Source organism: Oncorhynchus nerka, linkage group LG28, assembly GCF_034236695.1.
Source record: "Oncorhynchus nerka isolate Pitt River linkage group LG28, Oner_Uvic_2.0, whole genome shotgun sequence".
NCBI lineage: Eukaryota > Metazoa > Chordata > Actinopteri > Salmoniformes > Salmonidae > Oncorhynchus > Oncorhynchus nerka.
In genome coordinates this window covers 66,155,400-66,299,578 of record NC_088423.1, presented here as the reverse complement: position 1 = coordinate 66,299,578, position 144,179 = coordinate 66,155,400, and the positions used below count along the sequence as shown (strand labels likewise).

At 45.1% G+C, this 144,179-nt stretch overlaps 1 protein-coding gene and 1 long non-coding RNA gene across 5 annotated transcripts; both read left to right on the top strand.

The window, feature by feature from the left end:
• The first annotated feature begins 55,131 nt into the window (after positions 1-55,131).
• On the top strand, positions 55,132-129,848 carry LOC115113552 (protein MTSS 2-like). 4 transcript variants are annotated; one of them, XM_065013015.1, is made up of 15 exons: positions 55,132-55,667; positions 71,101-71,162; positions 71,369-71,442; positions 112,340-112,424; positions 114,131-114,222; positions 114,574-114,648; positions 116,456-116,613; positions 116,981-117,088; positions 117,475-117,572; positions 120,901-121,033; positions 121,732-121,806; positions 122,268-122,417; positions 122,911-123,087; positions 123,514-123,679; positions 123,921-129,848. In XM_065013015.1, exons 1-15 carry the CDS (start codon positions 55,599-55,601, stop codon positions 124,694-124,696), a joined length of 2,298 nt encoding a protein of 765 aa, XP_064869087.1. In that variant the 5' UTR covers positions 55,132-55,598; the 3' UTR covers positions 124,697-129,848. The 4 variants fall into 4 exon arrangements, with proteins under 4 accessions (XP_064869087.1, XP_064869086.1, XP_064869089.1 ...); XM_065013014.1 differs by having other exon boundaries at positions 120,814-121,033; XM_065013017.1 differs by lacking the exon at positions 122,268-122,417 and having other exon boundaries at positions 55,133-55,667.
• A 1,526-nt stretch (positions 129,849-131,374) lies between these two features.
• LOC115112801 (uncharacterized) lies at positions 131,375-133,117 on the top strand. The gene is made up of 2 exons (XR_003861027.2): positions 131,375-132,636; positions 132,716-133,117. It is a non-coding gene; the product is annotated as an uncharacterized LOC115112801 (long non-coding RNA).
• Positions 133,118-144,179: the final 11,062 nt, after the last annotated feature.

Sequence of the window (144,179 nt, the reverse complement as noted above, 5' to 3'; positions counted from 1 at the left end):
GTTAAAAACCTCTTAAGGATCCGCCCCTAAAATGACATAACCAAATCTAATTGGCTGTAGCTCAGGACCCGAAGCAAGGATATGCTTATGATTGATACCATTTGAAAGGAAACATGTTGACGTTTGTGGAAATGTTAAATGAATGTCGGCGAATGTAACACATCAGATCTGGTAAAAGATAATACAAAGAAAAAAACATTTTGAAAGTATGATGTTGACATGATCAGTCCAATCAAAGCTACTGTAGATATAGTGTGATTTGATGTAATTTTATCTGTGGTCAATGACCTTGAGCCTTCTTGGATGGGCACTTCTAATGTAAGTCTATGGAAGCACCTAAGGGGCTTGAATTCTCGAGCTCTAACCATACATTTTGTGGTGACATAGTGTCCCAGTGAGTGACAGAACACTGAAGCCAATCACGGAGCATCTATAGAAAATGACCAACCCCTATGCTCCGTATTTTCCGCTGGCTGCCACCACATAAAGCACTGAGCTAGGATGAAACACCTGCATTTTGGAACTGCCTTACTCAACAATGCAAAAAAGAGACCATGTTAGTATGCAACTTTATTAACTCAATTAGGATTATTTTTTACATTGTTAGCAAACTGATATGTGACACATTTCTTGGGGGGATAAACAGGTGAGGCTCAAAAATGGTGGGGCTCTGCCCTACCTGCCTTGAATGACCCATCGCCACTGGCCAGCAAGCATCTTTCTCATGTCAGTCAGTCACAGAGTTTCTAAACCATACTGTCCTGTCTTTGAATCAGTCACGTGCGTGGTCTAAGTAACTCAACTGGCTAGTTCACCTGTCTGTAAACAGAAGGCTGGCTGTACGTTGATCCTGACCTGTCTGTAAACAGAAGGCTGGCTGTACATTGATCCTGACCTGTCTGTAAACAGAAGGCTGGCTGTACATTGATCCTGACCAGTCTGTAAACAGAAGGCTGGCTGTACATTGATCCTGACCTGTCTGTAAACAGAAGGCTGGCTGTACATTGATCCTGACCTGTCTGTAAACAGAAGGCTGGCTGTACATTGATCCTGACCTGTCTGTAAACAGAAGGCTGGCTGTACGTTGATCCTGACCTGTCTGTAAACAGAAGGCTGGCTGTACGTTGATCCTCACCTGTCTGTAAACAGAAGGCTGACTGTACATTGATCCTGACCTGTCTGTAAACAGAAGGCTGGCTGTACATTGATCCTGACCTGTCTGTAAACAGAAGGCTGGCTGTACATTGATCCTGACCTGTCTGTAAACAGAAGGCTGACTGTACATTGATCCTGACCTGTCTGTAAACAGAAGGCTGGCTGTACATTGATCCTGACCTGTCTGTAAACAGAAGGCTGGCTGTACATTGATCCTGACCTGTCTGTAAACAGAAGGCTGGCTGTACATTGATCCTGACCTGTCTGTAAACAGAAGGCTGGCTGTACATTGATCCTGACCTGTCTGTAAACAGAAGGCTGGCTGTACATTGATCCTGACATGTCTGTAAACAGAAGGCTGGCTGTACATTGATCCTGACCTGTCTGTAAACAGAAGGCTGGCTGTACGTTGATCCTGACCTGTCTGTAAACAGAAGGCTGGCTGTACGTTGATCCTGACCTGTCTGTAAACAGAAGGCTGGCTGTACATTGATCCTGACCTGTCTGTAAACAGAAGGCTGGCTGTACGTTGATCTTGCTGCTCTGATTAAATAGAGTGAAGCTGTTTTTCTCTGTTCACTTGCTTCATAATTTCCCCCTATCACTTTTCCTCTAATGTTTTCGGTCTGATCATTTAGATTGTTGCTGCCTGTTAATATTATAAATCACATGGTGAGGACGTTTACTATCAATCTATCAATGTGCATAATAACTAACAAGTGGGGCAAGGGTAGAGAAAAAGATGAAACTCTAATGCACATTCTGACTGAGTGACACGCAAACTTGGCTGCCTGCTGCAAGTTGAGGACACACAGACACAGACACACCCACCTCTCTGCATGCTGCTCCTAATCTGCAGCTTTTTTGCAGAGAGAACTGCAGGGAGGTATTTTGCCAACATCTATTTGGGTATATTAAAACACTTCAGTTTCTTCTGATCACGAGTATCATCTGATCCGATGCGACTATCAACTGTCAATTTACCTATACCAGTATGTCCATGTCGGCACACCCCAATCTTGCACTGAAATGGCATTGTCATAATTTTCAGCAAACTGCTCGCCCAAACAACGCTATACACGTGGTCTGCGGTTATGAGGATGGTCGGACGCAATGCCAAATTCTCTAAAACGACATTGGAGGCGGCTTACGGTAGAGAAATGAACATTCAATTATCTGGCAAAAGCTCTGGTGGACATTCTTGCAGTCAGCATGCCAATTGCATGCTCCCTCAAAACCTGAGACATCTGTGGCATTTTGTTATGTAACAAAACTGCACATTTTAGAGGGGCCGTTTATTGTCCCCAGCACAAGGTGCACCCGTGTAATGATAATGCCGTTTAATCATCTTCTTGTTATGCCACACCTGTCAGGTGGATGTGTTATCTTGGCAAAGGAGAAGTGCTCACAAAAAGGGATGTAAAAAAAATTGTGCACAAAATTTGAGAGAAATAAGCTTTATGTGCCTATGGAAGTTGTTTGGGACCTTTTGTTTCAGCTCATGAAACACAGGACCAACAATTTACGTGTTGATTTATATTTGTGCTAAGCATAAATTAAACGGCCCATTGCAGACCACCCAGTCCTGACCCAACCAGCTGCGGCATTCTGGGTATTGGGCACATGGTGCGCTGGCTAGTGACTTACCCCTGTCCCAGCTGTAAACACCCTGTGGGCAATACTGGGAGGAGTGACATCCAAGCGATAAAACCCCACCAAAGTGTGTGGCGATGAGCAACTCTCCACAGCACAACTATCTCCCATTGTTAACCCTTTAAACAATGCCCAAGACGCCGCCAGAGCCCTGGTGGAGTGGGCGCGTACACTGCTAGGTACCCCTTGCCCCCTGCTGCTATATGCCAGGGAGATGGCCGCCACAATCCAGTGGGAGAGACGCTGCTTAAATTCAAATCAAATGTTATTCGTCACACACACACATGGTTAGCAGATGTTATTGCGAGCGTAGAGAAATGCTTGTGCGTCTAGCGCCGACCGTACAGCTATATCTAACAATTCCACAACAACTACCTAATACACATAAATCTAAGTAAAGGAGTGGAATAAGAATATATACATATAAATATATGGATGAGCAATGACCGAGCGGCTTAGGCAAGATGCAATAGATGGTATAAAATACAGTATATACATATGAGATGAGTAATGCAAGGTATGTAAACATTAATAAAGTGGCATTATTAAAGTGACTAGTGATCCATTTATTAAAGTGGCCATTTATTTTAAGTCTGTATGTAGGCAGCCAACTCACTGTGTTAGTGATGGCTGTTTAACAGCCTGATGGCCTTGAGATTGAAAAATAGCTTCTGACTCTCGGTCCCAGCTTTGATGCACCTGTACTGACCTCTCCTTCTGGATGGTAGTGGAGTGAACAGGCAGTGGCTCAGGTGGTTGTTGTCCTTGATGATCTTTTTGACCTTCCTGTAACATCGGGCGCTGTAGTTGAAGAATTGTTTATACGGGCCAAATGATCCGTATAAACATGCAGCAAGCTCATTGATGACTACAATAAGCGATTGTTGGCAGTTATCTTGGCCAAAAGCTGTGCAACCAAGGACTAGGCTTCCACGGTGGAAGGCTTTCCACTGTGGGATGTCAATAATTTTGTCCATGCCATTTGTCTTTATTTCCTAATAAAATGATATAATCTTAAAATTACAAAGAAAAAAGGGTTCTGGAATGTTGAAAATACAATAGCAAGATGTGGAAACCAAATGTCTTTTTTGAATTTCAACTTATTTTTGAAGACATAGGGAATTATTTGAGAAAAGGGCAAGGGTGCCAGTATACACTACATGGCCAAAAGAATGTGGACACCTGCTCGTCGAACATCTGATTCCAAAATCATGGACATTAATATGGAGTTGGTCCCCCTTTGCTGCTATAACAGCCTCCACTCTTCTGGGAAGGCTTTCCACTAGATGTTGTAACATTGCTGCTATAACAGCCTCCACTCTTCTGGGAAGGCTTTCCACTAGATGTTGTAACATTGCTGCTATAACAGCCTCCACTCTTCTGGGAAGGCTTTCCACTAGATGTTGTAACATTGCTGCTATAACAGCCTCCACTCTTCTGGGAAGGCTTTCCACTAGATGTTGTAACATTGCTGCGGGGACTTGCTTTCATTCAGCCACAAGAGCATTAGTGAAGTCAGGCACTGATGTTGGGCGATTAGGCCTGGCTCGCAGTTGGCATTCCAAATCATCCCGAAGGTGTTCGATGGTGTTGAGGTCAGGGCTTTGGTGCAGTCCAGTCAAGTTCTTCCACAGTTATCTTGACAAATCATTTCTGTATGGACCTAGCTTTAAGCACCGGGGCATTGTCATGCTGAAACAGGTAAGGGCCTTCCCCAAACTGTTGCAACAAAGTCGGGAGCACAGAATTGTCTAGAATGTCATTGCATGCTGTAAGATTTCCCTTCACTGCAATTAAGGGGCCTAGCCCGAACCATGAAAAACAGCCCCAGAACTTTATTCTTCCTCCACCAAACTTTACAGGTGGCACTATCCATTGGGGCAGGTAGTGTTATCCTGACATACGCCAAACCCAGATCCATCCGTCGGACTGCCAGATGGTGAAACGTGATTCATCACTCCAGAGAATGCATTTCAGCATGCTCTAGACTCCAATGGCGATGAGCTTTACACCACTCCAGCTGACTCTTGGCATTGCTCGTCGTGATCGTAGGCTTGTGAGCGGCTGTTCGGCCATGGAAACCCATTTCCTGAAGCTCCCGACGAACAGTTCTTGTGCTGACGTTGCTTTCTGAGGCAGTTTGGAACTCAGTAGCGGGTGTTGCAAACGAGGAAAGACGATTTTTTTTCCGTGCTACGGGCTTCAGGACTAGGCAGTCACGTTCTGTGAGCTTGTGTGGCCTATCACCTCGCAGCTGAGCTCGCAGCTGAGCTGTTGCTCCTAGATGTTTCCACTTCACAGTAACAGCACTTTCAGTTGACTGGGGCAGCTCTAGCAGGGCAGAAATTAGATAAACTGACTTATTGGAAAGGTGTCATCCTATGACCGTGACATGTTGAAAGTCACTGAGCTCTCCGGTACATACCATTCTACTGCCAATGATTGTCTATGGAGATTGCATGGCTGTGTGCTCAATTTTATACACCTGTCAGCAACGGGTGTGGCTGTAATAGACAAATCCGCTAACTTGAAGGGGTGTCCACATACTTTTGTTGACAGAGTGTATTTGTCCACAACTGTATATGCTGAGAGAATGTGACAAGATCAAACTAAACCTGTTGTTTTCATTCTCACTCATCAATATTCCCAATTCATTCAGGATTATCCGTATTCATGGAGAAGTGTTTAGAAATATTATATTCTAATTTACAATAAAAGTGACTCCAAAATGGCACAACACATCACAGTGCATTCGGAAAGTGTTCAGACCCATTGACTTTTTCCACAGTTTGTTACGTTACAGACTTATTATAAAATTGATTAAATAGATTTTTCCCACATCAATCTACACACAATACCCCATAATGACAAAGCAAAATAGGTTTTTAGAGATTTTCGCAAATTTATATAAAATAAAAACTGAAATATATAGTATTCAGACCCTTTACTCAGTACTTTGTTGAAGCGCCTTTGGCAGCGATTACAGCCTCGAGTCTTCTTGGGTATGATACTACAAGCTTGGCACACCTGTATTTGGGGTGTTTCTTCCATTCTTCTCTGCAGATTCTCTCAAGCTCTGTCAGGTTGGATGGGGAGCGTCGCTGCACAGCTATTTTCAGGTCTCTCCAGAGATGTCAAATCAATCAAATCAAATTTGATTTGTCACATACACATGGTTAGCAGATGTTAATGCGAGTGTAGCGAAATGCTTGTGCTTCTAGTTCCGACAATGCAGTGATAACCAACAAGTAATCTAACTAACAATTCCAAAACTACTGTCTTATGGGGTTCCAATTCCGGGCTCTGGCTGGGCCACTCAAGGACATTGAGAGACTTGTCCCGAAGCTACTCCTGTCCCGAAGCTACTCCTGCGTTGTCTTGGCTGTGTTCTTAGGGCTGTTGTCCAGTTGTAAGGTGAACCTTCTCCCCAGTCTGAGGTCCTGAGCACTCTGAAGCAAGTTTTCTTCAAGGATCTCTCTGTATTTTGCTTCGTTCATCTTTCCCTCGATCCTGCCTAGTTTCCCAGTCCCTGCCGCTGAAAAACATCCCCACAGTATGATGCTGCCACCACCATGCTTCACCGTAGGGATGCTATTGGCCAGGTGATGAGTGGTGCCTCTTTTCCTCCAGACGTGATGCTTGGCATTCAGGCCAAAGAGTTCAGTTTTGGTTTCATCAGACCAAAGAATCTTGTTTCTCACAGTCTGAGAGTCCTTTAGGTGCCTTTTGGCAAACTCCAAGCGGGCTGCCATGTGCCTTTTACTGAGGAGTGACTTCCGTCTGGCCACTCTACCATAAAGGCCTGATTGGTGGAGTGCTGCAGAGATGGTTGTCCTTCTGGAAGGTTCTCCCATCTCCACAGAGGAACTCTGAAGCTCTGTTAGAGTGACCATCGGGTTCTTGGTCACCTCCCTGGACCAAGGCCCTTCTCCCCCGACTGCTCAGTTTGGCCGGGTGGCCAGCTCTAGGAAGAGTGTTGATGGTTCCAAATTTCCTTTGACCTCATGTCTTGGTTTTGCTCTGACATGCACTGTCAACTGTGGGACCTTATATACAGTAGGCAGGTGTGTGCCTTTCCAAATTATGTCCAATCAATTGAATTTACCACTGGTGGACTCCAATGAAGTTGTAGAAACATCTTAACGATGATCAATGGAAACCGGATGCACCTGAGCTCAATTTCGAGTCTCATAACAAAGGGTCTGAATACTTCTGTAAATAAGGTATTTCATTATTGAATTTTTTTGTTTGTAAAAAATGATAAAAAACAGTTTTCACTTTGTTATTATGGGGTATTGGGTGTAGATTGATGAGAATTTGTTCAAATGCAATCCATTTTAGAATAAGGCTGTAACGTAACAAAATGTGGAAGAAGTGAAGTCGTCTGAATATCCTCTGAATGCACTGTATGAGTGAATTTGTCTAAATACTTTTGATCCCTTAAAATGGGGGGGGGGGGGGTTTGAGAACACCCCCCCAGGGCACACTTCTCCACCATCACACCATTATCCACACACACACACATAGGGAGCGAGAGAGAGCGAGAGCGAACGAGAGAGAGAGATAGAGAGATTGAGTTTTAAATAATCTTTTATTGGGTCTGGGAACCCACAACACAATAAACACTCATACAAAACCATAGTTACACATCAATTAAAAACACAAAACCAAATCCTCCTACACCGTAACTAAACACAACAGCCTCTGAATACCCCATATACTCATTAACAGATCAATATTGTTAACCAGTTTGTAATAGGCAAACTCAACCCTCAGTCTCGCAGCCAACATTCCCTCCAGCATTCCCATCACATCCACAGACCCCTGTCCCCGAATACTGTTCTTTCGGGTCTTCCATATTGCTAATTTAGCTGCCCCTAACACAAAAATTAAGCAAAATATCTACACCCCTTCGACTAAACCTGTACTTTAGCCCAAATATAAACAATTGGGAAGAGAATACCTCTCCCAAATCTGAGAACCAAGAAGTGATCGGGTCAATCATCCCGACCAACATGGGACACTGTAATAACAGATGTGCCAGAGTTTCAGACTCAGTACAGAATGGACACCCTTCCCCAACTGTCGGATCCAGGTGTACCAGATACATATTGGCTCCATGTATTATCCTCCATTGGAGGTCAGCTGTCGTCTTTTCAATAGGCAGTTTGTATAAAGACCGCCAACAGCCTTTTGGGGATGCATCTAGACCCAAACACACCCGCCCACCTTGTCGATTTTACCCCTTCCAGGGAAGAGGCATGGGACACTTTTACACAAATTTTGTACATGGCCTTCTTTCCCACCTCCTTGAACTCCCCCAGCTCCGGGGTATCGAAGGAAAGCAGCGTTCCCACGTCCTCCTCGAATGTCCCCCCCGCAGCGGGGAACACATAATCTGGTCCCTCCTTCCACCGATCAGAATTGGAAGTGTCAGTCACATACTGCAGATGAAGTAGGAATGAGGAATCCCAGACCTCAGTGACGACCTTCCCCAGTAGGTAAGATGATCGGATCCCTGCTCTTTCCCCCAGCTCCTCCAACGATCTGCTCCTGCTCCGCATCAGATGACTGTCGTGACGTTGTATTAGTTAATGTGACGACTGTTGCTCATCGAATGATTACAAGTTTCTAATTGCGTGATTCAGTTAATCAAGCAATTATTAACTCATTAACCTGGGGCACCATGGGAAAACTAGTCACGTAGTCTTCTCTGTGAATTCTTTACTCACAGGTTTTATACCCTTGGGTCAGAAGTGGGCGTAACCGCCTTTAGGGCAATTATCTGGGCGTACCAAGTTAATGAGGGCAAGGTCTAGATTTCACTCAAATCCAATTTTAAGCAACTTAACATTTAATCTTTACCAAAACATTCCCTTTGATTTGGACATTTTCCACATAACGTACAATGTATAAACATCAAACATATACTAGGAAAACTCTTCACGTTACAATGTTCATCTATTAACCTTTAATAACAAAACAAAAATGACATACATTGTCATACTCCATCTATCGTCATGACCACCATTGTGGCTGACGGAAACCATTGTTCCAACGTCCCTTTATTTCATGTTTAATGTTCTTAGGCTGGTTCTCCATAGTAACAGGACTAAGGAATTTGTCTGTGGCCTGAGATTTAGCAGGGGCGTGAGGGGTCATAAAACCCCCACATCTTCAGACCCCTAGATCTCTCCTCCTCTGTTGGGGATGAGAGATAATCTGTAGGGTTGTGGTCTCCTGTAACCTGACCAAGTCAGGATAGTCATGACATGACCCAGCTTAGTACATCCCACACCTAACAGGCATGAATGTAGGCTGGCTGAACCCAGAGCATGGGACTGGATGGCAGTGTTGTAAAAAATAGGCTCTTCAAAAAGCCACATCCCTGGTGGCGTGCCGGCCTTACGGGACTTGACAAGAACTCTCTAAGCCGGCATAACAGACTCATATAATGGAGTCAAGCCAGACAAATCACCCCCCTCCAGCTTTAAGAGGATAAGGTGCTTGTCTAAACCCAAACAGCCCACTCTCCTCATCAATGTGTAGGCTGTGTCGACCCAGCTAGAACCGTCACTGTACAACAGTCTCTGGGCTGCTTGAAGCCGGAAAGCCATGATCCTGGGAGAAATGTCCACCAGGCCTTGCCCACCCTCGTGCAGTGGCAGGTACAGGGCTGCAGCTTTAATCCAGTGTTGTCCAGACCAGAAGAGATTGACAAGGGTCCTCTGAAGCTCTTGTATCAGACCCCTCGGTGGCTGTAAAATCATTAGTCTGTGCCACAGGGTAGAGGCAGCAACATTATTAGCTACCAGGACCCTTCCCCTATAAGACAGCTGGGGTAGCAACCATTTCTATCTTGACAGTCTGGCACACACTTTCTCCAATACACCCTCCTAGTTCTTTTTCTGAATTACACCAGAGCCTAGAAAAACCCCTGAAGTTAACTCCAAAGTCTGCTCTGGTGAGTCTGAAAACATAAACACCTGTTGCCGAAACGACATAACCTGTTTCAAAGCCGGGTGTTGGCAACCCAACAGGACAATCTTAATTGAACTTGCAAACTTTCCAAACCGCAATAACTCGCGCTACAATAGCTCATTGGGAATAAACGGCAGTACCTTCTCTCCTACGGCGATCAGAAACTCCTCCACAGTGACAGTAGCTTCAGTAACACACCTAAAGCCGTGCAGAAGTGACAGGGACGGCGTCCCCATGTGGGTCGCCATCCTCGCCATAGCCAGGGTAATTTCGACACGAAAAACAATATTACTTCATTTTACCACAACAACTAAATAAAAATAAATGATAACCTTAATCATGCAGAGGAAGAAGAAGAAGAAAAAAGATACCACCAAGAAAAGGAAACGTAAAAGGAAAACCAGGAACTCTAACTCTACACAACATCACACTCACTCATACAATTAACAGAATGCACCAAACACTTACTGGCATGCAGAGAGAGAGAGAGAGAGAGAGAGAGTTTGACTTTTGGTATTTCTTTAATGATACATTCTCATTTCATTAAAACCTCTCCACCACCCCCCTCCCTTAAAAAAATGAATATCCCCTGTACTGCATACTCACAATAACCGTACATCCAACCCATCCTCCCCAGCTGTACCGACAGCCCCCGTAACACACCATATCTCCTGAAACATCTCCACACTGTTTATCATTTTATAGAGACCATCCCATTACATAATAGTAAAGGGTGTGTTATCCCCCCACTATTGACCCTGTTCCTCCTTGTTAGACAAAGAGCTAACTTTAACTGAGCAAACAGAAAATTCAACAACACACATTTGGCCTTTTCCTTATTTGAATACCTGTACCCCATTATAAACATCCCAACAGTAAAAACCACCCCCAACCTCTCACACAGACATTCCAACAGAGACATTAATGGCATTAACCTGGCACACACAGAAAACACATGAATCCTAGTTTCATTCATGACACAGAAAGGACACCCCTGTCCGACTCCCGGTTCAACCCGTGCCAACCAGCTGTTAGTGGCCAGGGCTCCATGTAGAACCCTCCACTGGAGGTCCCCTGACCTCTTTGGGACTGGGAGTTTGTAGAGCCCCCTCCATTTAAAACCCACCATACTCTCTGCCCCACATTCCCCCTTCACTTCTGTTAGGCTCCTAATGTCCCTTACCTTAATGCAGAGGTCGTAGAGGGCTCCCACCCCCTCGAACTCCCCCGGGCTCGGAGTGTTAAAATCCTCCAGACCCCTTTGCCAGTCCCCAGTCTCTGCTGTCACCTGCAGTGGCAGAAACATTGGTGGCCCCTCCCCATTTGGCCGCTCAAACACCTCCTTATCCGTCTCAGACAGTGCCTCCTGGACCTCCTCCAGGAATCTCTCCAGCAGCCTAAGAGATGTTAGTCCTGTTTGTTGTGCCAGGACTTCCAGGGTTTTCCACCCATCCTATCCCAGCAGTCGCAGGTCTCCCAGCCTTAGTAAACCAGCTGCCATCAGTCGCAACTGCAGGGTGGCCGACTTAACCGATCTCAAAAGGATGGCTGGGTTGTGGAAGATATTCTTCTCCCACACCCACAGCCCAGGCTCCCCCTTCTCATGTGGATCTTAGCAGCTGCCAGGCCTTCCGCACCGCATAGTAAAAATCTGAGAGACCTGCTGTACTCAGCCCCTCCAGCCTCATGAGGAACAGCTGCCGGTTCAAACCCAATCCGCCAGCTCTCCTCAGCAGCGGGCGTGCTGGTTCTTTCCAGCTGACGTCAGCAGTCTCTGTGCTGCCTTTAATCGGAATTCAGCCACCCTGCTCTCCAGTTCCGCCAGGCCCTGTCCTCCTTCGTTTACGGACATATACAACACTGCCGCCCTCAGCCAGTGATGGCCCGACCAGAAACAATCCACCAGCTTGCAAGCAGCCGGCGAGGGGGTTGAGGACAGCCAGGTTATGCCACAGGGAAGATGCCACCAGGTTGTTGATAATCAGCACCCTCCCTCTATATGACACTTGGGAGAGGAGCCACTTCCACCTGGCCAGTCTTGACACCACTGCCTGTGACAGCCCCAACCAGTCCTTCCTGAACCATCTCTCCGAGCCCAGGTACACCCCCACCATTTTAAGCCCTTCACTACCCCATTGCAAACCCCCCGGAAGCAGCGGGGGGGCCCTATCCCTCCATGCCCCATATAACAGAGCTTTGCTCTTGCCCCAGTTCATCTTAGCTGACGAAGCTCCCTCATACACCTTCAGACTATTCTCTTGTGCTTGCATATCCTGCCCATCACAGAAACCATCATCTTCATACGCCAACACTGCTATGCTTGTCAACACACCCATGCCTGTCCAGCACACTCCCTGCAGTCTCATCAATGGCAATTGTATATAACTGCCCTGATAGTAGGCATCCTTCGTCTAACGCCCTGCCTCACCCAGACTGGTCTACTGAGCCCATCTCCCACATTGTCCATACATGATGCCTCACCATACAACATCTTCACACAGGCCAAAAACCTTTCCCCAAACCCAAACATCACATTAAACAGATACTCATGGTCCACTCTATCAAAAGCCTTTTCTTGATCTAAAGAGATCAGTCCAAAGTTCACATTAGAACCTCCAACATGTCCCTGATTTAAGAACAAGTTGTCCTTGATTGAGATTCCCGGTACACAATATGTCTTGTCCTCAGGAGACTGAAAAGATTTGGCATGGGTCCTCAGATCCTAAAAAGGTTCTACAGCTGCAACATCGGCAACTCTCCTACCCCGACACACTCACGCAACACACAAAAGAAGTCCAGTCCAATTATTCCGCCGAATCTTTTATAAAACTCCACTGGGAGTCCATCAACCCACAGTGCATGGCCGTGGTACATCTGGGTTATGGCCTCTGCCAGTTCATGGGACAACTGGGGAATGTCCATTTCATCCCTCTGTGCCAGAGAGAGCTTAAGGAGTTCTGCAAACAAAACCTGAGCACACATAGGATCCCACAGTTCTGCCCTATACAACTCAGTATAAAGCTCCACAGTCCGCTCTCGCTGTAAGGACAGAATCTGGAGACAAGAAGCAAGTACAGGGAGTGAACATTTAATGGACAACGGACATCAAACAAAACACAGACAGCGTCTGGAACAAAACTGAGAAACAGACATATATAGAGGGGGCAATCAACAACGTGAAGGAGTCCAGGTGAGTCCAATAAGTGCAGATGCGCATAATGATAGTGGCAGGTGTGCGTAATGAAGGGCAGCCTGGCACCCTTGAGCACCAGAGAGGGGAAGCGGGAGCAGGTGTGACAGTGCCTCCCCCTTCTAGGGGCGTCACCCGGCGTCCCACCTGGGCGAGCCTGATGTGCCGGCCGAGGCATGGGCGCTGGACTAGCCTGCTGAGGCGTGGGAGCCTGACGATCCGGCTGAGGGATGGGAGCCTGACGAGCAGGCTAAGGCGTGGGAGCCTGATGGGCTGGCTGAGGCATGATGTGGGAGGGGTGCCTGATGAACCGGCTGAGGCATAGGAGCCCAACGACCTGGCTGGGGCATGACGTGGGATGGGAGCCTGCCGAGCCAAACGAGGCAAGGAAACCTCGAGCCAGCTAAGGCGTGGAAGCCCGACAAGCCAGGTGAGGCACCCCTGGTTCCATCGGCATCGGCACCCAGACCCGATGTCAACACCAAAAACAAAAAACAAGAACTCCCTGATGCTTCAAATAGTGGTATCAGCATTCTGTAAGGACCGACGCTAGAGACGAGAAGCAAGTACAGGGAGTGAACATTTAATGGAAAACGGACATCAAACAAAACACAGACAGCGTCTGGACAGGGGGAACAAACCAACACGACGGCAATAATGTTGAAATGAGGAACAAAACTAAGAAACAGACAGATATAGAGGGGGTAATCAACAACAGAAAAGCCAAATTTGGACTTTCCCCACATCCCACCATTTACTCAGAGACTCATACTCCTCTCTTCGCTGCCCCCACCTTTCACAAAAACATTTACATTTACATTTTAAAAGTCTGGAAACCTAAGCAAAAAGTGGCATCTTGTAAGAGCTTTACATTAAACTTCCAATAGGATGCCTTCCCGAGGCCCTGGTGAAATAGATAGCCGAGCCATGGTTATGTGACGATCCAAAAAAGCCACAGGGAGAACGTTAAGCGCCCAACAGCCTACTCTTATTACTCAGATTCCTGGACATGTAGTCGGGCTGCACTCACCCTAGCTCCAAAGACCTTCACCCATGTATACTGTCTTGTGTCAGGATGTCTAGTTCTCCAAACACCTACTAGGTCGAACTGATTAATGATGTCCCTTAACACCACCACTGATCCTGAATGAGGCTCCTGCCCATTCCTGGCTTTCATAAAATCCATTGTATAGTTCCAGTCCCCGCCGACCATCAGCATCTCCTGAGGCTCTACCTGTCAGAGTTCCTGTCTAAGACACCCAAACAGAAGGCCCCTCTGTCTCCCTATGTTAGGCACATACACATTTATAAAGACAAAACCCATGTTGTTAATTTCTGCTTTTACTACAAGCCGTCTAGCCCTACACACGTCCTTTGAGGAGTAACTTTCCACCAGCCCAATCGACTTCATTCATCACTATGCGTCTCCTGCAGAAACAACACCTGTACTTTTTTGTTTTATATATTCACCCATCACCCTCCTCTTTCCCGCATATCTGGCACCATTGATGTTAAGCGAGCCTACCCGAAGAGTCTCCATAGGAAGTGGGAGAAAACCCAGCAAAGAAAGAGACCAATAGCAAAGCTCAAAACGCACCAGTGCCAGAAAAAAACTATAAATCTAAACAGCATCTGAAGGTAGACCTTTATGCACGGTTGTGACCTACTTCCTCAACCTTAACTGTTTGCTGGGTGAGAGGACACCATGCCCCTCATATTTCAGTGCGTTGTACTGACCTTACAGATTTTCCCTGATCGCAAAAAAAAGCCTCAAGGTCAACCTTTTTCCCCTTAATCTCATTCAAAAACCTTGACAATTCCCTCATTGTATACATTGACCCCTCTGCTTGACTGGCTGTCAGCTCTGGACCCGTTTAGGAAGAGTCTGAAAAAAAGGCCTCCTCATCATCTCCCATCCTGACCACCTGCCCTTTTTCTCTGGTCGGGCCCCCCCCCCCCCCCCCCAGCACCAGGCAAATGTTCCTTGGTACCTTTTACCACACCAGCCTCTTCCCTCCCACCTCTTTTCTTCACCCCCTTTTCCTCTTCCGCCTGACTCCCTCGTCCACCCCACTATACTCTCCTCATCCACTAGCACAACATGACTAGGTCCAGCCTCAGCTACACCACCATCCATAGCATGATTAGACCCAGCATCAGCTACAGCACCATCTGTAGCCTGACTAGGCCCAGCGTCATCTACATCACCATCTGTAGCCTGACTAGGCCCAGCCTCAGCTACACCACCATCTGTAGCCTGACTAAGCCCAGCCTCAGCTACACCACCATCTGTAGCCTGACTAAGCCCAGCCTCAGCTACACCACCATCCATAGCATGACTAGGCCCAGCCTCTGCTGAGACACTCCTCCTGGATTCTCGGCCCAGCCTCTGCTGCCTGTGTCTCGTGGCCCCCTGCATGTTGACCTCAATGTCCCCCAGAATCAGCATTTAACTGATGCTCATTGTTATTCAGAAACATGAACACTTGCCTCCGGAACAAAACAACATGCTTAATGGCAACTGCCTGAAAACCTGCCGACAGTACATCAAAACCAAAACAAACTTACCAAACCGACTCAGTTATTTCCGGATTTGATCATCTGTAATAAACGGAGGCAAATTAGCAACTACCACTCTAGTTAAAGGACTCGACAGGGGAGAAATCGGCACCAACACATTCCTTACAAATATTCCGCAAGCAATCAGCCTACCCACCAAATTCACTCTTTTCATAAACACAACCACAGCTTTGTTCATTCTAGATGCGGAATGTATAAATTCCGCTCCTACCTGTTCGCCGACCGCAAGCAGAACCTCTTCCACCTTAACTCCATTCTCAAAAACACACCTGAATCCATGCCGTAACGACAGCGTCTCCTCTGCACTAGGCTGCGAAGCCATCACGCACACCACACCTTCCAAATCCCAGGAAACTAAAACTCTGTACAGTAGATACAACTAAACTGACAGTGTGTTAACCCTCCATCATAGAAAATAAAAAAAGTTAAGAAAACACCAAGACAAAATTCTAGAAAATGGCCTCTCAACTACCAAACACTCCCAGCATGCATTGAGAGAGAGAGAGATGAGGGGTTAGTGTTAGCTCCTCTCTGTAGATACAGTTGAAGAGCTTGAACAATTTACTGTAGAAAATAATCATTTACAAAAATCGAGGTGTGCAGAGCTTTTAGAGACTTACCCCAAGAAGACTCACAGCCGTAATACTTATCAAATCAAGGTATAAAAAAAAATATATATACAGTTGAAGTCGGAAGTTTACATACACCATAGCCAACTACATTTAAACTTAGTTTTTCCACAATTCCTGACATTTAATCCAAGTAAAAAGTCCCTGTTTTAGGTCAGTTAGGATCACCACTTTATTTTAAGAATGTGAAATGTCAGAATAATAGAAGAGAGAATGATTTATTTCAGCTTTTATTTCTTTCATCACATTCCCAGTGGGTCAGAAGTTTACGTACACTCAGTATTTGGTAGTATTGCCTTTAAATTGTTTAATTTGGGTCTAACATTTTGGGTAGCCTTGTCACAAGCTTCCTACAATAAGTTGGGTGAATTTTGGCCCATTCCTCCTGAAAGAGCTGGTGTAACTGAGTCAGGTTTGTAGGCCTCCTTGCTCACACATGCTTTTTCAGTTCTGCCCACAAAATGGATTGAGGTCAGGGCTTTGTGATGGCCCCTTTAGTACCTTGACTTTGTTGTAAATAAAGAAAACAAAGATAACTAAGGTCAGGGCGTGACACGTGCTTCAAGGTTGGGATGGTGTTCTTTGCCTCGCAAGCCTCCCCCTTTTTCCTCCAAACATAACGATGGTCATTATGGCCAAACAGTTCTATTATTGTTTCATCAGACCAGAGGCCATTTCTCCAAAAAGTACGATCTTTGTCCCCATCTGCAGTTGCAATCTGTAGTCTGACTTTTTTTATGGCGGTTTTGGAGTAGTGGCTTCTTCCTTGCTGAGCAGCCTTTCAGGTTATGTCGATATAGGACTAGTTTTAATGTGGCTATAGATACTTTTGTACCTGTTTCCTCCAGCATCTTCACAAGGTCCTTTACTGTTGTTCTGGGATTGAGTTGCACTTTTCACACCAAAGTACCTTCATCCTTAGTAGACAGAACATGTCTCCTTACTGAGCGGTATGACGGCTGCGTGGTCCCATGTTGTTTATACTTGCATACTATTGTTTGTACAGATGAACGTGGTACCTTCAGGCATTTGGGAATTGCTCCCAAGGATGAACCAGGCTTTTGGAGGTCTACAATTTTTTCTGAGGACTTGGCTGATTTCTTTTGATTTTCCCATGATGTCAAGCATAGAGGCACTGAGTTTGAAGGTAGGCCTTGAAATACATCCACAGGTACACCTCCAATTGACTAGTCAATTAGCCTATCAGAAGCTTCTCAAGGCATGACATAATTTTCTGGAATTTTCCAAGCTGTTTAAAGACACAGTCAACTTAGTGTATGTAAACTTCTGACCCACTGGAATTGTGATACAGTGAATTATAAGTGAAATAATATGTTTGTAAACAATTGTTGGAAAAATTATTTGTATCATGCACAAAGTAGATGTCCTTACCGACTTACCAAAACTATAGTTTGTTAACAAGACATTTGTGGAGTGGTTGAAAAACAAGTTTTAATGACACCAACCTAAGGGTATGTAAACTTCCGACTTCAACTGTAGATGGCCCGTTAGTGGATGTCCGTTTTTTGTAAAACTATGACTAATCTTTTGTTCCCCCCCACACCTGTGATTCGCCAGATTTGCTGATTCTAACTGCATATCCTTTTCAAATGAGTGACACGGCTATGACTGTTTAGTCTCTACGTCTGTGCTTTCTCCACGTCTCCACCCCTTTCCACCTGACCGGTGAGGTCTTGAGGTGCAGACTGTGAAGTCAAGAGAGAGACATTTGACGAGTGGTGTCTGTTGAGATAGAAAGCAGAAACTTGTTAAGGAAGAAACTGTTCCAGTGTTAGTTAGCATTACCCTCTGGTGGTGTGCCAATGCAAGTGCATAGGGAGTGTCAGTGTGATGACTAGCATGACCATCCCCGCAGGGAAACTAGATAAACAACAATGCTACTGATTGGATTCCCTTGTGGAATTTATTTTACTGACAACTTAAATCAAGTTGAACTTATTTTGGTCAGTTTACTTTTGACCTCTGTGTGGTGTGAGTAATAAACATGTGTCTTAGTAGAACACTCCCTATTCTACATATGTAGTGTACACTGCCATGTTGTTTCAATTTGAATAAATACACACACTACTGTATTTTTTACTCCACCTACACCATCTTCTCCAGGAATAATGAGTGTTTAGACATTGTCAATGTGATCCCCTAGTTTTATTCCTGAAAAGGATTCATGCATTGGCCAGGATTTCGAACACAGTCCTTCTGGGTTTGAAAGTGCTCCAACTTGCCATTAGAAAGGTGTAGCAAGGTCATTGATGGCTACAAGAAGCGTATGTCTGCAGTTATCTTGGCCAAAGGCTGTGCAACCAAGTACTAGCTCTGGTGTGTAAATCATTTTGCCCATGCCTTTTCGTGTTATTATCTAAACTAAGATTGTAATCTTAAATTGACAAAAAATCAAATAGGTTCTGCAGTGTTGAAAATCCAATAACAAGGTGTGAAAAGTATAAAGATCATTTTTATTTATGTTGTTTACTTCTTTTAGAAGAAATAGGGAATTATTAAAGAAAATTGCAATGGTGCCCATATAGTTGGCCGAAACTGTGTTATACATCTTTATTATGTTCCCGCCTCAAACATATTTCCAAAAATGCATGGGTATGCAAAGTGTGTATTTGCATTCTGTAGGGTAGAAGGGAAGGATGGCTGTGTTGTGGAAGTGAATTGCCCCTATCCCGGACCCTAAACTGTTTGTAAACTTCTGCTCTGGTAGGAAGCGGTGGGCTAAAGGGGTCAGAGTTCACTAGTGTCTTACTGCAGTTGAGAAAAGCGTCCGCTAAATGATCGTGGGAATAAGGGCTCCGGTGGTGGGGGGCTCTGGCTCTGCACACTGGACAGGACAGGGAAGCTCAACAAAGGACTGTGGTGGGAGCTCTGCTCTCTCTCCCTGCCCCCTTCCCCCCCTCCTTCTCTCTCGCTCACATCTGATTTATGATTGTGTTTAGCAGGCCTGTATCTGTCTACTCTACCCTCTCTGCTCGCATTTCCTAAAGTGTCATCAGAGGTCTTTCAGACTGGACCTATTGTACCCACAGTCCAGTTTTAAGAATAACACCCTTCCCTTACCCCTAGTCCTTACCTGTTTGTCCTGACCATCCCCTCTGTGGCCTTCGGTCATCCCTCTAGTCTAGACAGATGACAGATGTCAGAACGCATAGTATAGGGCTACAGGTGACGGATATTTTCACTATTGCCACTTATACATCTGCAGGTGATAGTACCTAGTGAAACGACTCGCTGGTCCAGGTTTGCTGTTTATCATAAGGGTGAAGTTCCTCAGGTTGAATTGTTTCATTGTCACAGCAGCAAGGGAAACCATGTCAGGACCCTTAATAGTCTGATGTTTCCACCCTGACAGTGGACCAGCCTCTCCTTGTCTCTGCAGTGCTGGGCTGCTGTCTCCTGTTGTCCTCTCTGTTCATGGGGGGGGGGTGCATGGAGGTGGCCCCGGGGTGTGGTGAGGCTCACTCAGCAGTCCCAGTGTTCTCTTTTCAGGAGCACACACACACACACACACACACACACACATACACACACACATACACATACACATTCACATTCACATACACATTCACATTCACATACACATACACATACACATACACTAATGGGCAATAATGGACACTCAAATTCACTTCAGTGCACATGTCTAAACACACAGACACATCGTGAGCAATATTCAGTCCTCATCCGACAGACCTATCATTAAGCTCTTAAAGGCTGAGTAGTGCTAGGAGGGTTCCAAGAGACAGAGAGAGGGAGAGAAATATAGAGACAGAGATGTGGACACGCATGCTGATGATGGCCTCCACATTCTTGCCAGTTGTCATGACGACACTGCACTGCCTCCTTGGCCTAGCTGCATGCCGTAGGATGTGTGTGTGTGTGTGTGTCAGGGTGAGAGGAAGTGCCTGGCTGCATGAGACACACTGTGTTTGTTCTACGAGGGTCTGCTGGTTGGAATGTTAAACTGAGCACTGAGCAGCAGTGTTTCTGGTCTTTCATGGTGCAGACGAGTGTTGGTGTTCTTATGAAAAAAGTCACATCCTCTCTGAGCTGATACAGAGACAGAGGGAGAGTGTGAAGGGAAGGAGGTGAATGAAAGGGAGATGAGAGGAGAAGGAGGGGATGAGAGAGGCAGATGTAGCTGGGGTTGAAAGGAAATCCTGGCTTCAGCATTAAGCTGGTTGGCCTCCACCTCTCTTCCTGTCTGTTAGTAGAGGCTATATGTCGTTTGTCACGTTCACCTCTAGGAGGTGTGTGTGTGCGCTTGCCTTCCCAGTAAAATGTGAGAAATATTAACTATCCAATAAAGAGAAACGTTACCACGAAATGCAGGGGACTTATTAAAACATCATGGCCATGTTAGCACAGGAAACTAAATATCTGTCAATCATTATTTCCCCATGGATCTCCCGAGAGCCATATTCTGTCTCTTTGTCCACATGGAGCTGGTCTGAAAACAGTCTCTCTCTCTCTCTCTCTCTCTCTCTCTCTCTCTCTCTCTCTCTCTCTCTCTCTCTCTCTCTCTCTCTCTCTCTCCAATTCAGATTGCTTTATTGGCATGAAATACAATTTGTAATACTGCCAAAGCAATATACACTCATAGAAATAAAGATGCTATCTACAACCTAAAAGGGTTCTTCGGCTGTCCCCATAGGATAACTCTTTTGAGTTCCATGTAGAATCTTCTACATGGAACCCAAACAAGTTCTACCTTGAACCAAATAGGGTTCTACCTGGAGCCAAAAAGGCTTCCACCTGGAGCCAAAAAGGGTTCTCCTATGGGGAGTGTAGTGGTACAGCATTTCAGTATATATAGTACAATGCAATGAAGTTAATGAAATACAGTTAATTTCAGTAGTATTAATAATAATAATAATAGTACATATAATCATGTATACAGGTACAACACTACTGCTGTTGTATTGTGAAACCTTTAGTCGATACATTTAATTAAAGAAAAAGATTATAAAAATAAAAAATAGCTTGCAAATAAACATTTTTTTTTTTTACATGTATTACTTGTAAGTTATATACAATGTAAACACTTTAAGGAATGAATGGTCATGGGATGTCCCTCAGGCTATGGCAATCATATGCATATCTGGCAGTAATATTTGCAGCTTCTCCCTCAACCTGAATTATTCCCAGCTTTACGTCATTAGTAAATGCACAGAAGTTGGGATTTGACTGAGAGATTTTCTTGAAAAAATATGATCTTATTAGGGAGTATTTCTCACAGTAGAGGAAAAAGTGCATCTCTGTCTCTACCTCCCCTGTCGTACAGTGACCACATAAACGCACCTCTTTGGGTAGCAATGTCTTTTTGTGTCTTCCTTTTTCTACAGCCAATTGGTGGTCACTGAGCTATTTGGTCAGGATCTGTCTCTGCTTTATATCTCTGACTGAGTAAAGATATTATTCTCTTTTTGGGGCGGCAGAGTAGCCTAATGGTTAGAGCATGGACTAGTAACCAAAAGGGTGCAAGTTCAAATCCCCGAGCTGACAAGGTACAAATCTGTCGTTCTGCCCCTGAACAGGCAGTTAACCCACTGTTCCTAGGCCGTTATTGAAAATAAGACTTTGTTCTTAACTGACTTGCCTAGTAAAATAAAGGTAAAAGTAAAAAAAATTGAGGGCAAAATAGACATTTAGTTAATTCTGTGTTTTTGTTTCATTTGAGCAATTTGTCAAACAGGAGGTTTTAATTTTTGTAACAATTTGATTGATTTCCTTTTGTGTTTGGATAATATGGTTGTTTTGTGTTTTTAGCAGCTGACATAGCGGACTCTTTTCAGGGTTCAGCTCTTGGGTTTCCAGTGCTTTGAATTATAAGGATGCATTATTTGGCACTGTCTTTTAGATATTTAGGATCATTCTGCCAAATTTTGTATGTAGATTTTCATTTGGGTTTTTCACCCATTGCTTATAATCGCAATTACAGGTTGGATCCCAAACCTTGCTTCCATATAGAGCACTATTGAATATTTTGGAATATTTATTTTTGAGAATTTTCTCCTTATGGAGTAAAATGCTTTGCAGGCTTTTTCTTTACGACATTCACTGCCAAACCAAATTCACCAGAGGCACATGTTTATTTTTTAGTCCCAGGTAGTTTGGGCATGTTCAACCATGGTATTTCCTCATTTGAAGAAGTGTCTGCTGATCTGATTCCTGGCCTTTTTCTGGGAGATCACGACTTTGGTTTTCTGAAAGTTGATGTTGATTGCCCAGTTGATGCTGTATTCCCAATGAATGTTACGTTGTTCCTGTAGACCTTGCTCTGTTGGTGCTCTCTCTCTCTCTCTCTCTCTCTCTCTCTCTCTCTCTCCCTCTCTCCCTCTCTTTCTCTTTCTCTTTCTCCAGAATCATATTTTCCCCCTGATTACAATCTGAGGGAAAATCCCCAGAAGAGGCTGCCTGTTCTTTGACAGTGCACTGCTCTACTCTGCAGGAAGTTGTTTTCAGCCTGTCACTGTCTGAATTGGCCTGTATCTCCATGGGATGTATCTCTCAGGTTTCATTTGGGAATGATCATCCCTTTTGTAGACCGTTTTTAACACCCCGCTACATTGTCTGTGGTGCAAAGTGCAGTAAACAGGTCTCACTCCTGCTAAATATTTGGACTCTGAGGTCAGCGTGACTTTGAGCAGAAATAGGAGATGTGGGTATGGGTAAACAGGAAAACCGCATGTCTCGAAATGTGAACACTTGATTAAGGACATATTTTCCCTCTTCCAACTGGAGGCTTTGGATCTGATAGAGAGTTTGGTTAGTTTATTGAAGTCCTTATTCTTAAGTGGCATTTAGTGGCTTTTTTGACTATGGGTTCTAGTATTTAATTTTTCTCCATTTCCACAGTGAATGTATCCAAATACAGGCTTTAACCTTTCTTTCCCCGTACATACCCTATTTTATCCTAAGTCCTGGTTATTTCCATAGAACCAAATACTAATGTGATGAACGAGATTGTGAAGAGACCGGAAAGGGCAGGATGCCGTCTTAAGCTCCTCCACCCCCTGACAGTCAGCAGCCCACACCTCTCTCGGTTAAATAAAGCTTGCGGCTGCTGCCAAGGTTATGCTTCAAGGTTCTGCTGTGCAATAAGAGACTTCAACTCCTATTGAGTCCTTTAATTAGATGTTTTTGACATTAGAAACTAAAGTTCATTCAATCTATTTCTCCAGGGGCACCTTCCATGTCCTCTAGGCATAGAGAGTTGCCCTAGCAGCCAGGTTAGTTAAATCCCAGGCCAAAGCCTCCTCAGTCCTCAGTCTGTGTAACTTATTTTCTGCTTAGGGTCAGGAACCTTCAGTCCCTCCCTGCACTGGGCTGTTCATCTAAGCAGAGTTTAAATCATGTAATCCCTGCAGTGTCATCACAGGACAAATCTCTTCCGGGTTGGAGCGAGCGGTCGCATTCGCACTTCGGTCCGCAGGTAGTATACATTTCATTACATTTCACTATAGCACAACGGTTTGATTTGTCTAATCTTAGCAATTTCGTCTTAGCTAGCTACATAGCCGTCTTTGTATCAAAGATAATTGCGTAATTATCGTATTTCGTCGTCCTAACGTAGTCTACACTGCTATCTGCCCAGCAGCTAGCCAGCTAGCCAGCTAGCTAACGTCCACCGAATAGCAGCACTGTAAAAACTATTACACTCAACTGAACGACTTGATTAGTGTAGTGTTAGCTACCTACATAGTTGTCTTTGCTGTCTTCGTATCCAAGATAATTGTGTAGTTTAGAGTGTGTAGTCTTAGAGTGATTATCTTAATTTACCTAGGTTAGCTAGCCAGCTATTTGTCGTCCTTAACGTAGGAGACACTGCTAGCTAGCCAACAGCTAGCCAACGTCCACCGAATAGAACTTCCTCACTCAACAACCCGGTCGCATTCCGCTTCGCTCCACAGGTAGTATCACATTTTCATTTCATTTCATTACAGTACAACGGTTTGATTTGTTTGATCGTAGCTAGCTACATAGCTAGCTACATAGCCATCTTTGTATCAAAGATAATTGTGTAGTCTAGAGCGATTTTCTAGGTTAGCTAGCCAGCTATTGTCGTTCTTTTAACGCAACGTAACGTAATCAACACTGCTAGCTAGCCAGCTAGCCCCCGAATAGCAGCACTGTAGAAACTATCACACTCAACGGAACGACTTGATTAGCGTAGTGTCAACAACGCAGCCACTGCCAGCTAGCATACAAAGTCAACAACGCAGCCACTGCCAGCTAGCCTACTTCAGCAGTACTGTATCATTTTAATCATTTTAGTCAATAAGATTCTTGCTACGTAAGCTTAACTTTCTGAACATTCGAGACGTGTAGTCCACTTGTCATTCCAATCTCCTTTGCATTAGCGTAGCCTCTTCTGTAGCCTGTCAACTATGTGTCTGTCTATCCCTGTTCTCTCCTCTCTGCACAGACCATACAAACGCTCCACACCGCGTGGCCGCGGCCACCCTAATCTGGTGGTCCCAGCGCGCACGACCCACGTGGAGTTCCAGGTCTCCGGTAGCCTCTGGAACTGCCGATCTGCGGCCAACATCTCAGCCTATGCCGCCCTCCAGTCCCTCGACTTCTTGGCACTGACGGAAACATGGATCACCACAGATAACACTGCTACTCCTACTGCTCTCTCTTCGTCCGCCCACGTGTTCTCGCACACCCCGAGAGCTTCTGGTCAGCGGGGTGGTGGCACCGGGATCCTCATCTCTCCCAAGTGGTCATTCTCTCTTTCTCCCCTTACCCATCTGTCTATCGCCTCCTTTGAATTCCATGCTGTCACAGTTACCAGCCCTTTCAAGCTTAACATCCTTATCATTTATCACCCTCCAGGTTCCCTCAGAGAGTTCATCAATGAGCTTGATGCCTTGATAAGCTCCTTTCCTGAGGACGACTCACCTCTCACAGTTCTGGGCAACTTTAACCTCCCCACGTCTACCTTTGACTCATTCCTCTCTGCCTCCTTCTTTCCACTCCTCTCCTCTTTTGACCTCACCCTCTCACCTTCCCCCCCTACTCACAAGGCAGGCAATACGCTCGACCTCATCTTTACTAGATGCTGTTCTTCCACTAACCTCATTGCAACTCCCCTCCAAGTCTCCGACCACTACCTTGTATCCTTTTCCCTCTCGCTCTCATCCAACACTTCCCACACTGCCCCTACTCGGATGGTATCGCGCCGTCCCAACCTTCGCTCTCTCTCCCCCGCTACTCTCTCCTCTTCCATCCTATCATCTCTTCCCTCTGCTCAAACCTTCTCCAACCTATCTCCTGATTCTGCCTCCTCAACCCTCCTCTCCTCCCTTTCTGCATCCTTTGACTCTTTATGTCCCCTATCCTCCAGGCCGGCTCGGTCCTCCCCTCCCGCTCCGTGGCTCGACAACTCATTGCGAGCTCACAGAACAGGGCTCCGGGCAGCCGAGCGGAAATGGAGGAAAACTCGCCTCCCCGCGGACCTGGCATCCTTTCACTCCCTCCTCTCTACATTTTCCTATTCTGTCTCTGCTGATAAAGCCACTTTCTACCACTCTAAATTCCAAGCATCTGCCTCTAACCCTAGGAAGCTCTTTGCCACCTTCTCCTCCCTCCTGAATCCAACTCCCCCTCCCCCTCCTCCCTCTCTGCAGATGACTTCGTCAACCATTTTGAAAAGAAGGTCGACGACATCCGATCCTCGTTTGCTAAGTCAAACGACACCGCTGGTTCTGCTCACACTGCCCTACCCTGTGCTCTGACCTCTTTCTCCCCTCTCTCTCCAGATGAAATCTCGCGTCTTGTGACGGCCGGCCGCCCAACAACCTGCCCGCTTGACCCTATCCCCTCCTCTCTTCTCCAGACCATTTCCGGAGACCTTCTCCCTTACCTCACCTCGCTCATCAACTCATCCCTGACCGCTGGCTACGTCCCTTCCGTCTTCAAGAGAGCGAGAGTTGCACCCTTCTGAAAAAACCTACACTCGATCCCTCCGATGTCAACAACTACAGACCAGTATCCCTTCTTTCTTTTCTCTCCAAAACTCTTGAACGTGCCGTCCTTGGCCAGCTCTCCCGCTATCTCTCTCAGAATGACCTTCTTGATCCAAATCAGTCAGGTTTCAAGACTAGTCATTCAACTGAGACTGCTCTTCTCTGTATCACGGAGGCGCTCCACACTGCTAAAGCTAACTCTCTCTCCTCTGCTCTCATCCTTCTAGACCTATCGGCTGCCTTCGATACTGTGAACCATCAGATCCTCCTCTCCACCCTCTCCGAGTTGGGCATCTCCGGCGCGGCCCACGCTTGGATTGCGTCCTACCTGACAGGTCGCTCCTACCAGGTGGCGTGGCGAGAATCTGTCTCCTCACCACGCGCTCTCACCACTGGCGTCCCCCAGGGCTCTGTTCTAGGCCCTCTCCTATTCTCGCTATACACCAAGTCACTTGGCTCTGTCATAACCTCACATGGTCTCTCCTATCATTGCTATGCAGACGACACACAATTAATCTTCTCCTTTCCCCCTTTTGATGACCAGGTGGCGAATCGCATCTCTGCATGTCTGGCAGACATATCAGTATGGATGACGGATCACCACCTCAAGCTGAACCTCGGCAAGACGGAGCTGCTCTTCCTCCCGGGGAAGGACTGCCCGTTCCATGATCTCGCCATCACGGTTGACAACTCCATTGTGTCCTCCTCCCAGAGCGCTAAGAACCTTGGCGTGATCCTGGACAACACCCTGTCGTTCTCAACTAACATCAAGGCGGTGGCCCGTTCCTGTAGGTTCATGCTCTACAACATCCGCAGAGTACGACCCTGCCTCAAACAGGAAGCGGCGCAGGTCCTAATCCAGGCACTTGTCATCTCCCGTCTGGATTACTGCAACTCGCTGTTGGCTGGGCTCCCTGCCTGTGCCATTAAACCCTACAACTCATCCAGAACGCCGCAGCCCGTCTGGTGTTCAACCTTCCCAAGTTCTCTCACGTCACCCCACTCCTCCGCTCCCTCCACTGGCTTCCAGTTGAAGCTCGCATCCGCTACAAGACCATGGTGCTTGCCTACGGAGCTGTGAGGGGAACGGCACCTCAGTACCTCCAGGCTCTGATCAGGCCCTACACCCAAACAAGGGCACTGCGTTCATCCACCTCTGGCCTGCTCGCCTCCCTACCACTGAGGAAGTACAGTTCCCGCTCAGCCCAGTCAAAACTGTTCGCTGCTCTGGCCCCCCCAATGGTGGAACAAACTCCCTCACGACGCCAGGACAGCGGAGTCAATCACCACCTTCCGGAGACACCTGAAACCCCACCTCTTCAAGGAATACCTAGGATAGGATAAAGTAATCCTTCTCACCCCCCCCCCCCCCTTAAAAGATTTAGATGCACTATTGTAAAGTGGCTGTTCCACTGGATGTCATAAGGTGAACGCACCAATTTGTAAGTCGCTCTGGATAAGAGCGTCTGCTAAATGACTTAAATGTAAATGTTAAATGTGGAGGGTGCGTTTCTGGATTGTGTGCATGGAGTGACATCATACTGGATGCTGTCTTACTAACAGTCATGTTGACTTGAGTTTGACCCTGAGTGGATCCAGGAGGAGTTAGTTGATGTCGTCATATAACCTGCTCCTCACCTGCATAACACCAGGACACTGGAGAAGCCAAAGGTCCATCACTGAGCCTTCCCTGGTATGTGGGCTCCATAAGCAAATCAATCAAGATGATGGATAAAATACTTCAAGATGAAATAGGGCTCACCTATTCCTTTTCAGTGGAAAATGTCATAGAAATGTGTACCAGGAATTACATAGTACTAAAGAAGGAATACATATTAGGCATGTTTTTTTGGTGATGACATTGTCCCCATCTCTTTCTGTGCAGCTGTGTGTCTTAGCTGTGTCGTGCTGCTCCAGACTCTGAGCTTCTGATGGCAGTGAGGTGGAGGACGTTATTGTCACTCAGGGACACGGGGACTCTTGACTGGCAGATGGTGCCTCTCTGGATCTGGGCTACTGCATTAGCTCTGGCACATGCTACTCAGCACTGTGGGTTTGTATGTTCCTCTTTAAATTCAGGCATTCAGTTGGATAACGATGGATAAGTGACAGAGACATACTGTAGTCATTCCCTGTTAGTGATTTATACCAGGGTTCCCCAACTGGCAGACAACGGGTGATTTAAGTAAAAAAACAAGTAAAGAAGTTTTTTTTTAAACATTTCGGGGACATAAAAGACTGTAAAAACACCAGGAAATAATCTCCAAGTGATTTTAATCTGTGGAATCTGATCCCAAGTATCCCCACGCATAATAGAGAGACACGTGATCATATACAGATGTAAGCAAGGTTTGAAATTATTATATTTTTGTCAAATATTAAATGTGTTTGGCCTTCCTGCGGTCAATTTGCAGTCTACCAATGATTTGTAATTATGTTCCAGACCCCCGACCATCCGCTCAAGAACAAATCTGCCTCCGGCTGAATCTAGATGAGGATCCCTGATTTATACATTCCATATTAGCAGGTAATTAGAATACAACAACACTGGTAAGTTATAAAAAAAATAGGGAAAAAGAGAACCCGCTCCTGATCTTTCTTGGCTTTGAGTCAGAACTGGGATAATCTGGTTCTACTCTGAAATAGATGTGTTCCACTAACTAAACTGTTTTTCCCTGTGTATTCCAGGGAATACAGGGTCTTTCCCTCTAGTCTCCTCTCTGGGATACACTGACAGAATAACATTCTCTCTGTGGACCTACTTGGAGCAGCCTCCTCTTCCAGCCCTCAGGAAGTTAAATAGAGTTTCCTCTCCTGAGTGGACACTTAAAGATGCTCTAGGTTTTCTCACACTAAGAGAGAGAGGGAGACTGAAGAGGATAGCCCAAGGTTGGAGGTTTGCTGCATTAAGATGCATATCATTTCTTAGTTGACTGAACAAGGAGGAAGGTCACAGGCCGTCAAGCTGGCCTCATTAACATGGCTGTGATGGACTGAGAGATGGAGGTGGGAAACACAAGTGAAACACTCGCCTTTTCCTCTGTCATGACGTTGGCCTGGGGGTAGGTTTATGACACTCATAAATACCTCTTCCCCCCTTTTTCCTCTCTCTACCCTACTGATGTTACATTTGCAAAACCTTTGGTTAACTTAGAGATTCTGGCAACATCAGAAGGTGGGGGGAAATGAACCATATTCTGGTAATCTGACCAATTGAACATATGCGTTGGTACTTAATGAATATGATGTCAGTTCGGTTGTCATCTGAGACATTCTCATCAATGATAAGATGACATAAACTCTACAGTGGAAAGTCTACACATCAGAGTTATTGGATTCACATGGAATTGCCGTTCAATTTAAATGTTTGAATATGAAATTATTCGTGATGGGATGAAATGTGATTTTTCTAAAATGTGAGAATTTGTGTTTTCATAAGGTAGGGCTCTGCTCAATCAGTGGCCCGCCCCTGTGAAGGGACATGGGCTATATACCTCATCTCCCTTCCTATATAAAGCCTTGACGACAATATAACCTCCTGTTCCGAGGACGTGAGGATGATGGTTCAGATAATAACTAAAGAACGAAGCCAACATCAGCGTGAGCTTTGGTTGCGAATGGTATGAACTTTGAACTCTTATTCACTACAGAAGTGATACCTCCTAGCCGTTGAGTTAGGTTAGGAAGGAACAGACAGAGTATCCCGTCTACCACACAACGACGTTACTACAACGTATCCAATTTACCAGAAGAGACATTCTTCAAAGGACAAAGGACTCGGTTTGGCAACACGGCCTTGCATCTACCACCAACCTAATGAAGCGCAGCTCAGAGTAAATATTTATTGCATTTTCCTTTCCAAATGGACGGTAATTTAGATTGCTTCGCCCTTTGTTCCTCAGTCTTCCCGCTCTTTCACTCAAACCCAGCCCCCTTTCTTTTGTGTAACCAGCTGTCATATCTGTTCCGTTCGCTAGGGACGTTTTCCTTTATGACGTAATTTGTAATCAAGTTATGATTTAATTATGTGTATGTGTAATTCTGTGTGATTAGTTAGGTATTTAGTAAATAAATAATTAAACCCAATTTTGTATTGCTGATTCAACTTGTTAGCCAGATAACCAAAAATGGACAACTTTCAGATGAGACTGAATTAAGATGATGTATTGATGTAAAATATTACTAGGTTTTTAAGAGTTTATTCGGAAGATAACAGCTCTATAAATATTATTTTGTGGTGCCCCGACTCTCTAGTTAATTACATTTACATGATTAGCTCAATCAGGTAATATTAATTACGGGGAGAAATTATTTTATAGAATAGCATGTCATATCACTTAATCCGGCATAGCCAAAGACACGACACCTATGAATGCTTTGTTCCATACTTGAGAGCTCCTATTAAGTTGTGCTCAGGGATTGTAAAGTGTTCTCTTTACTCTTTTGCCTGTTGTTCTCTATGTCTCCCTGTTGCTCTCCCATTTCTCTCTCCCCCTTTCTCACTCTTGAGATGTTCCCTGCCTCTTTCAATTTCTGTCTCCTTTTAATTTCTTTCTCACTCTATTTCTTTGCATGCTCTCTCTCCTTTCCTCTCTCTCTCTCAGAACACTTTGATCTGATCCCATGCTCCCATTTGATATCAAGAAGCAGAGATGTAACTAGGCCACGTTGCAGACATCTGAACCAGGTGTTTTTGCTTTTAATTCTACAGCCTTCTTGGAACTTGATACGTTTCTGCATCACAACCCACACACTATCCCAAAATGGTGCTGGGGACGGTAAGAAGAAAAAAAACAAAGGCTGTTATACAACGTTAGCTTTCTTAACTCTTCTATGTTCATTACTGTGGATTGGTTGAAAGTAATATGTCAATAGTGAAATGATGCGATGAGAGGCAGTATTGTTCAAATGCCTACAAAGCAGTGGGCATTTGTCCGTCAGTTACCCTCTCATCCTCTCTCATCACCATCTTATTCTCTCTGTCCTTGATCGCTATTCCTGTAACCAGTCCACTTCTATCCACCCTATTCCTCCTGTCTCAGAGATGGATTAGAGGATTATGTTTATGTTTTCAATAAAGGTTGTAGACAACATATAGTTGACATGTTGTCAAAAATCTAAGCCAACCAGGTCTGTTTTGCCCCGTGTTGGTTTTGTGTGTGTGTGTGTGTGTGTGTGTGTGTGTGTGTGTGTGTGTGTGTGTACATGCATGCGTGTGTAAGATGAGTTGTGAGGTTGGTACAGTAGGGGGTCTCCACTACTGTAATTCACTGTAAGGACCGTATGAAGTCAGAGCGTGATGTCAGGACAATCTCCCAACGGCGATCTGAATAGGCCACAGGTCATAACATCTTAACATGTTCCCTCCATCGACAGGCCTACGGTATGTTGAGTCAACATACAGTACAGTACAGGAGACATGTGGAGAATCTATCAACGATACCGCAGAACTGACAGAATTTTCCTGGCATTAGTGAATGGGTTTTTTGGGCATGTGAACGACACATTTAGTACGTACGTCTAATAATGTGAAACTGGAGAAGAATGTCATTAGATGTAATCGTTCTGGGAGCTTCACGTTAACAGGATATGGCCTCGTGTGTGTGTTATATTATTTAACAGAGAGAATAACCATCTCAAAATATAACTATGTGTCAGAATTTGGGGGAGGATGAGGAGTGGGGGGTGCAGTGTAGCAGCTTTGACACCTCTTACCCTTTAATCTGAGATGGCGGCGCATGGGAGCGGGTTGGGGGTGGGGGGGTTGGCAGGCAGCGTATCCCATCTGAGAGGGATGAATCCCAGGAGAGATACCTCAGGAGTGGCCCATCCAGATTAGGGCTGGATGGGGCTGCTTTATCAAAGAAAGGAGCCCAGACAGCACTGCAACATAAAACAACTGACTGGGGGTTGGTTAAATAATTCAGAGTGAATGAAAGTGAAAGATTAATGAGTGCAGTTTCTCTGCAATGCTCCTCCTCCTCTTCTTCCCCCTTTATCTGTGTTGTCTCTGCATCCACTGACCCCCCCCCCCCCCCCCCCCCCCAAGTGCTGTCTGTCTTCCTGACTCAAGAGCACTCACACTCCCTATGAGGTGGCTGTATGGAGCTAATGTTAGTAAATACTGTGTTGTTCCTGGCTCGGACATGGAGGCTCAACAGCAGATCTTCCTCTTCAACATTTCAACAACAGTCAGTGATGTGTATTGCAGTGAGCAAAGCCTCGGAGAGAGTGACGCATTCTGTAGCATTCAAGGAAATGTGTGGGTGATTTGCTTAAATAATGGTGCTGAATCACAGATGCCCGGAATATTCTGTGCTTTTGGGGAAAAGAGTGTATATTCTCCAGTATGTTCTTGTTGCTTAATTAAAGCCTAGGCAGATGGCTATTATTATACTTTAGAATGATTGGTCTACCACTCTGAAATGTATGCCCTGCGTCAATGCGCCTGAGAATAATTCTGTCATGTTTGGAGAGTCGTGTCCACATGGGCTGACCCTTTACCCAGTCCAATCATCAGTGACCTGAAAGTGAAAGAAACATCTATTTTCTGACCGAGGGGGACACATTCAGGTATCATGCATCATAACCCCATGACTCCTTCCCCAGACTAACTGGCGGGTCAGAAATACATGGTCCCTGTTTAGGTACCTGGACTGGACCAACCCAGACAGTCACACAAAGGGCCAAACCAGGACAGTGACCTGCAGAAAATAGAGGGATACATCCTAAACAGAACCATATTATGTGGTATAGCTGAGTTTCAAAGCACCTGCCGGAGGTGTATTTCTATGTGAAAACTCCTGGTTTGCCTGTCTCTTTCTATCACAGTTCAACAGCTATCTGTGTTTCCAGTACAGCTGCTCAGTAAAGGAGCTGCCTGCACTGTTGTATGTTTGACCATAGGCTCTACTTATGGCAAAATATGTACATATCGTCCACATGAACACGCGCTATTGTCTTTGACACATTTGTTTTGTCTGACCGAACATCGTCTGTTTCCTTGTGTGTGAGTGATTGTGTTGGGTCTCTGTGTGTGTCTATGAGACTTTATGTGCTGCTAGATGTGTGATATATGAATGAGTTTAGATGTGTACACAGGATGTTAAATTATTATATATTTGTGTCTGCTGCTTGTGTGTGTGTGTGTGTGTGTGTGTGTGTGTGTGTGTGTGTGTGTGTGTGTGTGTGTGTGTGTGTGTGTGTGTGTGTGTGTGTGTGTGTGTGTGTGTGTGTGTGTGTGTGTGTGTGTGTTTGGTCTCTGTGATACGTCAGTAACTGGGGCAGAACTGATTGCTGCTTATGGCTGTAGGCGAGCACAGACCTACATTCTGCAGAGGGATGGAGGGAGGGAGTGGAGATGGAGGGAGGGGGCAGAGAGAGTGTTCCCTACCTCTTTTCCACTCCTCCACACACTGTCTGACTGACTGTCCAAGGGGTTACTGTCCGAGGGACTTACTGTCCGAGGGACTTACTCAGCAGGCAGCGAGAGGGAGAGAGAGAGAGAGAGAGAGAGAGGCCCTAAAGCATACCGTTGCCTCGTTTTGTATCACATTCCAATGATAACACTGGGGGGGGGCAAAAATGCAATTTAAGAATGTGTGGGGGGAGGGGGGACATGTACCCTCCGTTCCCAGTGAAACTTGCGCCACTGTCCATTTCCATTCTCAGAATTGATAAACAGGACTATGACTCACAGATGTAGCCTACGCATTAAAGATTAGGACAAACAGGAAAGCAGAAAACAGGACATTTCAGATTCAGAGAACAACAGCTAGACGGTGTAGTTAATGCAAAGAAAAAGGTGTAATAAGAAATTAGCAAAGAAGGAGAGAGTTTATCTGTCCCGTTGTCCCAGGGGACTAGCAGGACGAAGGTGACTCTGCCTCCTGTCCTGTAGCAGGTGTTGTGTCTGTCACCCCCTGGGCTGAGGAAGTCTGTTCATTCTTCCTTGTACTCCTTTCCTTGTGAGTCCCTTCCAACCCAGCCCACGACAGGATGGAACCCATAGCGCCACCTCTCCTACGGTGATGTCACTTCCTGTCAGAGGTTATCTTAGAGGTCAGATGGACAGATGGTCAGACATAGTATCTTACTTCAGCCTCTCTTGGTGTGTTTAGAGTACCACTCCCATCACTTTTAGATGTGTCAAATCATGTGATATCTTCCCCTCAGAGGAATTGTTAAGTCATGGGTTTTGTGGTCAGCTGGCCTCTGACCTTTCACCCCCAGTATCCTCACTTGCTGTTTGTGTCGCCCTATAATGACTCTGATGTGAGTTACAGATGTCAATACTAGGTCAGAGTTCAGAGAGTTAGTATAGAGATCAAAGTGCCAAAGGTGGTGAATTACTCTAACTGGCCAAGTAGGAGCCTTTCAAGGTCAATGAGGGGGTTTGTTGCTTGTCTGATTTTGGATATTTCAGGTGCAAATATCATGAATTGAATATAAATTTTCTGGTACAGACAGATCGTTTGAAGAGCTTTTGAACCTGACCGTGATCTCAAATCCATCATGTTTATTACATGGACATTTCTGAAGAATGCATTTGTGACTCACTGTAGCAAAATTTGTAATGGTGTGTTTTTTACATTGGATAAAAGAACAGACTCAGAGCTACAAAATGGAATATCATACACTGCTTTTTTGAGAAACAATGGGAAAGTAATTCTGCTTTGAAAGTTGATCAACTTGAAAACTCACTTTTGAGAAAATGGCCTTTGAATGTTTTGGTATCTAGTGAAGAGCTCTTCTTTGTCTACACCCATTCAGCATCGTTCACACCCTCTTAAGCTTTAGCCCCACCCATCTAATTTCGCTCTCGGAGCGTTTAGAGTGCACACTTGACACTCTGGCGGATGATTTGTTTACCCCTGGATAACATGAAAACAGCCTAACCAGCTCTGCAGGCAACAATTTCATTATGCTTTTTTGTAGATGTTTACTGATACCGGCCATATTCGACAGGTGTTGTACACTTTAGCTTAAGACATGTAGCTAGCTAGGTAAACAAAGAACCTAGCTAGGTAAACAACGTGTAAGATCACACACAAATGAGCCAGCCAGCTAACGTTGGCTAGTTAAACAACATTGAACAGTGCCAAGTCATGTCTTTACTACCCTGCATGAATATGCTGGGAGCTAACCAACCAGGTTCGATGTTAGCTAGCTTACAGTAGGCTCTAACTAGAAAAGCAAATGGCTCTGGGATACGAATAATAGGGAGCTAGCATTCGCTAGCTAGCTGACAGTACACTCTAGCTTAAGACATGTAGCTAGCTAGCTAGGTAAACAATGAACCTAGGTAGGTAACCAACATGTAATATCACACACATTACATAAGCTAACGAGCCTCCTAGCTAACGTGAGCTAGTTAACCTGTTAGTCCTATAGGGGCAGTATTTCATTTTTGGATAAAAAGACGTGCCCGTTTTAAGCGCAATATTTTGTCACGAAAAGATGCTCGAATATGCTTGGAATTGATAGCTTTGGAAAGAAGACAGTCTTACGTTTCCAGAAATGCAAAGATTTTCACTGTGAGTCCCTTAGAACAAATGTTTCGGGCAAAACCAAGATGTATGACCGACCAGGAAATGCACAGGATTTCTGAGGCTACGTTTTCCATGATCGCCTTATATGGCTGTGAATGCGACAGGAATGAACGGACTCTTTCTCTTGTTTCCCCAAGGTCTCTGCAGCATTGTGACGTATTTGTAGGCATATCATTGGAAGATTGACCATAAGAGACTACATTTACCAGGTGTCCCGCTAGGTGTCTGCGTGGCAATTGGTGCGCAAAAGTCAGGTCCCGGTATTTTTCCATTCAAATCTCAGAACAAACCAGGCTACAAGGACGGTGCTTTCAATGGAGAGAAATATGACAAACCACCTTCAGGATTGATTCAAACAACGTTTTCCATGTTTCAGTCGATATTATGGAGTTAATTCGGAAAAAAGTTCGACATGTAGGTGACTGAATTTTCGGTTAGTTTCGGTAGCCATATGCATAGTAACAAAAGGGAACGATGTGTCCTACACAAGAATCTTTCAGGAAAAACTGGACATCTGCTATGTAACTGAGAGTCTCCTCATTGAAACATCTGAAGTTCTTCAAAGGTAAATTATTTTATTTGATTCCTTGGCTGGTTTTTGTGAATATGTTGCGTGCTAAATGCTAATGCTAACGCTAAGCTAGCTATCACCACTCTTACACAAATTAGTGATTTTCTATGGTTCTAAAGCATATTTTGAAAATCTGAGACGACAGGATTGTTAAGAAAAGGATAAGCTTGAGAACAGGCATATTTATTTCGTTTCATTTGCGATTTTAAAAAATCGCTAACGTTGCGTTATGCTAATGAGCTTGAGGCTGTAGTAACGATACCGCATGCGGGATGGGGCGGACTAAGAGGTTAAACAACAATGAACAAAACCAAGTCATTACTACACTGCATGAATATGCTAACCAACCAGGTTCAATGTTAACGAGCTAACATTAAGCTCTAACTAGAAAAGCAAACGGCTCTGGGATACAAATAATAAGGTCGGCTAGGGAGACAGCCAGCCAACGTTAGCTAGCTAACTAACAGTACACTTTAGCTTGAAATGAAACCACTTTCTGTCAAAATTAGAAATGTGTAATATCAGAAAATGTAGCTAGCTATCCCTAGACTATCTTACCTGTATACATCCTCATGCATGATTGACGCGTCTCCCTGTCACGAATGCCATGGTTGACCTTAGTTTGAAGATGTAATCCGGAGACAGGTGTTTTCTCCGTCTCTTTAGCTATCATACTCTAATTCCACTGATTTGAAAACTTGATCCTCCAGATAGTGGAGAGCAACACTTATGCAACTCCACTACACAGTACATTTTTCATAAAAGCCGCGTTGACAGGATTACCAACACATACTGACCAGCTCAAATAGACAGAAGCCTTCCATATGGCAGACCAATCCAAACTCCTCTCTCTGCATGTTCAGCCCACTCATTATCTTAGTCAATCATGGCTAGTGGGAAAGTATTTTTCTGTGGATTAACTTCTTGCGTCGAGCCATCCCGGATCCGGGATCGTGAATACAGCCTCAAGCTCATTACCATAACGCAACGTTAACTATTCATGAAAATCGCAAATGAAATGAAATAAATATGCTAGCTCTCAAGCTTAGCCTTTTGTTAACAACACTGTCATCTCAGATTTTCAAAAATATGCTTCTCAACCATAGCAAAACAAGCATTTGTGTAACAGCATTTAGCGTTAGCATTCAGCAGGCAACATTTTCACAAAAACCAGAAAACCATTCAAATAAAATAATTTACCTTTGAAGAACTTCTGATGTTTTCAATGAGGAGACTCAGTTAGATAGCAAATGTTCAGTTTTTCCTGAAAGATTATTTGTTTAGGAGAAATCGCTCAATTTTGTGCGTCACGTTTAGCTAAGGAAAAAAAATGTATCCAGGATTGTGTAAATCTATCAGCAAGCTCATTAGCATAACACAACGTTAACTATTCATGAAAATCGCAAATGAAATTAAATCAATATGCTAGCTCTCAAGCTTAGCCTTTTGTTAACAACACTGTCATCGCAGATTTTCAAAAATATGCTTCTCAACCATAGCAAAACAAGCATTTGTGTAACAGTATTGATAGCTAGCGTTAGCATTTAGCGTTAGCATTTAGCGTTAGCATTTAGCGTTAGCATTCAGCAGGCAACATTTTCACAAAAACCAGAAAACCATTCAAATAAAATCATTTACCTTTGAAGAACTTCGGATGTTTTCAATGAGGAGACTCTCAGTTAGATAGCAAATGTTCAGTTTTCCTGAAAGATTATTTGTGCAGGAGAAATCGGTCCGTTTTCTGCGTCATGTTTGGCTACCAAAAAAAAATGAAAATTCATTCATCCAAACGCCAAACTTTCTTCCACATTAACTCCATAATATCGACTGAAACATGGTAAACTTTGTTTAGAATCAATCCTCAAGGTGTTTTTCACATATCTCTTCATGATATATAATTCCTGGAAGTCTCCTCTCTGTCTCAATCACATGGATGAATGCGAGCAGCTTGGAGATTACGCAACAATTTCAACAAAGGACACCGGACGCCAATCTTCCAATGATATGCCTACAAATACGTCACAATGCCGCAGACAACTTGGAGAAACGATAGAAAGGGCAGGCTAATTCATGGCGCTTTCACAGCCATATAAGGAGACAATGAAAAACAGAGCGTCAAAAATCCTGCTCATTTCCTGTTTGAAGTTTCATCTTGGTTTCGCCTGTAGCATCAGTTCTGGGGCACTCACAGATAATATATTTGCAGTTTTGGAAACGTCAGAGTGTTTTCTTTCCAAAGCTGCCAATTATATGCATAGTCGAGCATCTTTTCGTGACAAAATATTGCGCTTAAAACGGGCACGTTTTTTTTTATCCAATAATGACATAGCGCCCCCATAGGTTGAAGAGGTTAACCAACATGGCTCGTAATTTAACAATTGTATTCGTATTTACAGGTGGCATACAAGTTTGTTATTAAGGCACATGCAAGTTCACATGTTCGAGAAGGCATTTCTGCCCAAAAAACACATTTGGATGATTTATTTTTAAAGTTGTGACTTGCGACATACACCTAGTTTCCTGAATCGGGTCACATTTTGTTGACAACAGCATGATAACAAAGTAAAGAACCTGTGTCTTCATAAAGGAAATCTAAAGTGCTTACTTATCCAAAATAAAAATAAACTAAATAATTCAGCGTTCCTGGCTGGCAGAGGGGAAGTGGGGGACTATATTTTCACAAAACATGTTTTGCTCCCATTTCGAAGAAAGACTTAATCCTTTTAGTGCCTTTTATCGTTCACTCTGTGGGACTAGCAGTGGTACTTGTTGAAACAGATATAGTACATCTCACAAGGTGTTGTAACACACAAAATAAATTAAAATATACACTCAAACAATTACACAAGGAACCTCTGACGTACTGTATCATTTCACTCACAGTATTGACGTAGGCCTGCACCTTCTGATGCGTACTGTGCAGCTGAGACATGCTGGTTGAGTGACTGACTGAGTTGTTAGAATAAGTGGTTGTCTTTATTTCATGGATGATTTTCCATAGCTGCCTAGTGTTGAGGAATAGGAAACAACTGGTTGTGGGTCATGGGCTTTGGTCTAGTGAGATATAAACATTTGGTGTGCAGACTGTTACTCTGCATTTCTGGTGATGGCTTTCTGTATTACTCCTGTTTTAACCCCCGCCATCACTACCACCACCATCAAACAGGGTTCTGAGGCCCTGCAGGTCTGAGTTTGGAATGGCTAATGTACTGCAATTGTTGGAATTTGGGTGTTAGCAGTAAAGTAATATGGATGCAGTAGTGAAATAGTAACACCACTATTGTCATCCCTTATTTTGAACCATATCATTTACACGAGGTTGAGCATCCCCAGCTGATTTATATGTATACCTAAGACACTATAGTTGATGCATTTTGCTGATCGATTCCATTAGACAGTAAACATAGCGACTGTCACAATAGAGTGGTCCCTCTGTTGTGGGTTGTACTTGCCACTCTGAGTCTGGGGGCTGTGGATTGGTGTGTGTTGTCTGGCTGGCTCTCTAGTGCTGCCTCCTCCAGGGATCCACCAAGCCTTAGAGAGAGGAAAGGAGATGGGAGGGGAGATGAGAGGGCTGGTTGGGTGACTCATCCTGACCCACTTAACACTGTGAGGTGGGTAAGCTGGGATAATGCTGAAATATGGTAATACAGCCTGTTTCCTACTCATGCAGAAAGAAGGAAAAGGAGTTTCCATCCTTCAAAAGTACACATTTTGAGGTGCAACTGACTCACAACCATATTCTTTTACAACCATTTTCTTGTAAATGGGTGAATGGTTCGAATTTGAAGCCTTTCCTTTTTACCATTGGTTTTGCATATGATACTGTGTCAGTGTATATCTGAAGCATTCTTAAAGTTCCTTGAGGCCCCTTGCTGAATCAGTCTGTATCTTCGCCTCCCAACAATTGGAATTAAAATGTAAACAGAGGAGAGACACGGAAGCAAGAGCAGAGCAAAGACCCTGTCAAAGTGCCATCTTACTGCTCTCTTCACTCAACCATAACCCCTAATAGGGTTGTGGTAAAACCAGGGAGCAAAAACCATTACATTATAACACATAAACTGCCTCATGAGGACAATAATAATATAATACAGTGCATTCTGAAAGTATTCAGACCCTTTGACTTTTTCCACATTTTGTTATGTTACTGCCTTATTCTAAAATGGATCAAATAAAAACAAATCCTCATGAATCTACACACAGTACCCCACAATGACAAAGCAAAAACACGTTTTTAGAAATGTTTGCAAATTTATAAAAGTAAAAAACAGTAATACCTTATTTACATAAATATTCAGACCCTTTGCTATGAGAAATTGAAATTGAGCTCAGGTGCATCCTATTCCATTGATCATCCTTGAGATGTTTCTACAACTTGATTGGAGTCCACCTGTGGCAAATTCAATTGATTCAACATGATTTTGAAAGGCACACATCTGCCTATGTAAGGTCCAACAGTTGACAGCGCATGTCAGAACAAAATCCAAGACATGAGGTTGAAGGAATTGTCCATAAAGCGCCGAGACAGGATTGTGTCGAAGCACAGACCTTTGGCAGTGTATCAAAACATGTCTGCAGCATTGAAGGTCCCCCAAGAACACAGTGGCCTCCATCATTCTTAAATTGAAGACATTTGGAACCACCCAGACTCTTCCTAGAGCTGGCCGCCCGGCCAAACTGAGCAATCGGGGAGAAGGACCTTGGTCAGGGAGGTGACCAAGAACCCGATGGTCACTCTGACAGAGCTCCAGAGTTCCTCTGTGGAGATGGGAGAACCTTCCAGAAGGACAACCATCTCTGCAGCACTCCACCAATCAGGCCTTTATGGTAGAGTGGCCAGACGGATGCAACTTCTCAGTAAAATGCACATGACCGCCCACTTGGAGATTGCCAAAAGGCACCTACAAGATCATGAGAAACAAGATTATCTGGTCTGATGAAACCAAGGCCTGAATACCAAGCATTACTTTTGGAGGAAATCTGGCACCATCCTTAGGGTGAAACATGGTGGTGGCAGCATCATGCTGTGGGGATGTTTTTCAGTGGCAGGGATTGGGAGACTAGTCAGCATTGAAGGAAAGATGCACGGAGCAAAGTACAGTGAGATCCTTGATGAAAACCTGTTCCGGAGCGCTCAGGACTCAGGTTCACCTTCCAACAGGACAACGACCCTAAGCACACAGCCAAGAGGACACAGGAGTGGCTTCGCGACAAGTCTCTAAGTGACCTTGAGTGCCCCAGCCAGAGCCCGGACTTGAACACGATCAAACATCTTTGGAGAGACCTGAAAATTGTTGTGCATTGACGCTCCCCATCCATCCTAACAGAGCTTGAGAGGATCTGCAGAGACGCATGGGATTAACTCTCAAAATACAGGTGGGCCATGCTTGTAGCGTCATACCCAAGAAGACTTGAGGCTGTAATCACTGCCAAATATGTTTCAACAAAGTATTAAGTAAAGGGTCTGAATATTTATGTAAATGTCATATTTTTTTGGCAAAAAAATCTGAAAACCTGTTTTTGCTTTGTCATTATGGGGTATTGTGTGTAGATTGATGAGGAAAAAAACATTTAATCAATTTTAGAATAAGGCTGTAACGTAACAAACGGTGGAAAAAGTCAAAGGGTCTGAATACTTTCCAAATGCACTGTAAGTGTTGCTGGGAAATATCATGGGAGAGATTAATCATAGCTTGTGTGATATTATATTCCATAAATAGTAAATGATAAATAAATGATTGCTAGAGGCCAGTCAGTGACCTGTCTGTGTAGTGTCACACAGACTGTGGTAACGACCCTCAAAATGAGACTGAGGTTTGCTTTGGCTCACACGCATTGAACCATTTCCCAGAAATTCTTGACATATTAAATCGTTTTTTTATTACTTTTCCCCATCCATTTAATGCATTCTTTTAACGGGTTAGGGACATATGAGGTCTGGAGATGGTGTTTCTGCAGTCAGAATTGATCTGACTCAACTATGCAAAAACGTGTTTGTGTGTAAGTGAATATGTGTGATCGATGTGTATGAAAAGGAGTTGAGTTCATGGGATGTAACTAGATAAGTAGATTTCATGAAGTGATTGATTAGTTGATAGATTATTGGGAAGAAGCTTCAAGCAGTCTGTAGATCAATGTTTCTTAATCCTGGTCCCAGGAATTCAAAGGGGTGCACATTTTCTTTTTTTTTTACCTAGCACTAGACAGCTGATTTAAATTAACTCATCATCAAGCAAGATGCCCCCCTCATGTCTTTTAACTGTATCAAGGCACAAGTCCAGACCCAAATGCAGACACAGGAGGCAGAAGATTGGAGTCTTACAATGTTTATTAATCCCAAGGGGTAGGCAAGAGATTGGTCGTGGACAGGTAAAAAGGTCAAACCAGATCAGAGTCCAAGAGGTACAGAGTGGCAGACAGGCTCGTGGTCAAGCCAGTCAGAATGGTCAGGCAGGCGGGTACACGGTCCAGAAAAAGGCAAGGGTCAAAACCGGGAGGACTAGAAAAAGGAAAATGCAAAAAGCAGGAGAACGGGAAAAACACTGGGTGACTTGGAAAACATACAAGACGAACTGGCACAGAGAGACAGGAAACACAGGGATAAATACACTGGGGAAAACAAGCAACACCTGGAGGGGGTGGAGACAATAACGAGGACAGGTGAAACTGATCAGGGTGTGACAAAGTTAAGTTGTGGCTCACCCATAGGCACCAATGCGATAGAAGCTGGGTCTTTTCTGCTTAGTTATTTTTCCACCTGAAAAAAAGAGCGAGTGAGATGTTTGGCTTCAACTTCCGTTTCTGCATCAAGCTTTGATGATTTGAATCAGGTGTGTAGTGCTATGGCAACATAAAAAATGTGCACCTCTTTGGCTCCCCAGGACGAGGATTTAAAAACACTGCTCTGGAAAATTGTCGCACACACACGCACATACATACATACACACACACATAGCTTTTAATGAGATAGTGAGGTCAAATATATACACAATGTTTAAGTCTGAAACCTAAGACTGACATCTTTGATATTCTAGACATATCTAACTTAAGGGCTCTATTTAAGACTCCAGAAATGTTTGGCTAAACATTGTTCAAAAAGCATTTTAAATAGACTGTCTTCATGCTGACAAAATTATATATATATAAAATGATCATTTGATGGAGGAAAACCATTATATAGTACAATGTTGCTTTGTTCTAATGTATTTTCCCTTCTTAAACCTAACTAGCAAGTGATTCATATTTCCAATATTTCACTATTGATATAAAGGTTAGGTGTCAGTTCCTGCCTGTTCCAGCACATTCCAACATATTTCTACCACTTGATTAAACATCCATTTAACATCTAGTCCAAATTCATTAGTCAAGTGCTCTCATATTCACCCAGAGCTGAGAGGAACTGGCCTTCCAGGAACTCAGCCTTTTAAAATGTCCCCTCGAAGAAGCCAATTCACCGTAACAGAATTCGGAGAGACCTGTGAATATTGATTTATCAAGGTGGGATATTGAGTGTGCTACCTGAAGTCTACTTTAACCCTCAAAGTTCTGGTGTTACATTCAGAAGAAAAGATTCCAGATGATGTGTGTTGCTGGTCATTTCCACCTATCATCTCCAACACATGTTCAGACCAGCAGACCAGCTGGCTGGAGTGTTTAAGGACATATTCAATCTTTCCCTATCCCAATATCTTGTATGATGTCCCCACTTGCTTGAAGATTTTTATTTATTTATTTGATTTATTTAACCTTTATTTAAACAGGTAGGCTAGTTGAGAACAAGTTCTCATTTACAACTGCGACCCGGACAAGATAAAGCACAGCAGTTCGACACATACAACAACACAGAGTTACACATGAAATAAACAAACATACAGTCAATACTACAGTAGAAAAGTCTATATACAGTGTGTGCAAATGAGGTAAGATAAGGGAGGTAAAGGCAATAAATAGGCCATGGTGGCGAAGTAATTACAATATACCAATTAAACACTGGAGTGATAGATGTGCAGAAGATGAATGTGCAAGTAGAGATACTGAGGTGCAAAGGAGCAAGATAAATAAATAAATACATTATGGGGATGAGGTAGTTGGATGGGCTATTTACAGATGGGATATGTACAGGTGCAGTGATCTGTGAGCTGCTCTGACAGCTGGTGTTTAAAGCTAGTGAGGGAAATATGAGTCTCCGGCTGCAGTGATGTTTGACAATTATGAAGCGAGGGCCAGCCAACGAGAGCATACAGGTCACAGTGGTGGGTAGTATATATGGGGCTTTGGTGACCAAACGGATGGCACTGTGATAGACTGCATCCAATTTGTTGAGTAGAGTGTTGGAGGCTATTTTGTAGATGACATAACCGAAGTCGAGGATCGGTAGAATGGTCAGTTTTATAAGGGAATGCTTGGCAGCATGAGTGAAGGATGCTTTGTTGCAAAATAGGAAGCCGATTCTAGATTTAATTTTGGATTGGAGATGCTTAATGTGGGTCTGGAAGGAGAGTTTACAGTCTAGCCAGACACCTAGGTATTTGTAGTTCTCCACATATTCTAAGTCAGAACCGTCCAGAGTAGTGATGCTGGACGGGCAGGCAGGTGCGGGCAGCGATCGGTTGAAGAGCATTCATTTTGTTTTACTAGCATTTAAGAGCAGTTGGAGGCCACCGAAGGAGAGTTGTATGGCATTGAAGCTCGTCTGGAGGTTAGTTAACACAGTGTCCAAAGATGTCTACCATTGTTCCTGTACCCAAGAAAGTGAATGTAACCAAACCAAATGACTATTGCCCCATAGCACACAATTCTGTCATCATGAAGTGATTTGAGAGGTTCGTTAAGGATCATATCACAGTCACCTTACGCGACACACTATACTCAATACAATTTGCGTACCGCCCTAACAGATCCACGGATGACGCAATCCCCATTACACTGCACACTGCCCTGGCGGAGTGGTGCCAAGAAAATAAACTCTACCTCAACATCAACAAAACCAAGGAGCTGATCGTGGGCTACAGGAGATAGCAAAGACTACAGGAGACAGCTGAAAGTGCCCGCCCCCATCCACATTGACGGGGCCACAGTGGAGAGGGTTAAAAGCTTCAAGTTCCTTGACGTGCACATCACTGAAGACCTGAAATGGTCCTTCCACACTGACAATGTGGTGAAAAACCTCAGGAGGCTGAAGAAATTTGGCTTGGCCCATAAGACCCTCATACACTTCTATAGATGCACCATCGAGAGCATTCTGTCATGCTGTATCACCGCCTGATACATATAAAGCACCCAATGTCACAGGAAGGCCAAAGAGTTAGGACCCCAGCCACCCAAGCCACGGCTTCTTCACCCCGCTACCATCTAGAAGGCCGACACAGTACAGGTGCATCAATGGTCAGAAAATTTATCAAAACGTTATGAATCGTAGGTTCCAAATGTATTTTGCTCAAATTACTTTATTTCTACTTTCCGAAAATACCCCTCATGTAAGCATGCAATTATGTTAATTTTGCATGCCTAATAACCCCAGGCAATATCAGTAGCCTAGTCATACTGCATGCTGTGTGCAGCTATTCCTATTTCTGATCTGGCACATCTGCGTGTTACCTTCAGAATTCAAATGTTTGTAAAATGGCTTGCGCAATATTAAGCTTTATTAGTTGAGTGGCAACCAATTTCATTTGCTAGGTTATGTTTATCAAAAATCTTTTGAAAATTGTGTTTTACTGGAATGAAAGTAGCCTAAGCTAGCGCTGGAGACACAACTCTAATCTGGCTATATACTGTAGGTAGGCTACATGCTACCGACATTGCATGGTTGAAGCGAAAGGAGAAGAGAAGTTCACTCCGATTCCATCAACTTCCAAATGGAATAAACCAGGTTTCCCAAACTGGGGTGCACGTTTTTCTTCGCATTTTCAAACAGTCCATTAATATTTTCCAATCTATACATTTGGGTGAGTTTTTTTTCTCTCGCCTGAGTAGCATCGTTTCCCTGCCAAAAATAAAATCAAACCATCTAGTGTTCAGCAAAATAACAATACAATGTCAAATACAGGTAGCTGAGTCAAATGATTAACATACGATCACATTAACCGTAACTCTCTCGCGGGAATTCCACAAACTGTCCATATGTAGCCAAACGTAGCTGCTGCTCATGTTGGTATCTGTACAGATGGTGCAAAAGCCATGACAGGGAGACATAGTGGAGTGGTAACGCACATGCAAGCAGTTGCTCCCGACGCCCCTTGGGTACACTGCAGCATCCACTGAGAGGCTCTTGCCGCCAAGGGAATGCCTGACAGCTTGAAAGATGTTATGGACACTACAGTGAAAATGGTTAACATTGTTAAATCAAGGCCCCTGAACTCTTGTGTATTCTGCACTATGCAATGATATGGGCAGCAACCATGTAACGCTTTTACAACATACAGAAGTGCGCTGGTTATCAAGGGGCAAAGTATTGACACATTTCTTTGACTTAAAGTCAAAAACAAGCTTAAAGTTTTCTTTACTGGCCATAATTTTCACTTGTCTGACCGCTTGCATGATGACGAGTCTCACACGACTGGTCTATCTGGGTGATGTTTTTTCTCGCCTAAATGATCTGAATCTAGGACTACAGGGACTCTGCAACTATATTCAATGTGCGGAACAAAATTGAGGCTAAGATTAAGAAGTTTCAGCTCTTCTTTGTCTGAATTAACAAGGACAACATACAGGTCTTTCCATCATTGTATGCTTTTTTGTGTGCAAATGAACTCAAGCTTACAGACAATGTAAAAGGTGATATAGCGAAGCACCTGAGTGAGTTGGGTGCGCAATTACGCAGGTACTTTCCCGAAACGGATGACACAAACAACTGAATTCGCTATCCCTTTCAATCCCTGTCTCCAGTCCACTTACCAATATCTGAACAAGAGAGCCTCATCAAAATTGCAACAAGCGGTTCTGTGAAAATGTAATTTAATCAGAAGCCACTGACAGATTTCTGGATTGGGCTGCGCTCAGAGTATCCTGCCTTGGCAAATCGCGCTGTTAAGACACTGATGCCCTTTGCAACCACGTACCTATGTGAAAGTGGATTCTAGGCCCTCACTAGCATGACAACTGAATACAGGCACAGACTGTGTGTGGGAAATGATTTAAGACTGAGCCTCTCTCCAATACAACCCAACATTGAGTTATGTGCATCCTTTCAAACACACCCTTCTCATTAACCTCTCATTATTCAGCATTTTCGATGAACAAATAAGGTTTTATATTTAAGATGGCTAAATCAAGACCAAAATGATTGATTATTATTAGATTATTATTTGTTCCCAGGTCCTACTAAAGCTCTTTGTCACCTCCCACGGGTCGGGTTGTGACAAAAACTCACACTTATGTTTAATAAATGTATCGTATAGTGTGTGTGTGGCAGGCTTACAATGATGGCAAAAAACAACATTTGAGAGTGCACTGACCCTGCTGCTAGAGGGGGTACACAGCTGGAGGTTGAATGTTTGAAGTGGTACGGGACTATGAGAAGTTTGGGAACCACTGGTCTAAACCATTCAACACACATACACACACATAGAAGTCAGCTCAGACAGATCCAGCCCATGATCTCCATCAGCAGCAGATTTTTCATTTACAATGGAAAAGGAATATGTTTACTCATCAAATTTTAGTGCATCGAATTGTATCGCATTGTACCAAATCGCATTGATTCGTTTCTCTTATCGAACCAAATCGCACCGAATCGTTTCAAACTAAAATGTATCGTTCCTGTATCGTCTTGGAGCCCATATATCTAGATACGTATTGAATATTCTTGAAAGGGAGAGATGCACATACTGTCTATACACACCATTTTCATATACTCCAGACTCTGACATTGCTCGTTCTGATATTCCTTGTTCTGTTATTTCTTAATTTCTTGTTTTTTTTCCTTGAGGATTTTGGATTATGTGTGTATTGTTATTGTATTTCTAGATATTACTGTACTGCTGGTTAGAAACGTAAGCATTTCGATGCACCTGCGATAACATCTGCAAATCTGTGTAAGCGATCAATACATTTTGATTCGATTTTCAGACAGGCTTAAGTTACAACTATTCTCCCTCTGAATCCCCTGAAGTCTCTATTTGGAGGATGTGACAGTTTTGTCGAAGTGTGCTCGTGTTAGTCCCGGTCCTGACTGTGTAATGCTCCTGTGCTCGTGTCATCATCTGCTCAAAGGAACAGACATGAGGAAGGATGCTTCCTCTAACTCAAGGTTTACTGTGACACTGCATGATATCACAGGAACACTCTCCTTTCCGGTGCAATACACCAGCTGCTCTGTTGGACTCCTCTATCTCTCTTTAGTTCAACATTATTTTTTACTCTTTGCTCTACAACCATTGATTAAATTTAAACATGTTTACCTGCAGGTATCACCATTGTACATGCCACAAATGAATGTGTATATACTGTAATTACACTATGAACCTGTTACTGTCTGATTTACCTATCATCCTATCTCTCCTTAAAGACATGCTCCGGAACTTTGGCGACTATTAAGCATTTTTTAAACCTCTCACTTTGGGCTGGATGTGTCAATGTGTAGTTCATACATGCATAATCTATGAGCAGAACTGCCGTTTTACCTCAATTAGCCACAAAATCCCTAGCTTTTCTTAAAGCTGTGCTGCGCCATTTTCCCTACATTTCCCCCCACGAGGCCAGACTCCTAGCAATTTGAGTTCTAGCCAATGAGCCTCAGCCCCTCACCATTTGAGTGACAGCTAGCAAGATGCACACACAGCAGAGCGAGAGAGCAATGACGTGGTGTACATATCTGCACATATGTTATAGTAGCAATTTTCAGGGACCACTTTTGGCTCGTGAGTGCTACTTTCAGAACTACTGGATAAAAGTGTTGGAGAATCTCTTTCATCTTAGGAGACAGCCTCCTCATACTTACAACAGACTGTGCACAGGCGGCCTGTGACAAGTCTTTACTCATAATTGTCACTTCCTCTTTCTCTCGCTCTCTGTCTGTCTGTTTGACTGTCATGGGTCCCTGGTGTGTGATCTGTTAGAAACTTCAATAGAATGTGCAGAATATGTTATCACATTACCCTCCTCCCTGGCCCTGTGTTTTCCCCCCTCTGTCCATCTGCTCCACATAACCATTCAGGGTGGACCCGAAAGGAGGAGAGGAGCAGCACAATGGAAGACTGTAGAGAAAAATAGACTTGGAGAGATGAGAATAAAGCGAAGGGTCAAATTTATAAGAGACTAAATAAAAACAATAAGAAGTGAAGTAAGGACATGAAACAGGCCAAGCCATGCTTGAGCTACTTGTATGGAGATGTGGACGTTGGATGCTGAAGCCTGTGTATTTAGGGCATACTGAGGAATGTGGCAGAGAGAGGAGAGAGAGCAGGAGGCAGAGAATGAGACCTGCCAGCTCATGGGAGAAGGGAGGTCTGTTGGCTCTCGGTGGACACCAGGACGGCCCCACCATCCCTGACTCCTGTCTGTCATTCAGAGTGAGGGCATTCAGTAGTCATGACCCTGTCCTTTAACACTGTATCAGGGGCCCCAGCTTCTGCATACCATGGCTTTACAGCTTGACCGGTCATGCCCAGAGCTCATAATGGCGTATCTCATTACAATTTTGGCACTGAAATTAAATACAGTTGATGTCGGAAGTTTATATACACCTTAGCCAAATACATTTAAACTCAGTTTTCACAATTCCTGACAGTTAATCCTAGTAAAAATTCCCGGTCTTAGGTCAGTTAGGATCACCACTTTATTTTAAGAATGTGAAATGTCAGAATAATAGTAGAGAGAATGATTTTTTTCAGCTTTTATTTCTTTCATCACATTCCCAGTGGGTCAGAAGTTTACATACACTTAATTAGTATTTGGTAGCATTGCCTTTAAATTGTTTAACTTGGGTCAAACGTTTCGGGTAGCCTTCCACAAGCTTCCCACAATAAGTTTAGTGAATTTTGGCGCATTTCTCCTGACAGAGCTGGTGTAACTGAGTCAGGTTTGTAGGACTCCTTGCTCACGCACACTTTTTCTGCCCACAAATTTTCTATAGGATTGAGGTCAGGGCTTTGTGATGGCCACCCCAATACCTTGACTTTGTTGTCCTCAAGCCATTTTACCATAACTTTGGAAGTATGCTTGCGGTCATTGTCCACTTGGAAGACCCATTTGAGACCAAGCTTTAACTTCCTGACTGATGTCTTGAGATGTTGCTTCAATAGATCCACATAATCTTACTGCCTCATGATGCCATCTATTTTGTGAAGTGCACCAGTCCCTCCTGCAGCAAAGCACCCCCACAACATGATCCTGTCACCCCTGTGCTTCACGGTTGGGATGGTGTTCTTCGGGCTTGCAAGCCTCCCCCTTTTTCCTCCAAACATAACAATGGTCATTATGGCCAAACAGTTCTATTTTTGTTTCATCAGATCAGAGGACATTTCTCCAAAAAGTACGATCTTTGTCCCCATGTGCAATTGCAAACTGTGGTCTTGCTTTTTTATGGTGGTTTTGGAGCAGTGGCTTCTTCCTTGCTAAGCAGTCTTTCAGGTTATGTCGATATAGGACTCATTTTACTGTTTCCTCCAGCATCTTCACAAGGTCCTTTGCTGCTGTTCTGGGATTGATTTGCACTTTTTGCCCCAAAGTATGTTCATCTCTAGGAGACAGAATGCGTCTCCTTCCTGAACGGTATGACGGCTATGTGGTCCCATGGTGTTTAAACTTGTTTGTACAGATGAACGTGGTGCCTTCCGGCGTTTGGAAATTGCTCCCAAGGATGAACTAGACTTGTGGAGGTCCACCATTTTTCTTCTGAGGTCTTGGCTGATTTCTTTAGATTTTCCCATGATGTCAAGCAAAGAGGCACTGAGTTTGAAGGTAGGCCTTGAAATACATCCACAGATACACCTCCAATTGACTCAAATGATGTCAATTAGCCTATCAGAAGCTTCTAAAGCCATGACATCATTTTCTGGAATTTTCCAAGTTGTGTAAAAGCACACAGTCAACTTAGTGTACAGTGAAATAACCTGTCTACAAACAATTGTTGGAAAATGACTTGTGTCATGCACAAAGTAGATGTCCTAACCGACTTGCCAAAACTATAGTTTGTTAACAATACATTTTTGGAGTGGTTGAAAAACAAGTTTTAATGACTCAAACCAAAGTGTATGTATAACTTCAGACTTCAACTGTATATGGGTCATAGACATAGGTGTAACTCCGAATTCACGGAACTGTTATAGCTTTGTGTTGTGTTGTTTAAAAGGCTATCCCCTTCAGCAAACCACTATACTACTATACCTCTAAATGAATATTTACTGTTCAAAATTATTGCTTAACTACCATGTATTTAAAATGTATGTTATTACATCCATTTTTATCACATCAATACATTTTAATATAATGGGGCCGGAGGGGATGGCTTCCGTTTTAAGGGCTCCTAACCAACTGTGCTATTCCATGTATTTCTTCCCAATGTTTGTAACTTTTTTGTACATAATGTTTCTGCTACAGTCTGTTATGACCAAAAAGAGTTTCTGGACATCAGAACAGCAATTACTCACCATGGACAGGACACTTTTTGTTGTTAATGAATCGGAGGCGAAAGATTTACAGGTCCTCCCGGACCAGGCCCAAATCCCAATCATTCGTATGAAGAGGAGGCGCTGATACAGGGGGCGCAGATCCGGGTGCTTGGTGAGAATTCATCAGCAGTGGATAGTATGTCTTTACCGTCCGTCTTACTGGCTGTCATGACTGTACACGAGAATCCAAATAGGTCATAAGATTCATGTCTCCCTCACCAACACTCATCAAAGGAATGCCCTTTGTTTCAAGAGATTTTTCCCGCCGAAATTCTAACATGTACAAAAGTGAATACTGGAACAATATTTAGAACATAGAATGTGGGGAATGGTCAGAGGGGATCTATAGAACACTAATGTCATTTTGTTTGTTATTTTGTGATGTCATTTAAAAAAAATATGAAGGAAAAACTATAACTTGGAATATATACCCACTACATGTACAAAGTTTCCATACTATGCGTTGTGCATGTAATATGAACAATTATGAAAGTGTTTTTGTTAAGAGAGGGATGTGATTTGAGAAACTATAAGGGATAATTGTTTTTCATCACTTTGTAGAAGTGACAAGTCACACCGCCGAGTGAGGTCAGAGAGCATGTCAGCCTGACAGAACCGCCCTTTCGAACAAACTGCATAAATTATGAGTCAAGAAATGAACATACTAGACTAGAAAAGTGTCAAGTTGCAGCTTCACGTTTAAAGTGGTTTGAACTTTGAATAACATCACGAGGTACAGATGATAAACTCACCTCCTGGACACTGGTATGGCTGTCCTAAGTAAAGTATCTTCAAAAGAGAATTTAAGTAGGACCTGCTCAAACTGTCATATTAAGCGACTCTCATCACCCAACTGGGAACCATCGATATGGCTGTCTGGCCTATCTTCAAAGAAACATCTTAAAGAGTGAATGGAAGGAAAATAAACATTGTAGTTCTGTTCAGGACTACACGACAAGTCACCGGATATCGGACAACTACAGAGATGAACAACAGTAGAATACTTTTTGTTGTTGTTTTTTAAATAATTTTTAGCCCTATTTCGTGGTATCCAATAAGTAGCTGCAACTCCCGTACGGGCTCGGGAGAGACAAAGTTACGACAGAGCCTGGGCGTGAACCCAGAGTCTCTGGTGGCACAGCTGGGAGGCCCAACAGTAGAAGACTTGTTGGAACCCTTTTGGACAATCAGAGCCTTAAAAGCGTGCCCAACTCCCTTTCCAAGGCTGCCCTGTCCCCCTAGAGAGATCCGGCGAACCAAGCCATTTCAAGTAAATACATACATGATTTCTTACTCAAAGTGGGCGGCGGTTTGTGTGCAAAGTATATGGTTACTGTAAGTGAGAGTAGTTTCTGAAAGTACCAATGTTAAGGGTCTCTGTCCTTCTCCCTCCCTCTCCATCTCTTTTGTAACAAGCAACCACATTGTTGTCATTCTGCTAGGGACCTGTTTTTAATGTATTAAGTGTGTATGTTTATCCTGTGTTCCCATTTAATAAGCTAGTAAATAAATAATTAAATACATTTGTGTAGTACTAAAACATAAGTAAGGCTTATGACTGTTTAGAATGATGATATGATACGAGGTTGTGATTAATAAGTGGACTGTTTATAATGTGATAGGTAAATAACTTTTAGAGTTTAATTTGGGAGATGGTAACTCTTTAAATAACTGCTCTCGTGGTGCCCCAGATCTTAATGAGTTAATTGTTACATGATTAATTTAATTGGGTAACAATTAAACATAGTTAGGTAATTAGATAAATAACATTCTTCAAATGAATGTTAAAGTCAAGTCATGAGATGGCGAATGCGCAATCACTGGAGAATAAATTGGATGAGCTCCATTCAAGACTATCCTACTAAAGGGACATTAATAACTGTAATATCTTATGTTTCACTGAGTCGTGGCTGAATGAGGACATGGATAATATACAGTTGGCTGGGTTTTCCGTGCATTGACAAGAAAGAACAGCAACCTCAGGAAAGACGAGTGATGGTGGTCTGTGTCTATTTGAGTGCGACCTCTAATATTAAGGAAGTCTCAAGGTTTTGCTCACCTGAGGTAAAGCACCTCATGATAAGTTGTAGCCCATACTATTTACCAAGAGAGTTTTTATCTGTATTTTTTGTAGCTGTCTATTTACCAACACTAGCCGTTGCACGCACTAAGACCACACTCAATGAGCTGTATAAGGACATAAGCAAACAAGAGAATTATCAACTAGAGGTGGTGCTCCTAGTGACGGGGACTGTAAAATGCAGGAAAACGTATATGCATTTGACCTCATTTCTACCAGCATGTCACATGTGCATCCAGAGGACACGTACAAAGCTTGCCCTCCATTGACAAATCTGACCATAATTCTATTGTCCTGATTCCTGCCTAGAAGGCCAGCATCCCGGAGTTGCCTCTTCACTGTTGATGTTGAGACTGGTGTTTTGCGGCTACTATTTAATGTATTTTTTTTAATTGTTTTTTTCATCAAACACTATAGAAAGCATATTTGTTGATCCTGTAGTGTTGTGTAATAGCCACATTGTGTGAAATGCTCTAATGAATTGATCTAAAGCAGCTGAGCCATCACAAAGCCTTTGTGCGCTGGGGAAAGGCTTTGTGATGGCTCAGTTGTTGTGGATCAATTAAAAAACAACAACAATGGGGCCTTGAATAGCTTTTTGGATGATTAAAACTAAACAAACAAAAATATGCTATCTGTGACAAACCTGGTCGTTAGACCGTGATTAATTAGACTACAGTGTACTATCTGAATTAATATTCATACCACTGCATAACTATATTATAATCATCTCATCCGTTCTTGGATAGAGAACATTATCCGGTCATACAGTATGCACACAGTCAACCCTCCTCTGTATTAGAAATTATGTTTGCCCATTCCCTGTGTCTCATTCATTGACATTGTGGTAGGCATGCGCCCCCATGCCATTGTTTGCTGGTAGATACATCTATTTGATGTTTCTCTTCTATCGCACTGAAATATTTGATTGGCTAGTGTGTTATAGTGGGTCTGTGAGTGGGGAGGGGGTCTGTCTGTGTGTGTGCGCGCGCGCGCGTTCCCCCGCACGCATAACCCCTCCCTCACAAACACCACCTCCAAGTGACAAGAGAGTTGTCCGGCCCCTTTCAATTCCCATAGATCGAATTACCGGCTCTGCTCACTCCGCAGCGCAGCCCCACTGCCTCTGCTCCAATCACGGGCAGCCTCGCGCTCCCCTGGTAGGTCTACTCACCAACCTACTGTCTCACATTTTGATAGATCACTCCGGAGCTATAAACGCGCATCAACACAACTCGATTTTTCCTTGCTACCCGAAGATGAGAGTGTCCATCGCGGTGCCCTCTGCATGCTTTACCTCCTAACTCGGGCTCTAGACCCGCAGCTGGGACGGGAGAGAGAGCAACCTCTCTTTTCTCTCATCATCACTAACTTGGTGTTCCAAGGACACGGGGAGCGAGCCGACAGTCGACGACAATAATTGTACGGTATTTGTGTATCCTTTCTCATTTAAGCAAACTTCCTCATCCTGTCTTTCACGCTGGGCACAGAAGCAGAGAGGAGAAGAAGAAGGCTCCGCATCGCTATTTCTACCGTGGAAATACATTTGGTGGGGTTTTGTGCCCTGTCCGTATTTGGTGAACCCTGGATTTAGTGAACATGGAGACGGTGGAGAAGGAGTGCGGGGCGTTAGGTGGACTATTCCAGGCGATTGTCAATGATATGAAGGTAGGTCGGGCATCATTATCGCTCGCAACATGTATCTATTATTTTCAAAAGGGGATGATCTGCCAGCATTTGTGATCTGCTTGTTTTCACCCTCGAGGACATGGAACCGTTATTCTGTCACAGTGCGGCGATAGGCTACCTACCCAGCCAGCACCTACTTGATAGTAACTTCCCCCAGCAAGGTTTGCGCATTTGTCGCGTCATTGCTTTGGAAATGTTGCTTTGACATCTACTATAATTGAATCCAATTGCTCGATCACCATTGCATGTGCTTTGTGTGTGTCAGAGCGTTGGTTTACTCTGCATAGATCAGGTTAAACCTAGTCATCGTGTAGGCTATGAATCCATGTATGTGTGTTAGGGTAAGCATGTGTGTGTGTTAGGGTAAGCATGTGTGTGTGTGTTAGGGTAAGCGTGTGTGTGTTAGGGTAAGCATGTGTGTGTGTGTTAGGGTAAGCATGTGTGTGTGTGTGTTAGGGTAAGCATGTGTGTGTGTTAGGGTAAGCATGTGTGTGTGTGTGTGTTAGGGTAAGCATGTGTGTGTGTGTGTGTGTTAGGGTAAGCATGTGTGTGTGTGTGTGTGTGTGTGTGTGTGTGTGTGTTAGGGTAAGCATGTGTGTGTGTGTGTGTGTGTTAGGGTAAGCATGTGTGTGTGTGTTAGGGTAAGCGTGTGTGTGTGTGTGAGTGTTTGTGTGTGTTAGGGTAAGTGTGTGTGTGTTAGGGTAAGTGTGTGTGTGTGTGTGTGTGTTAGGGTAAGCATGTGTGTGTGTGTGTGTGTGTGTGTGTGTGTGTGTGTGTGTGTGTGTGTGTTTTAGGGTAAGCATGTGCATTCGAAACACTATATGGATTATAACCATATGGATAATTTATGACTGAAAAAATGTGGATGTATTCAGCTTTTATTAACACAAAATAAATGTATGTTAAACTGTCAGATTTAACCATGCGATTTTCACATGCCCCATGATCCCCCCCCCTCCGTGCTGTAGATGAAAAACAGCTGTTATAGGCTGTGTGAGAAAGATAGCCGATGTTCTGCCTCTTGTAGAAAGCAGCACCATTGATTTTCTGCCAAGCTGATTTTTAAAGAGACCGTGTGAGCCAAGCATGAGAACCTCGACAGTCATCATGCGTCCAGCAGTGCACACCACTGTGTCTGTCTGAATGGCTCATGGTGTAGGCATAGCCTGCTGTATGGTCTGGCCTTCTTCTCTGGGTAGTCTACTGGCTTCACTGCGAGCCAGACTCCTAGCTACACCCACTGTGACTAACCAACAGATTATTTGGCGTACTTAGTATGTGGACAGTATTACTCTTTGAACAGGAAATCGTAGCGCTGACTTGGGACCAGTAACATGACTACCGTTGTTGCCATCTCATCATCTGAGCCTTTCTTTCCACTGTGTGAGAAATCATGGGTTTGAAGCTACGTCCAGGGATTTCTACGTCATCCGAGTCCCAGTCTCATGTGAATAAGATTGAAGTAAAGCTGGTGTTCTGCATGGTTATTATTCCTGCACGGACCATCTATCTGTGTGAACATCACAGGGTTTTGAAGGAGCTGGGGACACGTCAAACGGCAACCTCGGATTAACAACATCCTAAACTAAGAATCCGTGACACCCCCGCCCCCCACTCTCATGGTTGCATCTCTCTCGCTCTTTCTCTCCCCCACATCCCCCATTTCTCTCTCTCTCTCTCTCTCTCTCTCTCTCTCGCTCTCTCTCTCTCTCTCTCTCTCTCTCTCTCTCTCCTGGACACACTCATCTCATGAATTATTTAAGACACATTTCCCATGGTCTTCATCTGATCTCTTACTCCATGATGGAGGATAATAAAATATGGGTCAAACAGTAACTTCAGCAGCATCCATCCTCCTTTGGTCACTTGGAGTCTCAGGTTGGCCATTGCAGTAGTCTTAAAATGTTTTTTATTTTTTTATTTAACCAGACAAGTCAGTTAACACACTGTTAACCGGTAAGAATTTGTTAACTGCCTTGTTCAGGGGCAGAATGAAATATTTTGACCTTGTCAGCTCGGGGATTTGATCCAGCAACCTTTCGGTTACTGGCCCAATGCTCTAACCACTAGGCTACCTGCCGCTCCAATAGTCTTCAGTGGGTGTCCCCACAGCAGAGTGAGATGCCACATGGTAAGATCTAAGCCATTGGCTGACTGCTGTGTTCTCATGTAACCCCAGACAACCTCATGACAACCTCATGTTGTCACTAATGACCCACCTCTCAAAGGACTGCTATTGTTGGTGGCAGAAGAGAGGAAAACACACACACACACGAATGGAGACCCTAAGATGCCCTGTTGTTGGACAGAGATTGACATGCGAGGAGGGCCTCAGCTATTTGTGTCTTTATGGCTGGCTATGCTTAAGATGTTATTTGCACTAGACATACCAGTGTTTAGTGATGCTGTCACAGTAGTTAACAGTAAATTCAGTGCTGTCACAATGATTATCCTCTCCAGCTGATATGTGCCCCCATAACGGATGAAGACAAAACATCTCTTCACTGAGCAATGAAATGCAAATATGTTGAACGATGCACTATAGACTTAACTCATTGAGGAATGCAATTCCTTGTCATGTGTGATGGGTCATGTTTACGTACCCATGCAATTGATCCATGTCCGAGTAAAGTGTTTCAACTGGAAGATGTTTCCCCCTCCCTCTCTCCCTCACGGTCCCTTTGTTGCAGGGGGATTGACACCCCCATAGGGCATGCACAGTCACTTCTCATATGTGTCTCCTCTCCTAGAATCACTGGCTGTCTACCAGGCTTTCTCTTTGTTCACACTGCAGTAGACATGCCCAGTAAGTACAATAGCTGGCAACACAACTGCACTAAAGAGACAGTCGAAAATATGTAGTAAGCCCACCTCTGAATTGTATGGTACAGTGCAATACAGCACAGTGCCATGATGAGCGAGGCTGGAGGCCTCTCTGAAATTAGCATACAGTACAAGAGTCAGATGTTTCACTGAAAGGAATGTACATTACAACCACAATGACATGAAAGAGACCCCCGTCTCACCCTCTGTTCTCACCGTATGGTATAATGTGTAAGAGAGAATGTATGGGGGGGGGGGGGCGGTGTAATCCCCCTTTAAGGAGACACCGACGGGTATATATGTGTGTGACTTACATACACAAGCTGGGGGGTGGGCTGTCTGGCAGTGTAGGCGACATCCCTCCGGGCTATGTGAGGTGATTTGATTTGAAAGCCCAGGAGGTCACATTCTTGGTCAGCTTGTCTCTCTATAGGCTGGCCCGGTGTATGCTGACCACACGCTCAGTGCAGTGCCAGTAGAGACAGACAGAGTCAGGGGGTACCTGGGACTAGAGTGAAGTCAGGAGGCAGTAGAAGTCCATAACGTGGCCTGTTTGCCAGCTGGACTCATTGTAGATTATGCCTGTGGGACGGTTGAGCTAACGTAGGCTAATGTGATTAGCATGAGGTTGTAAGTAACAAAGAAAAAAATCTCAGGACATAGACATATCTGGTATGGGCAGAAAGCTTACATTCTTGTTAATCTAATTGCACTGTCCAATTTACAGTAACTATTACAGTGAAAGAATACCATGCTATTGTTTTGAGGAGATTGCACAGTTATGAACATGTATTAATAAACCAATCAGGCATATTTGGGTAGTCTTGATACAACATTTTGAACAGATATGCAATGGTTCATTGGATCAGTCTAAAACTTTGCACATACGGGTAAACTGCTGCCATCTAGTGGCCAAAATATACATTTACATTTACATTTAAGTCATTTAGCAGACGCTCTTATCCAGAGCGACTTACAAATTGGTGCATTCACCTTATGACATCCAGTGGAACAGCCACTTTACAATAGTGCATCTAAATCTTTTAAGGGGGGGGGGTGAGAAGGATTACTTTATCCTATCCTAGGTATTCCTTAAAGAGGTGGGGTTTCAGGTGTCTCCGGAAGGTGGTGATTGACTCCGCTGTCCTGGCGTCGTGAGGGAGTTTGTTCCACCATTGGGGGGCCAGAGCAGCGAACAGTTTTGACTGGGCTGAGCGGGAACTGTACTTCCTCAGTGGTAGGGAGGCGAGCAGGCCAGAGGTGGATGAACACAGTGCCCTTGTTTGGGTGTAGGGCCTGATCAGAGCCTGGAGGTACTGAGGTGCCGTTCCCCTCACAGCTCCGTAGGCAAGCACCATGGTCTTGTAGCGGATGCGAGCTTCAACTGGAAGCCAGTGGAGAGAGAGGAGGAGCGGGGTGACGTGAGAGAACTTGGGAAGGTTGAACACCAGACGGGCTGCGGCGTTCTGGATGAGTTGTAGGGGTTTAATGGCACAGGCAGGGAGCCCAGCCAACAGCGAGTTGCAGTAATCCAGACGGGAGATGACAAGTGCCTGGATTAGGACCTGCGCCGCTTCCTGTGTGAGGCAGGGTCGTACTCTGCGGATGTTGTAGAGCATGAACCTACAGGAACGGGCCGCCGCCTTGATGTTATTTGAGAACGACAGGGTGTTGTCCAGGATCACGCCAAGGTTCTTAGCGCTCTGGGAGGAGGACACAATGGAGTTGTCAACCGTGATGGCAAGATCATGGAACGGGCAGTCCTTCCCCGGGAGGAAGAGCAGCTCCGTCTTGCCGAGGTTCAGCTTGAGGTGGTGATCCGTCATCCACACTGATATGTCTGCCAGACATGCAGAGATGCGATTCGCCACCTGGTCATCAGAAGGGGGAAAGGAGAAGATTAATTGTGTGTCGTCTGCATAGCAATGATAGGAGAGACCATGTGAGGTTATGACAGAGCCAAGTGACTTGGTGTATAGCGAGAATAGGAGAGGGCCTAGAACAGAGCCCTGGGGGACACCAGTGGTGAGAGCACGTGGTGAGGAGACAGATTCTCGCCACGCCACCTGGTAGGAGCGACCTGTCAGGTAGGACGCAATCCAAGCGTGGGCCGCGCCGGAGATGCCCAACTCGGAGAGGGTGGAGAGGAGGATCTGATGGTTCACAGTATCGAAGGCAGCCGATAGGTCTAGAAGGATGAGAGCAGAGGAGAGAGAGTTAGCTTTAGCAGTGCGGAGCGCCTCCGTGATACAGAGAAGAGCAGTCTCAGTTGAATGACTAGTCTTGAAACCTGACTGATTTGGATCAAGAAGGTCATTCTGAGAGAGATAGCGGGAGAGCTGGACAAGGACGGCACATTCAAGAGTTTTGGAGAGAAAAGAAAGAAGGGATACTGGTCTGTAGTTGTTGACATCGGAGGGATCGAGTGTAGGTTTTTTCAGAAGGGGTGCAACTCTCGCTCTCTTGAAGACGGAAGGGACGTAGCCAGCGGTCAGGGATGAGTTGATGAGCGAGGTGAGGTAGGGAGAAGGTCTCCGGAAATGGTCTGGAGAAGAGAGGAGGGGATAGGGTCAAGCGGGCAGGTTGTTGGGCGGCCGGCCGTCACAAGACGCGAGATTTCATCTGGAGAGAGAGGGGAGAAAGAGGTCAGAGCACAGGGTAGGGCAGTGTGAGCAGAACCAGCGGTGTCGTTTGACTTAGCAAACGAGGATCGGATGTCGTCGACCTTCTTTTCAAAATGGTTGACGAAGTCATCTGCAGAGAGGGAGGAGGGAGGGGGAGGAGGATTCAGGAGGGAGGAGAAGGTGGCAAAGAGCTTCCTAGGGTTAGAGGCAGATGCTTGGAATTTAGAGTGGTAGAAAGTGGCTTTAGCAGCAGAGACAGAAGAGGAAAATGTAGAGAGGAGGGAGTGAAAGGATGCCAGGTCCGCAGGGAGGCGAGTTTTCCTCCATTTCCGCTCGGCTGCCCGGAGCCCTGTTCTGTGAGCTCGCAATGAGGCGTCGAGCCACGGAGCGGGAGGGGAGGACCGAGCCGGCCTGGAGGATAGGGGACATAGAGAGTCAAAGGATGCAGAAAGGGAGGAGAGGAGGGTTGAGGAGGCAGAATCAGGAGATAGGTTGGAGAAGGTTTGAGCAGAGGGAAGAGATGATAGGATGGAAGAGGAGAGAGTAGCGGGGGAGAGAGCGAAGGTTGGGACGGCGCGATACCATCCAGTAGGGGCAGTGTGGGAAGTGTTGGATGAGAGCGAGAGGGAAAAGGATACAAGGTAGTGGTCGGAGACTTGGAGGAGTTGCAATGAGGTTAGTGGAAGAACAGCATCTAGTAAAGATGAGGTCGAGCGTATTGCCTGCCTTGTGAGTAGGGGGAAGGTGAGAGGGTGAGGTCAAAAGAGGAGAGGAGTGGAAAGAAGGAGGCAGAGAGGAATGAGTCAAAGGTAGACGTGGGGAGGTTGAAGTCGCCCAGAACTGTGAGAGGTGAGCCGTCCTCAGGAAAGGAGCTTATCAAGGCATCAAGCTCATTGATGAACTCTCCGAGGGAACCTGGAGGGCGATAAATAATAAGGATGTTAAGCTTGAAAGGGCTGGTAACTGTGACAGCATGGAATTCAAAGGAGGCGATAGACAGATGGGTAAGGGGAGAAAGAGAGAATGACCACTTGGGAGAGATGAGGATCCCGGTGCCACCACCCCGCTGACCAGAAGCTCTCGGGGTGTGCGAGAACACGTGGGCGGACGAAGAGAGAGCAGTAGGAGTAGCAGTGTTATCTGTGGTGATCCATGTTTCCGTCAGTGCCAAGAAGTCGAGGGACTGGAGGGAGGCATAGGCTGAGATGAACTCTGCCTTGTTGGCCGCAGATCGGCAGTTCCAGAGGCTACTGGAGACCTGGAACTCCACGTGGGTCGTGCGCGCTGGGACCAACAGATTAGGGTGGCCGCGGCCACGCGGTGTGGAGCGTTTGTATGGTCTGTGCAGAGAGGAGAGAACAGGGATAGACAGACACATAGTTGACAGGCTACAGAAGAGGCTACGCTAATGCAAAGGAGATTGGAATGACAAGTGGACTACACGTCCCGAATGTTCAGAAAGTTGCTTACGTAGCAAGAATCTTATTGACTAAAATGATTAAAATGATACAGTACTGCTGAAGTAGGCTAGCTGGCAGTGGCTGTGTTGTTGACTTTGTAGGCTAGCTGGCAGTGGCTGCGTTGTTGACACTACGCTAATCAAGTCGTTCCGTTGAGTGTGATAGTTTCTACAGTGCTGCTATTCGGGGGCTAGCTGGCTAGCTAGCAGTGTTGATTACGTTACGTTGCGTTAAAAGAACGACAATAGCTGGCTAGCTAACCTAGAAAATCGCTCTAGACTACACAATTATCTTTGATACAAAGACGGCTATGTAGCTAGCTATGTAGCTAGCTACGATCAAACAAATCAAACCGTTGTACTGTAATGAAATGAAATGAAAATGTGATACTACCTGTGGAGCGAAGCGGAATGCGACCGGGTTGTTGAGTGCGGAAGTTCTCCACTGCTTTCTCTGAAGTGATGAATCACGTTTCACCATCTGGCAGTCCGACGATAACAACAACATTATTTGGATTAAACAATTATTGAACAATGATGGTCAACTATACGATTATCAAGAATTTATGAGAACACACAATGTTACATTCACTCCTGCGCATGTGCTGGAATAATGCATTATGGCCTTTCTCTTGCATTTCAAAGATGATGGTACAAAAAATTAAATAAACGCATGTTTTGTTGTATTGTCTTTTACCAGATCTAATGTATTAATTTCACATTTCTACAAACGTCAGTGTTTATTTTCAAATGGTATCAAGAATATGCTTTGGGTATGTCATTTTAGGTAAAAAAAAAAAAAAAAAAATGGTTGGATCCTTAAACAAACAGATGAATGTGGGATGAACCACAAAGCTTGTGCTTTCCAAAAGACATGCATAGTCTTGACAGTTTCTTCCTTTGACTTACAGGCACAATATGTGTGTGTGTGTGTGTGTTGTCTGGCTAACCTGGGGAGATCCCACAGCATTGCTCAGAGGGCTTGTTAACAGCTGCACATGTGACCCATTTCCGGACACTGCCTTTGGGCCGAGAGGCAGAGGACCAGAGAGGACATCCATCCTCGTCCATCCTTGTGACTGTGTGTCCGTGCTCCCCCAAAACATTCGTCCCTTTCGTAGGGGCCATTGATGCCACGACAACGTGCAGGGCCCTGGCTCTCTAAATGAGCACCTGTTCTCTTGTCTCTCGTTTGGCTCGTTAGAGACGAATCGACTGGTTTCAGATTGAGAAATCATATTGGGACAGTGCCAGGTGTTCTCAGTGCAGGCTTTGTCGGGCCTGTCAAACTCATCTCATCACAGTCATTTCTTGACTGTAAAGCCACTCAGCGCGTTGATAATCATGAACGGGGGAACGAAATAGTGTCAAATCAATATTTTTTTGAGCGTAAAAAAAAGATCAAGCTACTGGAGGAACAAAGTCCACTGTCCTCTGTCCTCTCATGCAGAAGTATTTACTATGGTTTTCCATTCACTAGACACCTAGATTTTACTATGGGGCTTACTGACAATGTTTGGTTTGGGTCCAGGCAAAAAGGAGGATGATGCTTACCCATGTCCTCAAGGACACCCCAACCTCAGACACATCTGCATTCCTCACTGTCTCAGCATGATGGACAGCCATCGGCGAGCATCCCCACCAATGAGAGTGCTACAAAATGCTACCTGCTTTTCAATCACAGACCTGCCATGTATTTTAATGCCACTATATACAGTACCTCAGAGTGGTGGCAGTCAGTCACACAGAGAACCTCCAGTGAGGAGTCCCATCTCAATTAGGCTGAGTGGTGCGACCACAGCCACGACACAAATACAACTGTGGAGACCTGGGACAACTAGACCGGGGATGGAGAGCGAGATGGATGACTAGAACAAATAAGGGAGATGATGGTAAGAAAGATTGAGAGAGCATATGAGACAGATTGAGAGAGAATGAAAAGGCACAAAGTGAGAGAGACCGGCTGATATATTGAGAGAGACGGACATGGAGGAAGAAGCTGTGCCTCTCGTATTAAGTGATTTCCATGATTCATTTCTGCAAGGCTTCAGGCTGCTGTGGTAAAATGGTGAAGAGGGAGATGAATTCCCCCCCCCCTCCATCATTCATTCACACCAGTGAGTGAGATGTACTGCGTGGCTGGGGATATGAGATTGAACCAAACCTGCTATTTTTATCAAGAGCTTGGAAGGGGCTTGACACGACCTAGACACATTGAACAGCCCAGGCCCCAGCCAGTCAGACCCCTATAGGCATCAACCTCCACCGGCCATCCCTCCATCCCTCTGGGTACCTTAACTCCCCCTCTATGAACTAGAAATGAGTGGGAGCATTGGGTCTTACACTTCCCCAGACATCACAAACAGATAAGGTCAAGTTCAGGAAAATGTAGCAAATGTTTTCACATATTTTAAAATGCTCAAGACATCAACAGAGTCTATGATTAACCTTGTCCCATGGCAGAAAGGTTGGGCAGAAAGGCTGGGCAGGATAGTTTTGTTTTTATTACGATGTTTAGATTAGTAAGATCCTCTTCCTCATAAATTATGCAACGCAGTCTTTCAACTTGCTGCCTGTATCCTAATGTCATTTGAGAGCAATGATTTGCCAACATGATGTAAAAGTAACCTAAGGTGTATATTTGTGTATCTATCCTCGGATAATGTGAATCTGGAGAGAACCCAGCAGTCTGCTTAGTTGGTGTGGAGCAGCAACGGTGGAAACAGATTTGGTAGTATTCATGTACAGTTCAGGGGATGGCGAAGGCTGGATCCAGAGGTTATTTGTGACCGACCAGCTCGATTCGGTCTTGTGCAGCAAAATTTGAAGTTGTTTTTTACATTGGATAAAAGTAGACTCCGAGCTAGAAAATGGTATATTGTACACTATAGTTGAGGATCAATGGGAAAGGAATTCTACTTTGAAAGCTAAACTTGTAACCTCACTTTTGAGAAAATGGTCTTTGAATAGTTTGGTACACCTACTGGAGAGCCCTTCTTTGTCTACACTCATTCAGCATCGTTCACAACCTGCTAAGCTATAGCCCTGCCCTTAAACTCAAGAGTTTTGTCAGATTGTCCGTTTTGTAAATTCAGAGCGTTTTGCTCTCGGAGCATTCCGAGCGCACACTGGACGCTCTGGCCGAGGAGTAGTGTTGATCTGAGCGTTCTGTCCTAACAACAGCAGTCAAGCACCCAAGCTAACTGGCTAACGTTTGCTAGCTTGCTAGCTACTTCCAGACACAAATGAGAGAACAGCTTACTAACCATTTTTACTCTCCCTAGCAGAGCTGGTTATCCAGAGCGTTGGTGACTGCAACTGTGCTGCTAGCAACAATTTAATTACGCTTTTTTGGCAACATTTACTGACATCGGCCATATTCAACGGGTGTTGAGCGTTTGTAAATTTGTCAGTTATTCTGCGAATTTACCAGCTACGTCTATTAAGAGTTGTCGTAGTGACATCATAAACATTCTATTGAAATGGTTACTTGCATAGTGGAGTCTTTTTTTGTTAAGATATGTGGCTAGCTACGGTCAAACGGCTCTCCTGTGAAGTAGTGACGCGCGACATACGCCTATTTTCCTGAAACAAGTCACATATTTTGGCAATTCCACAGTAACGGAATTTTGCTTTAACTCAGAATTTTCACTTTAAATTGTATGCCAAACAAAAACCACAGATTTTTCAAAGTTTAACAGACCATACCACTCTATGTACAAGGACTACTTTGAACAATTTACACAGAACATTTCACAAAAACATATTTACTGGAAGAAATGTGCAGAAGCAAAGGTCACCTTTAGTTTATGCAACCACGTTTTCCAAAAACTATATCGATATATAATTCCACACTGAGGTTTCAAAAATATTGTGAAAATTATGATAATGCCCTTTTAATGTAAGAGCTGTTTGAAAAGAGTGCCTGTAATGTTCTGTTTTGGTGGGATGGAGTTTTAGCCTACCTGGTGACATCACCAGGTGGCACATTTGTTAATTGACCAATAAGAAATATTGTTCTAAACCTCTGCCAATAACAGCTAGTTTTCAGTTTTGCCCTCCCCACTCCCAGACAGTCCTAGCTACATTCTTGTTTGAGAAATTGGTCTTTGTTAAGATTTTTTTTAATTTTTTTTAACAGTTTTTGTTGTAAACAATCACAGTAAGGTACTTAATTGTTATCCAGAAGTTATTTGATATTGAGATAATAAAAAAAAAGTTTGCATTGACCTTTTACATTTTCAAAGATTAAGATTCAAAGATGGCTGCAGAAAAATGAGGTGTCAGCTATGACATGAAATGACAGTTATTGAACTACAGTCAGCTATGACCTAACCCCTTGAGTTACTGAACTACAGTCAGCTATGACCTAACCCCTTGAGTTACTGAACTACAGTCAGCTATGACCTAACCCCTTGAGTTATTGAACTACAGTCAGCTATGACATGAAATGACAGTTATTGAACTACAGTCAGCTATGACCTAACCCCTTGAGTTACTGAACTACAGTCAGCTATGACCTAACCCCTTGAGTTACTGAACTACAGTCAGCTATGACCTAACCCCTTGAGTTACTGAACTACAGTCAGCTATGACCTAACCCCTTGAGTTATTGAACTACAGTCAGCTATGACCTAACCCCTTGAGTTACTGAACTACAGTCAGCTATGACCTAACCCCTTGAGTTACTGAACTACAGTAGGTGAAGTGGAATTACATCCAGCAACATAATTACTGTAGCGCAAATACATCATGGGTCCCTGATGTGTACTAAACACAAATGCATAATTATGGATATGAAAAGCATTTGCTTCATGGTGATGTATCCTGAATAGGTATGGAAAGGTAGAAATATGCAATATCCTTCTTTTGCATATTTGGATATTATTCTACACACTAGCTATTATTGTAATGAACTCTGCCCCCAAACAAGACCACATTTGGTTGGTCCGGACCAGACCAAATCTGAAACTATCATAGACGTCCAAAATTGTGAAACATAGACATCACAGTAGAGCACAGCACAGTAGAGTTCTGTACAGTAAAGTAGATATGTTCAGTACAATAGAGTACATTATACTGTACTCTACCTTAGTGTGCTCTACTATACTGAACTGTACTGTACTGTTTTCCACTGTACTGTACTCTCCAAACTTGTGAAACACAGACATTTATGACTGGTTCAGATTTGGTCCGTTTGGTCAGGGCGGACTGACTAAAGTTCAACTAGGTTTCAATGTCCATGGACGCCCGGTGTCAGTCAGTGTCCAGTGGGTGAGGATCTAACATGAGTCCCATAAGAACAGCTCACAGGTGATTCTGTACAGTATCTATCCTCCGGTAATGTTAAAGTTACTGAGAACTTGCTCCAATCCAGTGTTTTCTGTTCATATCAGTAGGGGAGACGTTATATTTAGTCCTGAAACTAGACATAACACTCAGGCTACTGAGGGGAGGATGACTCATAATAATGTCTGGAAAGGAGCTAATGGAATCAAACACATGGAACCCAAGTGTTTGATTTGTTTGATTCCGTTCCACTGATTCTGCTCCAGCTGGTACCACGAGCCCGTCCTCCCCAGTTAAGGTGCCACCAAGTTTGACTGAACATTTCCGTTCAATCAAACGTATGTCATGCGCATTGCCTGCGTAGCAGCACTCCAGCTGAACACTGATACACTAAAGCCCTTGGAGGAGTCTACTTTCCTGGATCTAAGTAGCAGGAGCTCCCCTGATCTGGAGATTATGCAACACGATGTAGTAGACTTTGTGGGTACTCACTTTTGTACGTGTAGCTCTGCTTCCGATTACTTACTTAATTAAGCTTAGGCGTATGCATCTATTAACCCTTTGCCCTTGCCTGTCTGTGCCCTGTCCTTGTTCTGACAGCCTGTGAAGGGGCTTCTTAATAAGCTAGGGGCCCACCATTGGTTCCTTGTCTCATACAGTTGCTGTAGAGGGGAATGTATACAGTATTCGTTGCAGCACATCCAAAATGGGAGCTATACTTTTAGCGTAAAGAACTGTGAAATTATCCTCTATTGTGTGGATGTTTTATTTCTCGTTAAAAGTCTGAATTGGCCCAATTTTTAAAGAGCTGAAATTGGGCTAATCCACTCTTGAATCTGTGGTTCATGTCATCCTCCAGAGAACAAAGGAACAAAGTGATGAAGCTGTGAGCTTTTCATTCAATCAAGTAAACATGTTTGGTTCGCTAAACACCAGAACAGAATTCTAGTCCACTGAGCACAGATATTGGCCAATGGACTGTCAACTCACTGGAGTGTTCCACAGAGTCTAGCTAGCCCATCATGTAACCGATAACCTTTAACCTTTTCGAGGGGTTAGCGAGAGCTGGTGGAAGAGAAAGATGATGCGCTGCTAGGGGTAGTCAGGCATGACTACCCCTAGACATGCAGGGGCGGTCATGTGGAGTTTTCTGTGTGCTGTCACTACTGTGAGGATGTCTTTACGTGCAGAAGAGGAAGCGGTGATGCAATAGCATGTTATCAGTAGCTGAGTGGCCTTTGAGGAGAACACCGCTCCAGACTTCCAGCTCTAGATTATTATTATTATTATTATTATTTATTTTGTATTTTTTTCCCTCCCCTTTTCTCCCCAAATTCATATTATCCAATTGTTAGTAGTTACTATCTTGTCTCATCGCTACAACTCCCGTACGGGCTCGAGAGACGAAGGTCGAAAGCCATTGTCATCAGGGGAGCTCCGGGTCAATGCTGTAATGTCATGCAATGTGGATCCTGAGTGGCACAGCGGTCTAAGGCACTGCAGTGCTAGAGGCGTCACTACAGACCCAGGTTCAATCCCGGGCTGTATCACAACCAGCTGTGATCGCGAGTCCCGTAGGGCAGTGCACAATTGGCCCAGCGTCGTCCGGGTTAGGTGAGGGTTTGGCAGGGGTAGGCCGTCATTGTAAATAAGAATTTGTTCTTAACTGACTTGCCTAGAAGAAAAATGATATTCCTTACTTTTTTTAGTCCTTACTCTGCATTATCAGTCTGCCTCTGGGTTGTTTTATTTTTTCTGATAATGCACCTTTAATGGCTCTGTTGTTCCGCTTGGTTAAGCTAAAGGGAAAATAGCCTGCTCCCTTTACCTGGGAACCATCCAGGCGGATGGATGGATTGAGAGCGGTACTTATCCCATTGTTTGTGGGTCATGTTGCAAGTCGAGTAGGAGTGAGTGAGGAGGATGGGAAATAAAATATCCCCAGGCCTACAATGAACCTAATAAACAATCGTTACACAATCGGGCATTGCCAGGATCCCCTCTATTTGATTAGAATTCCCCAATATGTTAATGAGGGATGGGCTGGTGTGGTTGCAATGGAGAGGAGGCGTCGCCCACTCCGTGTCTCCCATTTATCTCCCAAGGCCTCTCCTGATAGACGTCAGGCTTGCAACATTGCAAGATTAGAGCACTTCAAACAGACGGGGGACCGCAGGGAAATGCTGCTCTGATTTCAGACCAAATTAACGGACATCAAACACCAGGAATGAGACGTCAGATCAAAGGGCGAGACGCCCCCGTGACATCCCTGCTCCTCCGCTCCGGTTGGGTCCTTGCATCCTTGCTCCTCTCTCTTTCCCGTCTCTCTCTCTCCCATTCCCTTTCCACCGTATCCCCCTTTTTCTCCAGTCTCTTTTTTGTCTTTTCCTCCCACGATCTCCTTGGTTCTTATCCCCTCTCGCCCTCTCTGGAATGGTATCAAATACATCGTACACATGGTTTCCATGTTCCAGGTGTTATTATGAGCCATCCTTCAGTAGCCTCCACTGCAATTACTACTATTTACCTTGTGGATCATTTGCTTGTGATAATGGGGAAAGAGAAAGGACACCTATATAGGGGGCAAAAGAAGAAGAGAACTTGACACAGTCATTTTGGGGTACAAATCTAGTGTTTGATTTGCGTTGCCATTCATTGCTTCCTTTGATATCTGCCGGTGCCAGGGGCTGGTGGAAACAGAGGATGTGTCGCCCAATCACAGACAGTGATGACTCAGACCAGGGAACATAGCAGACATTTTTGTCTTCCTGCCTGTTCACCGTAACATTATTTTACCCGGAATATTCTGCTCCTCGTGGGAGGTGCAATGCTACACGTGAAGTGCTCATTTTATATTACGCTCTTTGAGAAAAGGGTACCAAAGGGGTTCTTCGGCTGTCCTCATAAGGAGAACCATTTTTGGTTCCAGCTAGAACCCATTTTCGTTCGAGGTAGACCTTTTTAATCAAAAAGGGTTCTTCAATGGGTTCTCCTATGGGGACAGCTGAAGAACCCTTTTAGGTTCTAGACAGCACCTTATTGGAGATAGCACCTTTTAGTGTCGTGCTCAAACACAAGTCTAGAGCATGTAATGTTGACTGGTGTTGTGAGTGAAAACACAGAGGTCAGACCTGTCAGATATTTGTACAGACAATGCACTAGTTGTATTGCATAATGTCCTAAAATATAGATTCTAACGTGTCCCTTTTATTCCCAGTGTTCATACCCCGTGTGGGAGGACTTCAGTGCCAAGGCCACCAAACTGCACTCCCAGCTCCGGTAAGCCCCAGCCACTGTCCTGTGTGTACTAGAGCGGTACCCATCAATGAGTATCCCAGCCAGTGCCATTGATAACAATGTAATCCCCCGCTGTCTGTTCAGAGGCGCCAGATCTGCTGACTATGTTTGTTTATGTTGAGATGGCTGTGGTTTGTGAACTGGTGCCAATCCTGTGTCTGTTCTGTCCCGCTCTGCTCTGCTCTCAGGACCACAGTGCTGGCGGCAGTGGCCTTCCTGGATGCCTTTCAGAAGGTGGCGGACATGGCCACCAACACCAGAGGTACGTGAGCTTCCAGATGTGTGTGTGTGTGTGTGTGTGTGTGTGCGAGCTCGCTCTGAGGATACGGGAGTTGATATGTGTGTGTGTGTAGAGTAATGTACGTTTTGCATGAGTGTGGGGATGAGGGTATCCCAGATGATTTGGGTTAATCTTTTGGACGGCAGCCTTTCCAGAGGAGGATAGACAGACAGATTTGTGATTAGGGGATCACTCCTCCTGTTGTTGTGAACAGATTGTTGTGCATCCAGTTAAAGTATCCACATCAGTTCTACTTGGACATGCTTTAATACATTTGTTTACTGATAAAAATTTTTTAAAAAGAGTTGCGTTTGATACTGTGCCTAAAGTTACATTCTCTATGAACTTTGAAGAGGCTTCATCCCTGAATTAGCTGCGTTTAGGGAGCAGAGATGTAGATGAATAGAGCATCATCCCACCGGATAATGTGAGGAGTGGAGAACAAAGGCTTGGTTTATGGTACAAGAGAGAGATGTGGCAAGCGGCTGGGCAGCAGGGTTCTTTTTGGCTGGGGGCTCGGGGCAGTGTTAGGAGACTGTGCTGAGCTCCTTTCAGAAGACTTACTAGGGGGAACACTCAGCCTTGTTTTACGGCATGAGCAGATGGACAATACAGACTGTAGGTCTAATAGTGAAGCTACATTTTCTAGGGATATGGAATGCTGGATCTTATTGGGTGTGGCTGTTGTACTGTATGTGTGTACGGTGTGTGTTTGTGTGTGCCTGTGCATGTGTGTTTGCCCCCCTTCGTGTGTGTGTGTGTGTGAGACCACACCAGGCTTTGGCATTTTTACTGAGCTGACAGGGTTGGGTGCTTCCTGTCTGGCCTGTAAAAGCAGTGAGGGGCACATCCTAATGATCCTACATCCTCCAGAGACCACAGGGGCCCACCTAGGGCAGGACACGCACACAGACACACACCGCCGGGGACAGAGGGAGGAAGTACACAATAGTGTAGGAGAGGAGCTGTAGGAAAGGAGAGCGAGAGAGATGGGAGGTTCTTCAAGGACACAACAAGATGGAACAATGTATTATGTCAGAGACGGGAGAGGAAGGAGATGGACGATAATGTCGTTTTTTTTAATCTTCTCTTTTTGTTGTAGTAGAAGAGTGTGCGGATTCAGCAGTAATGTATAGAGTTGAGAACTCTCCAGTGCGCGTGTGTGTGTCTGTTATTCCTTTGTGGGCGTGTCTGCATGGCTGCTCAGTTGTGGCCGTGACTGTGGCAGATGCTAGCTGTGATTATTGGAGACTTGTGGTGGGGACCGTGGGGGCACCGCTGCCCCATCGGATGTTGGTCACAGACCTGTGAGCTCCACATGGCTCATCCATGACCCCCCACACACACACACACACACAGCGGACAGGCACATCTGTACAGTATGTTTATCTGCCACGGGGTCCAACACGCTGCAGTTCTCCTGGTGACGGAGGAGGTGTGTGGTAACCACAACATACAGTAGAGTAACCGTTCTCAATGCAGTGACTCTATACGAACGCACAATTATCCCTCTGACTGCCTCGTGTGTTCTGATAGGCCTTCCCCATGAATGAAACCAGTTCAATGGTGTCTCTCTTAAGTAATTGTCTCTTCTGGCCATTTAGAATGTGTGTGGTGTGTGTGGTGTGTGTGTGTGTGTGTGAGCCATTACAGTAACAGGCTCTGTCTGTCTGTCTCAGCCCCACAGGGTGAAGACGCTCTCTTTCTCTCTCCCTCTCTCTCTCTCCCTCCCTCCCGTGCTCTGTTCTCAGACATACAGACCATAGAAATAGTTGGTTTGAGGTCCGTGCGACAGAACACCAGCCTCTTCTCTGAAGGAGTGGTGATGTTCTGCGGTTTTAGGTTCTAGAACAAAGCAAAGAACAAGCCTGAGGTCCATGTGGAGCTGCTGAGGCCAGTTCCCTGCTCCATAGCCATGCTGGTGGCGTAGAGGCAGATGCTTTGCTAAACCTGATTTCGATCCCCACAGGTCCAACTGTAACACATCCAGATGTTCTGTAGAATCCTGTGTGTGTGTGTGTGTGTGTGGGCGGAACTGCTCAGATCCAGCCGGAATGCATACAGGTGTTCTGTAGAGTTGTTAGCCCCTGCTCGCTCCAATTGGTGCTGGAGCGAGCACGGGCTAACAGGCCCTTTTGTAGGCTTCTTCTCTGAGGAGACTGACCGCCAACTAACAGACTGCAGGATCAAACAGGCTAGACTGGACCGCAGACAGGACCTAGAGGGAGGGAGATATGGAAGATATGGGTACATGTCTGCATGTTGAGAGTAGAGAGCGGCGATATGAGGCGAGAGAGGGAACTATGAGTGAAGGAAAAAGTGTGTCAACTCGCCAACAAGGGGCAAAGTTGCGGAGAGGAGTTTGTGTTTTTCAGATGTGCCCCTCTGCCCTCACTACCTCACACTTTCCCCAGAGCAAAACATTGGGGAGGGGAGGGAGGTGGGGTCAAACAAGCAAACAAACAAACACAAACCAGGCTTTCATCTTGCTGGTGGGGGGGCTGCTGTGGTCCGGGGTTGGTGGTTTGGGGTAGGGTAAAGGGGGGGGGGGGCATGCTTCCTGTCTCTAATAACCTGTCCTCTGCCTCTCATTGAGCAGCCTTTTACACCTCATCTTCCTCCACCCAGCTGCTTTCCCCTTACACATTCACTGTTCTGTTCTCTTTCTCTCACACACAGGGGTTACCAATTATTTTGACTGCACAGTCTCTTTCTTTTCCAAAACAAATATCATTTTCCAAACCGTCTCGTGGAATGATACTCATTGAGAGCTATAAGTACCAGGGTGAGACATGACCACTGAATGGCTGAATTATTGATGGCCACCACTGACATTGGATGCAGTGTGTAGGGTCCTTTTCGAAGCTGATAGCCTTTTTCTGTCAGATAAAAAGCTTCATTCATTTCAGAGAATACAAATGACAAAAGCTTTTTTGGCTCATATTCTGTTCTCTCTCTCTCTTTCTCTCTCCATTCATGGCCCCCACAGTAGAAGCATTAAAACCTGGGGCTATCCCAAAAGCCTCGCTACCCACAAAGTAGCCTGGTCATAAAGAGTCCACTCAGATGTGCTCTGCGCAAGATGAGCTCGTACACGACTTCATCTAGGTGTTTTACGGCCTGCTTGCATGAGTTGAATAGGAAGGCCTATAATGAACATCATAAATCTGATTCATACGCTAGGGGGCAAAATGACTCCCCCCTAGAAGGCAGAAAATACATGGCTGCCAGCTCAGCAAATGGTAGCGTGGAGCCTAATGGAGGGAATGAGGAGCAAAACGGTGTGTGTGTGTGTGACCTCTAAAGATTTGTATTTGTTTTTATTTCTCTCTACCATATTAATATTATCTACGATGCTAAATAAGGGCTGACATTGGATAGTCACTCAGCTCGTGAGCATCTAGTCAAAGACATCACAAAATGTGGAACGGGGTGCGTTTTTGACTGCTTTAGCAGTTAGACATCTCTACCCCCTTAACATTTCAATGCCCAAAGCTGATACCCAGTGTAGCTAGGCACCATTATATCTTTCAATAGCGGCTTGGTGACTGGAATGCACTTAGACTGACGTGAAAATGAAGAACACATTCATTTGCAAAGAAAGGGATGATTACAAAAGGCACAGACTGGGTCTGTGTCATTTGATTTTGAAGGGAGAAGGCATTTTGTCTGCTGCTGTTGCTGGCTCAGATCAAGACAGAGAAGGATGTTGTGAAATTGTTTCTGGAGCGAAAGACTAGGAGAGAGAACAAGAACAGAACATTCTGTTGGCTGGAGTCAAGTTCAAGATGGGACCCTGGAGGTTGTTAGCCTGTGTGTGTGTTGACCCGGACATGGCATGGTGTGTGTGTGTGTGTGTGTCTTGACCGGGACATTGACCGTGTGTGTGTGTGTGTCCTCAGGCCATGTTAGAGCCCTGGTTGTCTGTTCCTTCAACACTCCACTCCCTGGGCTACACAAGGACCAGTTAATACCGCTGGCATGATCAGTTGTCCTGACTCAGCTCCTCCATGGCACCCCCCTCTAGGGAACATCGACTCCCTTGTGAGAGGGAGTCGATGCTGGGATCAGCAGTCTGAGGCATCGTCCTGGGCAGCTCACCCTATTATCACAGCACAATTAAGACGGAGACTAAACACAACCTTCTCACGGACCCACCAGGGATTATTGTCACAGCACCCGGGTAAAGAAGAAACAACAGTGTACACTGTGGGTGAGACCGCTCTCTCATACAGACTAAATAAGCCTGTCGTAGATTGGTAGTGTATTAGTGTGTAGTACGGCTGTCAATGCAAAAACACATGTCTTTCAGCTCTTTGACTCTTTTTGGACACATTGTAGCTATACTTTGCACTCTAATCGGTGGAACGGTACATTTGTTTCCATGGTTTCCATGTGTTTGATGCCATTCCATTTACTCCGTTTCAGCCATTATTATGAGCCGTCCTCCCCTCCGCAGCCTCCATTGGTTAGCAACTTATCCGAGGTTAGTGAGTGCTATGTTGAGGCGAGGAGGTGATGTGGATATTCTTTAGAGGCCATGATGACCTTTGACTCCTCATGGGTCAGACCAGACATGCCCCCCCACCAGTCTCTGGAAATGGCAGAGGGCAGTAAAGGAATCAGCAAGAATCACAGGATTCTAAGGAAAGACCACTCTCCTGTCCCCATAGGTTGAATCACAGGATTCTAAGGAAAGACCACTCTCCTGTCCCCATAGGTTGAATCACAGGATTCTAAGGAAAGACCACTCTCCTGTCCCCATAGGTTGAATCACAGGATTCTAAGGAAAGACCACTCTCCTGTCCCCATAGGTTGAATCACAGGATTCTAAGGAAAGACCACTCTCCTGTCCCCATAGGTTGAATCACAGGATTCTAAGGAAAGACCACTCTCCTGTCCCCATAGGTTGAATCACAGGATTCTAAGGAAAGACCACTCTCCTGTCCCCATAGGTTGAATCACAGGATTCTAAGGAAAGACCACTCTCCTGTCCCCATAGGTTGAATCACAGGATTCTAAGGAAAGACCACTCTCCTGTCCCCATAGGTTGAATCACAGGATTCTAAGGAAAGACCACTCTCCTGTCCCCATAGGTTGAATCACAGGATTCTAAGGAAAGACCACTCTCCTGTCCCCATAGGTTGATTGACTCTGTGTTGCCTGGCTTTTGTTAGTGTGTAGCTGCCGTGAAAAGTGCTGATGGGTGTTAAATGTGGGGGGAGAGAACAACGTGTGCGTGTGTTTTTAAGATGGGTGTACACCACACAATTTCTGTTCCCTGATTTTAGCTGTCCTAGACATGTTTTTCATACCGGAGACAAAATCCCCAATGTCGTTGCCTACTCTGGGGAGCACGACACAGTCTTAGGGTCACCGATCCTGATATTTTCAAACGTGTTTGATTTCACCGGCAACAGATCTGCGACGCTCTTGTAGTGTGACATGTGCAACGACACGTTTTGAGAACGGTGGTTTCACACCACCCCAGGATGTGTCGACTCTCCAGCAGAGGCCATGCCTGCCACTCGTATGCGTTTGTACTTGCCTTCATTAACCAAAGCCAAAGTGTCAAATCGTTACAGCTCTGGAGTTCACGAGCGAGATGTTGTTCAAGTCAAAATGTCTTGGCTCGATATTTCAACTCCGTGCGTTGCGACCGCGAATGTCTGCTACGAGGCTGCTTCTGAGCCACAGATCGATATAGCTACTTTTAAACGATCTCATCACATCACCTCGTTGCTTTCGTGGGACGGCATGGTGAAGAATCTTGTAGTGTGTGTCTGTGCCAGATTGTTTAGTGTGCTCACCACTGTGTTGGTAAGACAGGAAGAAGCTACAGGAACGACGGTCCTTTAAGGCTCAGCAAGGTTAGGATTTCGAAAGTCGTGTAGTGTACACCCGGCCTTACTGTGTGTGTGTGTGTGTTAGTGGTCTTTCTCCATGGAGGAACAGTCTGCAGAGGTTGGTGGGATTTCAACCTCCAACGCTCCTCATAGAAACATAATGGAGACAGGAAGGAAGCCAAGCATGCATTGTGGTTGCAGCAGTGGGATATCTCTCTCTCTCTATCTCTCTCTCTCTCTATCTCTCTAACGATTTTGCCAGAACAATATGGTCAGCATGCTTGCTATAATACATTAATCCCTGTCGGATAGGGGGAGGCGGGGCAAGGACTTGTCAATGGCAACTGAAACATGCCAATCCTTTACCAAGTGACATATCTGGAGGATTACTGTCTCTTGTCGCTCGATTCAATTCAATTCAAGGGGCTTTATTGGCATGGGAAACATATGTTAACATTGCCAAAGCAAGTGAGGTAGATAATATACAAAAGTGAAATAAACTATTTAAAAAATATATAAAGACATTACAAATGTCATATTATGTATATATTCAGTGTTGTAACGATGTGCAAATGGTTAAAGTACAAAAGGGAAAATAAATAAACATAAATATAGGTTGTAGTTACAATGGTGTTTGTTCTTCACTGGTTGCCCTTTTCTTGTGGCAACCGGTCACAAATCTTGCTGCTGTGATGTCACACTGTGGTATTTCACCTAATGGATATGGGAGTTTCTCTCTCGCTCTCTGTGATTTCAATCAACCAACCAGAGAAGAGGTGGATCGCAGGCCCAGTTGCCAAGCAACAGAGCGAGAGTGTGATGGCAGAAAAATAGCTGTGTTGCCAAGTGAGAGGAGTAATTTGAGAGATGACATCCACTATTTTACAATAGATAGGTCGGCCGTGGTGAAATGTAGAATTCTAAAGCGATATGAAATAGGGATTGGGTATGGTCGGTCTGAATAGAATGTTCTTGATTACTGGGTGTTTATGGATAGTAACCTCCAAGGCTCCAACCTCAGTGTGTACAACCTGCTTATAGCACCATCTTATAGTCATTGGCTTTGGTTTAGTGCCTTTACTGATTTGTCCATTGCCTAAGAAGAGAAAGGCAGCCTGGGGCTGAGCCTGGGGGCTGGTGAGGGGAGATGTGGGAGGAGGATGTGTGGCGTGTCCCAAACAGCTCTCTCTCTCCCTCCCCTTCCCTCTCTCTGTCTCTCTGTCTCCCAGCAGCAGTCTCTTCTCTCATTAAGAGGAGACTTGGCCTTGGCGTGGAGGTGTTCTCTGCTTCCCACTTACATAGAGCTGCCCTTGTGCTGGCCGCCTGAGGGACAAAGGAGGACTGTGACACCAGGATGTGTCCTCACAGAGTGGCCGGAGGGAGGGAGTGAGGGAGAGCGAGATGACCATTGTTACTGTGGCTTCATTAAAGCCAATAATGTTGTTTTTGTACCACTCTCTCCAAAACAAAAGGCAATCTCAGGAAGGTGGAGATGGCCTACATAGAAGGGGGAGAGAGAGAGAGAGAGAGAGAGAATGGAAGAGTTGTTGTGTGTGAGGTGAGTTAGAGAGGGATAGAGCGAGGTTGTTTTGCTTGCTGTTAGCTAGTAGGCTTTGTGTTCCGGTCTGTGTGTTTTTGGCTGTCTCTCCGTGTGACAGTGTGTGTTATACAGCGCGGCCCCAGGTTGAGCCGCCTTTAGGCTGGGGATGATTAGTTGTGATCACCGCTGGGCCTGGTTGATGCAGGTTGTTACCCCGTCAGGTTTTATAGGGTTGGTGCTGTTAGCTCCTCTCAGATCCATGGTTAATACAGGGCTGAAAGGGTCAAAGGCCACAGCGATACTAAGGCCATGTTTATTATCATGTCTTGACCTCTTTAACCTCATTGACAACCGCTTGTTTTTAGGTTCCAGATCCTTTAATTGTTGTTTTCTGTCAACAAATGCTGAATAATGCCAATAAACACAATCCTAAGAAAATAATAAACTTGAATTGTATTTCGGATCAAGCCAATGAGGTCACGTGGTCATTGTGGAGAGAGACTGTCTATTGTGTTTGTGTTGCATGGACATTGCCTTATCGATCTGTCCTACATCCAGGTCAGCTTGATCAGTGGAATAGAAAGTGTTCAGTGTTCAGTCATGCCTGACTGCTGTGGGCCAGTGTCCCGTCTCCAGCCCAGCCCTGCCTAGTCCAGACCAGGCCAGTCAAACGGCAGCTTCCCAGCCTATGTGGGTTATGGTGGCTGGCTAGACAGGGGGTGGTGGTAGGGTGGGGGTGAGGACAGTGTATGGATAGTAGGTTATGGTGGTGGCTGGCTGGACAGGGGGTGGTGGTAGGGTGGGGGTGAGGACAGTGTATGGATAGTGGGTTATGGTGGTGGCTGGCTGGACAGGGGGTGGTGGTAGGGTGGGGGTGAGGACAGTGTATGGATAGTGGGTTATGGTGGCTGGCTAGACAGGGGGTGGTGGTAAGGTGGGGGTGAGGACAGTGTATGGATAGTAGGTTATGGTGGTGGCTGGCTGGACAGTAGGAGGTAGAGAGTGTGTGTGTGTGTGAAGGATCAGACAGGCCAGGCCAGTACCAGGGTAATCCAGGGTATTAAGTGTTAGTAATCATGTGTGATCTCCCTACTGCTGCTGCTACTGCTGGCTCAGCTGGTGCTATCATCACTCATTTCATTAACCCTGCTCTCTCTGGCTGCCTGCATTCTGTCTGTCTGTCCGTCCGCCTGCCTGCCTGCCTGCCTGCCACACTCACTCCGCTCCTTTCTCCCTCTGTCTTTCTTCCCCACTCCTTACTTCCTGTTCGTTCGACACCACGCCTGTAACACACATACACCGTTTACACCCTCTATTTCTCTACTCCACGTTTTACACACAGAGGCTGGGTGTTGGTTCGGAGGCGCTCCTCTCTGCCCATAAAGGGAAATTTAGAGACCAAGGCCAGTTGTGCCTATCGTCCTTCAGCCCAGCCAGTCCCCGAGGCCTCTGGGAAAGGGGGACCAGACCACACCAGCACAGAGCACTGTCCATAAATTTCTGAATACACTATAAACAGTCTGAGCGATGGGCATCAGGTGTTTCTCTTAGGTGGCCACAGGGAGAGGAAATGGTTTCCGTAATGGGGGCTGTATTTTGGGGAGTGAAGGGATTAGTTGGTGGGTACAGTATGAAAGTGTTTAGACAGTGTGTAAAAAGGCGGTAGTCGTATCTCCTTCTATAGCTCTGTCTCCGTCTGCCTCTCTCGTCTCTGTCCCTAAGGACAATATTTATAGCTGCTTGGTCTCCTAAATGGCTGTCTGTTTTTCTCTGCTCCCCCTTCTTTTCAACCAACACTCCATCTTGGTCTCCATTCCTGCTATTTTCACCCTATCGTTCTTCCCCTCTGTTTCCCTTTCGTATCCACCCTTCTCTCCGTTCACCCCCTCCCCTCCTTCCTCCCTCCCTCTCATTTTAAAGCCATTAGTGTGTGCTCACATCTACGTAGCTATTCCCTCTGGTTGTGTTGACATAGCAACCGTGGCTTTATTTTATGATGCAGATGTAGCGGCTGGGTACACTCTGCCTCGCACGTCTTTCTGACGTCTTTCTTTTGTTTCCATTTGTGACACAGCATTTGTCATAATATGCATTTGCTCTTTTGTTGTTGTGTGCACTGTGATTGATTTTTGTCACTGTTTTTGTTGTTCTTACTGATGAACCAAATACAACAGTAGGCCTTTCTTGTTCTCTTGTCTCTCTTGCCCTGTCTAAGCTCTGCATACCAGTCCTTAGTCATCATTGCAGAGGGCTAGTTAGTCTTCCTGCCCTTCATGCTCTAGTCCAGCCTGTCCTCTCTGGTCTGTGTGGAAAGGGAGCGAAGCAGACTCTCAGTGTGGGGGCTCTACTTTTACAGGGGACTGTTTTGATATGTGCTGGTTGTTTGGGAGGGAGATTTTAACTTAGCTGTGGAGTGGAGTGAGTCAGGGAGAGCGTTGGTGTTGGTAACCCCTCTCACACCCTCAGGGGAGTCGGGGAGCTCCTGAAGTGGAGATGAAGAGGAGTTGGGAGGCAATACAAAGTCCTCCTCCAGGGGGGTAGGAGGCCTGGAAAGGCCCTCTTTTCTCACTACTGGTGTGTTGCCATTGTCCCGCAGTGCTTTAAACGCAGAACACGAAAGGTCAGAGGGAGCTGCTGTTCTTCAGGCCTGATGAAATGATTAGACTGGTCTGGAGTGCTAAGCTGTTTCCCACAGCCTGTAGAAAGACTCTGGAGGGCGGCCAGCCAGGGGCTGCTTTAAGCCGGTCTGTTCTCAGGGACGCTGCCTGGCCCCCTGACCTATCACAGGGGAGCTGTGAGGGGGCGGAGCTAAGGGTTCTGTTCTGCTTGTTCTGCCTGTGTCTCTGACTGCTGGATGTTCTGGTGTGAACTGTTACTAAATCTCTCTCTGTCTCTCTGTCTCGCTGTCTGTCTGTCTCTGTGTGTGAGTCAGCTGAGATCTGATCCTGCTTGACTTACAATTTTCTAGTTAATTTTATCATTCCGTTCTCTCTTTTTCTCTCTCATCTATCTCTGCTCTGCCTAGAACAGCCTATCTCTGCTCCTTGTCCATGTCTGACAGGAAGAGTGATGGAGTCCCTAAGCCAAACGTCCGTTCTGTCTCTCTCTCATCTTCACAAAATTCCCCAGTGCCCTGGCCACATTTTTGGTATGACGCATGCTGGATGCCTGGGGTGACAGCAAGGGTCGCGAGGTCATGGGCCCACAGAGACATACACAGAGGACACAGGATGAATACACTATCCGGGAAACCAGCAATTATTTGCTCTGCAGTGGATGAGACAGCATAGTTTTGTTTATGTGTTTTGCTTATGTGTACGATAGTCCAGGTTTTGATTGTTTTGATAATTCACTGTGAGCCCCTCCCTACCCACACTCTCTGCACAACAGACCAAATGGGATTAGAGGACATTGCATGTTTCTATGATACAGATGGAAAAAGTGCAATGATGTCTCAAGCTCTGTTATCCAGCCTTATGCTGTGATGGTGAAACGAGATGTGTGTGTGTGTGTGTGTGTGTGTGTGTGTGTACAGTGGAGGTGATATGTCAAAGATGTGCCAGTGAGTGTGGAAACGAATTGAAAGTTGGAGCGACAATGTTAGTATTGCTCCTTGGCACAGTGCCCCGTGTAAGAGCCTCCTTAGGCTCCGGCGTTGTCTGTCCCTGGCTTACATCCTGTATTAGCCTACTGTGTTAGCGCAGTCAGCAGAGTATCTGGGCCCTGGGCCGGGTCAGCCAAACACCCACCCACCTACAGTACAGCCTCTCCTCCAGCCTCTCCTCTCAAATTGTGTTCGTGCACGTGTGTTTGTGTGTACCAGTCATGAACATGTGTGTGAATCCATGAGGCATTCAGGTATTGTTTGGGTCATGGAAAGATTTACATGAGGTTTATGGCAGATTATGAGAGTTAATGGTGGGATTTCCATAGCGCTAGGGTGGTAGTTGTAGTGAAGAGAGTGTGTGTGTGTGTGTATTGTTTGTGTGTAATCCTCTTTCCGATTTTCCTTGTGTGGCCGCGGATCTGTTTGTGTGTGTGTGTGTGTGTGGTCTGGTTTCACTATCCTTGTGGGGACCAAATTCCTCACAGGGATAGGAACATTTGGATGGTCCCCACAAGGGAAAAGGTTATTTTGGGCTTAGAGTTTAGGTTTAGGGTTACAATTAGGGTTAGATTTAAGGTTATGGTTAAGAGTTAAGGTTAGGTTTAATTTTAGGGTTTGGGGTTAAGGTTAGGGTGTAGGGTTTTTCGGTCCCCACAAGGATAATAAAACAAACGTGTGTGTGTGGAGAGGGCGGGGCATCGTGCCTGTAAGCTGCTCTAGTCCTCCTGCTGGGCAGATGGCATGTTACCGTAGGAACCATGTGTACAGGGCGTAGTAGTGTGTGTGTGTGTGCAAGCATGTGTACGTGATGTGGATGAACACGTATGTGCTACCGTCCATGAATAGAACACGCTACCTGTGTTTAACATGCAGAGCGTGAGGCCATTGTGCCATCATGAACAATCAGCTGAGGTGTGTGTGTGTGTGTGTGTGGAGGGAAACATACAGAATGATGACACCAGAGAGGTAGACAGAAAGAGAGGCTAATAGATACATTGGATCTGCTGTTGTCGTGGTGTGGTTTCTGCTTTAGGCAGACTTGCTGTACATTCATGTTCTGTTGCAGTACTAAGGCTAGGGAACAGTGCTCCACCCTTAGGGGCAACACATATAATGTCTATAACGTTTAGTTATGCAATACATATGTAAATAATATAGACTTACTTGAACGTCTCAGCGAACTACCTCTTTGGGCTGTTGGCATGTGCGTGTGAACGTCTCGGCGGACTACCTCTTGGGGATGTTGACGTGTGTGTGAACGTTTTAATTGTGTTCGCCGCGGACTACCTCTTGGGGCTGTTGGCATGTGTGTGCGAACGTTTTAATTGTGTTCGCCGCGGACTACCTCTTGGGGCTGTTGGCATGTGTGTGCGAACGTTTTAATTGTGTTCGCCGCGGACTACCTCTTGGGGCTGTTGGCATGTGTGTGCGAACGTTTTAATTGTGTTCGCCAGCGGACTACCTCTTGGGGCTGTTGGCATGTGTGTGCGAACGTTTTAATTGTGTTCGCCGCGGACTACCTCTTGGGGCTGTTGGCATGTGTGTGCGAACGTTTTAATTGTGTTCGCCGCGGACTACCTCTTGGGGCTGTTGGCATGTGTGTGCGAACGTTTTAATTGTGTTCGCCCGCGCGAGCTAACGTCAGTAAACATTTGCGCGCTCTTCCCCTTGTGAAACGTGCTTCAGGCTACAGCTTCCTGTCTGTGTCTGTTTTTGCTTTCCCACCCAACATTACATTTCTAAAACGTTTTGCACTCCTGTCCCTGATCTGATCTGGTCTGAGATCTCACGTCATATGCAGCGTGTTTGTCCCCAGCCCCTTACCTGCTCCGACAGAGAGCTCGCCCTGGCTTCACGCCACAGACTAGGTTAGCATTGATTGAGTGGCATTAGCCAGGTAATACAAGTGTTCCCTTGCACCGCCAGAGGCTCGTGTCGCTCTCTGTGAAGGGCCATAGAGAACAGTTTTGACACTCTACTGGTTCTATTGGTCCTCAGCTGATCAACGTTCTTGAGACCCACAGCCTCCTGAGTCCTGTCCTCAAACGGTTTACATGTTTCATACAGATTGTCACCCTGGAAGTACATGTTAGCACTCAGTGGAGGGAGCGGGAGGGATACAGGCTTGTTTATGTGATTTAGCTGTTATCTCCCTATTGGGGGGGGGGATCACTTTTTGTTCCCTTTATGTTTTATTAAGTAACTGTGAGTTAGCCGATTTGAGGCCCTTCATAAGGCTGGATTGGCTCTGCTCAGAACCAAGAACCACAGATCCAACCCACTGGACAAAAACTGGTTAAATCTACGTTGTTTCCACATCATTTCAACCTCCCAAATCTGTGTGAAGATGTTGAATCAACGTGGAAAACTAATTGGATTTGTGAAGAATAATCAGCATAAGGGCATTTCATTTTTTTTTTCACCCACGTTTTTAACCTAAATCCAATGACATGGTGAAATGTCTTGTTGATTTCAGGTTAGTTGATAACTCAACCAAATGTAATTCAAAACTAGATGTTGAACTGACTGTCATTCTTATGGAGCCAGTGGGTTGTCATTCTTTTCCACACGGTCAGCACTTCTCTTGTCCAGGTGGTCTGGTTGCAGACAGATGTTTCCACCTCCCCAGCAGTCCCCCTGAGCAGCAACCTGAGAATCCTAGTGGAAGTCAAGTTCAAGGCCTGGATATCTGGAGAGACGACAGGAAAGCAGCCCCCCTTTTCCTGTTGGAGGCTTTTCTCCCCACCCACCCAACCTCAGGGACCTTGACAGGAGAGGAGAAAATAGGAGAGGGGGAGAGGGGAGAGGAAAGGAGAAGAGAGGAGTATGAGGGAGGGCAGTGATGGGTGGAGATTTATCAAAGTAGCAGGACTAGAACTGCTGGTCTGTACAGGAAGTGGACAGGCTAATAATCAATCCCATGGGCTTCCCCTCAGAGCAGAGCAGTTTGTGTCTCTTGTGTGGCATTGCAGTGTGGATACTGAGACCAAGCCCATCAGACCAGATTTTACTGGTCATGTTCCTTGGTGTCAATATATACCTTCCTGGTAATATAGGTCTAACTTATCAGAAAAGCATGTGCACAGGAATGGCTGGTATAGTAAACATGTTGAAGGAAGATACTATTTGAGTTGGGTGACAGTAACAGTGATATTTAAGGAGATGGTACTGACTACATTTCCCGGTACTGACTACCGACTAAAACTCTGCTGCTCTAGTTAGTATTGTGTACCCCACTAACTAAGTGGTGGCTGGGCCCAGTGGCCTTCTCAGCTTGTAAATCTGGAAGGTGTGTGTTGAGTGTGTGCTTAGTCCCAGCAATGTAGTAACCTTTTACATAGCAGTCACACATGCATTCAAACACACATGCACAAACTATATACACACTGGGGGTGGAGTGTATAAACGCAGTTGCTCACATATCTAGCCCACACACAAGCTATGTAATCTTACCACTATTAGCGACTGGGGAATCACTTAGTGTACTTGTCACGGCAGTGGGTGTCTCAGTGCTACTTAGAGATCATGTGTTGTCTGAAGCCAGAGCGGAGCGTACAGTTAAATCGTTAGTGTCCTGGGGCCAACACTCACATTGAACTGTGTTCACTAACGTCAGACATCAGAGATGTTAAAAGGGGGCTAGTTACAGGGAAAACAAGGAAAAAGAAAGAAAGAAAGACGTTTTTAAGAGTGCTTTACTGATGTGGAATGAAATCTCTTCAAGTTTGGAATGATGGAAAGTGGGAATTAAAGGGGGAGAAAGAAGTATGCTGTGGTAAGAGAGATTGAAATGAATCTGAATTTATCTGATAATTTCTTTGACATAAAAGTCCCCCTCCTGTCATGGGAGTGGGTGCGTTCCAGGGGAAGTATTGTTTGGGGAAACATTTCAATAGCATTTGTGGAGGCGATACGATCAGAGCCTGTAAGTTTGGCGCTTTCTTTGCGATGGAGATGGTGAGATCACGTCCTGTGGGCCTTGTTTACGAAGCCTACTGTACACGCAAAGCGCCTCCACCGCTCTAGCCATGAAGTCAGAGGCTTTCCAGAAATACCTTGGCATCCATCCATGAGAGAGCGAGGAAATGAGAGGGAGCGAGCTAGTGAGGCAGAGTCCTGTTTCTCGTTCTGTAGTGGCTGTAAGGGGATAGCTTTCCTCTCGCTTTCTTTTTCCTTTTCCTTGTAATGGTTGTAATGAGTAACCCGTCTGGTTGGGCAGTGGCAGTGGTGGGGTATTTTTAGCAGTAATACTGTCCCCTGCCAGGAACTTCCTTTTTGGAGTAAATATGGAGGGAGGACTTTAGCCCAGTCATCTCCCAACCCTCCCTTAGACCCAGGAGACACTTTAAATGCTCTTTAATCAAGTCCAGAGAATGTCATGCTTTCTCAGGCACAGCTGATTCCACTCTTCTCCATGGCCCCGGCACTATTCAGTATCCGCCTGCCGATTGGTCCACTGGTCGAAGGATGTTGGGAATGCACCAATGGATTTCCTCCGCTCTTGTTTTTTTTAACGTTTTAAGCTAGCTCTTTGAAGTGATGGCCACCAGCCAAGCAGCCTCCACTGCCCTCCGTATGCCTAGTATGTTCAGCTGCCTGGCAGGTATCCTCTCTTACACACTGTGCTGCTCTGGACGTGTGAACATGGCCAGCCACTGTTTGGTCAGGGAGCCAATGATGTGTCTCCATTAGTCAGCCTTTTCTTAAGCCACCGTGTAACCAGATCACCGCCTGACCCTTAACCCCAGACCCCACAGCGCCAATCATGCTGTCTTCCTCTCTGTCAGCTAGAGAAATAAAAAACACTGAGGCAATCATCTCTTCAGGTAGAGGGTACAGCTTGGTTAGGAAACACAGGTCTGATTCTGCAGTGACTATAACCTGTTTGCCATAGACGGGCTTTCTCCTAAGATAAACCGTGCTTTAATCAGCATTCAGCTCCCACGGTTTGTTTTGGGTGAGATTAGCTTTTGGGAAGCATTTGTTATGCCTCCACTGAAATGGCCTGCCAATGAAATGGCTTCACTCTGAGCTGACCCTCCTAATGAAACAATCTCGTGTTGGAACATTAATACAGTGAAATACACTTCCTCCCATAAGGAGTCCTAATTAGGACCTCTGAATACACAAGCACTTGCAGACTGATAGTGGAGTGTAGGCTTTATCACTTTGTTAGTGAGCAGGCTATGTATGTCAACCCATCTTGGACTATGTATTTGGGTATTTGGTATTTGATTAGGGTCCCCATTAGCTGTTGCAAAAGCAGCAGCTACTCCATGTCTGGCGAGGTAAGTGTGTGTGTCTTGAGCTGTGTGTAAGTTGACTATGCAAAGCAATTTGGAATTTTCAACACATTAGCGTTTCTTATTAAAAGAAGTGATGTAGTATGGGTTGGCCATGTCTGGGCCTTGTTCTCTTCCCCTTCACCTATCAAAAGCACCATCAATATTTCATGTGTGAGATGGTTTTGTCTCAGAGTGCTTCAGAGAGATTAGGGCTCTGACCCACTTACAGCCTGGTCCCTGGTATAGACTCTGCTCTCTCCAGCCAGGCCTGGCAGCTATTTCATCCCAAGGTTTGGGGCCCTTTGGGTGGGTGGTCAACAGGGGATGTAACTCAAACTCTTCCCCCTTACTGAGTCCTCTGGCTGGGTGGGGGGTTAACAACACGTGTTGTAGCCCCACTGTAGATTTGTGTCCTGTTAATGATGTCTGTTTTGTGAGGAACTGATGGTCCGTGTCCATGTAATTGGGCTGTGTGGGTATAGCTGGAGCCCAGCATTTCAATTGATAGTGATCTCAGGACAGGCATCTAGGCCACTGTCCTCATCACGCAGGGTCACAGTGTGGGACGTGGGACTATTAGATAGGGGTGTAATGGTACACTGAGTTGTATGCCATTGCCTCTTGAGTAAATCTGAGCTGATTAAAACATTTAAGGCTATTCCGTTAAAACAACTAGAGCTTATGCGCACGTTGTAATCACAATTGGAATCTTAATTGCCACATTTCATACTATCCGTTTGTGAGGAGCAGCCGGGAGCTAGTTCTGTACGATGGCGAGTGGTAGGGTCGATAAACCAGAATAGGTGGATCCTCCATCATGGTTCAAATCCCCAGTTTGGCTGGAGATTTTGTCTTCACAGTAGATTACAATGGCGATGGACAGAGAGAACATTAACAGTGCGTCGCCACTGCTCAACGAGAATAGCCAATGCAGCTTGTTGTTCTCGGCCAGTCACAAGTCATCAAAGAGGTACTATCATAGAGCCTCCGTGTGTGACAAAGCAAGTTAGGAGATTATCTAATCAATAAAAGATTCAATTAAAATGATGGAATTAATAGCTCAATTAGAAAGATGTGTTACAATGACCAAGAGCAAACAACATGTAGGCTGCTACTTAATAATCTTGATTGGAGGCGTTGTTATTTATAACTGTAGGACAGGGAGAAGCCGATTGCAGCCTCAATGTTTATTTTTATTTTTTACCTTTTATTTAACAAGGCAAGTCAGTTAAAGAACAAATTCTTATTTTCAATGACTGCATAGGAACAGTGGGTTAACTGCCTGTTCAGGGGCAGAACGACAGATTTGTACCTTGTCAGCTTGGGGGTTAGTAACCTTCCGGTTACTAGTCCAACACTCTAACCACTAGGCTACCCTGCCGCCTATCTGGCTAGTTAATATAGCTAGCTTAGCTAAAACAAGCTTCTCTCTGTTTGATGCAGTCAAGGCAGGTACTACGTAATCATATCGGATGATAAATAACCTAGCTCCTAGGTATGACAAGCTAGAAGTTAGTCTACTAGCACGAGTAGGCTTGGATGGTTGGTTGCTATCTGTCTGTCTCTCCCTCCTCCTTGCTCCCCGTGTCACTCGCTCACAGTACACACACAGCATGTCTCTCCCTTTATCACTCAAGGTTAATAAAGTAGCTTACAACTTTTCTGCTGCTTCCCTCACTCGGATTCGGCCGGGTCTGTATCCGACCAGGTCTAGACAGAACTAGTCTCGATGTCCTTGGGTCTGTTCGGAACTGGTCTCTATATTTGGAAATAATTTGATACATATTGTGTTCAGTTGGGAAAGCCCCAGGTTCATTTTGGAAGGAACTGTGAAGACCTCTACTTGAGAGGCCCAAAATAACAATCCTTGTCACAACAGACAATTCCAGGAACATTGTGACTGCTGTCACAGAAGCAGGACTTGGGCCACAAATAGGGTGCTTTTTAGTGTTGTGTCTTTTGCCAAATAAACAAAAATGTAATAAAGTAACTGTTGGCAGTTCATTTTCCCACTGTACCGTAACCTAACCTAACCGTAACCAACCTTGGGTTTGATAAACCGTTACATCCCTAATACTAGTGCATTTGTGTGAGTATGTATGCGAGTGTGCATGTATGTGCGCATATGTGACATCGGCGTGTCATCTCCATATGATAAATCAAGTGGATGGGACGAAGAAAAAAATGATGTGCTGCTGCTCAACACACTCTCACCCACTGCCTACATCCACCATTCACACAGAGTATGTGATCCCAGGTAGCCAATGGCCACCCTCTGCCCTGTCTCCATGGTAACGCAGTGACGAGTTAACACTGGTGACAGGAAGTGAAATTGCCCAAGCTTTGGCTTCTGTGTTTTCATTTACATTTGAGTCATTTAGCAGACTTAGCGTGGGGTCCGTGGCGTAGTTGGCCACCACGCAGCGTGGGATGGTGTTGTGACTCATGAGTCACGTCTGACTTCGAGGCTGACCTCACAGCCTCACAGCCCAGCAGGAACATAGTACACAACCAGTCAGCACTCAGCTATGGTACTCTACTTCTCTGTATCACTGCTTCTGCTTTCAATTTACAATGTTCCTGAAAAAACGACCAATTCCAAACGAATCAACACAGATGTCGTGGAGTGATGTCTTTCTATAATAATGCCTTCGGGTTCAACGTGTGCCGTTCGGTGATGTTGTAACAACTCAATAAGTTTTTTAGAAGAAGTCTGTTTAGAGCACAAACAGACTCAAAAACTATGTCCGTGGCCAGCACCCTACGCCTTACATTCAAGGCTTAGGAACGATGAGACAAATGGAGCATGGCTCGCATCACTGAAGTTAAAATATCCACCAAAGAGGGTTTATGTTTTTTCTTTTAATTTCATTGATTAAAAACGATTAAGTTGCACCCCAACCTAGAATTATCCCTCGGTTATGAGCAACCCCATCCAAAGAAAAGGCGAAGGTTAGCCCGGGTTACTCAGATGACCTCCACTATTGACAGCGACAACGTGCAACCCAAAAACCAAGATGACGAGCCTTGTAAGTTTATGCACAGGCTTTTAAATCTATACTGCATTTAATGCTGTTGTCCTTGCATCATCTACCAAGCCACTAGTACTAAGTGTACTGTTGTCTCTAGATTATGTTAGCTAGCTAGGGGGACAGCTGCTTTTGTTTGTATGATCTTGTACTTAGCCATAGTAGAAGTAGTACAAACGCTGTTCGCCCGCTGTCATTGATGCCATGGTTGCCCTTAGTTTGAAGATGTAATCCTGAGACAGGTGTTTTATACAACAGCCTTCTGTGTGTTTTTCTTTTGACTCCCTCTGCATATTTGCAGTCAAACGCCAGAATTATCTCAGTTTCCTCAGCCATCATACTCCAATTCCACTGGGCATTCCACTGATTTCAAAACTCGGTCCTCCAGAAAGTGGAGATCAATACTTTTGCATTTCTACTATGTGATATCTTTCAAAAAAGCCACGTTAGAAAGGATTACCTACACATACTGACCAGCGCATGTTATAGACAGAAGCGTGCTACATGGTAGACCAATCCAAACTCATCTTTCGGAATTTACAGCCCACTCATTACCTCAGCCAATCATGGCTAGCGGGAAGGTTCCTGCCTTTGTCCGTGGATAAACCGACTAGGCTCGTAATTTAACATTTTTATTTGTATTTACAGATGGCATACACGTTTGTTATTAAGGCACATGAAAGTTCACATGTTCCAGAAGTCATTTAGGCGAAAGTACATATTGATTAACAAAAAAAATGTTTACGTTCAGATGCTTCTCCTGTGAAGTAGTGACGTGTGACATACGCCTAGTTTCCAGAAACGAGTCATGTATAGTCTTGATACTGATGAAGTTCAAATTGAACCTCACAATAGATCTTAGTTGATGATTCTGTGTATCAGATAGCATGGCCAGTAAGATCATCTCATACTAGATTGACAAGTTGGAGGAGGTCACAAGAGACCTTATCCCATGGCATCCTAGGGAAACCATTCAGGCAACAGCTTTGAAAAGAATTACATACACCTTAGCCAACTACATTTAAATTCAGTTTTTCATTCCTGATGTTTAATCCTAGTAAGAATTCCCCATCTTAGGTCAGTTGGAATCACCACTTTATTTTATGAATGTGAAATGTCCGAATAATAGTTGAGAGAGTGATTTATTTCAGCTTTTATTTCTTTCATCACATTCCCAGTGGGTCAGAAGTTTACATACACTCAATTAGTATTTGGTAGCATTGCCTTTAAATTGTTTAACTTGGGTCAAACATTTCAGGTAGCCTGGGTGAATTTTGGCCCATTCCCTCCTGACAGAACTCGTAGGTTTGTAGGCCTACTTGCTCGCACACGCTTTTTAGGTTCTGCCCACAAATATTCTATAGGATTGAGGTCAGGACTTTGTGATGGCCACTCCAATACCTTGACGTTGTTGTCCTTAAGCCATTTTGCTGCAACTTTGGAAGTATGCTTGGGGTCATTATCCATTTGGAAGACCAAGCTTTAACTTCCTGACTGATGTCTTGAGATGTTGCTTCAATATATCCACACAATTTTCCAAAGCACCCCCACAACATGTTGCTGCCACCCCCGTGCTTCACGGTTGGGATGGTGTTCTTTGGCTTGCAAGCCTCCCCCTTTTTCATCCAAACATAACAATGGTCATTATGGCCAAAAAGTTCTATTTTTTTTTTTCATCAGACCAGAGGACATTTCTCCAAAAAGTACAAACTTTTTCCAAGCTGTTTAAAGGCACAGTCAATTTAGTGTATGTAAACTTCTGACCCACTGGAATTGTGAGACACTGAGTGAAATAAAAAAAGGTTCTTGCCTAAGAAATGATAAAAGCACATCAAAATCATGATGACTGTACCCTTGCGTGTAATGTTTATTCCCTGCTCTTTGAGTTGATTGCAGGCTGTCAGCTCTTTTTTTTTGCATAGTTGGTGCTCACACAAGAATTTGCCTCTATTTGAGTCTGCACGTACAGGCACCTTTTTTTGCTGAGCTGACTGTAATTCTAATCTTCCTTGAACTGTGCCACACATCAGATGCACTTTCCTCCCTATTCTAGTTTGCCAGCTTGTTCACCATGCACCTCAATGTAATCCTGGTAGAATGCCTTGTATTTTTCATAACTCAGATCATCACGGTTTTGATGTGGCTGAGAGTTCCTTCCATCAACTGCACTATTTTCAACTGCTCTGTTGTTCTTCTGACGGAGAGGCATTGTATCACTTCTCCGGTAAAGTGTTTTTGAGGAGAAAGAGCGGTTTAGTAGGAGCCTTTGACCACACTCTAAAGGCTTTGAGACGGGTGATGTGGTATCTTTGGAAGCGAAGAACTACCAACAGCCATTGAACTGCCCTCGTACTCATCCTCTGCCTTGTAGTGCCTGACGTTTATCTAATTTAGACGTTTAGGCTCAAGGTTCTTGGATGTCCCTGCTCATACTAATAATGTTTATTCTAGCACCTTATCTCAAACTCAAGGTAGCTTTACATCATAAAAAGCCTGGACAAATAACATTACACAAGTTCAAGAAAACATCACATGCAAAATATCTCAAATTGATTTTATGGTTGTAAATAAAATGGCTAGCCACTCTAATACCATTCACAAGATAGCTGCTGCATGGCTACATAACTTCCCTAACCCTGAAATACACGAGCAACCGACTGTTTCGATGATGCCACTGCCTCTCTCTGTTACCCAAGCCGTCTGTTTTGGTTTGTTGACGCTGTGACTGGGCTCAACCAACCTCTGCTTTCAGGAAAGTCTGCATGTCTCTTGCACAAAACTTTGCTGGTTTTATTACACAGGCTTCTGTGCTTTTATAATTTCTTAGTTCTTCGCCATCAACACCCTAGGAGAGAACGAAGTAGTTAGACATGGTTGTGTAGCTAACGTCAGGCCATCGCTGTCATGTCATCTACCCATTCCGTTAGCTTAGACTGATGCGGCTCGGTCACAATGGTTGGTATTGCTTGTTAAATAATATTTTTTGCACGAATTAACCTGAACTTTTACCTGCTAGCTACTACAGCTAGCTATCTCCTGGCTCCAATGTAAACACAGCTTAACTGGAAACCGGCTTCTGCTATGAATGACAAGGAAGGTCATAGTTCATGAAAGTGGTGAATAGAATAACACCTAAGAATATGGTTTTAGTGTATAGTTTAAAAGCATGTCAGAATGTTATAGGCTGACTGGTTGACCTCTACATGGCTCAGAGATGTCCTGTCACGGTAGTCTGGCTGACACCTAACTTGAAGTCCGCCAAGCTACTGTCGCGGTACATCCAGAATGGAAAATGAACCCTGACATACAGGAGAAAGCCTTGGAGACGCCAGTCTTATATATATATATATACAGTCACGGCTGTGTGAACTGACCTAGGACCAGATGCTAAGACAGGCTCTTCCTGTTCTCTGCTCATTCCTCAGCTACTGATTGACCTAGGTTCAGTTGCAGAAGTTTAATGTTCTGGGTGTCCCATGTCGCCCTGACTACGTTCTCAGCCTGCTCTCCATTCCTAGAATACAGCCCATGCCATGCCATTCCATCTCCATTTAAATAGAGTGCACATTCCCAGCTCTCCCCTGGCTTTTAGCAATTGAATAGTCCAGATCAGTGGGTAGGACTGGCTGGCCAGCTATTCAGCACAGTACAATCTAACTTGACGTTCTTGGTCTCGCATTCGATCCGTGAAGTTAGACATTAGCTTATTTGGGGTAAGCTTTTTTGAACCCAGATAAAGGGTAGGCTTTAATCATGTAGGCTTTAATCATGCAGACAGCATTTCTCAGACAGTCGAAATCATGAATCAGCTGGCATCGTTTTTATGGATGTATACAAAGAAATGTACATTGAAAAAAGGTCAAACTAAACAAAATGCAGCTAGTTTGCAGTTTTACAGCTTCAGTTTGAAGTGATTGTGTGTTATTTAACCTTTTCACACGTTCACATTCTTAGATCTGAATGTTACTACATTTTTCTTGTGGTTTTTATGGAAAGTTTCTTAACGTTGTCAGAACAATTTGAGAACATTACTTTAAATAGAACCATGAGGAAATGTGCCCTACAGGTTATACTGAAGTAATGACATTCTAACAGAAGAACGTTGTTTCTTAATGTTCTCTGAACTATTTGAGAACATTCCCAATATCAAACCTGTTGGAGAACAAGAGCATGACCAACATTTGAATTGAATTTAGCCAAATTAGCCAAGTTTAAACTTTTAGGAAACGTTCTGTTAAAGTAATGAAATGCCAACAAATACTGTTTTTTATTGTCAGGTTCCTTAATGTGCTGAGGATGTTCCAAAGCCAAGCCACTATCCAGCATCATTCCCAAATAGTAGTGGTAGGTTGAATGCAAAATAAAGACATGACAAATACGCTCTCACCATGTGGAAACATGGTTCTCAGAACGTTTTGAGCTAGCTGGGGTACTGTGAAACGCTCTCATCATTCTACTGATTGCACTGAGTGCGTTCGTACTCCATTCTGTGGGCTTCAAGGCTACTACATGTATGCAGTGAGCCTGTGTTCCCTGTGCAAGTTGTGTAAGGTCTGCTGCAGTGTCAGTCATTCATTTTATTTCCACGCTGCAGTGCTACTAGTGATTTCTGAATTTTGTCCATCCTCCATTTTCCTCTGAATTGTGTGTGTGTGAGTGGTTCAGGCTATATTCGATCCACTGCAGCACAGTAACATGTTATCCATGTTTCAGTATCTTGCGTCACAGTATGCATGAATCCAGTCTGGTGTGTAATGACGGTGGTGCTGTGTTTTGGGGCCGCGGCTCACAGGCATGGACACATGCTGGGATAGGAATCCAGGCCTCCATGAATGATTCTGTTTCATCTGCTGCTGCTGCAGTCTCTCTGTCTCGCTCGCTTTTTCGGTCATGCTCTCTCATCTCTCCCTCTCTCTCTCTCTCTCTCTCACACTTTCTCTATTTATTTCTCTGTCTACTCCTCCCCCCCTCCACCTCTCTCTCTCTCATCCCTCTCACGTTGTTGCGATGTCGTGGGCTGATCGCTCTCTGCCGCAGACGGCGGTAACCCTGGCAACCAAAGTCACACCTGCCATGGCGATACCCTCCTCTCCTCATTATCCCACTCAAGCCCAAAAAGCTCTGTCATCCCTACTCTGTCTCCCCCTCCTCCTCCACTTCCCCTCACCCCTTTCCCATCTTCTTCATTGCCCTTTGTGCTCCGCTCTGCCTCTCTGGATGGAGTTCTGGGAGAGAGGTGTGTCTACGTACTACACACAAGGGCCGGCCACTAGCAAGACTTGCCATGCTCGTGTCTCGGTTTTCCCCTATCATGGGAGTGACTCCACTAAATAACACTGTACCCTTTTGAAACATGACCCATGGAATGCTGTACCAGAGTAGTATGGAAGTGAGGAGACCTGTCTCCAGGGACAGGCAGTGTGTGTGATCTATGGCACAGATACACCATGTCTACAAAGTATGTGGATACCTCTTTAAATTAGTGGCTTTGTCCATTTCAGCCACACCCATTTCTGACGGGTGTATAAAATCGAGCACACAGCAATGCAATCACCATAGACAAACATTGGCATCAGAATGGCCTTACTGAAGAGCTCAGTGACTTCCAACGTGGCACTGTCATAGGATGCTACCTTTCTAACAAATAGGTTCGTCAAATTTCTTCCCTGCTAGAGCTGCCCCGGGTTAACTGTTAGTGCTGTTATTGTGAAGTCAAAATGTCTAGAACGGCTCAGCTACGAAGTGGTAGGCAACACCAGCTCACATTATGGGACCGTGTGCTGAAGCACGTGGCGTGTAAAACATCTTCTGTCCTCGGTTGCAGCACTCACTACCGAGTTCCAAACTACCTCTGGAAGCAACGTCAGCACACTAACTGTTCGTTTGGACTGCTTCACCATCTGGCAGTCCAATGGACAAATCTGGGTTTGGTGGATGCTAGGAGGATGCTACCTGCCCGAATGCATAATGCCAACTGCAAAGTTTGGTGGAGCTGGGTCTGTTTTTCAGGGTTCGGGCTACACCCCCTTAGTTCCAGTGAAGGGAAATCTTTACGCTACAGCATACAATGACATCCTACATGATTCTGTTCTTCCAATTTTGTGGCAACAGTTTGGGGAAAACCCTTTCCTGTTTCAGCAAGACAATGATGCTCAAAGTGAGGTCCATACAGAAATGGTTTGTCGAGATCCATATTAATGCCCATGTTTTTGGAATGAGATGTTCAACGAGCACATACTTTTGGTCATGCAGTGTATGTTCTAATCCTATGTTGACACATCTCTCATCTCATCTGTCCATCTCTTTGATCTGGGTCAATGCCTCAGGACTCTAGACATTTTATACGTGGGCCATCGTGGTTATTACAGATCAGGACCTGCGTGTGTGTTTTGTGTACATCTTAGCTCAGATTGACCAGGGATTAAAAGGCTATACAGTACAGTATGGTGGATGTAGGAAGGTGCTTAGTCTATTGGATGTGTAAGCAGTTTTATGGAAAGGTGTATCTGTCTATATATTGCTAGACATGAGTGTGCGTCTGCACGTTTGTGTGTGTGTGTTTGTGTGCGCTCACTATCCCCTTGCTGGTGAGTTGGCTCCAGTACGTGGGCCAGTCATGTCAGCGTTGTGATTGCTCATACAGGGAGTGGCCAGTTCTCTCTGCTCTGCCCTGGTGCTAATGTTTGGTGCGTTAGTCAAAGTGCGTAAGTGCGCGGCTGCGCACATCAATGCATGTGGGTGTAATGGTGTGTGTCTGTATTGGTCCTTGTGTTGTGTGTGCTTCTGAATGTGTGTTTTGGTGTGTGTGTGTGTGTGTGTGTTGAGGCTATGCTGGCAGGGCACCCGGCTTGGTGAAGAAGCCCTGGTGAAGCCATGTGGGCCTCAGATGGGTATATTGTGGAATATTCTGGGCCAGCCAGCCTGCCTGAGAACTAGGCCAGACTGTTAGACAGACTGAGCAGCCAGGATTCCACTGGGACATGCCCATCAATCATAAGGGACAGAGATGCACTTGTCTGACTGAGATTACACACAAACTAGGTGATGAAGGTGCAGAGAGAGTTGAGAATACCTTTGCTGCTGGGTCATAATCCCTGTGATTGCCTTATTCCCACTCTGAGGGTTGGGAGATTCATAATGCATGTAGTAATGTATGATTACATCATGAGGCAGCTGTCTGTTCTTCTGAAGTTCTAGATCTGTCAGTGTGTATAAGCAAGAGGGCCTAATGTGTTCTGTATCAGGTGTGTGTGTGTGTGTGTGTGTGTGTGTGTGTGTGTGTGTGTGTGTATGGTCTCTCAATACCAGTGTAATCCTGTGTCTCCCAGCAGGATTGTAACTCATAAAACAGGACTATTAAAAGTCTCCTAATCCTCCAGAGGTAGGCTGGGGGTAATTAGTACCAGAGCAGAGCGCCCCCAACTCTCTCATCCATTAATGCCGTCCAAATGGTATTTACCAAACGACTTGTACATGACTCACTCACACTCCCTCCTTAGATACAGGAAGTAACAGGATGTACAGTGGATGAGTCTGTCAGATGATTCCTCTGGGGGATCACAGGTGTGTGTGTGTGTGAATGATGCAATAGAGCGAGTGAAAGGGGCTGACGAATCCCCCTGCAGATTTCATCCCCTCCCGTTGCCATGGAGATGCTCTGGTGGGAAGGCCACAAAGCCTGAGGCACAGAGAAAAGGAAAATGCTTGTGTGAGTAAGAGAGCGAAAGAGAGAAGAGAGAGAGAGGAAGTGGTGATGGTGGACTATTATTACTGAGCAGAAAGTCTAAAGAGGCTCATTGATATTCTCTGGGAAAGGAAAGCAGCCCTTGCTGGGTGTGTTCATGGTAAACAGGCCTGCTAGAGGAGCTCTGTCTGTCCCCAGTCTGTCTGTCTGTCTGCCCCTCTCTCACTCAAACACTTGTTTTTTCTTTCTCCTTCTCTCTGCGTGAAGGGGTTTGTTCGGGGGTGATGGGACGTCCACACCGCTTTCCACCCCCACTGCACTAGAATGATTTAATTCTGGGGAAATCAGCCATCCCTTTCACCCTACTTACCTGCTCACCATAACGATCAGACAACAAACCCTGTAAATATCCAAATTAACACCTAAAACCACATCGCTCCCTCCTTCACGTCTGGACAGCTCTAGTGTAAATTGATTTGACTATATGGGAGGGGAAATAGGCTGTGTAGAACTCTCCCATGACTGTATGTGTGAAAGCCTTCCTACTCTGTGATGTCTTAGCCAAGTGGAGGCAGAGATGGGTTGAGTAGAAATGCTTAGGGCCAGCGAGTTTGGCCCAGATGTGTGTGCTAAAGAGCTATTTTCTGCCCATGCGGTAATCACTAAATTATGAATGTTGAGTTTATGACACAGTATGCTGCAGTCACGGCATGGGTGTGTGTGTGTGGGTATAAGCTGTATGTGTGCTTGTGTGATTAGCACTCAAGTAGAGTGTGTTGTGAGTGAGCGCTCATGCAGTCTGTGTGTGTTAGGCACGTTTATAAGTTGGTGTATGTGCATGGCATGTATTTGTGTGTGACCTATTTTCCCCATCTCTCATAACAGAATGCTGATTGGGGTGTTGTATTAGCTGTATTAGTAGTTGTAGCAGTATTTGTATTAGTTGTATTATGTCTTAGGTCTCTCTTTATGTAGTGTTGTGTTGTCTGTCGTGTGTGTGTGTGTGTGTGTGTGTGTGTGTGTGTGTGTGTATAGAGCTGTGCAGACATTGATTGGGTTAGTGTGCAAATGAGGAGAGGAGGTCTGACACAAGGGAAGGGTCAGTCACAATGGCAGGCTGGGCCATCCTCCCTAATCTGTCACACACACTTCTCCTTGATGGGATAAATATAGAGCCTCAAATAAGACTATCAGATCCAGGGTTTTAAAGTGGAACTGACACAATGTGAACTACTTTGCAGATATGAAACAAACAGACAATCATAATATGAGTAAAACATATTGAATAGATGGATGCGGTTGATCAATATCATTCACCAATACATTTCTTAGAAGTCCAACTAATATTGCTATCAGGTCGTAAATCACAGCTGGCCTGGGTCATTGTTTGCTGCCTCCTTTCGGGATGCACTGTTTCAGTTTCAATGACTCAATATTTTGGACAAAAATGGACTGGCTGGGAATGTAATTATTGCCCGTTGCTAGTTTGATTATATTGACAAGTCAGTCATAACGTGGCTAATATGCTAGCATATCTATTTATGTAGCAAGCTAAAAACACAGAGCCTAACGTTTAGATAGATAGTTAGCTAGTGGGTGGGTGACCAGACTTTTTCAGCTAGAGATGCAGGTGTCATTTGGTTAGCTAGCAAGAGATGTGAATCGCCTTGCTAGCTATGCTAAACTACTGTTATACAGTTAGTACATTTCTTGTGTTCGTAAATTCACTCTGGCTAGCTATCTACTCTGATTTTAGAGCACTCTGGTCTAAGTGTGCCAGAGTGCACAATAACTAATGAATTTACGAACGCAAAACACCCGTTGAATATGACCAGTGTCAGTATACGTAGGCTCAAAAATGTGGTTAGTCATGAACGCATTATATAACATGACAACGACCTAACCAGTTCTGCCAGGGCGAGCAAAAGCAGCTGGAAGTAGCTAGCAAGCTAGCCATCTTTAGCCAGTTAGCTTGGGGGCTTGGTTGGGACGAGCATACTTTGACAGGCAAGCCGCAGAAGAACGAGCAGGCTATTCCCCCATCATTTACCAGTGCAATTCTGACTGCCAACTTTCTGAAAAAGGTTTGCGCTGCCTATCATCAGTTGTTGATCTTGTTGATGTGCATTTTGGGAAAGATGGCCTACCTTTTTTATGGTTGTTTGATCAATGGGACTGTAAAGTTCCCAAATGTAAGATTACTCCTGTGGTATTTATCTGCATACAGTGGGGCAAAAAAGTATTTAGTCAGCCACCAATTGTGCATGTTCTCCCACTTAAAAAGATGAGCGAGGCCTGTAATTTTCATCATAGGTACACTTCAACTATGACAGATAAAATCACATTTTAGGATTTTTAATGAATTTATTTACAAATTATGGTGGAAAATAAGTATTTGGTCACCTACAAACAAGCAAGATTTCTGGCTCTCACAGACCTGTAACTTCTTCTTTAAGAGGCTCCTCTGTCCTCCACTCGTTACCTGTATTAATGGCACCTGTTTGAACTTGTTATCAGTATAAAAGACACCTGTCCACAACCTCAAACAGTCACACTCCAAACTCCACTATGGCCAAGACCAAAGAGCTGTCAAAGGACACCAGAAACAAAATTGTAGACCTGCACCAGGCTGGGAAGACTGAATCTGCAATAGGTAAGCAGCTTGGTTTGAAGAAATCAACTGTGGGAGCAATTATTAGGAAATGGAAGACATACAAGACCACTGATAATCTCCCTCGATCTGGGGCTCCACGCAAGATCTCACCCCGTGGTGTCAAAATGATCACAAGAACGGTGATCAAGAATCCCAGAACCACACGGGGGGACCTAGTGAATGACCTGCAGAGAGTTGGGACCACAGTAACAAAGCCCAACATCAGTAACACAATACGCCGCCAGGGACTCAAATCCTGCAGTGCCAGACGTGTCCCCCTGCTTAAGCCAGTACATGTCCAGGCCCGTCTGAAGTTTGCTAATGAGCATTTGGATGATCCAGAAGAAGATTGGGAGAATGTCATATGGTCAGATGAAACCAAAATATAACTTTTTGGTAAAACTCAACTCGTTGTGTTTGGAGGACAAAGAATGCTGAGTTGCATCAAAAGAACACCATACCTACTGTGAAACATGGGGGTGGAAACATCATGCTTTGGGGCTGTTCTTCTGCAAAGGGACCAGGGCGACTGATCCGTGTAAAGGAAAGAATGAATGGGGCCATGTATCGTGAGATTTTGAGTGAAAACCTCCTTCCATCAGCAAGGGCATTGAAGATGAAACGTGGCTAGGTCTTTCAGCATGACAATGATCCCAAACACACCGCCCGGGCAACAAAGGATTGGCTTCGTAGTGGCCTAGCCAGTCTCCAGATCTCAACCCCATAGAACATCTTTGGAAGGAGTTGAAAGTCTGTGTTGCCCAGCAACAGCCCCAAAACATCACTGCTCTAGAGGAGATCTGCATGGAGGAACAGGCCAAAATACCAGCAACAGTGTGTGAAAACCTTGTGAAGACTTACAGAAAACATTTGACCTCTGTCATTGCCAACAAAGGGTATATAACAAAGTATTGAAACTTTTTTATTATTGACTAAATACTTATTTTCCACCATAATTTGCAAATAAATTCATTAAATATCCTACAATGTGAGTTTCTGGATTTTTTTTCTCATTTTGTCTGTCATAGTTGAAGTGTACCTATGATGAAAATTACAGGCCTCTCATCTTTTTAAGTGGGAGAACTTGCACAATTGGTGGCTGACTAAATACTTTTTTGCCCCACTGTATGTGCAGCAATCCAATCAAGTGCATTTTGTGACTTTTGCCAAATGCGTTCCAGTTATGTAATGTCACGCTGTTGCAACTGCCTGTAAACACACAGTCCAGTTCAAAGTGTATGATGGCAGGCCCTTGTGGCAAATGGCTTGTTTGCGTATAGGCCTACTCTAGCTCTGAATGTCCTGGGCGAGAGAGATGTTTTATTTACTGCAGTGTCTAACTGTCCAAATTAACGGCCGCTTTCCCACTCTATATTGCCATCGAATTTTCACAAATGCCTTCGTGTAGTTAATTTTCAAACATTCTAAGAATTGATGAAAATGTAATAATGACAAAGTGCATGCTTGTCATAAAAATAAATGTAATTTCTTTCTACACACAATACACCATAATGACCATCGTGAAAACAGAAATACCTTATTTAAATAAGTATTCAGACCCTTTGCTATGAGACTCGAAATTAAGCTCCGGTGCATCCTGTTTCCATTGATCATCCTGGAGATGTTTCTACAACTTGATTGGAGTCAGCATGCCAGAAATGTAATTGAAGAAACCATAGAATCTAACCACATTGGGGAAAATTGGAAAACACTAAACCAACAAAACTGGAGTCCACCTGTGATAAATGCAATTGATTGGACATGATTTGGAAAGGCACACCCCTGTCTATATAAGGTCCCACAGTTACAGTGCATGTCAGGGAAAAAAACAAGCCATTAGGTCAAAGGAATTGTTTGTAGAGCTCCGAGACAGGATTGTGTCGAGGCAAAGATCTGGGGAAGGGTACCAAAAAATGTCTGCAGGATTGAAGGTCCCCGAGAACACAGTGGCCTCATCATTCTTAAAATGGAAGAAGTTTGGAACCATCAATTATTATTATCGGTCAAACTGAGCCCTGGTCACGGAGGTGACCAAGAACCCGATGGTCACTGACAGAGCTCCAGAGTTCCTCTGTGGAGATGGGAGAACCTTCCAGAAGGACAACCATCTCTGCAGAACTCCGCCAATCAGGCCATTATGGTAGTGGCCAGATGGAAGCCACTCTTCAGTAAAAGGCACATGGCAGCCCGCTTGGAGTTTTCCAAAAGGGACCTAAAGGACTCTGACCATGAGAAATAAGATTCTCTGGTCTGATGAAACCAAGATTGAGCTGTTTGGTCTGAATGCCAAGCGTCACGTCTGGAGGAAACCTGGCACCATCCCTACGGTGAAGCATGGTGGTGGCAGCATTATGCTGTGGGGAGGTTTTTCAACGGCAGGGACTGGGAGACTAGCCAGGATCGAGGAAAAGTTGAACAGTGCAAAGTTCAGAAAGGTCCTTGATCATAACCTGCTCAGGACCTCAGACTGGGGTGAAGGTTTACTTTCCAATAGGACAACGACCCTAAACACACAGCCAAGACAACGCAGGAGTGGCTTCAGGGCAAGTCTCTGATTGTCCTTGAGTGGCCCAGCCAGAGCCCGGACTTGAACACCGATCGAACATCTCTGGAGAGACCTGAAAATAGCTGTGCAGTGACACTCCACATCCAACCTGACAGAGCTTGAGAGAATCTGCAGAGAAGAATGGGAGAAACTCTCCAAATAAAGGTGTGCCATGCTTGTAGCATCCTCCGCCAAGAAGTCTTGAGGCTGTGATCACTGCCAAAGGTGCTTCAACACAGTACTGAATAAAGGGTCTGAGTACTGAATACACATGTAAATGTGATATGGGAAAGGGTACCAAAAAGTGTCTGCAGCATTGAAGGTCCCCTAACGCTAACTCTAACCCTATTTTTTTTTCTGTTTGTAATAAATGTACAAACATTTCTAAAGAGTTCATGTTGTTAAAATGCTGTCAGTTCCACTTTTAAGTCTCTGCCTAGGCACTAGAATGTTCAGTAAGTTTTTTTTTTTTCTCACCACAGTCCCAATGTCCTTTCCCAATGGAAAGCTTGAAGCTATTTTCTGATCAAATGCTCTTGAGTGTTGTGACTTGCATGTGAAGGGCTGTGGGCCTACTGCGGCCCTGAAAGCAAACATTTCTAAAATGTGGAACATTTCCAGGAGCCCCATAAAGAGTCATGGGATAGCATGTGAAACCACAGCCACCCACCTTGTGACAGAGCAGAAAATGGCTGGAAGAGGTTGTGACTGAGGAAGGGAGGAGGTGGAAGAGGAGAAAGAGAGACACCCAGTGATCAAGGAAGATCCAGCACTGATAAGCAACAGTCTAATAATCCATTGCCAAAGTGATACTATGATACGGATGTGAATGTAGGCTTATTTTCATACAGTAACACTTTCGAGTTACTGGTATTCGATAGGTACTATTATATTAGGTAGAGAGGAGTGGAAGTTAAATAATGTTCTGCCAGAGTGACCTTAGCAACAGACAGCCCCACCGACAGTCACGAGGAGTGCTAGTTCTGCATTGTCACGGCAACCAGCAGGACTGTCAGTCTGAGGGGTGCTGATTGATTTGGAAAGGGAACGAAGGCAGGGAACGAGGAGCCTGTGTCTGCGTGTTTTCTTCTGACTGTGTCTCTCCAACAAGCGGAATGGAAAAACAGTGTTCTTGTGCATTAACCACACGCTCCTACCTGCATTGCTGTCCTCAAACTGAACCCACCTGCTAGAAAGGCTTGCTGTGCCTCCACAGAGGTCTAATTTGGGTTTAAGCTAGTGAGCAGTATTGGAGTCTTGCCAGGCAACTGGCCGAGTTTATCCACTTATTTCCTAAAGTTCATCAACCGTGCAGACGGAATGAAAATTAGGTTCTCACTTGTTCACTCACCGTCTCTCAAAGACTGACGAATAGGAACATTTCACACAAAGGACAGGATAGTGTTCATAACTAACACGACAGGGTGTTTTTACTAGTGGGCACACCACCTATAATGCAGCCTCCATGGCAGGTCAGTGACCCTCCTGTGTCCCAGGGTGGAAGAATGGCAGAAAGGAAGCTGAGCAATGTCAGAAAAGGCAGAGCAAGGGATGAGAGGGAATAGAGGGATATCCCACGGGGAGTCCCCGTGGAGGAGGGTGGGGCGCCCACAGCAGGGGCTGTACTAATTACACCTTCTTTACTGTCACACACACACACGGAGAGAGAGAGAGAGAGAGGGCTGAGTGGCAGTGCGGAGAATGATTCATGAATTGAGCAGGTCCATATCCCACTGCCATAAAGCATGCAGCCTACTAAGTTCCTACTGCATCTATTTCATATGCAAACCCTAACATGCATCCAAAGATGAAAAGTAGTGTGTGTGTGTGTGTGTGTTTTGATCTACTGCTCTCCAACCAGTGAATTCATCAGGGCATTAATAGAGCTCCATAAATATGCAGTGCAGACTGGCTTGGCTTCCTCCTTTCTCCCAAAACGTGCTTCACCTTACCATGGGGATAAGTTAAGAGTATGAGACCTGAGATATGTGTGTTCGTGTTTTGGACTGGCAGTGGTGTATTATATGAGATGGTGTGTGGTATGTTGTTTAGGGTGGTTGCATACTGCAGTATTTTACAGGGAGCTGTGAATATGGGGTATGTCTGTGTGTCTGTCTGTGTTTGTTGAGGCAGTGGGTTGGGCAGAGACTAGCAACAGTGTCTGGGTTGGTTTTCTGCTTCTGCGGTCGGCACACGTGCCTTATCTCCAGGAAATACACTTGAGGAGATCTGGGGAACCCCTAGCAGCTGTCCCACAGAACCGATGAAAAGACCGGGTCAGGAATCGGGATGTATGATTAGCAACTGGGATTGCACGTTCACACACTTCCCTACTGCTACGGAGAACACGTGGCTGGAGGTCTGATGTCTCGGTGTGGTATTGAATCCCGTTGAGCCCTATTGCTGTTTGTTTAGGCCCGAGTGTTGATTCCACAGGTCAGAGTCTGCAGGGGCATGTGGATGTTAGCTGTTAGCACCACTGTGTGTGTTTGAACAGTGGCCACTCCACTCCCTCTCAGTGGCGACTTGGCTTATCCTCTCTCATCTGCAAGGAAATACTCCAGGCTGTCATGACCCCAACGTTCCCTCTTTGATAAATCAGGAAAGAAGAAAAGAAGTCACATCCTCTACTTCTACCGTTCGATAGCCTCACCGAGGGAGGGGAGGAGAGCGATACGTGTAGTACAGTCGTGGCCAAAAGTTTTGAGAATGACACAAATATTAATTTCCACAAAGTTTGCTGCTTCGGTGTCTTTTTAGATATTTTTGTCAGATGTTACTATGGAATACTGAAGTATAATTATGTAACCAATGGTTGGGAGAAGTTGCTCTCGTTCTTTATTCATGGCTGTGTTCTTAGGCAAAATTGTGAGTGAGCCCACTCCCTTGGCTGAGAAGCAACCCCACACATGAATGGTCTCAGGATGCTTTACTGTTGGCATGACACAGGACTGATGGTAGCGCTCATGTTGTCTTCTCTGGACAAGCTTTTATCCGGATGCCCCAAACAATCGGAAAGGGGATTCATCAGAGGAAATGACTTTACCCCAGTCCTCAGCAGTCCAATCCCTGTAACTTTTGCAGAATATCAGTCTGTCCCTGATGTTTTTCCTGGAGAGAAGTGGCTTCTTTGCTGTCTTTCTTGACACCAGGCCATCCTCCAAGAATCTTTGCCTCACTGTGCGTGCAGATGCACTCACACCTGCCTGCTGCCATTCCTGAGCAAGCTCTGTACTGGTGGTGGCCTGATCCCGCAGCTGAATCAACTTTAGGAGACTGTCCTGGCGCTTGCTGGACTTTCTTGGGTGCCCTGAAGCCTTCTTCACAACAATTGAACCGCTCTCCTTGAAGTTCTTGATGATCCAATTAATGGTTGATTTAGGTGCAATCTTACTGACAGCAATATCCTTGCTGTCAGTAAGCCCTTTATGTGCAAAGCAATGATGACTGTGTTTCCTTGCAGGTAACTGTGATTGACAGAGGAAGAACAATTATTCCAAGCACCACCCTCCTTTTGAAGCTTACAGTCTGTTATTCGAACTCAATCAGCATGACAGAGTGATCTCCAGCCTTGTCCTCGTCAACACTCACACCTGTGTTAACGAGAGAATCACTGACATGATGTCAGCTGGTTCTTTTGTGGCAGGGCTGAAATGCAGTGGATTTTTTTTTTTTTTGGGGGGGGGGATTCAGTTAATTTGCATGGCAAAGAGGGACCTTGCAATTAATTGCAATTCATCTGATCACTCTTCATAACATTCTGGAGTATATGCAAATTGCCATCATACAAAGTCAGGCAGCAGACTTTGTGAAAATGTATATTTGTGTCATTCTCAAAACTTTGGGCCACGACTGTAGACTGTCATGCTGAATTGTATTAGCAACCTAAAGGTGTCTGTAGCCTGACAGGATGTGTGGTTGAGGAAATCGGTTAGGGGGGGGAAGAGATGGAGGGAACACGAATGCCAGCGGAAGATGCCTGATCACTCTGTTCCTGCCTGTCATTCTCTGTCGCCCTGCTCTATCGCTCTTTCCTTCTGCCTTCCTCTCTCTCCACACTCCCTCTCACACCCACCCAATGCACCCACTCCTTGCTGTCTCCTTCTCTCCCTCCACCTTTCTCTCTCATATCAGCCTGTTCCCTCACCATGGTGTTGGTTGACTAAATGTCATGGGAAAAATCAATATGTGCTGGCTCCCTGTGGGTTCACTGCGGGAGGGGAGCGTTGCAGGGAGGAGGGTTACAGGCAGGGAGGCTAACAGTAAACACAGGCTGGCTGTGCTGGGGTTAGGGCAGGAGCAGATGGGGATGACAGCAGACTACACAGAGGAGAGGAGTTCCTTTCAGGATTACTTCACTAGATGTCTCTATTAGGGGTTGACCTATAGCTAAACAAGGTATAGTGACTGAGCTATTGGCTGCCCATACTGTACAAATACTGTGTGTGTGTGTGTGGGGGGGGGGGGGAGTCATCACAGACTGGCAGATTAAACAAGCTTAATTTTACTCACATTCCTCACCTTTCTATATATACAGTGGGGCAAAAAAGTATTTAGTCAGCCACCAATTGTGCAAGTTCTCCCACTTTAAAAGATCAGAGAGGCCTGTAATTTTCATCATCGGTACACTTCATCTATGACAGACAAAATGAGGGAAAGAAATCGAGAAAATCACATTGTAGGTTTTTTAATGAATTTATTTGCAAATTATGGTGGAAAATAAGTATTTGGTCAATAACAAAAGTTTATCTCAATACTTTGTTATATACCCTTTGTTGGCAATGACAGAGGTCAAACGTTTTCTGTAAGTCTTCACAAGGTTTTCACACACTGTTGCTGGTATTTTGGCCCATTCCTCCATGCAGATCTCCTCTAGAGCAGTGATGTTTTGGGGCTGTTGCTGGGCAACACGGACTTTCAACTCCTTCCAAATATTTTCTATGGGGTTGAGATCTGGAGACTGGCTAGGCCACTCCAGGAACTTGAAATGCTCCTTACGAAGCCACTCCTTCGTTGCCCGGGCGGTGTGTTTGGGATCATTGTCATGCTGAAAGACCCAGTCACGTTTAATCTTCAATGCCCTTGCTGATGGAAGGAGGTTTTCACTCAAAATCACACGATACATGGCCCCATTCATTCTTTCCTTTACACGGATCAGTCGTCCTGGTCCCTTTGCAGGAAAACAGCCCCAAAGCATGATGTTTCCACCCCCATGCTTCACAGTAGGTATGGTGTTCTTTGGATGCAACTCAGCATTCTTTGTCCTCCAAACACAATGAGTTGAGTTTCTACCAAAAAGTTCTATTTTGGTTTCATCTGACCATATGACATTCTCCCAATCTTTTTCTGGATCATCCAAATGCTCATTAGCAAACTTCAGACAGGCCTGGACATGTACTGGCTTAAGCAGGGGGACATGTCTGGCACTGCAGGATTTGAGTCCCTGGCGGCGTAGTGTGTTACTGATGGTAGGCTTTGTTACTTTGGTCCCAGCTCTCTGCAGGTCATTCACTAGGTTCCCCCTTGTGGTTCTGGGATTTTTGCTCACCGTACTTGTGATCATTTTGACCCCACGGGGTGAGATCTTGCGTGGAGCCCCAGATCGAGGGAGATTATCAGTGGTCTTGTATGTCTTCCATTTGCTAATAATTGCTCCCACAGTTGATTTCCTCAAACCAAGCTGCTTACCTATTGCAGATTCAGTCTTCCCAGCCTGGTGCAGGTCTACAATTTTGTTTCTGGTGTCCTTTGACAGCTCTTTGGTCTTGGCCATAGTGGAGTTTGGAGTGTGACTGTTTGAGGTTGTGGACAGGTGTCTTTTATACTGATAACAAGTTCAAACAGGTGCCATTAATACAGGTAACGAGTGGAGGACAGAGGAGCCTCTTGAAGAAGTTACAGGTCTGTGAGAGCCAGAAAAATCTTGCTTGTTTGTAGGTGACCAAATACGTATTTTCCACCATAATTTGCACATAAATTCATAAAAAATCCTACAATGTGATTTTCTGGACTTTTTTCTCATTTTGTCTGTCATAGTTGAAGTGTACTTATAATGAAAATTACAGGCGTCATCTTTTTAAGTGGGAGAACTTGCACAATTGGTGGCTGACTAAACACACAGCTGCACATAACTAGCTACACACACATAGCTAGACACCTAGCTACACACGCATAGCTAGACACCTAGCTACACACGCAGAGCTAGACACCTAGCTACACACGCAGAGCTAGACACCTAGCTACACACGCAGAGCTAGACACCTAGCTACACACGCAGAGCTAGACACCTAGCTACACACGCAGAGCTAGACACCTAGCTACACACGCAGAGCTAGACACCTAGCTACACACGCAGAGCTAGACACACGCTGGCCTAATTTGTTTCCCAGATGTGAGCCTTTTTTTTCTCTCTCATCTTGTTGATCTCTTGTGGATGTTGTTATGAAAGTGAGAGAGAGAGGAAGTTCATAAGAATATAAAACAGGAAGAGAATATATTAAAAGGAGGGAAAACAAACAAACACACACACAGGCTGTTACATTCTTTCCCCAGCAGTTAGCTCTTTAGAATGTGTGAGGAGATCCCTCTCAGCACTGCCTCTCTCTCTCGCTTTCTGTCTCCCTCTTTCTCTCGCTTTCTCTCCTTTCTCTTTTTGTCACTAGGTATCAACCTCTCTCTCCCACTCTGTTTCGCTCTCCTGCGCTCTCTCAACTTTAACTTTCAATTTCAAGGTGCTTTATTGGCATGACATTAGGCACTATTTCATATTGAGGTTAGAAAATGTCACCACTCCTTCCGTATGTGTTTGTGTGTGGGAGGAGGATTAATACATGGTTGCTGGGTAATTAAGCACTACGGCTCGAGGGGGTGTGGTAAATTGACCATATACCACGAACCCCCAAGGTGCCTTATTGCTATTATAAACTGGTTAGCAATGTAATTAGAGCAGTAAAAATAATTGTTTTGTCATACCCGTGGTATACAACAGCTGTCAGAATTATATCAGAATTCGGGACTTAAACCACCCAGTTTCTAATTATGAATAGACATTCTCTGTATTTTAACAGTGTGTGTTCACGGAGACTGGCCTTTTTAGTCTCTCTCTGTCTCTCTGCAGTAATCACTGATTTGACTTTAGGAATCCAAGTGAAGGAGGGCCCAGCAGTACAGAAGGCGGACAGCTTTACCGGCATTGTCAATAATAAGTCCTTACCTTAATAAGTCCTTAGTTTGGTTCATGTCTAGACGTCATTTGGCAAAAATGACTTTCACAAATGAACAAGTTCCCCCCCCCCACCCCCTTCTCATTTGTCCCTCTCTGTATGTAATCAATGTGTATACATTTGAATACTAGGAGCCCATCTCTCTCACCAGTCTTATAGGTATGACCTCACCAAGATGAGGCCAAGGTCACAGGAGCCCCAGATGGGTGATGGCTGTACCGATAGGAATGGGGTGGATCAGGGGGCAGGATGCTCGGATTGACTCAGATAGGATCCTGCTGTCTCTCAGTCCAGGTCACTCTCATGGTGTGTACACACACAGTGTCAATGAGCGACTGGGAGACTGGGAGGACTAATATGATGATATGACTTAGGTGAAGGAGCTGGCTTCTCTGCACTTAATCTGAGGTTGAAGGGTCTGCTTGTCCAACAGGAGTAATCAGACGGAGTTGGGGCAACCCCTCTCCCTCCCACTGGGGCACGTGTAGGGACAGGGGTGTAGTCCGAGCCAACCCTGGGTATAGGGAGAGGGAGGGGTGTGGATAGGGTGGGGTTTGACCAGATAACCCCTGAGCACCAGGATATAGGAGTAGAGGGTTAAATCCCGTCAGAGCTAAACCCCTTGTACGCTGTGAGAGATTTAACCCTGATGTTAGAGGCTATCAGACCAAGAGATTGCATGTATTAGATACTAGAACTCCAGATGTGACTCTTCCTACTCGCATATTATCTATCATATTGCCTAGTCACTTTACCCCTACAGTATGTACATAGCTACCTCAATCACCTTGTACCTCTGCACATCGACTCGGTACGGGTACTCCCTGTATATAGCCATGTTATTTTTATTCGTTATTCACTTTCTATTTATTCTTCGTGTCACTATTTCAATTTGTGTTGTCTTTTAATTCTGCGTTGTTGGAAAAAGACCCGTAAGTCAGCATTTCACTGTTGGTCTACACCTTGTTGTTTACGACGCATGTGACAAGTAAAATTAGATTTGAATTGGAGTGCTTGTTTCTTCACTGGAGTGTATACTCTGAGGCTCTTTCCAAGCCAGTAACACCGGTGCTTGCTTGGCTCAGCTTCTTTGGAAGCAAGTGAAGTGGCCCGCTCAGAGTCCGGGATCAGCTTTTTCCAAATGTTCTTCCTCGGCTAAAAATAGCCTGATGTTTATCAGAGTTCCAGGTTACTCACTCACAGTCTCACGCTCACTATACACATACTGTACACTACACTCACACACACTGCGTAGGCCTCTGTCCTTAATATCTTTATTTGGACTAGGGCAGGAGTGTGTATATTACCTCCAGGTTGCTGCTGTCTGTTGGAGTGAATATTAAACAGACCTCAGTGGGCAGTCTGTTTGGTGGTCTGTCTGGCTTGTCGGTCTGCAGTATACATTACGTTGACTGACCGTTTTCCCGAGTGTTTCCCTAACATCCTCTGTGTTGTGATCTCTTTCAGGCGCCACCAGAGACATTGGATCAGCTCTTACCAGGATGTGCATGCGCCATCGCAGCATCGAGGCCAAACTGCGCCATTTCACCAAGTAAGTCCCGCCCTCTTACACAGGCATCCTCCTATAGGCCTAGCTCTGTCCCTGCTATCACTCCGTTGGTGGGGATTGGTCCCGTGAACTGTCAGTCACTGCTCTGTGTAAACCGTATCTTTGACGATGGTAGCCAACAATAATGAGTAGTAGCTGTCACCCCATCCATGTTCCTTGACCTTCTGAAAGTCTGTCGTAAGCTTTGGACAAACTGTGACTCTTGTTTTTGGTTCAGAAGCTACAACCGTATGGAAATGCGAATAGGTGGCAGGTCTAAATGTACATTTATGTTATGTGGCAGACACTCTTATCCAGAGAGACTTACAGGAGCAATTAGGGTTGTGCCTTGCTCAAGGGCACATCGGCAGATTTTTCACCTCGTCGGCTCTGTGATACGAATCAACAACCTTTTCACGACTGGCGCAACACTCTTTACCGCTAGGTTACCTGCCGCCCAGACTCTCTTCACGGTGGGAGAGGGAATTCACACGTGTCATCCTCCACTGAGTGAGCTACCGGTCATGGGTTTTCCATGTAAGTCTATCCCAGTGTTTGGGTCGGGTCTGTGGTAATGTGGAAATAGCAGTGCAGAACACTTGTGCGTGTGTGATTTAGACACAAGATCACCTCAGACTGGTTATTCTACACACTATCTAGACTGGAACCCTCTCTCCCTAAAATGTGTGATGCAGACAGGAGACGGAGGGAGGAGAAAACAGAATGTGAGGACAAAAACCCTCCATCTCCCCATCCTCCATCTTCCTCCCTCCCCTCTCCCCAAATCCCAAGCACCTCCATTATAGGACGTCTGTAGACTCTTCTCTCGGACACGTAGACTAAATGAATGGAACCACCAGCAGCAAGCAGCCCGCTCTGTTCTAGACCACACAGTAAATCTCAAAGAAAGGGATCCATTATATTATGTCTGCAGTCTCGAATGATTTCTTTTCCAAATCAGAAGCTATTACCAACATGGTGGTGTCTGTGGTGATGAGGATGGTGGTGTCTTGGTGGGGGGTGTTTACATTACTAACAAAGCAAACGTTTTCTGACCCTGTGGTGGCACATCAACACCGGTCTCCTGACCCGTCTACTTTGCGCCACACTATAAACAGGGCTGGAGTCCACATCAGCACTGTGCTGTCAGTCTGTGATTGGTCGACCTGGGAGACTGCCGTTTCCACACTCCACCATGGGACTCCCAGCTCATCCTGGAGTGATGGGGGTGTGCAGATGTGTCACATACCAGAAATAGTGAAGTGGGACGAGCCACGAAGGAGAATTTATATAACCGCTTTCCCTTTCTAAAGATCTCATACATAAGAGCGTATATTTTCCATGGTTTCATAAGAAAACATATCATTTTTAGAATTCATCACGGCAAAGACTCATTTTGTCCACGTGTTCCATGTGATGTGTGCCAGATGAAGCCACATTGTTACATTTTAAATGGTTAAGAAAATCATTATAGCCTCCCGAGTGGCGCAGCGGTCTAAGGCAGTGACTCGACCTTCGCCTCATCCCGAGCCCGTTAGGGAGCTGCAGCGATGAGACAAGATCGTAAATTGGATATCCCGAAATTGAGGAGAAAAAGCGGGTAAAAAGAAATACCCCCCCAAAATAATAATCCAAGTAAATCGTTATTATAACCGTTAATTATCACACCCGTTGTACCTCGCGCTTTCTCTTTCCCTCTGTCCTCCCAGTGCTCTGATGGAGAGCTTGATCACTCCTCTCCAGGACAGGATTGAGGATTGGAAGAAGACCGCCAACCAGCTGGACAAGGACCATGCCAAAGGTGAATAATAATATTATTGGATTGGATTTATATGGCGCCTTTCTACTCAAAGCGCTTTACATAGTAAGGGGGGAAACTCGCTTCATCCACCACCAAATGTGTGACACCCAACCTGGGTGATGCATGGCAACCATTGTTGTGCCAGAGCGCTCACTGCATATCAGCGAGCATGGTGGAGAGGTGAGGAGTGATGTATGGCAAGTAGGAATGAATGGGGGGATGACTAGGTGGCCATGATGAAAAACATCATGATGGAGGTGGGACACAGGCAGGGTACCGCTGGCCAAACATATTCCCCTCTGTCTCCGCTGTCCAAAGTGGATGACATTCTGTCCCCTCTCTCTCCTCCAGAGTACAAGAGATCTCGTCATGAGATCAAGAAGAAGTCCTCAGACACCATGAAACTGCAGAAGAAGGCCCGGAAAGGTAGGCTGCTCCTCTTCTCGCTCTCTCCGACTGACAGCTAGCATGGCTGAACACTCCAAACTGCCCTCTCCGGCGATCCAGCGCTCTATCACAGCAGGTTGTGCATTTTGTTTGGGCTCGATAACTATAGGTTAACCCAGGCATTCTCTGTTATGTAACGGTCTCAGCTGTGGCTTCCCTTCAGCATGACATTACAGTAGTACTAGAAGTAGTGCTGAAAATGTCAAGGTCAAATTCTCAAGGTGAGATCCTTTGCCAAGGCATTCTGACTATATCAGTGTTTTTTTTGTGTGTTTTTTTTAAGCGTTTGACATAGCTGACGTGTGTTTGCAGATTGTTGACGATTACAGTTTGGTCTTTAAAAGGGCCATCGCCTCAAATCACTACAGAGAAGGGGTGAAATGAGGGAAGCCGCAGTGAGGGAGGGAGAACATGGCTCCACTCCATGTTAGTGAAGACTGAGGTTATAGAGCAACACTCTCCCCAGGTGGTCAGGATGATAATGACAGGCCTTCCCTCATTCGCGATAAAACAGTTCACTCTGATCCAGCAGCCAATAAATACTGTTGTCTATTTAAGGCTGTTTCTAGACAGTTGCCAGGCAGATGCAAGAATCTAAAATGATGAACTGAGGTGTATTTAATGTGAAAACCGGTGGACATTGATGTTTGGGTCGAATTGGTTTTGACTTGGCTGCAACAGTGTTTTTGCTCTAACCGTGCGCACTTTGGCTGTGAACTGAGCTGTGATGGCTTCCTTGTACTAACCCTAACGATGAGCTCAACGATCTCTGCTCTCTCTCCTTTACCCCTGTCACCCCTCTGACCCTCTATATGTCCCCCAAATTCCTCCTCTCAACCATCTTTGTTGTCCCTTCCTCCTTTTTCTCTCCCCTCCTTTCTCCCTCTCTGTCTGTGGTTGATTTCCGTTCTGTAGAAATCCAGGGTAAGTATGTGGTTCTCGTCCCACAACACTGCTATGCAATGCTACAGCTTCTTCTTTACATGTATTTTGTGTAGAGGGGCTTCCCATGACCAAAAAAAGGACTATTGGGAGACAGTAAATGGCTACGTGATTTACATCACTATAATGCATTTGGCCTGATACACTCATCTTCAGGTAGTTTGGCCCGCTAGCTGCAACCATTAAACGTCTTCTTTCTGAGCCCTCTGGAAAGCTGCCCTGTGACATTTGTGACTCCTGCATGACTTGTTGTTCTAAAGCTCTTTCTGCTTTCTGCTCACAGCACTGGTTGCTGTTGACTAAGACCCCCCCCCTCCCCCTCCTTGCTTCTCTACCATGGGCATCTCTGACACTACTCCCTGCTGCATGACTTAACATTACAAGACATTTTGAAGACACTTTAATTTGTTCATTTTTTTTCACTATTTGGTTTATCTCATGTAGATACCGTACCAGTGTAGTATTTGTAGATCATTCTGTCCTGTGTCCATGGTGTCTGTTATTGTCTTGGGGGACCGAGAAGGGAGGGATGGGAGGAGGGGAGGGGCGACATTTTGTCCCTTCAAGCCCAGACACACCACACATTTTCTAATCTTTTCTTTCTCTCCTTCTCCTCTCTCTTGTGTGTCACACTTGGGTTTTCCCTTGTGACCTCTGTTACCCTCTTCTCCTGCTTTTGTCCTTCTACCATCCCCTGTCCTCTTCCTCGTCCCGCTCCCTGCATTCTCTCTCCATTCCCAATCCCCGCCACTCCCTGTATACTATGTCCCTGCCCTCTGTTTCCCTTTCCCTGCTCCTTGTTCCTGTCACCCTGTCCCCTGTGCTCTTCCTCCTGGCTTCCCAGGCCGAGGGGACCTGCAGCCCCAGCTGGATAGTGCCATGCATGATGTGAATGACATGTACCTGCTGATGGAGGAGACAGAGAAGCAGGCGGTGCGCCGCGCTCTGGTGGAGGAGAGGGGACGCTTCTGCACCTTCATCGGCTTCCTGCAGCCTGTAGTGGTAAGACTGGAGGAGGGGAGGCGGGGGCTGTATGGGGAGGGAAACACCAGGGAGCTGGGGTGAGACATAGGACCAATATGGTAAAACTTCCATCGAGCCTATCAGAGGGTGAGGTGGAGCTATTACCAGGTTGCTCATACCAATCAAATCCTATCATGTGTTTAGGGGACGATTTGGGATTGGGCCAGAGTGAAGATGAAACGGGGGGGGGGGGGGGGGGGTCAATAAGCCACCAGCTAAAATATATTGACATTGCCCTCTAGTGTTGAGTCAAAGCTGAACAGTTGTAGTCATTCACATAAGGCCAGCGCTATTGCCATAAATAATAACACTAACTGACTGAAATGAGTCTCGATGTTTTGATCAGAATGGAGAGATTGCCATGCTGGGAGAGATCACTCACCTCCAGGCCATTATTGATGACCTCACTGTGCTCACCATTGATCCCCACAAACTGCCCCCCGCCAGCGAGCAGGTACCAACACTCTCTTCTAAGATATATTTGTATTATTTTTAGTCTAGTATTTTAGTATAATGCACCATCTCTCAGTCCCACTGTCTAGACAGAGGTCATGAAATGCTAGGTGGAACAGTGCTTGTGTGATAGAGTGAAATGTGCCATATCAATAATAGCATCAATGTGCACCAGCAAGCAATATGCTATTCATTTATCTGAATGTGATAAAGATGTCTGTTTGTACAGAGTTTGATTAGGAATTCCAATAGGGGAAGCATGCAGTTTACCAGCTCATGCATTACAACTTATGCTAATGTGTCCGTGTGAATCGTTCTCATATTTCCCGCCTTTCAGGGGTATAACACTTATATGGTGCTGACTGGTTTGTCCTCGCTCTCTCCCAGGTGATTAAAGACCTGAAGGGTTCAGACTACAGCTGGTCCTACCAGACCCCTCCCTCCTCCCCCAGCAGTTCTGGCTCCAGGAAGAGCAGCATGTGCAGGTACGAACCAGAGGGAGACAGGACACATGGACTAGAAATACAGACATTTGTATTGACCTGGATTCTTTTGTTTTGATCCAAGGTGTGTGGATGGTATGTTGGAGGCTATGTGAGTGTGATCATGCAGTATATCTGACAATAAAAGGCGACAGGGAAAGTGTCAGTGAGAGGTGGCGATCAGATATGTGATATGTGTCGTGTCTTAGTCAAAGAGGCGCCCCTGCATGGCTGCACACGTCTGTCTGTATGAGAGTCTACTGAGCGTCTGTCTGCTGGTCCATGTGTCTGTTGTCCTACTGTGTCCTCTGTCCTCACAGTTTAATCACAGATGGCGCCATATGGCTTGCAACACTCGAAGCACTAAAAAAAAAAGTTTTTTTTTTTTTCTCTTAGTGGTGAAAATTACAACTTAAAACAGACTTGTTTGATGATAACGAATAGCACATAGCATTTATGTTAGAATGTAGAGTTTTTTTCAAAATAATCCCTGTTTCCATGTGTGATGAAGTGGGACACTTATTAGGTCTGAAGTGGTGTCTTCTATTCTGAAGAAGTATCTCTCAGGCTTGTCACGATAGTGCTCTGATGTGTCACTTGTGTCACTGTCTGGGAGGCCATGTCTTTGGGCATGCCAGCAACCCTGTCCTGTACCCTGTGTGTCTAATCTACCCATGCTTGGTTCTCACATGGTCTTAACTTGTCTTTCCATGTTTCCTCCTCCTCCTCCCTTCCCAACCCCCTACCTCTGACCCCCTCCTCCACCCTCAACATGTCTATCCCCATCCCTGCATGTGTGTCTCCCAATCTCTCCACTCCGCATTCACACTTACCCTTGGTGTTCTGTGTGTTTGGCCTCTTCTCTATTTCCTGTGGTTTGATCACTTCCTATTCATCTGTATTTGCACGGCCTCTCTCTCTTCCTGTGTGTTTGGCTTCTCCACTCTGTGCTTCCTTCCCCCCCTATTCTGGTTGGGTTCCCTTATTTCACTGCTGCTACTTTCAACTTCAACTTGGAAATGTCCTCATCTTAACCTCTGACCATCATATAAACAACCTGTCTCTCTCATATGATCTCTACCCATCATATAAACTACCCATCTCTCTCATATGAACTCTGCCCATCATATAAACTACCTGTCTCTCTCATATGAACTCTGCCCATCATATAAACTACCCGTCTCTCTCATATGATCTCTGCCCATCATATAAACTACCTGTCTCTCTCATATGATCTCTACCCATCATATAAACTACCTGTCTCTCTCATATGAACTCTGCCCATCATATAAACTACCTGTCTCTCTCATATGATCTCTACCCATCATATACACTACCTGTCTCTCTCATATGAACTCTACCCATCATATAAACTACCTGTCTCTCTCATATGAACTCTGCCCATCATATAAACTACCTGTCTCTCTCATATGATCTCTACCCATCATATACACTACCTGTCTCTCTCATATGAACTCTACCCATCATATAAACTACCCGTCTCTCTCATATAAACTACCCATCATATAAACTACTCATCATATAAACTACCCGTCTCTCTCATATGAACTCTACCCATCATATAAACTACCCGTCTCTCTCATATAAACTACCCATCATATAAACTACTCATCATATAAACTACCCATCATATAAACTACCCATCATATAAACTACCTGTCTCTCTCATATGAACTCTACCCATCATATAAACTACATGTCTCTCTCATATGAACTCTACCCATCATATAAACTACCTGTCTCTCTCATATGAACTCTACCCATCATATAAACTACCCGTCTCTCTCATATAAACTACCCATCATATAAACTACTCATCATATAAACTACCCATCATATAAACTACCTGTCTCTCTCATATGAACTCTTCCCGTCATATAAACTACCTGTCTCTCTCATATGAACTCTACCCATCATATAAACTACCTGTCTCTCTCATATGAACTCTACCTGTCATATAAACTACCCATCATATAAACTACCTGTCTCTCTCATATGAACTCTACCCGTCATATAAACTACCCGTCTCTCTCATATGAACTCTACCCATCATATAAACTACCTGTCTCTCTCATATGATATCTACCCATCATATACACTACCTGTCTCTCTCATATGAACTCTACCCATCATATAAACTACCTGTCTCTCTCATATGAACTCTACCCATCATATAAACTACCTGTCTCTCTCATATGAACTCTACCCATCATATAAACTACCTGTCTCTCTCATATGAACTCTACCCATCATATAAACTACCTGTCTCTCTCATATGAACTCTACCTGTCATATAAACTACCCATCATATAAACTACCTGTCTCTCTCATATGAACTCTACCCGTCATATAAACTACCCGTCTCTCTCATATGAACTCTACCCGTCATATAAACTACCTGTCTCTCTCATATGATCTCTACCCATCATATACACTACCTGTCTCTCTCATATGAACATATAAACTACCCATCATATAAACTACCTGTCTCTCTCATATGAACTCTACCCATCATATAAACTACCTGTCTCTCTCATATGAACTCTACCCATCATATAAACTACCCATCATATAAACTACCTGTCTCTCTCATATGAACTCTACCCATCATATAAACTACCTGTCTCTCTCATATGAACTCTACCCATCATATAAACTACCTGTCTCTCTCATATGATCTCTACCCATCATATAAACTACCTGTCTCTCTCATATAAACTCTACCCATCATATAAACTACCCGTCTCTCTCATATGAACTCTACCCATCATATAAACTACCCATCATATAAACTACCTGTCTCTCTCATATAAACTCTACCCATCATATAAACTACCTGTCTCTCTCATATAAACTCTACCCATCATATAAACTACCCATCATATAAACTACCTGTCTCTCTCATTTGAACTCTACCCATCATATAAACTACCCGTCTCTCTCATATGAACTCTACCCACTGCTTGCTCTGCTCCTCTGGCCGATACATCACTGTACCTCGCTACCATCAATCTCCCTTCTTTTCCCCTTTCCGTCTCACTTCATCACTCTCTCCCCATATCCATCTCTACACACCATCGTTCAATTTCCTACCTTCTCCACCTCTTACTTCATAAATGTGGTTTATATGATATCCCCATACCTTAAACACTTCCCTTCACCCTGCCTGACCCTCTTCCCTGCCCCCTCACCACCCTGTCACCCTGGCCCCACCCCCCTGCAGCAGTGTGAACAGCGCCCACAGTAGCGCCTCTCGCTCCTCCGGAGGCTCTCAGACTCACTCACCCAGTTCGTCCTATCGCTACCGCAGCCTGGCCCAGCCGCCACCAGGGAACGCTCACCGCCTCAGCAGCGTCTCCTCCCACGACTCAGGCTTCATATCACAGGACGCCAACGTCTACTCCAAGCCTCCCTCGCCCATGCCCTCTGACATCACCAGCCAGGTATGACTGCCGTCACAGATATGTATGGTATGACTGCCGTCACGGATATGTATGGTATGACTGCCGTCACGGATATGTATGGTATGACTGCCGTCACGGATATGTACGGTGTGACTGCCGTCACGGATATGTACGGTGTGACTGCCGTCACGGATATGTACGGTGTGACTGCCGTCACGGATATGTACGGTGTGACTGCCGTCACGGATATGTACGGTGTGACTGCCGTCACTGATATGTACGGTGTGACTGCCGTCACGGATATGTATGGTGTGACTGCCGTCACGGATATGTACGGTGTGACTGCCGTCACGGATATGTACGGTGTGACTGCCGTCACGGATATGTACGGTGTGACTGCCGTCACGGATATGTACGGTGTGACTGCCGTCACGGATATGTATGGTATGACTGCCGTCACGGATATGTACGGTGTGACTGCCGTCACGGATATGTATGGTATGACTGCCGTCACGGATATGTACGGTATGACTGCCGTCACGGATATGTACGGTGTGACTGCCGTCACGGATATGTACGGTGTGACTGCCGTCACGGATATGTACGGTGTGACTGCCGTCGCTGCAGTGCTGAAACGTAGCTCCGCCCCCTCCTTGGTTTTATTTCCTCCACTCTTCTGCCTGACGTCTCTTGGTTTTGCATTCATTCTCCTTCTTGACCTCTCTTCCTTTCTGTAGAAGTCATCAAGCTCCGCATCCTCCGAGGCATCCGAGACCTGCCAGTCAATCAGTGAGTGCAGCTCTCCCACAACGGTAAGTACAACAGCTCCCTCGCTCTCCTGTCCTAATGTGTGGATCTCCCGTTTCTTTCTGTCACACGATTAACTGACTTTGAAAAATAATGTGAATACACTATAGCCGTGCTCATTTTAGTTGTCTGGGTTTTGCATACTGTAATGTTGTTGTATGAGAGAAGCTGGTAAAACTGACCAGCTGGATTCTCTCCCTAAGTATGTGTACTTCATCAGCCCAGGGGAACTTGTGGTCATCTGCTCTGTCACCGCTGATTTCTTGTCTTTGCCCTCTTCTGCTACTCATACACTTTGTGTGTGTTTGGGACTGCAGATGCACGTACTTGCGTGCATGCACCTGTGTGTTTGTGTATGTATGTATGTACGGTATGACCCAGAGGTCACATCACAAAGGCTCCTCCCATAAGCCTTTGGCGTTGATGGACGCTCTGACGATCACGATCTTGTCTCTCCGTTCCGCAGTTTGGCTCGTCCTTCGCTACCTTCCGTCCTGCTCTCTCTCACACTGGCTCCATCAGGCCTCTCTCTGTCATACTTCCTGCGTCCCCACCCTATAACTGCTCCCCTGGATCCAACACTACCTCTCCCACATCAAAGGTTCCTTGCTGGAAGGTTTGTTTTCATCTGCACACTTTACTTTGCAATTTTTGGTTATTTATTTTTTTGGGTTTGTTTTAATTTGTGCTTCTTGAGTTAACGCTTATTCACCAGGTTTTTCTTTTCATTTCACCATCTGCTTAACTCATTCATGACTTCATTACTTTGCTCCCTAACCTGTGTGCCTTTTGTGTTGTCGTTGGCCAACAGTCTCACCCCCTGGTGTCAAATCTCCTGTGTGGTGATTTGCTAAACTGAGCAGGCCATGGGTGGCACCCATTTCACCTTTCGAAGTCTCACAAACTCAAAAGGCTTCTAACCAATAAACCCACTCATCAACTTGGCCCAATACCAAACACTCACTCGCACACAATGAGGAATCTCCCCGCCCCCACACTGTACCCAGATGAAAGGCGTCAAACTGCTGGATAGTGGACGGGTCTCTCTCATTAGAGAGTTCACTCTGTTGCTTTTCACTGCTTCTTATTAACAACCCCCACCTCTTCAGGATTGGTCCAAGGCAGGATCTTATGAGCAGCCATTGGCTGCCACGCTTCAGCGGCGGAAGGAGCCCCTGGATAGGCTGAGGGAGAGCGAGGTATCCCCGGGCTCCCAGGGATATGCTGGTGCTCACCCAGACGATGTCCAGAGGCCCCGAATGACCCCCGCCACCATCGCTGCCAAGGTAACAGAGATTTACCTCACAATGGTGTGAATACAAGACACATTCAGCTATATCACAACTGTTGTATTTTAACCTCAAATTGGATTTTGGTGGTTATAGTCTGTCCGTTGTGCTTGGTAGTGGTCCCGTGCTCCTACCGTATGATGTGTTTTCTAAGGCAATTGATTGCGATACAGTTAGATCCTAGATTGCAATACGATTCTGGAAACCTTGAACTTAGTTATCATCCTAATCATGCGTTAGTCCCGTGTTAGTCCACTAGTCACGTGTAGCTCAGTTGGTAGAGCATGAAGCTTTCAGAGGAAGGGTTGTGCGTTCAATTCCTATGAGGGACCTGTATGAAGAAAAGTACTCTGATGTACGCGCTCTAAGTTGCTCTGGATAAGAGCGTCTGCTAAATGACAATGCGTTGTTGCTTCCTCCCAGCACGGCGAAGAGGTGTCTCCAGCAGCCAGTGACCTGGCCATGGTCCTGACCCGTGGTCTCAGCATGGACCAGCAGAAGAGCAACAGGGACTCCCTGCAGTACTCTAGTGGCTACAGCACCCAGACCACCACGCCCTCCTGCTCCGAGGACACTATCCCCTCTCAGGGTACCACTCTGACACGTGCACTCCTTCTCTCGTAGAGTAAACACCAATACATACAGAAGTCAACCTCACTTACATTAACCAACAGAGAATGCACTCGCTGTCCTCTCTCAAGGTAACAGACATGTACTATACCCACTCACAACTTAAAGAGTACACACATCCCTTTACTTGGTAGCTCTCCACCGAGATGCAACACTCTGAATAGCACACCACATCCCTCCCATCTTTCTCTCTCCCCCAGGGTCGGATTATGACTGCTACTCTGTGAATGGAGATGCCGAAGGTGAGGCGTCAACTGACTTTGACAAGTCCTCCACCATCCCCCGCCACAGCAACATCGGCCAGAACTACCGCCGCATGATCCAGACCAAGAGGCCGGCCAGCACCGCTGGTCTGCCCAGTGGGGCCCAGGGCGGAGTGCCTGGAGGGGGAGGGGGCATTGGGACCCCTGGGACTGCCACCATCCGCCGAACCCCATCCACCAAGCCGGGTGTGAGGCGCACCCTGTCCAACGCGGGCCCCATCCCTATCCGCCCACCCATAGTGCCAGTGAAGACACCCACGGTGCCTGATGCTCCTGGGGGGTACCCCGGGCCTCCGGTACGTGTGGGCAGTGAGGAGTGCGTGTTCTACGTGGCGGATGACTCCTCCCCCAACACGTTGGAGTATGTGAAGGCCTCTCCCAAGCGTCTGAGCCTGCCCAACACAGCGTGGGGGTCTGGGGGAGCGATGGAGATGAGTGTGTATGTCCAGCACGGCTCTGAGGAGGACCAGATGATAGCCGCTAACCGCCACAGCCTGGTGGAGAAGATAGGAGAGCTGGTGGCCAGTGCCCATGCCCTTGGGGAGGGACAGTTCCCCTTCCCCAACCTTCCTGATGACCCCCCACCTGGCCCGGCCCCCCAGCACGACCCCCAGGCCACCGGGTCAGGCACCGACGTGCTGGTGTCCATCCGCAGGGGTGTGCGGCTCCGCAAGACCATCTCCAACGACAGGTCAGCGCCCAGGATTTTGTGATGGTCCACAGCGGAGCGGAGGGAGCGCAGCCTGCACCCACCGTGGTGCCCCAACCACTACATACAGTACTGACACTGTAGTAAAGAAGTGAATATGACAACAGAAGATTACAAAAAAAACAAGTTTTAATTAGAAGTAAATGATAAATAATAATAATAATGCTGATAATGAAAAAGTAAAGGATGAATAATAATGACAGGCTCTGGCCACTATAACTCTGTCGTGTCTGGGCGCATGTTTGTTTAATTAGCACCACCATCACCATGGGATCCTCAGACTGTATATAGAGACGCTGTCTGGACTGACTGCCGAGTGAGAGACTGTTTATAGGGACCTGGACTTCCAGCCACCCTCTCCACCTCCTCCCACAACCCCCCCACTCCTCACCCAACCTCTTACCCCCCCATTCTAGAGTAAAACAGAGGGAAGCAGGTGGCGGAGAGACAGATGAAAAGTGGGGTCAATAGGGGGTCCCATCTCTCCCTTTAGCTCGGGCCACAAGGCTCTGACAATGCACTGTTAGCTTTAAACCATGGCTAACCGTGTGTGTGTGTGTGCGCGTGTGTAAGAGGTGGGCAGAGTTCTGCTGCAGGTCAGCCGGTTGTATTTGAGGGTAGGGCTTCTCTCCTCTGTGTCGTTTGTTGTTACCCTCACACGGGGCACACACTGGCTAAATCAACGTCGTTTCCACATAATTTGAATGAAATGACGTTGGACCGACGTGGAATAGACGTTGAATTGACGTCTGTGCCCAGTGGACTGTTTTTATTGTGACATTTGATTTCCTGTTCCCACTGTATGAGAAGCTACAAAATGAAGCCAGGCGTATATATTTTCTAAATCCAGAGAGAACATGTGAATAAGAAATGGAGCAATAAATGTGTTTTATTTTCTGCTTGCGGAGTGGAGGAGAAACGGAAGCTGTTATCTTAGGTTTAGGTTCTCTTTTTTTAACTTGCAGGCAATCATCAGGCATGCTCAAGTACACATGACAGTGGCTGTCTAACTCTGGCCATTGTCTTTTCTCGAGTCCTGGCCTGATGTGTTAAAAAAAAACAGAAAAATCCTAGAAAACTGAAGCACTTTGAAGGTTAGTTTCTAGTGTGACCACTAGGAGTCAGTGTGGTCACGCTATGTGATGAGACGAGGGTGCTGGGGGACTGAGACAGTTGGTTGTCATGCGGTGTGCTGAGTGCGTGCCACAGACCAGTGAGTGAAGCAGTTCAATTGGTGAGAGAATAGGAAGATCGAAAAAGGAAATGATAAAGAAATGTGGGAAATGGGAACGGAAGGTTACGCCATTGGAGGCATGGTTATGTACAATGGGTCCATGCTGAAAAGGTTGAATTCCAAAAAAAACTGATTTCTAATCTAGATCATAACATTTATGTAAAGAGGGGGATGGTAAAGCTGCTGTACTAGTCATCACCTGTTGTGAGTCTCAAACATGAGATCCATAGCTCATGTGAACCATGTGCAGCCTTACTCGGGAGCTGGCTTTGCTAAAGACATTAGAATGAAAGTGACTATAGAGAAACAGTGTGGATAATGTAAGGGGTTGCCAGAAGAAGAAGGCGGATATTTATGTTTACAGAGTTCGCTGGAAGAGTTGCTGCAGCGGAGAGAGATGGAAGGAGCATTTCACTGCCTGTTCATACTGTAAGCCCGAGTCGAGAGTCAGACGCACAGGTGGACGTCAAGACTAGAAACTGTATGAATATATAGTAACCTTTCAGAAAATTATGTTGCCATATTTTTGCAATAATGTTACGCTGTAGTCTTACTTTTGTCAATGAAAAAAAAATAATTCCACAGAACAATGGATCACAGTGATATAGGATCTGAGCAGGCAGAGAGAGCATATTATTCTGACCGTTGTACTGTAGGGTAGTGATGAACTTCATGGATGTCTGCCCAATGCTCCCTAGCAGTGAATGTTGATGTCCTCACCTTGACGACAATGACCATTACAAAATGTATCTCGATGCTTATTTTGCTTAAATAGAGCACTGTTTTAGAAATGCCTGTGGCTGTTTTAAAGCGAGGGTCTGCTTTGAGAAGATGAGAGAAACACCTGGTATTGTAGAATATCGCTCATCTGCTGGAGTGCTGAAATAGTACTTCCGCAAGGAGCTCTGTAAGAGGGTATGTGTGGGTGTGACGCGGGGTGGTGGAGGAAGGGGAGAGACCAGCAGTCTGGTGGGCGTGGCCCAGGGTGGATGTGACCTCCCGTGGCACAGTGCATTCTCGACCAGAGGATGCTCATCCAGAGAATGTCTGCAAAGCACAGGTCAGAACGATGTATATTTATATATACATATATACATACATATACTGTTTAAGAAGTTGAACACTAATTGTACAGGTCAAATTGCTAGAATTAAAAAAAAAAAGTTTAACTCACTTTACTTCACATTACTGAAGAAATGTTTACTGTCTTTTTAACTGTGCAGACTTAACTCTGGCAATTATTCTGTTCCAATTTCTTGTCATGCTTGAATTACTCTGCTTCATTCTGATTGTGTGTGATGCTCCTTACCGTTCCCGAGACCCCAACTATGTAACCATCACTTCTATCAGAGCATTAGAGCGAGAGAAAGACAGGATGTGGCACAGAGACAGACAGACCGAGTGAGACTGGGCCGTTTGCTAGTGTGTGTGTGTTAGACTGAGAGGACCCCTACAGAGGAACTACAGGGATGTCAGTCTTGGTTGTCTCTCTGCCTGGGATGAGGTGACACTCTCCAAGACCCCATGGTGGATGACTAGCAGTCACCTCACTCCCTCACACCCCCACAGCTGGGCTGTCTCTGGGTATGTGAAGGCCTCTCCCTCTTTCCTCACCATCACTTGCTTCTCGCCATCCTCACACTGGACAGAGATGTCAGTTTAACGTCTAGTTTCGATTTACATTTGGTTGAGTTGTCATCTAACAATAATTCAACATTAAATCTTTTTTTTTTTAAATTATGTTAAAAGTTGGGTGCGAAAAAGACGGATGCCCTGGCGTTGATGACTTTTTGCACATCCAATTAGTTTTCAAAGTTGATTCAACGTCAACGCATAGTATTTTGGGGGGTTGGAATGACGTGGAAACAACGTTGATTTAACCAGATTTTGCCCAGTGGGCTATCCCCACTTATACTGTCAATAAATGAACGTGTTTCTTTTTAACCTCTTATCCACCACAACCCCAACTTCTACTAGCAGCTCACTCCATAGCTTGCATCAGCATCAGCTCTTAAGCCAGAGCCAAGCCCAAACTCCTACTAGCAGCTCACTCCATGCTTGCCTCAGCATCAGCTCTTAAGCCAGAGCCAAGCGCAAACTCCTACTAGCAGCTCACTCCATGCTTGCCTCAGCATCAGCTCTTAAGCCAGAGCCAAACCCAAACTCCTACTAGCAGCTCACTCCATGCTTGCCTCAGCATCAGCTCTTAAGCCAGAGCCAAACCCAAACTCCACACAGAGGACTTTGACTGAAACACTTTCCCGCTGGGTGCTAATGCAAGGACAGGGAATAACTGTGTCGTCACAATAAAATGCTAGTTTCACATTAGAAGAACAACACTTCCGTGAGAACATGATATGATGTCTCATGCTGGCTGGATTATAGCTAATGAAATCATTTAAATTAAACCTTAGCTTCACTCTAAGTGAGTGTTAATTTGCGATAAGTGCCCATGTGACTTCTCTCTCTCTCAAATCGGGTGAGTTGTTTGTCTGTGTATCCTGCTGCGCTTACCACGGGTGGTGTGTCCATAGTGTTAGCGCTGTCGTGAGGGGAATGGAGCAAATGGGTTGATGGGAGTGTTTTAGCATAATACACTTCTCTTCATGTCGAGTGAGGTTTGCACAGTGCTGTGTAGAGATGCATTTTTCACTTCCGTGTCTCTGCAATACAGCCTCGGTCGCAAATTACACTTATTTAAATAGCTTTTTGCATACTTATGCAGATCACTTTCACAATTTCAATAATAGAGAAAATGTGCTTTCATTGCCTTGTGAGTTTCACTGTGTGTGATTTAATACTCCCCCCGCTAAGCTATATAGAAATAACAATGGAACTCATTCATAATGTAGGATACTGGATATGTAACAGGAGTCTATAGGTCTCATTGGGTCTCCATGATGCATTGCCTAACACAGGTCAACCTGTCCTCCCCTCTTAATCATGGATAAGAGCTTGGTTAATCATCCTTATTACTGTAATAACATTAGAAAGTGGATGACTGTATGCCTTTAGTCTAGGCTGGTGTTAGTGTCGACCAATGCGCACAGCCGTTCTGTGACCTTGCAAATCACTTTATGCCGTTGTAAGGTGGCCAAACAGCCCAAGCCCCTCTTCCTTTAACTATCTTATAATTCATATGTTCAAGCATATGTCAGGGCAAAGATTGAATCAAGCTGGGTAGCTGTGGGCTGTAGGTCATGTATGGAGGTTATACTGTACGTGGTCTAGGAGTAGTGTGTTTACATTGTCTACAGGTGTTGCGTTGGTGTGTCTTCGTGCTCATGAAGTCTACCCTGACGTATGTTGAGGATCTCTGACACTGATGGAGAAACAGACTCTGCCTCGACACAAGGTGGCTACACGCCCACTCTCCCACCCACACACAGCCTGTCCCCGTCTATTTAAAAAGACCAACAAAGTCACCCCACAACGATATCACCATCCGTTAACTCAACTCTGTCAGCTCCTGAGATGTAGTCAGGCAGGGAGGTGACGACTCGCGTTTCCAGGTGCCATGGTAACAGAACTGTTCTCTGTGGTTTCTTCTCTCTTCCTCTTCCCAAAGCCCAATCCAATATTAAAGCTAAACCAATGCATCTATGAACATGACCCATGCCACAGTTTTTATGAAGTCATTATTTTCATTACGGTATTGTGAAGAGATATGTGCGCATATGTTTTTTTGTACAAAACCCCCTCCAATGGAGTCACGTAACGCTACAGGTGCTGTTTTCTGTCTTCTAATTTCTCTCATCTTCTCTAATTTATTGTGCCCTTTTCTCCAAGGCTGTTTTGCCTCTTTCGCTGATAAGTTTTTCTTTTTATATTATTCATCCTTTCAATTTGGTTTAGTCACTGCTAATGTAACAAAACGCACTGTGATGATTCCTGTATTAATAAAATATGTACTTAAACTGTGCACGAGTTTGAGAGACGAGTCCTTCATTTGGCATTTAAAAAATGTGTTTTAGCGGAATAAACAGCTCTCACTGTTAGAGGTTGAGAGTTGATAGGTAGAGCCAAGCCTTTGTTCCGTGTTTGGTCGACAGGGGGCGCCAGAGTTCTGCTAGGACTAACACTGAAGATGCTTTAGAACTCAGCAAGACTGATTCTGATTACAGGAGGGGGATGTCTGTCGGTAGCGCCAATTGATGCGTGTATGTCACCCAAAACTTCAATTAAGTTCAGCAGTAAGTCTAGCCTCCTGTGCCAACACGATGCTCAGTGTAGCTTGAAATAACAGAATGACCAGAGGGACAGAATACTGAAGTGTTGGTCTGTCTGGTTTATTTGGTATATATGTCATCCCAGTGTTACTGATAGGAGATCATGCAGAAGCTCATCACCAGCAGCATACCACTGCTGGCTTGCTTCTGAAGCTAAGCAAGGTTGGTCCTGGTCAGACCCTGGATGGGAGACTAGATGCTGCTGGAAGTGGTGTTGGAGGGCCAGTAGGAGGCACTCTTTCCTCTGGTCAAAAAAAAAAAAAGCCCCTGGGCAGGACACTGGACACTGCCCTGTATAGGGTGCCGTCTTTCGGATGGGACGTTAAACGGGTGTCCTGACTTTCTGAGGTCATTAAAGATCCCATGGCACTTATTGTAAGGGTGTTAACCCCGGTGTCCTGGCTAAATTCCCAATCTGCCCATCACGGTCACCTAATAATCCCCAGTTTACAATTGTCTCATTCATCCCCCCCTCCCCTGTAACTATTCCCCAGGTCGTTGCTGCAAATGAGAACGTGTTCTCAGTCAGCATACCTGGTAAAATAATGAATGAATAAAAAAATACTGGACTCCACACAAGGAGTTTGTGACGTAAGTACATGGAAAAAAACAGTCTGTCTTCATTAAACCACTGACAGAACAAGGACGAATCCCCTTTACTTAATGTCATCTCCCTAGCCACCATTTAAACCACACAAAGGGAACTTTAATTAAAAATAAGTGGGGTACAATTAAGCTGAGAACGCCCGACTTTGAAACTCATGGGGACTTGGGGGCCTCCGCCTGAGTGAGACTATGGGGTTTCATGTCTGCTGTTCTTTGCTTCCCATTTTGTTGAAACTAATTAAATGTTTAAAGGTACAAGTTGAGCTTCACTAATAGCAAGCTGGTGGAGGAGATATTGAATGAGGTATTTCGTTGTAGTTGAAGACCATGAGGGGTAGTAATTGTGGGGTATAGGGTGGGATGCTTTGTCAAAAAATATATTTTACAACTACATTCAAAATTCGCGACAACAGGCTTTTTGCCAGACTTCAAACTTCCGTCTAGCCTACTACTTCAAAGATCACAACTTGAGGAACTTAGAACAATTCAGAGTTGTGAAATCAATGCCGCATTGTGTCATGCATATCAGTAATACAGCCCACACCCTGCAAGTTGACGTCTTTCATAACCAAACCTGATCAAGCGAGACACTTTGTTTACTTTTTAAAATCTTCTGTGGTCTCATTCATAAAACATCTTAAATTTATACTTGGAACTTTGTCGTAAGATCATTTGACGGCGTGCTTACATTCGGTTCATAAAAGACACTGAGCATAAACTACCTTGCTTACGCAGGTTCTAAGAAGCCATTTGTAATTTACGCACCTGTGATCTATAAATCTCAAATTGACTTAGAATTGATGGCACCTGAACGTGCCTTACAATCAGCGATTCCCCCTTAAAGAATGCTAGCACAAATGAGGGTTTAGTCAGGAATAGCCATGGACCAAAAGAGAAAAGCTAGCCTTTTGGACTTCGCGATCACGGCTGTGGTAGGAGATTGAAGACAGGCAACACGTATTATTCGGTGGACTTAATAGTGAGTTGACGAAGCCAAACGGGTATCTTGGGTGTGTCGCCGCTGCAGTGAACGAGGTGGGGCAGCAAGACAGAACTGTGGCTGATGTGAAAGAGAAATGGTCTGACCTTAAACTGCAAGGGGAAAAAATAATAGCCATACATAACCGCAGCATTAAGGCAACAGGATGGGGGCTGGCACGCCGGAGCTCTCCCAAATGGACCAGTGCATCGGGGCACTCATTGGTTAAAGCGCATACACTGGCACATACCCCGATGGCGACAGTAAATGTTTTTTTTGTTTTTTTTAAAGGTGTTTCTTCTATGTGAGCTCTTCTGCTTTATTTTTCATATGGTTTAATCCCAACTTTTACATAGTTTAGCAGGAACATCGGAAACGGTGAAGTCGGCACGCGAATCCCCTACGACTGCATCTGTAATGTCTGCTTCCAACTCTCAAACATGTAGATCCACAGAACGCAGCTCACCAGAATTCTGATCACCTGTTCACACACCTGTATGTCATTATCACACACTATTTAGTTCAGTTCTTTGCACCCCATCATTGTGCGGTATTATTTGTTTTGTGACACTTCTATTCGGAGCTCTGTTTTTCCCCGCAATCTAAAGCCTCCCGAGTATGATAGCCTGCTTCACTAACGACGCATTTTGCCTAGTCCCTGCCTGTACTTTCGGATATACTGTTATCAACCTGTTGCCTGATCTCCCAGACGATGTTACTAGCATTTTCCCTGCTTGTACTGTTGCCTCTTTGGACCCCCTGTGTATGGCCTTCTGCCTGCCCCTAGACCCAGCTACCTGCCTCCTCCTGTGGTCCTTTACAAAAAACACCTGCTGCGCCCTGCGCTTGAAACCAGTTGTCTCCCATCGTGTTCATTACAGCATCACTGGATAACGGTAAGTAATTAAGAGAATGTGTAACTGTGGTTGTCAGTAACTTTTATACAATACACTGATTTTATTTTAATTCACATAGAAATGGAGGAAACTGTGTTGCAGCCCGTGTGTCGGGTTGAGGGTGGCCCCTCCACCCAGGGAGAAAGTGCGTGAGGCTCCCAAATCAGCAGGTGCTAAATGTTTGGCCACAGGTGTGGAGGGTCTGTGTGCCGGTTCCCAATCCGTGAGGCCCCGGTTCCCAAGCATCGCAGACCCGCAGATGCCATGAGTGAGGGAATGTTTGGCCACAGGGGTTGAGGGTCTGTCCACGTCTACAGTGTGTGTTGACCACCTCAGTCCTGCAAACCCAGGAAGTGTTGAACACATTGGTTGGGCAGATTGTGACTGAAGTTGGAAGAATACACAGGGTTTTACTTCATGTACATAATGCAATTGATGAATGTTTTCCACTACGTTAATAAAAAAAAAATGATGCTTTGTATATTGTCTGGCGTTCTGTTTCTTATCGCAAATCTCTGAGCTCCTATCTCACTGCATCAGCTGGGGCAGGTGCTCCATTGGGTGGTGGGTTATGAGGCTCTTGGGTGTCTCTTCTACTCTCCATGCCTTAGGGCTATGTTGTGGCTCACACCACATGCCAGTATTATGCGTGTCACCTTTGACTGGGGAGGGAAACCATTCATTAAACAGGCAAACCTTTTTTTATATTTAGGTTTGAAATTGCACACTCCAATGTTCTTGTCAAACTTGCACTACAGTTACTGAGATGTCCCCTTAATCTGTTCACATTTCGTTGCAATGATAGGACTTGGCTGATTCCATTAGTGTACATTTGCATTGCTACAAAACTTAACAAGCTTCAATGTGACATCTCAGTAACTGTAGGGCCAAGTTAATGACTATTTGGCCAGAACCTTGGTGTGCAATTTCAATAAAATGTTGGTATGTTGCAAGTCGACTAATTTAGTTTTCTATTTTTATTAAATGAAGTTACCTTCTGGCTTGTAGAGGAGTTGTCCACCTGATGCCTCAAGGCAATGACACCTGCCATTCAGCAGTCTGATGGTGCGCACTACAACAATCTTGCTCTGCTGTGGGCCTACTCTGCTGTGGCGCAGAATGAACAAGTGGTGCGTGGAGCATACATTGAGTAGTTGCACATGGGCATCGCAGATCTGAACACAACAGATACACTACTGTTCAAAAGTTTGGGGTCACTTAGAAATGTCTTTGTTTTTGAAAGAAAAGCATATTTTGATAAAATTGATCAAATGCAGTGTAGACATTGTTAATGTTGTAAATGACTATTGTAGTTGGAAGCGGCATTTAAAAAAAAAATTTGGAATATCAAGAGGCCCTTTATCAGTCACCATCCCTTGTGTTCCAATGGCATGTGTTAGCTAATCTAAGTTTATAATTTTAAAAGGCTAATTGATTATTAGAAAAGGCCAGCATGCCAGTCGCCTCTTTACTGTTGATGTTGAGGCTGGTGTTATCGGGTACTATTTAATGAAGCTGCCAGTTGAGGACTTGTGAGGCTTCTATTTCTCAAACTAGACACTCTAATGTACTTGTCCTCTTGCTCAGTTGTGCACCGGCGCCTCCCACACCTCTTTCTATTCTGGTTAGGGCCAGTTTGCACTGTTCTGTGAAGGGAGTAGTACACAGCGTTATATGAGATCTTCAGTTTCTTGGCCATTTCTAGCATGGAATAGCCTTCATTTCTCAGAAGAATCGACTGACGAGTTTCAGAAGAAAGGTCTTTGTTTCTGGCCATTTTGAGCCTGAAATCAAATCCACAAATGTTGATGCTCCAGATACTCAACTTAGTCTAAAGAAGGCCAGTTTTATTGCTTTAATCAGTACAAGTTTTCAGCTGTGCTAACATAATTGCAAAATGGTTTTCTAATGATCAATTAGCCTTTTAAAATGATAAACTTGGATTAGCTAACACAACGTGCCATTGGAACACAGGAGTGATGGTTGCTAATAATGGGCCTCTGTACGCTTATGTAGATATTCCATTAAAAATCTGCCGTTTCACATTTATTTACATTTACATTTAAGTTTCCAACTACAATAGTCATCTACAACATTAACAATGTCTACACTGTATTTCTGATCAATTTGATGTTATTTTAATGGACCAAAAATTTGCTTTTCTTTCAAAAACAAGGACATTTCTAAGTGACCCCAAACTTTTGAACGGTAGTGTACTGTACATGTTCATCTACAGACGGTGCGCGGAAGGCAATGTGCGCGCAGTCAACTTCACCTATGACCCCTGGGAAATTAAATGAGCGGACAAACTTTTATGTTTTATGTGCCTGTTCATCAGCTGTAAATGGGAAACAAATGTATCTCGTGCTACATGCACAATACGCTGTAAATGGGAAACTAATGTATCTCGTGGACAATACTTGTAGAATCGGCTCGATCACTTGTGGCAGGATGCGGCTGAATGATATACCTGATTACAGCATGTCTTCCTTTCCAGATTAGGTGCTAAATCTGCGCACAAATCTAACAGAACATTTCTTGGGAGACCCCTGGATCATCACGTGCAAAAAAAGTAATTCCGGTCTCTGAAAACTCTCCGTTCTCATTAATGTCTTCCAATAACACAAGAACAGCCATGGTTACTTAAAAAAAAAATTGGACACACTATTTATAGAACATCGCATTCTGTTTTTAATTCAAAAACACTTTTCGTCTGCCAATTAATTAATCACACCTTTAATTGATCATTCCTAACAAACTGTTCATAAAGCTAATGCATAGTTCACCACAGGCTTGGACACGTAGGCGCCCCAAACTGCAATACCCCTACATAGCTAGCAGGAAAATAAGTCTAGACTTTGCGTAGAGATAAGATCATTTCCACGTCAAAGTAAGGTTTTATAAATAACTACGTATACGTGGTTTTCTGCATAAGTCATACTTAAAATCAAAATCCCTCAAAAGTCAGTTTTTATAAATGAGGCCCCAGGTGTTTTTCTGATTAACTTAATTCATATGCTACATTGCCAACTGTGAGGTTATCTACATTGAGAAATACTATTTTGTTTTTTAATTTCAACTGATGGTGTTCCTACTTTGGATCAATGTCTCATAAGTGCAGAGCAGTAACAACAGTTTCTTACTTGAGATAATGGTTCAGATGTCTTGTAGGCATACGCATACCCAACCTCTCCACACTGTTGCTACATATATGTCTCTGAGCTCCAGACAGACATTAAAAAGATCATAAACCAGATATAGCATCTTTTCATAACAATATAGCATCTCTTCATAATAACACCCTGCCCTACAGGCGGCTCTGGCTATGGAATGATAAGAGGCATAATTAAACTCCCAGTTTCTCTTAAATAGCAGTTGGCTCTCAAAGCTGTCTAAGTTGTCAGTTCTTTCAGTGCCTGCCCGTCTCTCTGATGTAGAAGGCAGTTTTATCTGTATGGAATGTCTCTCACATTCTCCATTAAAACACTTTATTTCAGCCCATTTGAGACACACACAGACAGACACTTTTATCATCCTGACAAAATGAATAACAACTGGCCCAGCCACAAGGCCACAGAATGACATGGTGCATCGGGACTTATTATAATGGTTCAGGATAAAATCATGTTTAAATGTATACATTATTGAAGAAGAAAAGATAGAGAAAGCAAGGTTGAGAGATGAAAGGAAACCTTGAGTGTGGAAATCGGAAAAGATGACAGAAAAATGGCAGGCACTTTTCTGCCTTTTCTCTTTGTCACAACACAGTTGTCATGCTAGCAGAGATTGGTGGCTGTTTTCCCTGCAAGTCCTTAAAATATTAATACAAAACAATGGAATATATTGGCTCACTGTGAAACTAGCAATATGCCTTATCTTACTGAAAGTCTAAAAGAGAAGCATGGGGATAGGAAGAAGAAATGGTGTGCACTGTGCACATAGGTTGTGCATCACAGGGAGAGTGACTGAATTATACAGGGAGAGAATGTAGGCTAGTATGTGAAAGGTAGAGCGGTTTAGATACGGATGGAAGTAGAGAGGAAAGAGAGCAAGAGGAAGAGAAAGGTTGTAGTCAGACAGCGGAGGAATCCCCCAGTGCAAAGCTATGGCGGCCAGTCTGAAGACAGAGAAATGAGTGCGCTGACATCCCATCATCACCTTCCTCTCTCTGCTTTGCTGGCTTCAGCTGTCATGAGGCTCGGAATGGAAAAAAACGTTTTTTGTGTCTTTTGGAAATCTATAAGAGCAATATACCGTAACTTCTGCCCTGCTCGATATAGTTCACACCATAACCCAGCCCTTATATCAGGGTCTGACTGGCTTGTCACTTTGTTATTATGTGGTCCCTTGCTCTGTGTCTGGTGGGCATCTCTTTTTCAAGTTGCTCTCTGTGTGTGTGTTACTCTGACCTCTTGTCACACCGTCTTACCGAGAGTATTGCCTAGGAAGGAAGTCATTGTCAGCTGGTCAGATCTCTCAGGTGTGACATGCCACCACCTCTGGACTGAGCAGTCAAAACATCTCTCTTCTCACCTCTCCCTATTGTCCACAGGCAATACACTCGTGTTCAACCTTATCCTCCCTTTCTCGCCTTGCTACACAATTCCTTCCATCCTTATCCACATCTCTCTCTCTCTCTCTCTGTCTCTGTCTCGCCCTCGCTCTCTGTATCCATCTCACTCTCTCTGTCTCTCTCTCTCTCTCTCTCTCTCTCTCTCTCTCTCTCACTCTCTGTCTCTGTATCTATCTCACTCTCTCTCTCTCTGTCTCACTCTCTCTGTCTCTCTCTCTCTGTCTCTCTCTCACTCTCTCTCTCTGTCTCTCTCTCTGTCTCTCTCTCTCTGTCTCACTCTCTCTCTCTCTCTCTCTCTCGCTCTCTGTCTCTCTCTCTCTCTGTCTCTCTCTGTCTCTCTCTCACTCTCTCTCTCTCTGTCTCTCTCTCTCTCTCTCTGTCTCTCTCTCTCTGTCTCTGTCTCTGTCTCTGTCTCTGTCTCTCTCTCTCTCTCTCTCTCTCTCTGTCTCTGTATCTATCTCATTCTCTTTCTTTGCCGTCTCGCTTCCTTTCATTCCGTCTCGTTTCCAGTGTTTTTTCTCTTTCCCCTCCCTTCATCAGTTCCAGAATACATGGTTTCATGTGCATCTCTTGTTTCCAGATAAACAGCTTGGCTGGTCTGACTGCTAGCACAGCGGCCCACAGCAGCTTGCCTCTAATTAATTGTAGCTAATGAGGAGCATCATTTGCATATCAATACTCCCTCCCTGTCCTGTCCACACCATACCGTGTGTCCCTGGTCACTATGCAGCTAGTGCAGCTCACCTCTCAGCTCTCAATGAGGAAGAGGAACCCAAGTATTGTGACACCCAAGCGCCTTTAATTAGATTAAATTAATCTTTAACTCTTCATTTTCCACTTTCTCCCTGTTTATATTCCATTCCTGTGCTTATTTTTCTTTGTTTGGTTGGTTTAGCACTGGTATTGAAGACCGTAATGAAGGGATATTGTCAGTGACTACACATGGGCTTTTAATATTTCTTGAAACATTGATTTCACATAGAGCATGCTACGTTGGCTATGTGACGCCGTCTCCCTCGTGGAGAGCCCACTGTCAATAGCACCGAGCCAATGCCGAAAGGCTGCAGCTGATCAACTGGCAGTGATCTCTCAGTCTGTGAGTGGTGTTCTGCTCTATACCCTAGCCATGGGGTTAGTGGTTGAGTGTGGCCACAGCCGCTGTTACAGTCCGATTATGAGATGAGCGGATCTGAGGCCTCAGCCTCTCTAAAGCTGACGAGCAGTGGGAGACTTCTCATTGGGTGAGCAAAGTTTTCACAAGGCTCCAGTGAATGCTGGGAGACTGAGGCCAATGGGCTCTCATTGCCCTCTTGAGGAATGTAGGGTGTTGCTGGAGTGACGTTACTTTATCCACTGGTATCTATCCAAACTGGAGAAAGGACTGCCAAGCCACTCGACTACAGAGGCTGACCTCTTGTCTGGCAGAAGGATAGGACCTATCATTCTTTTAGTTCTGATTTACTGGGAGAACATAATGAAAAACTGAATGAATTAGCCTCTTATCTCATCCAAGACTTGTTTTCTGTGAGTGTAATTAAGAAGTGTTTATTTGGACACCGTTTACTTTACAAGTAGGTAACGTGGCTAATTGGATTTATGTTTAAGTTGTGTGCACTGCAATTATGTGTCGTTTTTCAAGTCTCAGAAGTGTGAAAGTTGGCGATTCCAATTACAGACTTGAGATAAAATGACGAAGTATTTAGTGGTTTTGTAAATGCAATAATAACACTAAAACGCCCATTGAAAGACATTTAGAATTGGGAAGACATTTAAAATTGTCGCGCAATGAATTGTCTTATAAACACACATTTTCCACCAGCAGCAACCAGCTGAGGAGCTGCAGGAGTAACCCCGCTTAAAATAGGCTCTGTATGCTGTGCGCGTGTGACAGTTGGATAAATAAGATACGATGACTAACGAAATACCAATTTAATCCCATTAAATTATGCAAATGAAAATATATCCCAATAAGCATGACAGTCAAATGTATTTCTATCAACTGGTATTTCTATCAATGATTAAAAAGCATCATTTCTGGGCCTCCCCGGTAGCGCAGTGGTCTAGGGCACTTTGCAGTGCTAGCTGCAGAGACTGGGTTCGCATGACTTTAGCGGTGAGACAACAATTGGATACCACGAAATAGGGGGTAAAAATATATATATATATTTTTTAAAGCATTAGTTCTTTAAATATGTTTTTTCTCCCAGGCATTTTGGCCGGAAAACAGTTTATTTTCCTGGCTTTTCTTTTTTTTAGGTTAGATTAATTGGAGGTGTACCTGTGGATGTATTTCAAGGCCTACCTTCAAACTCAGAGCCTCTTTGCTTGGTATCATGGGAAAATCAAAAGAAAACAGCCAAGACCTCAGTATTTTTTTTATAGACCTCCACAAGTCTGGTTCATCCTTGGGAGCAATTTCCAAATGCCTGAAGGTACCACGTTCATCTATACAAACAATAGTACGCAAGTATAAACACCATGGGACCACAGAGCCATCATTCCGCTCAGGAATCTCCTAGAGATGAACGTACTTTGGTGCGAAAAGTGCAAATCAATCCCAGAACAACAGCAAAGGACCTTGTGAAGATGCTGGAGGAAACGGGTACAAAAGTATCTATATCCACAGTAAAACGAGTCCTATATCGAAATAACCTAAAAGGCCACTCAGCAAGGAAGAAGGCACTGCTCCAAAACCACCATAAAAAAATCAGACTACGGTTTGCAAATGCACATGAGGACACAGATCGTACTTTTTGGAGAAATGTCCTCTGGTCTGATGAAATGAGAATAGAACTGTTTGGCCATAATGACCATCGTTATGTTTGGGGGAGAAGGGGTATGCTTGCAAGCTGAAGAACACCATCCCAACCGTGAAGGACAGGGGTTGCAGCATCATGTTGTGGGGGTGCTTTGCTGCAGGAGGGACTGGTGCACTTCAGAAAATAGATGGCATCATGAGGGAGGAAAATTATGTAGATATATTGAAGCAACATCTCAAGACATCAGTCAGGAAGTTAAAGCTTGGTCGCAAATGAGTCTTCCAAATGGACAATGACCCCAAGCATACTTTCAAAGTTGTGGATAATGGCTTAAGGACAGCAAAGTCAAGGTATTGGAGTGGTCATCGCAAAGCACTGAGCTCAATCCTATAGAAAATATGTGGGCAGAACTGAAAAAGCATGTGCGAGCAAGGAGGCCTACGAATCTGACTCAGTTACACCAGCTCTGTCAGGAGGAATGGGCCAAAATTCACCCAACTTATTGTGGGAAGCCTGTGTATGTCACGTCTTGGTCTTAGTATTTTGTGTTTTCTTTCTTTATTTGGTCAGGCCAGGGTGTGACATGGGTTATTGTGGTGTGTTTTTGTCTTAGGGGTTTTGTGGGGTGTCTACGTAGTCTATGGCTGCCTGAGGCGGTTCTCAATCAGAGTCAGGCGATCATCGTTGTCTCTGATTGGGAACCATATTTAGGCAGCCATATTCTGTGAGTGTTTCGTGGGTGATTGTTCCTGTCTTTGTGTTTGCACCAGATAGGGCTGTTTCGGTTTTCATTATTTCATTTCGTTATGTTTGTAGTTTCTGTATGTATAGGTTTTCCTTCATTAAAATATATCATGAATCATCATCACACTGCATTTTGGTCCGATCCTTGTTCTACCTCTTCGTCAGAGGAGGAGATAGAAGAGAGCCGTTACAGAATCACCCACCACACCCGGACCAAGTGGCGTGGTAACAGGCAACAGCGGCAGCAGGAGCAGCGCGACAAGAATTTCTGGACGTGGGAGGAAATCCTCGACGGGAGAGGACCCTGGGCTAAACCAGGGGAGTGTAGCCGCACCAAGGTGCAGCGAGCGAGGGACTGGACTTGGGAGGACGAACTGGACGGTGAAGGACCTTGGGCTCAGCCTGGAGAATATCGCCGGCCCAAGGAAGAACTGGAGGCGGCGAAAGCGGAGAGGCGCTGGTATGAGGAGGCAGCACGGCGACGCGGATGGAAGCCTGAGAGTCAGCCCCCAAAAAATATTGTGGGGGGGGGGGGGGGCTCACAGGGAGTATGGCTATGCCAGGTAGGAGACCTGCGCAAACTCCCTGTGCTTACCGGGGTCTAGAGAGACCGGGCAGGCACCGTGATATGCTATGGAGCGCACGGTGTTTCCAGTGCGGGTGCATAGCCCGGTGCGGTTCATACCAGCTCTTCGTATTGGCCGGGCTAGAGTGGGCATCGAGCCAGGTAAGGTAGGGCAGGCTTGGTGCTCAAGAGCTCCAGTGTGCCTGCACAGTCCGGTCTATCCAGAGCCACCTCTACACACCAGTCCTCCGGTGGCAGCTCCCCGCACCAGGCTTCCTCTGCGTGTTCTCTATCCAGTTCCACCAGTGCCAGCACCACGCATCAGGCCTACAGTGCGCCTCGCCTCTCCAGCGCTGCCGGAGTCTCCCGCCTGTTCAGCGCTGTCGGAGCCTTTCTCCTCTCCTGCGCTGCCGGAGTCTCCTGCTTGTTCAGCGCAGCCTGAGCTGCCAGTCTGCATGGAGCAGCCTGAGCTGTCAGACTGCATGGAGCAGCCAGAGCTGCCAGTCTGCATGGAGCAGCCAGAGCAGCTAGATCCGCCAGTCAGCCAGACTCTTCCAGATCTGCCAGTCAACCAGACTCTTCCAGATCTGCCAGTCAACCAGACTCTTCCAGATCTGCCAGTCAACCAGACTCTTCCAGATCTGCCAGTCAACCAGACTCTTCCAGATCCGCCAGCCAGCCAGGATCTGCCAGAGCCAACTACCTGCCTGAGATTCCTCTCAGTGCTGAGCTTCCTCTCAGTGCTGGGCTTTCCCTCAGTGCTGGGCTTCCCCTCAGTGCAGGGCTTCCCCTCAGTGCTGGGCTTCCCCTCAGTGCAGGGCTTCCCCTCAGTGCCGAGCTGCCCCTCAGTCCCGAGCTTCCTCTCAGTCCCGAGCTACCCCTCAGTCCCGAGCTACCCCTCAGTCCCGAGCTACCCCTCAGTCCCGAACTGCCCCTCAGTCACGAGCTGCCCCTCAGTCCAGTGGGGTTCTGGGTGAGGACTATTAGGCCATGGTCGGCGGCGAGGGTGGATTATCCCAGGACGCGAGGGGGAGGAACTATGACATTTATGGAGTGGGGTCCACGTCCCGAGCCGGAGCCGCCACCATGGACAGACGCCCACCCGGACCCTCCCTATGGTTTTGAGGTGCGTCCGGGAGTCCGGACCTTAGGGGGGGGGGGGGGGTTCTGTCACGCCTTGGTCTTAGTATTTTGTGTTTTCTTTATTTATTTGGTCAGGCCAGGGTGTGACATGGGTTATTGTGGTGTGTTTTTGTCTTAGGGGTTTTGTGGGGTGTCTACGTAGTCTATGGCTGCCTGAGGCGGTTCTCAATCAGAGTCAGGTGATCATCGTTGTCTCTGATTGGGAACCATATTTACGCAGCCATATTCTGTGAGTGTTTTGTGGGTGATTGTTCCTGTCTTTGTGTTTGCACCAGATAGGGCTGTTTCGGTTTTCATTATTTCATTTCGTTATTTTTTTAGTTTCTGTATGTATAGGTTTTCCTTCATTAAAATATATCATGAATCATCATCACGCTGCATTTTGGTCCGATCCTTGTTCTACCTCTTCGTCAGAGGAGGAGATAGAAGAGAGCCGTTACAGTGTAAGGCTACCTGATACATTTCACCCAAGTTAAACAATTTAAAGGCAATGCTACCAAATACTAATTGAGTGTATGTAATCTTCTGACCCACCGGGAATGTGATGAATGAAATAAAAGTTTAAAAGCTTAAATAAATCATTCTCACTAATATTATTCTGACATTTCACATTCTTATAATACAGTGGTGATCCTAACTGACCTAAAACAGGGAATTTTCACTAGGATTAAATGTCAGGATTGGGATTTGGCTAAGGTGTATGTAAACTTCTGACTTCAACTGTAGATGACTACCCAACACCACTAGAATAGTTATTTTCTGTTATTATGTAGGCCTATATATTTGTTGAGTCCAATTAATTCAATTATTATTCTAATAATAAAAATCATTGTAATTTTGCAAAAAATATTATTTTCACGTTGAAATAAAGTTGACTAAGGCTGGGTGTACACTACACCTAACCTAATTACATATTAGGAGTTCAAACAGGTGCAGTTAATACAGGTAATGATTGGAGAACAGGAGGGATTCTTAAAGAAAAACTAACAGGTCTGTGAGAGCCGGAATTCTTACTGGTTGGTAGGTGATCAAATACTTATGTCATGCAATAAAATGCAAATTAATTACTTAAAAATCATACAATGTGATTTTCTGGATTTTTGTTTTAGATTCCGTCTCTCACAGTTGAAGTGTACCTATGATAAAAATTACAGATCTTTGTAAGTAGGAAAACCTGTAAAATCGGCAGTGTATCAAATACTTCTTCTCCCCACTGTAAGTACTCTGTGGTGTACTAGTGTGTATATTTTCTCACTTGGATGGCGTTTTCTGAAGCTGAAGCATATATTGTCAGGATGGGTAACATACTTTGTAGGTACACAATAATTACAAGTAACTACCCCTCAAGATGCGCTTCATTTTAACTAGCTAAATCCTGTGTAACACCTAGTAATTATAATGTGCATATGCAGATATTACATGTACTCTGGTGTACTAGCGTGTTTATGGTCTGACTTGGATGGTGCTTCTAGAAGCTTTACAATTAGGGCCAGGTTGTCAGGATGGACAATGTACTACATGAGCTCACTTTAATTACATGTATGTACCCCTCTAGAGACACATAATTTGACCTAACTAAATCCTGTGTAACACCTAGTAATTAGATTCTACTGATGCAGATTTTACATGTAACTCTAGGGTGTGCCTCCCACTTGAGGGTGACATCCACTTGCTGACAACACCCGTATGGTAGACCCCCGTCAGTGAGGTTGACCTACATCTTATCTTATCTCAATCAAATGGTATCTTTTTGGGGGGA

Coding starts and splice junctions, on each gene's coding strand:
- LOC115113552 (XM_065013014.1), top strand. CDS start 55,599: ATGGAGACGGTGGAGAAGGAGTGCGGGGCGTTAGGTGGACTATTCCAG. Junction 114,223..114,573: donor GGACAAGGACCATGCCAAAG/GTGAATAATAAT, acceptor TCTCTCCTCCAG/AGTACAAGAGATCTCGTCAT. Junction 121,034..121,731: donor CCTCTGACATCACCAGCCAG/GTATGACTGCCG, acceptor TCCTTTCTGTAG/AAGTCATCAAGCTCCGCATC.